The sequence below is a fragment of the Pezoporus flaviventris genome, unplaced genomic scaffold (assembly GCF_033815535.1).
Source record: "Pezoporus flaviventris isolate CSIRO_AGI_PZ_B2104156 unplaced genomic scaffold, CSIRO_AGI_Pfla_v1 ptg000146l, whole genome shotgun sequence".
Lineage (NCBI taxonomy): Eukaryota > Metazoa > Chordata > Aves > Psittaciformes > Psittacidae > Pezoporus > Pezoporus flaviventris.
The window spans coordinates 899,015-1,027,728 of NW_026892694.1; the positions used below are offsets into that span (position 1 = coordinate 899,015).

The window sequence follows — 128,714 nt, forward strand, 5'->3', positions numbered from 1 at the left end:
GAACAACTGCAAAATCCAGAAGAATTAGTAAAACACTTAAATGAGGTGTGTGGTCATTCTGGCCATGCCAGAGATGGACAAATCACGGCAACGTGCTGGGGCTTGGCCTATGCTTACAGGGCCTTGTTCAACACTATCCAGCACCTTCAAAAGGAAAAGAATGTCGGCGGATTTGAGGCAAAGTGACAGTCACTACTCAAACTTTGGCTGCAATGAACTGCGCAGCTACCCCAGTGGCAAGTACAGCAGCTGCTCAAACTTCAACTGCAACAGACAGTGCGGTTACCCCAGCTCCAAGCACAGTAGCTACACCACCCCCAGCAACAAGTACAGTCGCTACTCAAACCACAGTGATAATCACTGCAGCCAAACCAGAGGACCAATTCGTACCAATATCAGTTGCCCCTGTACGCAAGAGAACAAGCAAAAAGGAGGCAAAAAGTGTGAAGCGAGATGAAGAACCAATGAATTCACCACCCGGTCCAGAATCTGATCAGGAGTCATCATCACATGACGAAGAAGAAGAAGAAGAGGTAACTTCTCGACCTCGGACCTCAACCGAGCTGCGGAATATGCGAAAAGATTTTACCCGTCAACCAGGGGAGCACATCATCACCTGGTTACTCCGATGCTGGGACAATGGGGCCGATGGTCACGAACTAGAAGGTACAGAAGCCAAGCAGCTGGGATCACTTGCTAGAGAAGGGGGAATTGACAAAGCAATTGCAAGAGAGAAAAAGTCCCTCAGCCTTTGGAGGAGGCTCTTGGCAGCTGGGAAAGAAAGGTTTCCGTACAAGGACGATGTTACGAGTCGTTCGGCCAAGTGGACTACTATAGACAAAGGCATCCAGTCTCTGAGGGAATCGGCCATCGTAGAGATGATCTATCACATCAAGCCGAATAACGGGGATACACCTATAGATCCAGATGAAGTTGAATGTACACGACCCATGTGGCGAAAACTTACACGGAATGCACCGTCATCATATGCCCATTCATTGGCAACAGTGACCTGGAATTACATAGTACCACTAACAGTGGATGAAATGGTTCATAAACTCCGAGAGTGTGGAGGAAGCTGTGTGGTGCTAACTGTCGTGGTTTAAACCCAGTCAGGTAACTTGTTCACTCACTCCCAGTGAGTGGTGCCGAGCTGACAACAATCGAGGTCCGTGTCCGTCTCCCCCCCCCCCCCCCCCCGCACCGGGGCTCTCCCCTTCCCCGCTCCCGGAGGAACGGGGAGGAGGATCGAGAGAGTGCAACTCCTACGGGTTGAGACAAGAACAGTCCAGCAACAAATCACCACCGCTACTATCAGCTAAAACAATGATAAGGGAAAATAACAAGGGAAGAGAATACGATACCACCGGCCAAGAAAGCGAGTTCCACCCGGAAGCCCCTGTCCTTCCGGGTAACTCCCAGTTACCCCCCCACCCCGGGCATGACGTGCTGTGGTATGGAATACCTCCCCGGCTAGCCCGGGTCAGGCGCCCCGTCTCTGCTTCCTCACAGCTTCCCCTCCTCCCTGGCAGAGCATGAGCCTCACAGAGTCCTTGGTCAGGGTAAACATCACTTAGCAACAACCGAAAACATCGGCTTCACCAACACTGTTCTCAAGCTAGAAGTCAAAACACAGCACTGCACCAGTTAACACAAAGGAAAAACATGACTGCTACTGCTGAACCCAGGACACTAACCAATACTGTTGTGCCAAGAAGGAGTGGCTGAATACAACTCCTATATATGTGTGAACTGCATCACAAATAAAGTAGAAGTTGCTTATCACCCATATTGGGTTGGCCTGTCTGCTTCTCCTCGCCGCTTACACCGAAGTGCTGAGGCGATGGCAGTGCTGTGTACAAATACCTGATTAGATTCATGACCAGCAATTTTATCTTATCACTAGCTGCTATTATAAAGTACAACAAAATGAGAACCCTAGTCCAGGTTGTCTATGAGGCTTTTCAAAAAATGTGTTGTTTTCTGACTCAGTTCTTTCTGGGTGTTCTGGTTCATCTGGGATAGAGTTAATTCACTTCTTAGTAGCTAGTATAGTGCTGTGTTTTGTCTTTAGTCTGAGAATGCTGATGACACTCTGATATTTTAGTTGTTGTGAAGTAGTGTTTACTCTAACCAAGGACTTTTCAGTGTCCCATGCTCTGCCAGTGAGGTGGGGCACAAGAAGCTGAGAGGGAGCATACCCAGGACAGTTGTCCTGAACTAGCAAAAGGGATATTCTATACCATAGAATGCCATGCTCAGTATAGAAATGAGGGGGAGCTGGCCAGGAGGAGTCAGTTGCTGCTCAGGGACGGGCTGGGTTAGCCCTGGTTAGCGGGTGGTGAGCAACTGTATTGTGCATCACTTGTTTTCTCTTGGGTATTATTCCTCTCTTGCTTTTTCTTTTTTATTATTGTTATTAATAATATTATATTTTTCTTTATTTCAATTATTAAACTGTTCTTAACCCATGAGTTTTTCCTTTTTTTTCTGCTTCTCCTCCCCATCCTCCTGGGCAGGGAGGAGGTGAGTAAGTGGCTGCATGGTTGCAGGCTGTGGTTAAGCTGCAACAAACACAGTCATTCCAAAATGACATCTTTTGTTACCCAGAGTAAGAAAGACTTTCAATTCTTTGCAAAGGACAGAAATTAAACCATATCCTTCTCTCCTTGGCAGTCCTATTTCCCAATTCATCTGCTTTCCACAAATCCCACTCCAAGGTGCCAAATTTACAGTATACTTATTGATCAGATTTGAATGTTCAAAATACTTTGTGTTCCTACAACTTAGGAACTATGTATGACCTTCAGCATTATAATGTCCATGTCTCTTTTTGGCTATAGACCAAAAGACACTGAAGGGCATTATAGAAAGAAACAGAGATGCTGTTCACATACATTTTAGCTAGCAATAGGACATAAATTTCTAGGTTGCCTCAGATCATGCTTTGTCAGTTTCCAATCTGTAGCACACTTGATGCTAAGTCCACCCCTTTCTAAAGAAAAGAAAAGAAAAAAAAGCTCCAGTTTTACAAGATCCAGAAGTCTGGCACTACATTAAGAACAAGAGCCAAAGATATACAGATTTCAAGCAAGCCATACTGCTGAGTACAGCGGATCCCTTACAGTAGACCACTGCTGAAGCAGCATGGCTTAGGTATGGAGAAGAAAGGCATTAGGACTAGTCTGTCTGTTCTCCATTAGCCCATACTTGTGGCAGGGTGGGAAGAAACTGTAGTTCATTACCCTACCTCATTAGCCCTACCTGCTCGCCTCCTATAATCTATGGCCTGGTGGCACTGGTGGCTCATACTGGAGGAGTTGGAAAGAGATGCTAGTGGTTCATAGGGGGCTCATACACTTTCTAGAGACTTGGTGCAAGGGTTTATTTGCTTCAGGTCTAGCTTACTATTCTATTTTTACAGTAATCAGAGAGCATGGAAGTATTTGTAAGAAGCAAACAAAAAGGCCACAAATATCTCTTTCATATTCAAATTAATATTTGTATATCTCCCTGTTCCCTTTACCCTGTCTTTAGGTGTGACTTGCTCAGCAGTAACATGTAGTTGTGATTTATTTATTTATTTATTTATTTATATGCTTGGATTTATATTTCACAGAGGTCCATATTGGCCAGCTCAAGGAAAACATGAGGCTGTGGTTAAAATACAACTTGTAACTCACCCATGGAGTGGGAAAAGCTCTAACATGAAGTTATTCTACTCTGTCCTTCATTCCCAAATAGAGAAAAGCTTTTAAAAGGGGATTGAAAGGGCCAGTTGAATCTGGCAAATCAACAAGTGGTCATGGGACTGTTGCCACAGCCAGGGGTTTAGCTACCTAGACCATGGGAGTCACTTGGAGAAACCTGAGCTGATGGGGGCTCATAGGGTCCACCTCTCAGAGAAAGGGAAGAGTGTCTTCCATCACAGGCTTGCCAAGCTGGTGAAGAAGGCTTTAAATTAAAGTTGCCAGGGGAGGGGAGCCTCAACACATCCTGCTCCTACCAGTCTGATTCTGGTGTCAGTAGGAGATGCCCAGAGCCTGGAGAGGGATCACAGATAAGCAAGGGAGTACCTGATGAGCAGCACAAAGAACTTCAAACCACTCCAGCCAATAAGTCAGCATCATCAGGGGCCCAACTGAAATGCCTCTAAGACAATACACATAGCATATAGAACAAGCAAGAGAAGTTAAAGGCATGCACACACCTGAAGGGCTACAACCTCATTGGCATCACAGAGACATGGTGGTATGCCTCCTATGACTAGAGTGTTGGAAGGATACAGGCGATTCAGGAAAGAAACTGGGGAGATGAGAAGTGGGTGCTGCCCTATACGTTAATGGCAAACTAGAGTGTGCAGAACTCTGTCTGGGGATGGATGAGGAACCGACCGAGAGCTTATGGGTCAGGATTAAAGGGAGGGCACGGATAGGGGACATTACAGCGAGGGTCTGCTACAGGCCACCCAGACAAGAAGAGCAAGGGAATGAGGCCCTCCACAGACAGATGGGTGCAGCCTCACATTCACAAGCCCTGGTCCTCATGGGGGACTTCAGCCATCCCGATATCTGTTGGAGGGACAACAAAGCAGGGCACAAGCAATCCAAGAGGTTCCTGGACTGTGTTGATGATAACTTCCTTCTTCAAGTGACAGAGGAATCAATAAGGAGGGGGGCTATGCTGGACATTGTCCTCATCAACAGAGAGGGGCTGGGGGGGGCTCCATTAGATTTTCTCACTGGCCATATGGGGCTATTAAAGGGTGAGTGGGTCCTGCTGATCACTACTTGGCTCTCCAGTCTACAGATCAGCTTATGGATGGGAATCACGGAGTCTCAGTGGGTGTGATATTGCCACCGGTGCACTGTTGTGGTCGTGATTGGCACTTGTTGTTCTTTGACCTTCAGCACCCCCACAACAGAAGGATCCTCTGAGAGACCAGGCAAGGTGGACAGCTGCTCAATTTCCTCTGTCTCCAAAGCAGCAATACCAAAAGCCCATCGGTACCTTTTTGGGTCTTAGTGATACAGAGGGTTGACCAATGTACAGGGGGGTAGTACAGGGGGCTGTACAAGGGGGTTGTACAAGGGGGTTAGAGGAATTTGCTTGCTTAAAGAAAAGGACTATCTGTTGTAAATGCCTGCTAAGTAGAACAGAGACCTCCGGTCCTGTTGATAAGCAGACGCCTGAATCTACTGATAAAGAGGAGAAGCAGAGGATTCACGGCTGGGACACTGACCAAACTCTACTGATAAAGGGGAGAAGTAGAGGATTTACGGCTGGGACACTGACCAAACTCTAAGGCCACACGTAAAGACTAAAAAAAGGTGAAAAGTGCTGTAAGCGGTGAGGAGAAGCAGACAGGCCAACCCAATATGGGTGATAAGCAACTTCTACTTTATTTGTGATGCAGTTCACACATATATAGGAGTGGTATTCAGCCACTCCTTCTTGGCTTAACAGTATTGGTTAGCCCCCACAGCTTCCTCCACATTCTCCTCCCAGGTCCGGTCTCCGGCCACCTGTGGGGGCCACCCCCTGCCTTGCTTGCATAGTCCTCCAGAACTCTATGGTTCTGCTCTTAGAGTCATTCTGCAACAATTCCCCCCGTTTTCTTTGTGCAAGCAAGGCATTATGGGTTATTCTGTTCACCTGTTTTATCACACAACTATAAACAAGTCTAATAGCTACGATGATTAACCTAACAATGATACATAAGTGCAATACTTCAAACAACACTGTTTGACTCAACCTGTAATGCCCCGTGAAGACAACCATCTAGTTATTAGGATATTGCTCATTTACTATTGCTGGGTAAGCTGAGCCAGGGTTCTTAGCTGTGCGTGCATCGAATTAGCATAATCAGAGAGACTCATACAACACATTCCATCAAACTCTTCACGTCCATGTCCCTGTTCCAACAACAAAAGGTTCTGCAGTGTTGCATGTCTTACAGAGTCAACATTAAAACAAATCACAAATTGCCTTCGATGTAGAATTGTCTGCTTAGCAACTCAGCAACCCAGTCTGCTTAGTTGAGCTGAAGCACTTACAGTGATTTGGCATATTATGATTGGATACATGTTTTGAAGACCCTTAGTGACTAACATATAATTGGTTAAACACAGGTGTGAGAACTCAACCTTGAAAGCTTGCCAACAGTCCACAGTTCTCATTAACTTGGTGAATTCCAGCCTCTTATCTTGCTTGCTTAAGCTTCTTCGGGCCTCTCATGGCCTTGCTGTATCTTTCAGGACTATTCAAAGTTTATGTACCAATTACGCACTCTCCTGTGAGAACACTGTCTCCACATCTCCCCCCTTTTGTTTTATCCAGTAACAAGTCGCTACTACAGCAAGGCACACACACATTTACATTAGCAAAGTAACTATTACAGGGTGCAGCAGCATGTTGAAGATGCTGATGGCAGTGAAGGACTAGCCAAAGAAATTTCTTACCAGTGGAATTCTCCCACCCTCTTAATTTGTTCCATCACCTGCTTTATAACACTACCATTGTATTAAAATTTTTCTAGCTTTTGCCTTAGCATTTTCTAGCAGCTACTGCAAATTTCCATACTCTAACATCTCTTTTACAAGTGACAAATCTATACAATACAAGGTGCAGTTTCTTATTAGCAGCTAGCTAGTAAATACAGGTGGCTTTATACACAAAGTCACAACCTCTAATAATAGCTATTTTACAAGCACACATATTCAGGATGTTACTTTTCAGTTGCCCCCAAGTGATGTTTTGCAGTTATTTGTTCTTTCTCTTCCTCCATTTCATTCCGCTTGGGGTATTCATGGTCAGCTCCGGTAGCTGAGACATCAGGTTTATCCATTTGTCTGTCCAGCTCATGGCAAGACTTGACAAACTTTGCAGGCAGTCACCATGGACCTGTAGGCAGGAGGACACAAATATACCCCCTCCCCCAGGTTATCAGTTCTTCAGAAGTAGACAAGTTAGACAGGTTAAATTTAAATGTAACATCATTACTCTCTCTCTAGGGCATAGTGGGTTGGAGAGGCTCGCGGTTCCTTTAAATCTCCTGCTCGCGCATGATCCCTATTTTTTCTGCGTGCTTCAAAGTGGCGCCACAATCGATCCGGCGCCGAGGCACCGCCCTCTTTCTTTCGGATTCCTCGGCTTTTATCATGCGTATACCTTCTAATATACTTTCTCTGTCCTTTTCAAAGTCCCTACTTTCGGAACTGGGGTGGTGGGGGAGCAGGGGGTTACACCTCCTCCGCGGCACCTTCTGATGAAGGAGGGAGAGAAAAGGAAGGGGGGGGGGTGCGGGAAACCCTGTGCTCCCGCGAGTTGGGGGAAACGAGTTGTAATCTTCCCCCGGTTTCAACCGACCGGGGACGTCTGTTCCTAGTTTCTCCGTTGCTACCGCGGCAGTTTTCTTTTCTGCCTTGTATCTTTTTATACAGTTCATTACTTCCCTCCGTGGTTTACCGAGTTTCTTTGCCTTTTTATCAACATTAAGCATTGAGTCAAATAGTTCATCACCAAACTTTCACCACTCACTCTTCTCAAATATTGTATTAGGATCTTCAAAAAAAATCTCTTAGCCTTCCCTACAGCCAGTAGACCTGCGAGCTGCCTTAGAGTCTCAGGCTCAATTCCCCACTTTTATAAAAAGCACTGTAAAAAGTTCAGGGCTCAGTTCCCCGCTTTTATAAGAAGCACTGTAATAAGTCCAGGGCTACCTCTCAGTCCATTTTCATGGCCAGCTTTTTCCAGATCGTCTTCTTCTGGGTCGTCCTGTAACCTCGGTCTTCGGATCAGCCTCCCGACGCAGCAGTGTCTGGTTCGCCCCAGCGGCGGATTCCTTTCGGTTAGTCCAAGCACCCGGGTCCGTCACGCCACTGCAGCAGCATTGCCCGCGCTTCCCGGCCGCTGCCGCCGGCGCCGCTCACTCGCCATTCCGGGTCCCCGTCGACCGGGGCCCTGTATCCCGGGTCCCCGCTAGTCGGGGCCCTGTTATCCGGGTCCCCGTCGACCGGGGCCCTGTATCCGGGTCCCCGTCGACCGGGGCCCTGTAATCCGGGTCCCCGCTAGTCGGGGCCGTGTATTCCGGGTCCCCGTCGACCAGGGCCCTGTATCCCGGGTCCCCGCCAGCCGGGGCCCTGCAATCCGGGTCCCCGCTAGTCGGGGCCCTGTAATCCGGGTCCCCAGCGACCAGGGCCCTGTAGTCCGCATCCCTGTTCGGGCGCCATTTGTAAGCGGTGAGGAGAAGCAGACAGGCCAACCTAATATGGGTGATAAGCAACTTCTACTTTATTTGTGACGCAGTTCACACATATATAGGAGTGGTATTCAGCCACTCCTTCTTGGCACAGCAGTATTGGTTAGCCCATCACAGCTTCCTCCACATTCTCCTCCCAGGTCCGGTCTCCGGCCACCTGTGGGGGCCACCCCCTGCCTTGCTTGTACAGTCCTCCAGAACTCTATGGTTCTGCTCTTAGAGTCATTCTGCAACACTTCGGGAGCCATCTAATGGGAACTACTAATAATTATACCTTTTGCCTTGTCTCCTGGTAGGGCCAACCTATGGAGGAGACATCCTTCAACATCTTCCCCTTTCCCACTACAATCCTGCCAAAGCAAACACCATGTGATTGCAATGGTGGAAGCAAACACCAGATGGAATGGAATGGATATGCTGTGTACCATGTCACTGCCCAGAACATTATAAAGGGCCTTGAGAAGCAAGTCTTACAGCAACATGGCAACTCAGAGAGAATTGAGTCACACAGTGGGACTTATGGCTGATTACCTCAGAGACTGGATCGTAGAATCATAGAAACATAGGTTAGGGTTGGAAAGGACCTTAAGATCATCTAGTTCCAAACCCCTTCCATGGGCAGGGTCACCTCCCACTAAACCATGCCACCCAAGGCTTTGTCCAACCTGGCCTTGAACACTGCCAGGGATGGAGAATGAATGCCTTTCTCCAGTGTAGTCCGCTTGGCCGAACAACTCATAACATCGTCCTTGTATGGAAACCTTTCTTTCACAGCTGCCAAGAGCCACCTCCAAAGGCTGAGGGACAGTTTCTCTTTTGCACTTCCTTTGTCAATTCCCCCTTCCCTAGCAAGTGATCCCAGCTGCTTGGCTTCCCTACCTTCTAGTTCGTGACCGTTAGCCCCATTGTCTCAGCATCGGGTAAAATCTTCGCATATTCTGTAGCTCAGCTGAGGTCAGGGGTCAAGAAGTCACCTCTTCTTCTTCTTCCTCTGATTCACATAATAATAACTCCTGATCAGATGCTGTCCTTTGTAGTAAGTGCATTGGTTCTTCATCTTTCTTCACTCTACAAGTTGCTTTTTGTGCATCTTTTTTGCTTTTCCAATTGCATACAGTGGCAACCGATATTGGCATGACTTGGTCCTCTGGTTTAGCTGCAGTGATTATCACTGTGCTTGGAGTGGCTGCAGTACCTGTTATGGGGGTTGGTGCAGCTGCTGTGCCTGGGGTTTGAGTAGCACCAACAGCTGTGCTCTTTGTTGCTGTTGGAGTTTGAGTAGCTGCTGTACTTGTTGCTGGGGTTGTTGTAGTTGCTGTACTTGGAGTTGGAGTAGCTGCGTTGTTAGTTGTTATGCCATCAGATCCAGCGACAATTTTTTGTGCCAATCATGACCACAACAGTGCACCGGTGGCAATATCTCACCAAGCGAGACTCCCTGATTCCCATCCATAAGCTGATCCATAGAATGGAGAGTCATGGAGTGATCAGCAGGACCCGCTCACTCTTTTATAGCCCCATATGGCCAGTGTGAAAATCTAACAGGGAGTGGAGACTAACAGTAGACTATTGTGGCCTGAATGAAGTCACACCAACATTGAGTAGTGCTGTACAAGACATGCTAGGACTTCAGTATGAATTAGAGTCAAAATCAGCCAAGTGGTATGCCACGATTGATATTGCCAATGCATTTTTCTCAATTCCTTTGGCAGCAGAGTGCAGGCCACAGTTTGCTTTTACTTGGAGGAGTGTCCAGTTCACTTGGAACCGACTGCCCCAGGGGTGGAAACACAGCCTTACCATCTGCCATGGACTGATCCTGACTGCAATGGAACAGGGTCAAGTTCCGGAACACCTGCAATACATTGATGACATTATTGTGTAGGGCGATACAGCGGAAGAAGATTTTGAGAAAGGAATGAAAAAAAATCCAAATCCTGCTGAAAGCTGGTTTTACCATAAAATGGAGTAAGGTCAAGGGACCTGCAAAGGAGATTCAATTTCTGGGAATAGTTACCCAGGTAACTACAGACCGGTCAGCCTCACCTCCATCCCTGGGAAAGTGATGGAACACCTTATCCTTGGTACCATCTTAAGGCATATCAAGGATAAGAAGGTTATGAGGGGCAGTCAACATGGCTTCACCAGGGGGAAATCATGTTTGACCAATCTCTTAGCCTTTTATGAGGAAATAACACAGTGGATGGATGATGGCAGAGCGGTGGATGTGGTCTACCTTGACCTCAGCAAAGCATTTGACACAGTCTCCCACAGCATCCTCACGGCTAAAATGAGGAAGTGTGGACTGGATGATCAGGTAGTGAGGTGGACTGCGAACTGGCTGAAGGAGAGAAGCCAGAGAGTTGTAGTCTATGGGGCTGAGTCTAGTTGGAGGCCTGTAACTAGTGGAGTGCCTCAAGGGTCAGTACTGGGACCGGTATTATTTAATATATTCATCAATGATTTAGATGAGGGAATTGAGTGTACTATCAGCAAGTTTGCTGATGACACTAAGCTGGGAGGAGTGGCTGATACGCCAGAAGGCTGTGCTGCCATCCAGCGAGACCTGGATAGGCTGGAGAGTTGGGCAGGGAGTAACTTGATGAAATATAACAAGGGAAAGTGTAGAGTCCTGCATCTGGGCAGGAACAACCCCAGGTTCCAGTATAGGTTGGGGAACGACCTATTAGAAAGCAGTGTAGGGGAGAGGGACCTGGGGGTCCTAGTGGACAACAGGATGACCATGAGCCAACACTGTGCCCTTGTGGCTAAGAAGGCCAATGGCATCCTGGGGTGTATTAGAAGGGGGGTGGTTAGTAGGTCGAGAGAGGTCCTCCTTCCCCTCTACTCTGCCCTGGTGAGACCGCATCTGGAGTATTGTGTCCAGTTCTGGGCCCCTCAGTTCAAGAAGGACAGGGAGCTGCTGGAGAGAGTCCAGCGCAGGGCAACAAAGATGATTAAGGGAGTGGAGCATCTCCCTTATGAGGAAAGACTGAGGGAGCTGGGTCTCTATAGTTTGGAGAAGAGGAGACTGAGGGGTGACCTTATCAGTGTCTATAAATATATAAAGGGGGAGTGTCACGAGGACGGAGCCAGGCTCTACTCAGTGGCAAACAATGATAGGACAAGGGGTAATGGGTACAAACTGGAACACAAGAGGTTCCACTTAAACTTGAGAAGAAACTTCTTCTCAGTGAGGGTGACGGAACACTGGAACAGGCTGCCCAGGGAGGTTGTGGAGTCTCCTTCCCTGGAGACATTCAAAACCCGCCTGGACGCATTCCTGTGTAACATTATCTAGGTGTTCCTGCTCTGGCAGGGGGATTGGACTAGATGATCTTTCGAGGTCCCTTCCAATCTCTAACATACTGTGATACTGTGAATAAAATGGCAAGATGGAAGTCACCAGATCACCAGAGATGTGATCAACAAGATAACAGCAATGTCTCCCCCAACTAATAAGAAAGAAACACAAGCTTTCTTGGGTGTTGTGGGATTCTGGAGAGTGCACATCCCAAATTACAGTCTTATTGTAAGGCCTCAATCACGTGACTCGGAAGAAGAATGATTTCAAATGGGTCCTTGAGCAACAACAAGCCTTTGAACAAATTAAACAAGAGTGGCTTCATGCAGTAGCCCTTGGACCAGTCCAAACTGGGTGAGATGTGAAAAATGCGGTTTACAGCACAGCCAGTAAGAATGGTCCCAACTGGTGCCTCTGGCAGAAAGCTCCAAGGAGTCTTGAAGTCAAACCCTTGGCTTTTGGAGTTGGGGTACAGAGGATCTGAGGCCAGCTATACCCCAACAGAAAAGGAGATACTGGCAGCCTATGAAGGGGATCAAGCTGCTTCAGAAGTGATTGGCACTGAAGCACAGCTCCTCCTGGCACGCCGGTTGCCCGTGCTTGGCTGGATGTTCAAAGGCAGGGTTTCCTCTGCACATAATTCAACCAATGCTACATGGAGTAAGTGGGCCGCAGTAATTACACAATGAGCTTATGTTGTGGTTTAAGCACAGCTGGTAACTCAGAACCATGGAGCTCACTCATTCCCTCACTTCTTCATCCCCCTGGTTCCCTGAGGGATGGGGAGGAGAATCAAAAGGATGCAAATCCCATGAGCTGAGATAAGAACAGTCCAGTTACTAAGGTACAATACAAAACTACTTCTGCTATCACCAATGTCCTGGGTTTAGTAGTAGCGGTCAATGTTTCTCATTCTTGATAGCTGGTGCAGTGTTGTGCTTTGACTTTCAGCCTGGGAACAGTGCTGATAACACTGATGTTTTTAGTTGTTTCTAAGTAATGTTTACCCAGACCAAGGACTTTGTGAGTCTCATGCTCTGCCAGGGAGGAGGGGAAGCCGGGAGGAAGCAGAGACAGGACACCTGACCCAAGCTAGCCAAAGAAGTATTCCATTCCCCAGCGTGTCATGCCCAGTGAGGTAATTGGGAGTTACCCGGAAGGACACGGGATCTTCTGGGTCGGACTCGTTTTTGACGGGTGGTATTGTATTCTCTTCCCTTGTAATTTTCTCTTATCACTATTATTATTGGTGGTAGAAGCAGTGGTTTGTGTTATACCTTAGTTACTGGACTGTTCTTATCTCAACCCGTGGGAGTTACATTCTTTCGATTCTCCTCCCCATCCCTCTGGGAGCGGGGAAGGAGGGGGGAAGGAAAGAAAGAGGGAGGAAAGGGGGGGAGTGAGTGAACGAGCTGTCTGGCTGGGTTTAAACCACGACAACCAATAATAATAATGATAAGAGAAATAACAAGGGGAGAGAATACAGTTCCTCACCACTCACCAACCAATTCCCAGCCTGAGCAGCAATCTGGGCCTTCCAGGTACTTCCCCCCACTTTATTCACTGGATGCGGCGTGCTGTGGTATCAAATACCCTTTGGTTAGTTTGGGTCAGGTGTCCTATCTCTGCTTCCTCCTGGCTTCCCGTACTCCCTGGCAGAGCATGAGACTCAGAAAGTCCTTGGTCATGATGTGGACTATTGTACAAGGGGGTTAGGTAAATTGTACAGTGGGATTGTACAAGGGGAGTAGGTAAATTGTACAAGGGGGGTTGTACGAGGCGGTATTGCTGAAGTTACATAGCTTGCTTAACAGATATATCACTCAGCAAATACCTATCGTGCTTTACCAGGCAGTACCAGAACATAACCTCCTAATAAGGAATACAGTTACTTAAGTTTCAGCAAAAACCATTTGGACATAGACCAGACTCATCCAGGCTCCTAAAGAGCACGCGTGAGGACCAAGGGGGAAAAGTTCAGGTCCGAGGAAGACTCGTTTACTTCAGCTGAAGACCCCTGCCCACGACCACCAGGAGGCACTGCGCATGAGCAGAAGACCTTTGAGCTCATTATAATACAAAGCGGGGATAGGACATAAATATGTATAGGCGTATTGTGTAACCTAATGCATATGTAGTACTTTAGAGGATAAATGTAGAGGAAAACGACGCTGAGGTGCGCATGCCTTTGGAGGAGTAATCCCCCATGCGCCTTCAGCTGAATAAACGCTTACCTACTTTACAACTTTAACGAGTTGTGGAGTCTATTTCCTACATCACTTTGGCGAGCAGGATCAGCAGAGGGCGGACATCCTAGGTGCCCCAGGCCACTTGCCTGGAGGAGCTCTGCTCCTCGTCCGCTCACTGTGGGGACAGACAACGACCTGCGCCGGCAGCGGAAAAACGGTATGCTTAAACTTTGTTGATAATTTTGGAGGGTCTATAAGTCGTACGCTTGACCTGGGGCTGCTGGTAAGGCGCGCAGAGACGTCTGGCTCACAGCATAGTTTCCTTGGTAGGTAGGGCTTGCAAGCACGAAAGGATTCACCGACTGATAGAGCGGCCGCTAGCAACCCTGGGAGTGGGTCGGGTGAACCCAAGGATTCGTCTGCTGATAGAGCGGCAGTTTGTATTGGTCGAATCCTAAGAGCTCATGGGCTAAGAGACCCCGCCGATAGAGTGGCCAAACATCAATCGAGCTCCAGGTTTCGCTGAAGGGTGCAAGAATCCATCTGGTGGTAAGCAGAACCTGGTATGAATGTGTGGGATCCTGAATGTAAGTGGTTTGTGTGACTGAGACGTGGCATAGCTACGAAGCAAGTGCTGAGTCCTGATCCGCGGTTCTGTATTCTCCGCAAGGAGAACGGCCGGAAACGGACAAAGTGTTTATGTTGTCTGTCCTGTCAGGGTCATATATGTTATAACTATAAGCTGCTAAAAAGCTGGGGCGAGGTAAATTACCCTTCCCTCAGTGAATAATACTGTGAAAAATACTCACTGATTCAAGGGAAGAAGGGGGATCGTTTCTTGTCTTGCAAAATCCATCTGTAATCATTTGGCAGTTTAAGAATTGGGGAAGGGTACAATTACCCCTCCCACGGTGGTTAGCTTTACGACAAGTAGCAGATCCTGAATTTTTGGTGCGGCACGCAGAACAGACCCTTTGATACTCGAGAGGGATCCCATGTGTACCCTGTGGAAATTTTACTGTGTACTATAAGTGGCATTTTGCATGGATAATATGACAGTGTCCACTGTGTGAGTTTTTCTTTTACAGTCATTCACAGGAGCAGTGGGTTTGGAGATACTGCTTTGGGTGTAGTTGGAAATATTGGAGAACTCATCGCACTCACCCTGAGGGATATCTTTTGGGACCCAAAATATACGGCTTGGTTTGTGAAAATAATCACAAAGTCCCAAGAGCTTGTCTGGAAGTAAGGGCAGATCAATGGATTAGAATTTGCAGGAGATATCAAAGGAAGTTTAAGGGAAAGAAATATCTAAAGTAAAAATGGGGGCAGGTCAGAGCAGGGAAATTTTGAAAAAGAGCCCTTTAGGGAGTATTTTGGCACATTGGAAGGAGATCGTAGGACACTGGGGCATGGAAAATAAGAGGACCTTAATTAAATATTGCAATCAATGGTGGCCTCTTTATAAGTTAGAAGATGGAGTAAAGTGGCCACTTAACGGGACACTGGATTATAACACTATGTTACAAGTAATGATGTTTCTGAGGAGAGAAGGGAAATGGGATGAAGTATCTTATGCAGATATGTTTTTCACCCTCCGAAACCACCCGGAGTGGCAGAGAGCTTGCAGAATGATACCTCCCCAGGATCCTCTTGTTTTGGCCATAGAAAAAGAGACAAGAGAAAGCCAAATTAACCCCAAACGCTGCTGTTCCTCTTGTGATATTGGTCAGCGGTGTGCCAGACAGGAAAAGGTCTGGCACCGTGATACAGAGCAAGAATTAATAGATGTCTTTAAGCCTCCACCAAGGAGACGGGAAAGCACAGGGTCAGAAAGTTCAGAGACTCCCTCAGAAAGTCCAATTTCTTCCCGAACACAACATAAACAAGTTTTACAGGCACCCCTTCGGGAAGCAGTGGGACCGGAAGGGAATACCATGTTAATAAAGGTGCCCTTCACGACGTCAGATCTAGAAGCCTGGAAAAAAGTAGCCAGAGATTATCATAATGATCCAGTTAATGTTACAAAATATTTACAGTTTTTAGTGAGGCAGCACAATCCAGACTGGACGCATTCCTGTGTAACATTATCTAGGTGTTCCTGCTCCGGCAGGGGCATTGGACTAGATGATCTTTTGAGGTCCCTTCCAGTCTCTAGCATACTGTGTGATACTGTGTGTGTGTGATATACAGCTACTATTAGAGGCAATGACAGAAACTGAAAAACAATTTTAAAAACAGCAAGTGATCTGGCTGAAGACTATTATAAGACTAGACAACAGGAATTTTTCCCGCTACAGGACTGTAAATGGGACCCTAACCGATCGGCGGAGCGAGAAAGGTTACAGGCATATCAGGAGTGGATCATTAAAGGGGTGGAACGAGCTATCCTAAAGAGCATAAACTGGTCAGCATTATATGCTGTAAAACAGGGCCCTTAGGAATCACCTTCCAAGTTCTTAGATCGGCTCAGAGATGCAATGTGCTGACACACACCACTAGATCCTAGCTCAGAAATAGGAATACAACAACTTGTGTCTTTGTTTCTGGGTCAGTCAACTGGGGATATTAGAAGAAAGCTGCAGAAACTATGCCCAACAGAAGGAAGGAACTTAGAAGTGTTGCTGGATGAAGCTTGGAGGGTGTTCAGTAATCGGGAAGAAGTTTATAAACAGGGAATGCGAAGATTAGTAGCAGTTGTGGAAGAAGGGAGAAATAGAGGACCGAGACAGAAACCGCAGCTAGGAAGACAACAGTGTGCCCTATGCCGAAAATTTGGACACTGGAAAAATGAATGCCCAAGAAACAGGGAAAATCAAAATCACCAGCATAAAACAGCCAAGAAGCGGGTAGTGGCACATGTAGATGGTTGACGGGGACCGGGGGAATCCTCCCTAGTGGATCCACTGGTTATAATAAAGCTAGGGGATGAAAAAGAAGAAGTAGAATTTTTAATAGACACCGGGGCAACATATTCGGTTCTGAATAAGGCATTGATACCTGTAGGAGGAGACTACATTACTGTAAGAGGGGCAACTGGCCAAAGTGAAAAGGCATACTTTTGTAAGCCACTGAAATATCAATTGGGAAAGCAATGGGGCATTCATAAATTTTTATATATGCCTAGTGCCCCAAAGGCTCTCCTTGGAACAATTAGGGGCCACTATTACCTTCAAAGGAGGCGAGATCACCTTGAAAGTAAATGATCAGCAGTACATAGAAATGTTAAGCCTAGAACTGATCACACACCAAGCAGAAGAAAAAGTCAGGGAAGACATTAGATCAAGTATTCCCAGGAGTATGGGCTACAAACGTACCCGGAAGAGCCAAAAATGCACCCCCGATACAGATTAAGCTCAAGGAGGAAAAACAACCAGTTAGGGTTAAACAATACCCTTTAAAAAGGGAAGATAGGGAAGCAATTTGTCCAATAATTGAAAACTTTCTACAGGTACGATTACTAAAAGAGTGCCAATCCGATTTTAATACCCCTATCTTACCAGTCCGTAAGCCTGACGGATCATATCAGGTGGTACAGGACTTAAGAGCTGTTAACAAAATCACTGAGGATCTTTACCTGGTGGTAGCAAATCCATACACCTCACTAACTTGCTTAACTCCAGAACTAACTTGGTTTACCGTTTTAGACGTTAAGGACACCTTCTTTTGCCTCCCTCTCCATGAAACCAGCCAGAAAATTTTTGCATTCGAATGGGAAAACCCCAAGAGTGGGCGCAAAACCCAGCTCACATGGACGGTGTTGCCTCAGGGATTTAAGAACAGTCCCACCCTGTTTGGAGAACAACTTGCCAAAGACTTAGAGTCTAGGGAAGCTCCACCAGAGGAAGGAAGACTACTGCAGTACGTGGATGACATCCTAATTGCCACCTGGACAGAGGAAGCTTGTGTGGCTTGGACGGTAAGCCTCTTAAACTTTTTGGGACTCCAAGGATATAGGGTGTCTAAGAAAAAGGCTCAAATAGTAAGACAGAAAGTAATCTACCTGGGTGTTGCAGAATGACTCTAAGAGCAGGGCTATAGGGCCCTGGAGGCCTGTGCGAGCAAGGCAGGGGGTGGCCCCCACAGGTAACCGGAAACCGGACATGGGAGGAGAATGTGGAGGAAGCTGTGTGGGTCTAACCAATACTGTTGTGCCAAGGAGTGGCTGAATACCACTCCTATATAAGTGAACTGCGTCACAAATAAAGTAGAAGTTTGCTTATCACCCATATTGGGTTGGTCGGTCTGCTTCTCCTCGCCGCTCACAAATGGGGCCCGAACAGGGACCATGGACTAATGGGCCCTGGCTACCGGGGACCTGGAATACAGGGCCCCGGTCACGGGGACCCGGATTACAGGGCCCCGGTAGGAGGGACCCGGATTACAGGGCCCCGGTCAACGGGGACCCGGATTACAGGGCCCCGGTTAAGGGGGACCTGGATTACAGGGCCCTGAGTATCAGGGACCTGGAATGGTGAGTGAGCGGTGCTGGCGGCAGCGGCCGGGGAGCGCGGGCAATGCTGCTGCGGTGGCGTGACGGACCCGGGTGCTTGGACTAACCGAAAGGAGTCCGCCGCTGGGGCGAACCAGACACTGCTGTGTCGGGAGGACGATCCGGAGACCGAGGTTACAGGACGACCCAGAAGAAGACGATCCGGAAAAGGCCAGCCATGAAAATGGACCGAGAGGTAGCCCTGGACTTATTACAGTGCTTTATATAAAAGCAGGGAATTGAGCCCTGAACTTATTACTGTGCTTTTTATAAAAGCGGGGAATTGAGCCTGAGACTCTAAAGCAGCTAGCAGGTCTAGTGGCTGTAGGGAAGGCTAAGGGATTTTTTGTAGATCCTAATACAGTTTTTGAGGAGAGTGAGTGGCGAAAGTTTGGTGATGAACTATTTGACTCAATGCTTAATGTTGATAAAACGGCAAAGAAACTCGGTAAACCATGGAGAGAAGTAATAAACTGTATAAAAAGATACAAGGCAGAAAAGAAAACTGCCGCGGTAGCAATGGAGAAACTAGGAACAGACGTCCCCGGTCGGTTGAAACCGGGGGAAGATTACAACTCGTTTCCCCCAACTCACGGAAGCACAGGGTTTCCCCCCCCCCTTCCTTTTCTCCCCCTCCATCAGAAGGTGCCGCGGAGGAGGTGTAACCCCCTGCTCCCCCACCACCCCAGTTCCGAAAGTAGGGACTTTAAAAAGGACAGAGAAAGTATATTAGAAGGGATACGCATGATAAATGTTGAGGAATCCGAAAGAAAGAGGGCGGTGCCTCGGCGCCGGATCGATTGCGGCGCCATTTTGAAGCACGCAGTAGAAAATAGATCATGCGCTAGAGGGAGATTTAAAGGAACCACGAGCCTCTCCAACCCACTATGCCCTAGAGTGGAAATTTTTAACTCAGTCACGGAGGAGCCAGGTCTGCAGATGGCTACATACCGAACGAGATACATCTGATAAGAAAGACACAGCTGCGAGCAACGGAGACCCTGAGTTAGGATCAGCCCCCAAATCCCCTGAATGCAAGCCGGATTTATATCCTCTGCGGTCTGCTCAGACTTACTGGCCCTGGAGAGCTCAGCTGTAACAATGGGTAACCAAGGATGCGATCATTACTGGGGAATTTTCTGCAATGGGCATGTCTGCATATCCTGTGTTTACTACACAGCAGGGGGCTAAAGAGTGGGAAGCTCTTGATCTCAAAATAGTTAAGGAGGCCTGACAAACAGTGACCACCTATGCGTTAAAATCCTCTTATACTTAAGCTGTGTATGTTATGATTTTTTTCTTGCAATTGACAGGGGGAGCCCATACAGTTTCTCTGTAATACTCATGTACTAGAAGTTGGTAAAAATAAGTATGTCCAGGTTTCTATCAACCCTTGGAGACCTTTGTAGTTACTGCTGGCCACTTCTTCCAGCACAGGCTGGCCACCTGTGTCGGAATGAGTGTGCATTTTGGTCAGTATAAAAGCCCAAGCCTCATGCGATGTGGGGGAGGCAGAGCCTCTGTGGGGACGCCCGCTAATGTTGAGCCTGCCACCTCGCACTGCAATGATGCTTCTCGGAGCTGGTTTGCTGTTAGTTTCCACAGGTTCTTTATGCCACATTCTGTACGTGGGACTGTAGTGGGAGTAATGATTGTCTGGATTTTGTGCTTCAAATATTGTAGTTTTGTGGCGTGTGCTTGTGGGATCCCATATGCGTGTGTGTGCTGAGGGCAGACAGTGTTCTGTGTATTTTTCTTGTTGTTGGGTGTCCTGGGTTCAGCAGTAGCAGTCATGTTTCTCCTCCTTGGTAGCTGGTGCAGTGCAGTGTTTTGACTTTCGGCTCAGGAACAGAGCTGATAGAGATGTTTTGGTTTGGCCAAGGACTTTGTGAGCCTCATGCTCTGCCAGGGAGGAGGGGAAGCTGGGAGGAAGCAGAGACAGGACACCTGACCCAAACTGACCAAAGAGGTATTCCATACCACAGCACGTCATGCCCAGGATGTAACTGGGAGTTAGCCGGAAGGGCTGGGAGACTGCAGGGTTGGAGGAGGTATCGGTCGGAGCTTGGTCGGGCTTGGGGGGGGAGTTATCGGTCAGCTGGTGCTGAGGTGTTGTATTCTCTTCCCTTGTTATTTCCTTTATCATTATTATTACTGATGGTAGCAGTAGTGATCTGTGTTATACCTTAGGTACTAAACTGTTCTTATCTCAACCCGTGGGAGTTGCATTCTTTTCGATTCTCCTCTCCGTCCCTCCGGGAGTAGAGGGAGGGAAAGAAGGGGGGTGGGGTGAGTGAACAAATTACCTGTCTGGGTTTAAACCACGACAGTTCTTTTTGGCGCCCAACGTGGGGCACGAAGGGTTGAGATAACGACAGATTTGACTGGATTAATAGTCATTCGTCACAATGCTGATTTATTGGCTCTCAGAGTTGTTCTTCTTGATCTCACAGCTTCAGACCGTTGTAACTTACGTAGAGCCGGTATTTGCTGTGTTAGTGTTTATCAAGTGTGGGGCCTGGGCTAAGGTTCTTGTCTCACTGTGCTTTATGGCAATGGCTTGTAATACGGGTGGGCTCCAGCAGCAGGGCGGGACGGACGTGGCCGTGGACTTGTACCTGGCCGTCCGGCTGCTCTTCACTGTCCTGGCCCTCGCCCTACTCTCCATCTTCGTGAGGCTGCGGGGAACTGAGGGGGAGCGGCCCCGGGAGCCGGCGGCAGCCGAAGCGGCCCGGGAGAGCGGCCCCGGGGACCAGGAGGCGGCGGGAGCGGGGCCGGAGGCCGTGCGGGGACGGCTGCCGGTGGAGGAGGTCGGGGCGGTCGAGGAGAGGAAGGAGGCGGCCGCAGAGCAGCGGGAGAAGGCGGCGGAGGAGCCGAGCCCCGCGGCCGAGCCGAGCCCCGCGACGGCCGAGAGCATTTCCCGGAAGCCGCCCGCCGAGCCCCAGGAGGATGCAGGAGACCAGGCAGCATTTCCCAGCAAGGCAGAGGAGGAAGAGCTGGACTCAGGAAAAGAGAAGCTGGCGGTGGGAGAGCCGGCAAGCACAGCAGCTACACCAGCCCCAGTGACAAGCACAGCAGCATCGTTTGAGAGTTCTGGAGGTTTTGAATGGCCTTTGGGTACCCTTGGGACCTGCCTGCTGATTGTGATGGGGATCAGCATGTTGGCACACACACAGGCTGTGTTCTACCCACAGCCATTTTGTCTGATCTCAGAAGTTAAGCAGAATCAGGTTTGGGTCTTGTCTGGGGTTAGACAACAATATAGGGGGACCAAGAGATTTTCCCCAAGGCTGGAGAGTCATGAGTGGCAGGGTGTGTGGGACAGTATGGGCAAGTATCTAGTCCACTGGGCCCCTCCAGTGCTTTGGAAGCGTCAGAGATGGAAGGCAGCTGTATGGAGTCCCCAGCAACAAGCTGCAGAAACTGCTTAAGGGGACAGTGAATTATTTTAAGCCTGGTGGGCCCATGGCACTTCAGGCCATCAGAGCAGAGATGCAACACAGAGATGGACTCATGATCGAGGGGTGGACTTAACAATGGACACTATTGCCCAGGTTATTCACGAGTGTGAACACTGCACACAGTCTCTCCTGCTCTGGAAGACTGTTACAAGAGATGGAGCCTGACATGGACCAGATGGACGCAGCAGCTTTATAGGGACTGGTCCATGCACTAAGATAAGAGTGCACTGAGATAAGAGTGATGGTATACTGAAAATGTGGGATCTGAGCATGACGTGAATGGTATGGAATAAGGGGTGGATAATGTCCTGGGTTCAGCAGTAGCAGTCATGTTTCTCCTCCTTGGTAGCTGGTGCAGTGCAGTGTTTTGACTTTCGGCTCAGGAACAGAGCTGATAGAGATGTTTTGGTTTGGCCAAGGACTTTGTGAGCCTCATGCTCTGCCAGGGAGGAGGGGAAGCTGGGAGGAAGCAGAGACAGGACACCTGACCCAAACTGACCAAAGAGGTATTCCATACCACAGCACGTCATGCCCAGGATGTAACTGGGGGTTAGCCGGAAGGGCTGGGAGACTGCAGGGTTGGAGGAGGTATCGGTCGGAGCTTGGTCGGGCTTGGGGGGCGAGTTATCGGTCAGCTGGTGCTGAGGTGTTGTATTCTCTTCCCTTGTTATTTCCTTTATCATTATTATTACTGATGGTAGCAGTAGTGATCTGTGTTATACCTTAGGTACTAAACTGTTCTTATCTCAACCCGTGGGAGTTGCATTCTTTTCGATTCTCCTCTCCGTCACTCCGGGAGTAGGGGGAGGGAAAGAAGGGGGGGGGGGGTGAGTGAACAAATTACCTGTCTGGGTTTAAACCACGACATTGGGTTCATGTAAAAGCTTTCAACGGGTAGCTGTTTAACATTTCGGGCATGAAAGGGTTAACGTAAAGGTGCGGTTGCCGGTGGGTATTTATTGTTGCTGCTGAAGCAGGCAGGTCGCTATAGTTGCTGCCCAGCAGGACGGCTTTTGAAAAAAAAAAAAAAGGGGGGGGGGGGAGAGCGAGTAATGATGCTGCATTTAACCTGTCTAACCTGTCTACTTCTCAAGAACTGATACCATGGGGGAGGGGGTATATTTGTGTCCTCCTGCCTACAGGTCCATGGTGACTGCCTGCAAAGTTTGTCAAGCCTTGCCATGAGCTGGACAGACGAATGGAAAAACCTGATGCCTCAGCTACAGGAGCTGACTGTGAATACCCCAAGCAGAGTGAGATAGAGGAAGAGAAAGAACAAATAACTGCAAAACATCACTTGGGGACAATTGAAAAGTAACATCCTGAATATGTGTGCTTGTAAATTAGCTATTATTATAGGTTGTGATTTTGTGTATAAAACCACCTGTATTTACTAGCTAGTTGCTAATAAGAAACTGCACCTTGTATTGTATAGATTTGTCACTTGTAAAAGAGATGTTAGAGTATGGAAATTTGCAGTAGCTGCTAGAAAATGCTAAGGCAAAAGCTAGAAAGATTTTAATACAATGGTAGTGTTATAAAGCAGGTGATGGAACAAATTAAGAGGGTGGGAGAATTCCACTGGTAAGAAATTTCTTTGGCTAGTCCCTCACTGCCATCAGCATCTTCAACATGCTGCTGCACCCTGTAATAGTTACTCTGCTAATGTAAATGTGTGTGTGCCTTGCTGTAGTAGCGACTTGTTACTGGATAAAACAAAAGGGGGGAGATGTGGATACAGTGTTCTCACGGGAGAATGCATAATTGGTACATAAACTTTGAATAGTCCTGAAAGATACAGCAAGGCCATGAGAGGCCCAAAGAAGCTTAAGCAAGCAAGATAAGAGGCTGGAATTCACCAAGTTAATGAGAACTGTGGACTGTTGGCAAGCTTTCAAGGTTGAGTTCTCACACCTGTGTTTAACCAATTATATGTTAGTCACTAAGGGTCTTCAAAACATGTATCCAATCATAATATGCCAAATCACTATAAGTGCTTCAGCCTGGGCCTTGGCTCAGCTAAACAGACTGGGTTGCTGAGTTGCTAAGCAGACAATTCTACATCGAAGGCAATTTCTGATTTGTTTTAATGTTGACTCTGTAAGACATGCAACACTGCAGAACCTTTTGTTGTTGGAACAGGGACATGGATGTGAAGAGTTTGATGGAATGTGTTGTATGAGTCTCTCTGATTATGCTAATTCGATGCACGCACAGCTGAGAACCCTGGCTCAGCTTACCCAGCAATAGTAAATGAGCAATATCCTAGGAATAACTAGATGGTTATCTTCACGGGGCATTACAGGTTGAGTTAAACACTGCTGTTTGAAGTACTGCACTTATGTATCATTGTTAGATTAATCATCGTAGCTATTAGACTTGCTTATAGTTGTGTCATAAAACAGGTGAACAGAATAACCCACAATGCCTTGCTCGCACAAAGAAAAAGGGGGGAATTGTTGCAGAATGACTCTAAGAGCAGGGCCATAGAGCCCTGGAGGCCTGTGGGAGCAAGGCAGGGGGTGGCCCCCACAGGTAACCGGAAACCAGAGGTGGGAGGAGAATGTGGAGGAAGCTGTGTGGGTCTAACCAATACTGTTGTGCCTAGGAGGAGTGGCTGAATACCACTCCTATATAACTGAACTGTGTCACAAATAAAGTAGAAGTTTGCTTATCACCCATATTGGGTTGGCCTGTCTGCTTCTCCTCACCGCTTACACCTGGTTTATGAGGTTAGCGCTGGACAACAAACTCTGGGACAGGAGCACAAGGAAGCAATATGCCAAACCCCAAAACCTCAAACAATAAAAGAACTACAAACTTTTCTGGGCATGACAGGCTGATGCAGATTGTGGATTTATAACTATGGACTGCTTGTAAAGCCTCTATATGCACTCATTACTGATGGGAACAGAAATCTCAAGTGGACAAGGGAAGCTATTCAGGCCTTCCGCCAGTTAAAAAGTGCTTTTATGTCAGCTTCGGCTTTAAGGCTCCCAGACGTAAGTAAACCATTCTTTCTGTTCTCCCATGAGAAACGGGATTCCTCTGGGGATACTAGCACAGAATCTGGGTCCCTACCGTCGAGCAGTTGCTTATTTCTCTAAGCAATTAGACGCAACGGCCAAGGGATGGCATGGTTGTCTTAGAGCCATCGCAGCAGTCGTGCTAAATATCCAGGAAGCACGCAAATTCACTTTGGGCCAGAAATTGACAGTGCTAGTATCTCACACATTGTCTGCTGTACTGGAAGTGAAAGGTGGGCACTGGCTTTCTCCTCAGAGATTCCTGAAATATCAAGCCATCATGGTAGAGCAAGATGATGTTGAGATAGTGGTATCTAACATTGTCAATCCAGCCTCTTTCCTCAGTGGAAATGAAGGAGAACCTGTACATCATGACTGCCTGGAAATCACTGAGGCCACCTATTCTAGTCATCCAGATTTGAAGGATAATCCTTTGGATAGCACAGAAACTTGGTTTACTGACGGGAGCAGCTATGTCGTCAGCGGAAAGCAATATGCTGGATATGCAGTTACTACCTGCAGAGAGGTAACAGAATCTGGACCTTTGCCTATAAACACCTCCACACAGAAAGCGGAACTGATTGCCCTGACCAGAGCCCTGGAATTGGCAAAAGGAAAGACCATAAACATCTACACAGACTCAAAATATGCATTCGGAGTCGTGCATGCTCATGGTGATATTTGGAAAGAGAGAGGACTGTTAAATTCACAAGGAAAAAACATTAAACATGCACAGGAGGTATTAAGATTATTGGAAGTGGTCCAACTACCTGAGAAGGTAGTGATTATGCACATCAAGGCACACCAGAAGGTGAGCTCCGAATTAGAAGAGGGAAATGAGCTGGCGGACAGAGAGGCAAAAGAAGCGGCAAAAGGTGAGGTACCAACTGAAGGAGCACTAGTCCTTGATGGGAAGGTTTCCCTAGAAGGTAAGCCAAATTATAATAAGGAGGATCAAAAACTGATTGCAGATCAAAACGGAATATTCAATAAAGAAGGGTGCGCTAGCACACCACAAGGAAGAATAATTGTTCCCTCATCAGTGTTATGGTCCTTAGTAAAGAATGAACATCAAAAAACACACTGGGGAGCAGACACCTTACATAAATATTTAATAAGCAAGATTATGGCCAGAAAATTATATGCCACTATTCAACAGGTGACTTGCCGGTGTTATCTTTGCTTTCAGACAGATCCCAAAATCACTCCCAAGCTCAAAATGGGTCAAATTGGAAAGGGTAATGGACCAGGATAACAGTGACAGATCGATTTCACAGAACTGCTGAGAAAAGGGGGGTATAGACATTTGTTAGTATTGACAGACACCTTTTCAGGTTGGCCAGAAGCCTTTCCAACTAGGAGTGCAAAGGCACGAGAAGTGACCAAAGCACTATTACAAGAAATAATATCACGCTTTGGAGTTCCAGCCACTATATCTTCAGCCAGAGGACCACATTTTATTTCAAATGTGGTACAACAAATTAACAAATATTTAGGTATTGATTGGCAACTTCATACTCCCTACCACCCTCAGTCAAGTGGTCAGGTGGAGAAAATGAATCATCTAATCAAACAACAAATTGTGAAATTGGGCCAAGAAGCCAGGCCACCTTGGCCCCAGGCCCTTCCATTGGCCCTATTGAGAATCCGAACTAAACCAAGAGCACAAGAGGGATTGAGTCCCTACGAAATTCTATATGGAAGACCATATGGGGTTCAACAGGGAATGTCTCCCCAAGCAGGAGAAGAGACTATGAACACCTATATAACAGAGTTAGGGAAGCAGCTCAGGAGAACTGAAAAGCATGTGGCTGGAACTCGAAGCAGGGGATTGGATAGCCCAGTACATAATATACAACCTGGAGATTATGTGTATAAAAAATCTTTCAAACCTATAGGAAAAGAGGATCTTGAACCAAGGTGGAAAGGACCATTCCAAGTATTACTCACTACCTTCACAGCTGTCAAGATTAAGGAGCAGAACGCCTGGATTCATCACACTCGAGTCAAAAAGGCTCCTTGGAAAGTTACACCGAGCGGTAATGAACTGAAATTAAAACTCATCCGCGCGAGATAAATGTATTGAGAAAAATGTTCAGCAATCTAATCTGCAGAATTTTCATCAAAGTTTTATGTATGATCATGTTATATCAAAAGGGGGAGGGAGCTACAAGTTGGGCTATACATGATCCGATTTGGGACTTAGCTCTCCCTGGATACACAGGATACATGTGATCAGAATCTCAGGTAAAACATCTAACCTTATCCATAGTAGTTTTCTGCGGTAATCAAACAATATACCCCTCTCCTTATGTGCCTCGGGAACAGAGAATAATTCAAGGAACAATGGGAGAATCAGTCAGTATAGGGTGCCGATTAGATTGTGACAGAGACAATATGACATGTAACTCACTAAAACGTAGAAAAATAACTACCCACAAGAAACCAACTAAAATTAGTGTCCGGACTTCCCCGACTAAACCATTCCCTTTTGTGACACATGCCTACTAAGTTCTGTTCAGTATTCAGTACCCTCAAAGGGAAAAGAAGGTCTTTGGATCTGACAACAAAATGACAAGCACTGTGGCTACTCCAACACAGTCACAGGCAGTGCAGCTGAACCAAAGATCCAGCATGTATCGTTATCAGTCATCCATATACAGAAGAAATGGGCATGAAAATCAGCTTGTTTAGTGAAAGAGGATTAAGCAGGGCCATCACAAAACCAAGAGAAAGAGGCAGAACAATACGTAACCTCTTGATACCTATCCCTGACTGACCTGTGGGATATGTAGACAGATTTCAGCCATTGTCCAGGTGAGTACACAATCACATGGCTGCTCCAATGCTGGGCAAGGAGGAATTGAAAGGGCGATTGGGAGAGTGACACAAGTCCCCAGCCTCTGAAGGCAATTCTTCTTAAGTACGAAGGAAAGGTATATCTTCAATTAAGATGTTGTGTGTTGCCCAAGAAAGTGGACTGCAATAGAGGGAAGTATTCAGTACCTGAGGGAATTAGCTGTGCTAGAGGTGATTTATTATGACCCAAACACCATGCAGTTACCCACAGATCCAGATGAAGTCATATGCACATGACCAATGTGGTGGAAATTTGTATGGACCAGTACACTTGGAATTGACTGCCCCAAGGATGGAAACACAGACCTACCCTCTCTAATGGATTTATCCAGACTGCGCCAGAAGAAGGGGAAGCTCCAGAACAGCTACAATACTTTGATATCATTGTGTGGGACAATGCAGAAGAAAAAAAGGAAGAAAAAAATCCAAATCCTTCTGAAAGCTGGTTTTGCCATAAAACAAAGTAAGTTCAAGGGGCCTGGTCAAAAGAACCAGTATTTGGGAATAAAATGTCAAGATGGACTTCAGCATATTCTAGTGGATGTGATCAACAAAATAATAGCAATGCCTCTGCCAACTAACAAGAAAGAAACAGAAACATTCTTAGGTGTTGAGTGCACATTCTAAATTACAGTCTGATTGCAAGCCCTCTCTGTCAAGTGGCCCTCAGGCCAGTCTGGGCAGGGCAAAAAATTATGCTCTACACCTTCACCAACAGTGTCACTGAGTCAAATCCCTTATTTATTTTGATCATCCAAGTCTCTGGAGACTTACACAGAACAACTTCATGGTAAAAATTATGATCTACACCACAGCCAGTGAAAATGGTCCTACCTGGAACCTCCGGCAGAAAGCTCTAGGGGAGACTCAAGGTCAACCCCTTTGGCTTTTGGAGCTGGGGATACAGGATAACTGTGGCCAGTTATACTACAACTGAAAAAGATACTGGAAGACTGTGAAGGGGTTTGAGATGCTTTGGAAGTGATTGGTACTGAAGCAAAGCTCCTCCTGGCATCCTGGCTGCCTGTGCTGGGCTGGGTGTTCAAAGGGAATGTCTCCTCTACACATAGAATCATAGAATCGTAGAATCCTATAATAGTCTGGGTTGGAAGGGACATTCAAAGGTCATCTAGTCCAACCCACTAGCAATGAGCAAGGACATCTTCGACTAGATCAGGTTGCCCAGAATCACATCCAGCCTGGCCTTGAACATCATGCAATTGAGGCTTCATGGAGTAGGTAGGTCACACTGATCTTGCAGGGAGCTCAAATAGGAAATCCCAGTCATCCAGGAATTCTAGAAGTCATCATGGACTGGCCAGAGGGCAAAGATTTTGGAATGTCACCAGAGGAGCAGGTGATGTGTGCTGAAGAGGCCCCACCATATAAAAAACTGTCAGAAAGTGAAAAGCAATATACCTTGTTTACTGATGGCTCTTGCCGTATTGTGGGAAAGCATCGAAGATGGAAGGCAGCTGTATGGAGTCCCCTAAGACAAGTTGAAGAAAATTCTGAAGGAGAAGGTGAGTTGAGTCACTTTGCAGAGGTGAAAGCCATCCAGCTGGCTTTAGACATTACTGAGAAAGAAAAATGACACCTCAGGCCATAAAGGCAGAGATGCAACATATAGATGGGGTCGTGATCGAGGGCTAGACTTGACCATGGACACTATCACCCAGGTTATTCATGAATGAGAAATATTTACTGCAATTAATCAATCCAAGGAGTTAAAACCTCTCATGTATGGAGGATGATGGCTGAAATAGAAATATGGGGAGGCCTGGCAGATGATTGACTATTTCACACTCCAAACCCATCAAGGCAAGTGCCATGTGCTTACAATGGTGGACACAATCACCAGATGGCTGGATACATATGCTGTGCCCCATACCACACTATCCTGGGCCATAAAAAGAAAGTCTTATGGTGACATGGCAGCCCTAAAAGAACTGAGTGACACCATTTCCAGAACAATCTCACAGACACTTGGGCTGAAGAGCGTGGCATTGACTGAGCATTCATGCATCAGCTTCCAGGAAAATCAAGTCGTATAATGGACTGTTGAAGACTATACTTAGAGGAATGGGTTGTTGCCCTGGGTTCAGCAGAAAAGAAAACAATAAACACAAGTGATGCACAATACAATTGCTCACCACCCCCTGACTGATTCCAAGCCCGACCCGAGCAGCGATCTGGGCCTTCCAGGTAACTCCCCCCAGTTTATATACTAGGCATGACGTGCTGTGGTATGGAATACCCCTTTGGCTAGTTTGGGTCAGGTGTCCTGTCCCTGCTTCCTCCCAGCTTCCCATGCCCCTCCTCACTGGCAGAGCATGAGACTGAAAAGTCCTTGATTGGAGTAAACATTACTTAGCAGCAACTAAAAACATTGGTGTGTTATCAATCATCACTGTTCCCAGACTGAAGTCAAAACCACAGCACAGAACCAGCTACTAAGAAGGAGAAAAATGACTGCTACTGCTGAACCCAGGACAGTTGTGGAACCTTCAAGCACTGGGATAAAGGATCTGACAATCGGGCCAGCCCTGCCCAATCAAAATTATTATGTACTGTGGAAGGGAATAATGTTCCTGTAGTGCATGTAAAGAATATGTTAGGGAAAACAATCTAAGTTATTTCTGCCTCGGTCAAAGGCAAATCCATTCATAGGATTGCTTTTGCTCAAGGACCTGGGTACACTGGGTGGGTAATGTGGGAAGATGGGGAAGTCTGGTGTGGACCTCAAGGGATTTGATTTTGGGTGAGAATAGCCAATGACTTAAACTGTATAATGTTAATTGCTATATAATACTGTATATTATTACTTCCATGGCAACTATATGCCCATCACCGCACTGGGCAAGGAGAAACTAAATTAGCAATACAGAGCGGATAGCACAAAAATAAACAATGAGTACTTGTAGTGGGTGACTCAAGGGGCACTGAGTAACCCATCTGCCATGCTGACAGGGAGTCATGAGAGGTTCTTATAGGTGACTTCAACTACCCAGACATTTGTTGGAAGAACATCACAGCAGCCCACATCATCCATCAAGTTCCTGGAATGTGCAGGACTGCTTCCTCATACAAATGATAGATGTGCCAACCAGGAATGAGGCACTGCTGAACTTGCTACTCACAAACCAAGAAAACCTGCTTTGTAATATCTCTGTTAGTGATAGCCTTGGCTGCACTGATCATAATATTGTGGAGTTTGGGATCCAGCTGAGTATGCTGAAGGTTAGTAGTAAGACAAAGGTTCTAGATCTCAGAAGAGCAAACTTCAGCTGGCTCAGAGCTCATCTGGGAGGGCTACCATGGGAAGCTTACATGGTAGATAGAGAAGCTAATGAGTGCTGGAAGTTTTTCAAGAATGCTCTCCTGGAAGCACAAAAGCAGTTCATCCCCTTTAAAAGGAAGGGAAGTAGGCAGAGCAAGAGAACCCCTTGGCCTAACTGTGAGTTTCTGAGTCTGCTCAAAATCAAGAGAAGCATACCAGAGATGGAAAAACAGACAAATAACTGTTGAGAGCTATAAGAGCATTGTTAGGGTGCACAGAGATGCAGTTAGAAAAGCAAAAGCTCAATTTGGATTGAAATTGGCCAGAGATGTTGTGGGAAAATCACTTGGTGGGGGGATGAATTAGAGAAAACTGGGGTCTAACAGGAGCTATAGTGTTACAGAAACTTTTTTAGGGTAAAATACAGTTGCCACTTCCAGGATGGTTGGCATGCACAGAATGGCATGGTTCTTTGGGCAACGTAACCTGCCATCTTAGAGGAGAAATGGAAGGTAGCGCAGAGTGGAGACACTGTGGCCAGGATCTGTTGTTCTGCCTGCAGCATTGGGAACTTGATGCTACCATACAGCTGATAAGCCACGTAGCAGATGTCAAATGGAAAACATAAGAGAAGATGTCTGTTGCTGAGCCGGCACCTGTGACAAAATCACTTCCCTTAGGTGAACCTTGCTCATTATAATCTCATTGTAATACTAATGCACACCTCCATCCCAAAGTTACCCACCTCCAAGGTATGACCACTCCTCACTGAGCATGAGCTCTATATTTTATCGGCTATATCTTTAAGAGAAAAGAGAGAGAATTTTACACCAGTGAATAATAAAAGAACGTATGGCTAGTCATTCAAGTTCCACGTGAAAGTAGAGTATAAAAGTGGATGAGAGGGGAGGAGATAGGGAAGGCTCCATTGTAACTTCTGGGATCAGTCGACAAGCTGAACCTGTCTTCTCCCTCATAGGGATGCCTATTGGGTAAGAACTTTATCTTATGCACACTCAATAAATCATAGAATCATAGAATAGTTAGGGTTGCAAAGGACCTTAAGATCATCTATTTCCAACCCCCCTGCCATGGGCAGGGACACCTCCCACTAAATAACTCACTGTAGCTGTTATTAGTGATTATAGTCTGATTGTGTATCACTTCAAGCTTGTTTTTGCAGACAGTCCCTGTCACCGGCAATCTCTGAACCTTGTCACAAACTTGTATTTTGTATAATTAAAGACTTCAACTGAAGTTGGTTCTGTGTAAGTTTCCAGAGACTTGAATGATCGAAATAAGATATTTGACTCAGTGATAATGTTGATGAAGGTCCCTGAATAGATTAGACAAATCACCCTTCTGTTCGATGAGCTGTCTAGTAACAGGATGCTAACAGACTGGTCAGGCACAAGGCATTCTTTTGTGGGAAACTGGCAGGCTGGTCAAATATAAAGGTGTCCTGGGTTCAGCAGTAGCAGTCATTTTTCTCCTTAGTAGCTGGTGCAGTGCTGTGTTTTTGACTTTCAGCCTGGGAACTGTGCTGATAACACCAGTGTTTTTAGTTGCTGCTTAGCAATGTTTAGTCTGACCAAGGACTTTCTGATTCTCGTGCTCTGCCAGGGAGGAGGGGAAGCCAGAAGGAAGCAGAGACAGAACACCTGACCCAAACTAACCAAAGACGTATTCCATACCACAGCACGTCATGCCCAGGATGTAGAACTGGGGACAGTTACCCAGAAGGGCTAGATCACTGCTTGGTCGGGCTGGGCATCGGTCGGCGGGTGGTGAGCGGTTGTATTCTCTTCCCTTGTTATTTCCCTTATCGTTATTATTACTGGTGGTAGCAGTAGTGGTTTGTGTTATACCTTAGTTACTGGACTGTTCTTATCTCAACCCATGGGAGTTACATTCGTTCGATTCTCCTCCCCATCCCTCCGGGAGCTGGGGGGAGGAAGGGAGGGGGAGTGAGCGAGCGGGCTGCTTGGCTGAATTACTAGCTGGGCTTAAACCATGACAAAAGGGCTCAAGAAAACCCCATTGTAATGTGAGAGTATTGGCGTGCAGGACAAATTTGGACAAGAAGGTGCAAGCATTACACAATCCTTAGCCATAAACTGTTGACCAGTTCTGAGACTGGGGTAGGATCCAGCTGCACACAGACCCTCTAATATTCAGTATATGTTAATAGACATCTTCAATCCAGTGACCTTGCAGATGTCTGCAAATACAGCAGCTGATGTAATTTAATATACATATTCAGTGTAGTTTATAACGTTAAAATACCCATAAATCTTTTCTATCTGTTGCATCATCACAAGGCAAGGGTTGGACAGAACAATTCATGGTTTGTGCTCCTTCCTTCCCCACTTACCCTTGCAAAAAGTATACTTTCAAGGGGAGAAGCACTTTAAAAGTTGGGAAAATATTTATTTATGAACACTTTTATCCTTAGTTGGAACTGCAGAGCAAGAGAATACTTGAGGGTATCATACTTCCCAATTCTGTAAAGGCATCAGCTATATTATGATTTTTCCAAATTGTATCCTTCATACAAGAAATAGAAGGCTCGATGACTTTTCATTAAAATCCAAATTTTAATCAAATTGAAGGTGTCTCAGTGAAATAAATTTACTTCTAGTGCAAATCAATTCTATGGAACTACAAATTTAGATTGTAGTCTAGTTTTGCTGCACTTAATATTACTTAGACCCACTTATATAAAAACTTTATTACTTCTAGACAAACCTGAAAAAACTAGCTCAAACTAATTTGACAGAACAATAAAGCATTATTGAAAAGTGACATTCACAGACCTTTGGAAGCTTGCAGCATGACACTTTGCATGGATATGCAAAGGAAATGACAGAATATGGGTTTTATATAGAACATGAATTTCTTAATGCAAAACACTCAGTATCTTTTATACTTAATACTAGGAAGCCAATGTTACTTTTTATATTAAAAAAAAACCCAAACCAAACAAAAAATCCACCAGCACCCCCCCCCCCCCATCAAAAAAACAACAAACCAACCAACCAAGCAAACTAAATAACCCATCCTCCAGAATTTCATCTGTACTGCAAAAACTGCTGACTGGTCATCCAGAGCACTGATCGCACATATTAGCAATCATAGAATCATAGAATAGTTAGGGTTGGAAAGGACCTTAAGATCATCTAGTTCCAACCCCCCTGCCATGGGCAGGGACACCTCACACTAAACCATATCACCCAAGGCCTCGTCCAACCTGGCCTTGAACACTGTCAGGGATGGAGCATTCACAACCTCCCTGGGCAACATATTCCAGTGCCTCACCACCCTAACAGTAAAGAATTTCTTCCTTATATCCAATCTAAATTTCCCCTGTTTAAGTTTTAACCCATTACCCCTTGTCCTGTCACTACAATCCCTCATGAATAGTCCATACCCGTCATCCCTATAGGCCCCCTTCAGATACTGAGGTCTCCAAGCAGCCTTCTCTTCTCCAGGCTGAACAGCCCCAACTTTCTCAGCCTATCTTCATATGGGAGGTGCTCCAGTCCCCTGATCATCCTTGTGGCCCTTCTCTGGACTTGTTCCAACAGTCCTTTTTATGTTGAGAACACCAGAACTGCACACAATACTCCAGGTGAGGTCTCACAAGAGCAGATTAGAGGGGCAGGATCACCTCCTTCGACCTGCTGGTCACGCTCCTTTTGATGCAGCCCAGGATACAGTTGGCTTTCTGGGCTGCAAGCGCACTCTGCCGGCTCATGTTCATTTTCTCATCAACCAGCACCCCCAAGTCCTTCTCCACAGGGCTGCTCTGAATCTCTTCTCTGCCCATCCTGTAGCTGTGCCTGGGATTGCTCCGACCCAGGTGTAGGACCTTGCACTTGTCATGGTTAAACTTCTTAAGGTTGGCATCAGCCCACCTCACAAAGTGTGTCAAGGTCCCTCTGGATGGCATTCCTTCCCTCCAGCATATCAACCGAAACACAGAGCTTGGTGTCATCGGCAAACTTGCTGAGGGTGCACTCAATCCCACTGTCCATGTCAGTGGCGAAGATGTTAAACAAGACTGGTCCCAACACCAATCCCTGAGGGACACCACTCGTTACTGGTCTCCAGCTGGACATTGAGCCATTGACCACAACTCTTTGCGTGCGGCCATCCAGCCAGTTCTTTATCCACTGAGTGGTCCATCCATCAAACTGATGTCTCTTCAATTTAGAGACAAGGATGTCGTGTGGGACAGTGTTGAACGCTTTACACAAGTCCAGGTAGATGACATCAACTGCTCTACCACAGGCTCCAGAAAAGCAGAAATGTTGGCAGCCAGCTGGTGAACAGGAACTCCATGCAGAGTGGAGTGAGCTGCATAGTTCAGAATACACAAAATGTTTTAGAAAAGCTGAAGAAGAGCAAGAACTATCCTTGTATATATTTGCATCACATTTCAACACTTATAGTCCCCCAAATAATCCACTGAGTGGGAACATGGCCCCACTCACTCTTCCATCCCACCAGGGCAGTATGTCATGTCTTACGGTTAATTGTATAGACCATACATCTACAATCACAGGCAGCGTTTAGTCCCTCTGACACACCAAGTCTTCTTTCATCAGCAAATGAGCTGTTGCAATTGTGAACACTACCATTCCTCAGAATATTTTTGAGGAACAAATGATTTCTTTCCTGGTCTTGGTGGTTATATTGCTTATCATCATAATGCACCAAAGTTGCAAGCTGGGCATTTAAGTTCTATGAACTATCCATACATAGTTCGACAGACAACATAAAGGAGACAGAATCGACGTTCAAAAAACTAATTTTAATCAAAACAAGAAATTGTTGATCATTAACAAGTATATAAAACAGTGATTTAGTTAAATAAATTAATATCAGTGTATCAAATCTTAATTACTTTCAACTTCATGAGCATGTTTACATGGGTGATGAAGTACAACCTTTTTACCTATAATAATAAATAAAATGGAGAGCATGAAATAGTTTTTTCAAAAAAAAATACCTGCAAACATACCCCTAGCATGTTCTCTGATGAAAGGAACAAGAGACACTAGACAACTTTTGCATCAAAACATAAAAACTGCTTAAAAAATAATACAAGGATACAGAACCAACAGCTAAAGTAAAGACACTATACTGTAACCAAAGTTGTTATTTAATAATATAATGAATGGTTTGGTAGTTAGATCTCCAGTTTGGTTATTTTAAAGCATTAAGAAAAGGCAAGATAGAAGGCTGCTTTTGTTTGAGCAATTCTAGAGAAAATAAAATATATTAAAAAAGACAAACGGAAAAGTAGAACAGTTATAACTACACAACTTTGTCCTGCACAAAGTCAAAATACCTATGCAGAATATATATATATTTGTGCACAAAGGTTAGCTTATTATTAGCTCACTGCAAAGGCATAATGTATCGTGTCGATCATTTTGCATTTTGTGTCAAAAAGGATATTTCTCTAAGTTTCCTAGGCTAGGTGGCACAAAACCTGGTTCTAGCATACTGTAGCAGCTAAGGATTGCTGCTCTGGCTGTGTACTTTTTGTTATCCCTCTTTAGTACAGTGACTGTAGCAAGAATTTGTGTATACATATATATTTATATAAAATTTCCCCCAATAGGCACCAGTCCAACCATGCAAACCAAAAGGTGGCTCTGCATAGATGCCCAGCATATAGTTCACCACCTGAGAAGCAAGGCGCACTTTAGACCTTCAGATAGGTTTTCGTTTTTGTTTAAAACCAAGGTACTGCAGGTTCAAGTATTTTGTATTACATAGGTTTTCTTGGTTTTATAAATTAATGTTATATTTTTTCAATATTCAGACATATACTAGAACATATATACACTACAATAAATGCTCTCATTATTTTTAATTTTTTTTTTTATAAATCCCTGAGAATGTATGTTGACAGTCGCTAAGTTTCCACATGCACAAGCATTGTGTGCCATGCTTCTGGATGAACAGAACTGCAAAGCCATGTGGTCAGCCTCTTAACTGTATTTCATTTGTTGGTTTGTTTAAATATGCTGAAATGTAAGGATGAGTTACAAGGGAGTAAAGCTGAATCCATTTGAGGTACTTATCACAAGATGGAGGTGTTTGGTTTGGTTTTTAAAGCCATTGCAATATATGTTTTTTTTTGAGGCTCTGAACACATAGAAAAAGGAGAGCGATGTGGGCTTTTGCCACTTGACAACATATACTCAGTGTAAACCAAACCTTTTTTAACCTCTCTCTCACACAAAACAGAAAAAAGGGAAAAAAATAAACACACTTTTACAACATGACAGTTCAGTTTGCAAACTCAGTATAATGATAGACATATAATACCAGTGTGGCTCTGTTCCTTTAAGTTCAAAAGGATACAAAGGCAGGCTCAAAGCTCAAGTAAAAACAAATCCCCCCTCCATATTTTCATCAACCAAACCTCTCACGAACCAACATCATCAGTTTCTTTTTGCCTTTGTAGATTTGTTTTAGGTTGTCAATAAACTGTGCAAACTGGATGTGTCCATCATGAGCCATTAAGAAGGTCTCTCGGGCCTTGCTGAGGAACTCTATAAACTCACTATAGTGTCGCGGGCTGATGTGAGTGAGACGTGAATGTGTTGTATTAATGTAGGCTCCAATTGTGGCATCCAGGAGTTGTCTTAAAGGGGCTTTGTCCAATGACATGATCTTACCAGAGTTCCTCCTTCCATGAAGTCCCACCATGCCAGGAGTGGTCAAAGTACACCTACGCAAAATATCTGACAGTACTGTTGCACATTTGACACTTTTGACCATCAGAGGTATTATAGCTGCCAGTTCATTTTTCCCAAGGGAGTGGCTGAGTGCACATGCCCACAGAACATCATTAATGGCAGGGTGTGTGTCCTGATTGTAGCTCAGGTTGAGATGCGTTATGGCCAAAGTGGCCAGCTTGTATGCCCGCATGGGGTAACCACGGTGCTCCATGTATCTTGCTATAGTAAAAAGCTGCGAGTAACTCATGCTAGTTGTAGCAGCATCTAGAACAATTTGGTAAGCGGTCTCAAAAGCTATGTGATCCTTTTCACATAAGGTCAGTGCAGATAGGGCACAGTTTTGAGGATCCTTCATAGCACACTGTAGAGCAAGCGTCCTAGCGCTGCTGGCCAGCTTCTCCTGCTGATGGCAGTCCAGATGCAAATGGATAATGGTGCTGTTGGACATCACTGTGGTAGCAACAATACTAGTAGCTTCTGTTGGAGTGAAAAGTGTAAACCAGTTTTGCATGATACTATCCAGTGCATAAACACCTGGGGAGAAAGAAAGGATCAGGCACAACTGATAAAACCTAGCAGATACAGATCATAGAATCATAGAATCACAGAATCATAGAATCATAGAATGGTTAGGTGTTCAGCAAAAGATTACATTTTCAAAGTCTAACAGGTTGCCTGTACATCCAAGGAGATGTGCTTCAGGCAAGAAGGGCTAAACCAGATAATATGGTTGGAAAAGGACATTAAAACAAAGGCTACTGTGCAAACTCTGTAGCAATCACTATAATGCAGATAATAACTAAAAAGCCTGCAAGATAAGCTTTAAACTCCTGGTATGACAAGTGAGCTGTTTATCTAAGACAATTTGGATAACAAATTCTGGCTTATTTGAACTCATCACATGACTCAAAAGCAGCCTTCACACTTAAAAGACAATTTTAACTACCTTTCTCAGTGTTCATCTCAAGATATAGTGAGTGTATGCACAAAAGACTATGAAAGAACACTAAATGTCTCATTTAATAGAACATCATAGACTTTAATACTAAGCACACACACACACACACACAAATCCTTACCCCCACTCCCTCCCAACAGGCTTTTCAGATACATCTTGTATCAAATTCATGTGCACCCGAATTTCCTTATAATGGAAATACTCTGAGCAATATTCACTACTTGATATTACCTGAAATAGATATTTTCCTTCGTATCACTTTATTCCTGGCACATGTGTGTGGTGGTGGGGAAGAAGGGGGAAAGAGTGACTAATGGGTTCCATGAATTGAGTCTTATAGCCAACTAGAGTGCCTTATTATTGATAGAGGCAGTTTACACATATCTGTGAGCCCACCTAAATCACACCCAGAGGTCCTTTTGTCCATAGGATTCTGATGTTTCCTGTGCACCATTTCACTTGTGCAAAATTTCAGCATAGTCAGAAAATATCAGATCTTCATCTAAATAATCATAGAATCATAGAATAGTTAGGGAGGAGGGGAAACCAGGAGGAAGCAGAGACAGGATACCTGACCCAAACTAACCAAAGGGGTATTCCATACCACAGCACATCATGCCCAGTATATAAACTGGGGGGAGTTACCCAGAAGGCCCAGATCGCTGCTCAGGTTGGGCTGGGTATTGGTCAGCAGGTGGCAAGTGGTTGTATTCTCTTCCCTTGTTATTTCCCTTATCATTATTATTATTGGTGGTAGCAGTAGTGGTTTTGTGTTATACCTTAGTTACTGGACTGTTCTTATCTAACCCTGTGGGAGTTACATTTTTTCGATTCTCCTCCCCATCCCTCCGGGAGTGAGGGGAAGAAGAAGGGGGGAGTGAGCGAGTGGCTGCGTGGTTCTGAGTTACCAGGCTTAAACCATGACAACTAATTTAAAGCAACATTAAAAACAATATTTTATTATTTGCCAACATGTAACTTCACAAAATAATACCCAGGAACTAATATCTACAAGATACACTCAGTAATAATTTCCTTAGCAAAGATGTAAAAACAATAAAACAAGAGCATTGCATGAAAATTTGCAGACAATTTTCTGGCTGAGGGCATACAAAGGCAAGCTTTATTTTCCCATGCTAGTAACAACATGAATTTCCCAGAGAATAAGCAGCAGCAATCCTTTAAAGTTCTGAAACTCAAGATTTATGAAAAAGTAGTAAATACAGTAGGGAAGCATACTTTCCAATATTACCTTTAGTGGCAATTAAAATTGCTCCCTTATCATAGTACTGACATTGTCCTCACTACCATAGTTTTTAATGCTCGCATCTTCACTTTCAGATTCTGTATCCTCATCTTGCAGATGACAAACCAGAATATAGAAGTGTCCTCTGTTCAGCACTGAACCCAGGACAAGAAGCTAAGGGATGCCTCATCAAAACACACAAGAAATTTATGGCAAAACCCAAAAATTAACATAGCGTCCTGCTGAGTGCACTATTTTCCCACTATGGTCCTCTAAGTATGAAGCTAGTTCTTCTCCCACCTTATATTCACCTCACATGGATGGGTGCATTAATGTTTGGTTTGCTTTCCAGTGCAGATGAAAGGCAGGCCACTATGTCATAGCCACATGTCGTGGTTTAAACCCAGTCAGGTAATTCGTTCGCTCACTTCCCCCCCTTTCTTTCCCTCCCCCTGCTCTCGGAGGGACGGAGAGGAGAATCAAAAGAATGCAACTCCCACGGGTTGAGATAAGAACAGTTTAGTAACTAAGGTATAACACAAATCACTACTGCTACCACCAATGATAATAATGATAAAGGAAATAACAAGGGAACAGAATACAACACCTCACCACCCGCTGACCGATAACTCGCCCCCCAAGCCCGACCAAGCTCTGACCGATACCTCCTCCAACCCTGCAGTCTCCCAGCCCTTCCGGCTAACTCCCAGTTACATCCTGGGCATGACGTGCTGTGGTATGGAATAGCTCTTTGGTCAGTTTGGGTCAGGTGTCCTGTCTCTGCTTCCTCCTGGCTTCCCCTCCTCCCTGGCAGAGCATGAGGCTCACAAAGTCCTTGGCCAAACCAAAACATCTCTATCAGCTCTGTTCCCGAGCCGAAAGTCAAAACACTGCACTGCACCAGCTACCAAGGAGGAGAAACATGACTGCTACTGCTGAACCCAGGACACCACATAACAATGATGCACTGCACTCTAAGCTTGGATTTACCCAGGTGTCGTTGTTTAAACCCAGCCAGACAGCTCGTTCACTCACTCCCCCCTTTTTCCTCCCTCTTTCTTTCATTACCCCTCCTTCCCCGCTCCCAGAGGGATGGGGAGGAGAATCGAAAGAATGTAACTCCCATGGGTTGAGATAAGAACAGTCCAGTAACTAAGGTATAACACAAACCACTGCTTCTACCACCAATAATAATAATGATAAGAGAAAATAACAAGGGAAGAGAATACGATACCACCCGCCAAAAATGAGTCCGACCCAGAAGACCCCGTGTCCTTCCGGGTAACTCCCAGTTACCCTCCCGGGCATGATGTGCTGTGGTATGGAATACCTCTTTGGCTAGCTTGGGTCAGGTGTCCTGTCTCTGCTTCCTCCCGGCTTCCCCTCCTCCCTGGCAGAGCATGAGACTCACAAAGTCCTTGGTCTGGGTAAACATTACTTAGCAACAACTAAAAACATCAATGGTATCAGCACTGTTCCCAGGCTGAAAGTCAAAACACAATGCTGCACCAGCTACCAAGAATGAGAAACACTGACTGCTACTGCTAAACCCAGGACACCAGGGCTTTAAAAAACAAAACTGAGAAAACAAACAGCAAGCAATGATTGCCCCTTCATGAGATGGTCTGCCACACAGAGACATCCTCAGCATTTCATTCACCTGTTTTCGGGTTCCTCTTCCCCACAGCTGACCAGATAGATAGCACGCTCACCAGATTTTTTGAGTCTCACCTTTCAGTGCAAGTGAAGTTGTAGAATGGTGTAACAGCCCATAACCATGAGCCTTTTCTCTGCTGTAGCCTCAAACCCAAACCCAGTGTGGAGGGGACAAGGAGAAATCTAGGGTATTTCTCATGAGGTTATGCATGCCCCTACATTGCAGGGAAAAGAAGTCACTCTGCATTACTCAACTATTGTTGCACTTGGCTTGTGTTTATTCTATCACATGCTCAAAAAACCCACTCATCATTGCCATAATTAATGTCTTATAACCAAAGGAATTTTATAGATGAACAGGAAGTGGGAGACATTTGCAGAGCCTGGGTCCTCACAAACAAGATCAAGCCCTCTGGCTGACAAAAAAGCAGGAGCCCTTGAGAAGCATCTCAAAACATACCTATTTCTGTTGCACATGTTACTAACCACCTCACCATTTCCCGCCGTCGCCAATTCAGTGTTGACAGTGTCATCCGCATCACCTATTAGAACAACACAAATAAAATACAAATTAATCCTATTGCAAAATGAAGACAATATACCAGCAATTAGGGAGTCAAGTTACTCAAATACACTGAGGTTCAAAAAGGCAGCCTCTTGCCCTCTCCACTCTGTTACTTCTTTTTAGTTGATATGTCAAAAGACTTGATAAATAGTGCTCAACTATCTTAGAAAAGCATACAGAGTAATTCCAACTACAGGTCCTTCAAGGCCAGAGGAGAAACTCTGTTTTATTCAGGGAGAGGAACACCCCCCTCCCCCTCCCAAAATACACTACAAAAAAGCCCAATCAATAACCAATTATCCAAACTAAATTATATTGTGTCTCCTCCCTCTATGTATTTAGTCTTTAAAGTGTGTATTGGGTTTTTGTGGCAAGGTTTTGGTAGTGGGGGGCTACTGGGGTGGCTTCTGTGAGAAGCCACTAGAAGCTTCCCCTGCGTCCAATAGAGCAAATACCAGCTGGCTTGAACACAGATCTGCCACTGGCCAAGGCCGGGTCTGTCAGTGATGGTGGCAGCACATCTGTGATAACATATTTAAGAAGGGGAAAACGTTATTGCACAGGAGCAATTGTAGCCAGAGAGATTAGTGAGAATATGTGAGGGAAAAAACTGTAGACACCAAGGTCAGCGAAGAAGGAGGGAGAGGAGGTGCTCCAGGTGCTGGAAAAGAGATTCCCCTGCAGCCCATGATGAGGCAGTCTGTCCCCTGCAGCCCATGGAGGTTAACAGTGGACCAGACATCTATCTGCAGCCTGTGGAGGACCCCATGCTGAAGCAGGTGGCTGTCCGAAGGAGGCTGTGACCCTGTGAAAAGCCTGCACTGGAGCAGGCTCCTGGCAAGACCAGTGAACCTGTGGAGTGAGAGGAGCCCACTCTGGAGCAGATTTGGTGGCAGGACTTGTGATGCCATGGGGAACTCATGCTGGAGCAGTGTGTTCCTGAAAGATTTCCCCATGGAAAGGACCTGTGCTGGAGCAGTTTGTGGAGAACTGTAGCTCACAGGAGGACCCACACTGGAGAAGTTCATGGAGGACTGTCTCCTGTGGGAGGGACCCCATGCTGGAGCAAGGGAAGAATGTGAGGAGTCTGTCCCTGAGGAGGAAGAAGTGGCAGAAACAATGTGTGATGAACTTGACCACAACCCCCATTCCCTGTCCCCCTTCACCACCTGGGGGAAGGAGGTAGAGAAATTGGAAGTAAAGTTAAGTTCAGGAAGAAGGGATAGGTGGAGGGCAGGTGTTTTAAGATTTGGTTTTATTTCTCGTTACCCTACTCTGATTTGGTTGGTAATAAATTAATTTCCTCAAGTTGAGTCTGGTTTGCCAGTGATGGCAATTGGTGAGTGATCTCTACCCATCCTTATCTTGACCCACGAGGCTTTCATTATATTTTCTCTCCCCCATCCAGTTGAGGAGGGAAGTGATGGAGTGGCATCCAGCCAGGGTCAGCCCACCACAAAATGTGTTAACTCTTGTTGAGCAAACTAACTCATCTAATTTTTCCCCCATCTGCATTTTTTTCATTGACTTCAACAATACAGAGAGGAGTTAGAGTGTACTGTGATTTAACTGGCTGCTTATGCTGCGATGTTATATATACACACTTCTAGATATATCCGGATATTATTAGTAAGTTGAAGAGATGATTTTGCTCTCTGAAGAACAAGTCCTTGCAAAGAAGTTCCACCATAAAACCGTCATAGAAAAAAGGACTATACACTCTGATTACAGTGCCTGTATTTCACATAATTTGCTATTATTGCTTATGTTGTTTCTCAAAATGTGGACAAATATGTTTATGCAGTAAAATGAACACTGCATGGAAGTTTCATGGAAAGCTTGTTTCAGCTGACTGGACAGACTCCACAGATGTCTAGATGAAGAAAGCAAATAGTTTTCCCCTTACAATATCATTGATCATACTGTGGTATTACTATTTGTAGCAATTAAACAAAGAGCATAATAGGTCAGTCAGAGCTTTCAGTGATGATCATTACATGTTAACTCATAAAATGCACTCAGAAAACAGCTTGGAGTCAGCAAAATTTGTAAGAGCTTTTGTAAGAGTTTTTGACCTGAAAAAGTTTCCTGACTTGAACTGTTCTGGAATTAGGTACCTTTCATTTGATTAAACTGGCAATTGGGGGGACTAAGAGAGGAACCCTTTACTGAAGATAAAAAAAAAAAAAACAAGGATTTAAAATAAAGCATATATTGATGTCTTGACCACAGAGAAGCTGAAGTTCATTTATACTGTAGGGCATGTAGCCAAAGAACTATTTCACTTCTGCTCAATATGTTCTTGAGCCACTTCTTCCTAAAAGGGAGTTCCAGATCTGTTCAAATTCTATCCAATATCTGTGCTATCAATTGAAGAGAGCTTCTCAACAGGTTAGTAAGTCTGAAAATGACAAGAAACCCCTGGGAATTACATAGCTTATCTAAAAGCTAAGCTCTCTTTCACAGAGAATACAGAGAATAACCTTGACTTTGTCCTGATGGATCTTTTTTTGTTTTGTTTTTTTTTTTAATAAGAATTTCTTGTTCTAGAGGAACAGATGATCTCACTACCCATAAGAGAAGCAGATTTCCACAGCAACCATGGGAATAAGAAAGGCTAACAAAGCAAACAATGTCAGCTTTCTGATTAAAGACTTCTAAAAGTCTAGAATAGGCAAATAGTACCTTTCTTTGGCATGAGAAGCAACTGGAATAATATCCTTTCCCCAGAAGTGTTTGGGGCTTTGTTTACTGAAGCAAAGTAATAAATGGTTTTCTGTTCTTTGCATTTTTTGCTTGTTTGGAGTTTTTAATTGTTTTTAAGAACTCCCTGAAGAGGGATAGAGAGATCTATTTTTGTTGAAATGAACTGTGTAAACTACAAGATTCATCAGTATAAAGCAATATTACTCCAGATATCAAAAAAAAAATTAGCTTTCTCTTTGTAGCTTGTGAAGTCTCTCCTGAGAGCCTGAAAACTGATCTGAGGTTTGTGTACATGTCAAGCTGAGTCTGATACAGATGACCATCCTGCAGCTTGTGGAGTGCAGGATTTTATGAAGTGAAAGGGCTGCTGTTTGCACAGTCTGCCTTAGAAACAGGTCATTATGGTTGACCTTGGCTTTCTCCAGGAATTCAACAAGCACCTACCAAATCTCATTTGAAGGAAAAGAGGAAAGGATGGGAGAAATGATAAGAAGCCCCTCAAAGCCATGGAAAAGATCTGCAAAAATGCATTTCTGGCAAGCAGAATAATTTTGCTCTCTAGCCATTCCTACATATACTCCCAAACCCACTGTATTAGTCCTCTCATCCCTTAACAGGAGTGCCCTGCAGACAGCTGCTTCCAGCTCTCTCTTTCCACTCAAATGGTACAAAGGTGCAGATCCTTGCTCTGTGTTTACCAGTCAACTGTGCTTTGCATCAGAAAATGGAATCAAAAAGTTCCAGACAGAGCCCAAAGAGGGTATGTTCCTAAGTGACTTAAAGAGCTGCACCCACCAACACGGGGTAAAATTTCTGTCTTCTACTGCAGTAACAATGAATGAGGGAAATACCTGAAGGCCCAACTCCAGAGAAACTTTCAGAAGAGTGATATCTGGCAAGCTGTCCATGAGTGTTGCTATTTTAAATGCATCCTGGGCAAGTTTGAAGATGTGTGATGAGGAGTGGATATTTTTCTGTATGGATTCTAACACTGTTTCCAGCCTCCGAACATCACCTGCAATGTGTGAACAGAATCACCAAAACAAAACAAGCTCCCAAAACATCCAGAAATGCCTTATAATCGAGCCAGCCATTGCTATGCAATAGTACGTTTCAGTTACACACATTTTGTTTTTATAAACCTGCCATAATTAAATTATGTGAACAAAAGATACAAGGCAGCACAAACTCCTCTAGTGCCTGCCTGATGGTACATGGCCAAAAGTCATCCCAATTTGTGAAATTTAAAAGTGATTTTTCCACTCCTGGATTTCACAATCTATATCATATGTCAGAACAAAAAGCTGTCCCATGAGTGTCAATTAAAGCTACCATGTAGCTAGTTTAAACCACTTTGCTAGAAAATTGACAGGTTTAAGTCAGTTCAGTTTGTTGTTCCCATTTCAAGCTCCTGTCAGATTGTGATTTGGATTCCCAAACTTGTGCTTATTACATGTAATATTAAAAGCATACATTTAGTTGAGTATGTAACTGACAGCAATGTACCTTTGGCTGCTGTTAGCATGGTCGATGCCAGCTCACACTGCTGGGATTCGATGTGACTTAGGGTGAACCAGTGGGGATACCGGTTTGGAACAATTGATGCAATGTGGTGTGGGTGGGACATGTCTCCCGAAGGAGCTGTAGATTCCAGTACTAGCAAACTGAAATAAGGAAGAAATCATCTTTCATTAAATCATTATTATATTAGGTTACTCATAAGCAAAACTAAAGCTGCAAGAACACTTGACCTTGTTTATGAAATGTGTAGTTTTGGGTATAAAGGTATTGAAAACCACTTCTCTTCTTGGGGAATCTTAAAAGTCCATTTGCCAAACTTGCCTAAATCAATGGGCATCTGTAGGAATTCACAGGACAATTAAGCCATCCATTGGCCAAGGCAGTAGAGACTTTCTGTATCATCCATAGAGTTGAAGCTTTTTTCTCTCGCCTTGTTTCAGTCTTTGAATATTTGGAATACTTTCTTTACTTGCAGATGCTCAAACTAAGGGAGAGGGATATTCAACAAGTCATTTGGATTTTGACCTTGCAATAATTTCAGGCCTACCAAAAGGACATTTTACTGCTCAAATATGAACTAGTTTTTAAGGTCCTTAAACTCTACCTACCAACATTTGATAATGTGCACACTAATATGAAAAAAAGACCTTTTTGATTTGTATCAAGTCAAATCTCTTCCCTAGTACCACTGAGACACCTCTTTACATAGCTTTATATACCTAAAATAAAACAGATATAAATTCTTTAGCTGATTTCTTTTTCCAAGCAGAGAGAGGGAGAAGAAAAAAAGATGCATTATAAAATGTTTCAAATAAACAGGAAAAATATGAACTACATAATGCAAAAAGGATTTTTAGGTTATGAGTAAAAGTAAATAGACAAAAAGCATGAAAGGAAGAAGCTGTTTGAGGGAAATCTTGTCACTTTGAATTTCATTGCCAGCTTCTATGTTTCTTTGCTGTGAAAAAAGAAATACTGTTGTGAATTGGTGGTTTTCATGCAATTTTGGCAAGATTAGGGAACATCATAACAATAACAAGCAGATTTAGCATTCTTCACTTTTTTTCCCTTTAGAGCATCAATTATTTGGCTAAGTTTTAGCAAAGCTACTTTGTGATTAAACATCACCATTAAAGACTTACTCCCAAAGCCTAGGTTGAAATTCAGGCTTCACAAGGTATTAGCCAAATTAAGCTAAATATTGAAGTCCAAATTCCAAGTGAGTAGTCAACTAGGTCACCACAGATCCACATTCTCTGATGCTCTACTCTATATGTTTCAGTGTTGCAAGCAGACAGACTGTAGACAGAAGTGACCATCAAGAACAGCAAACCCTATCCTTGCAGAACTGAGGTGCATGCATGAAAGGCCTTATGGTCTCAGATTCCATTGAATTCACACTGAATGTTCCACACACTAAAAGAGGAATAAAAAAATAAACAGCAACACGGGATTTTGAATACAGATAGACAAAATATTCCAGAGTTGCCATCATAGGTCAGTGACCTGTGTAGACACTTATGTCTGGAAAGCAACTAGCTGTACTCTTGGAAAGTAAACTTCTTTGATAAATGTTCAGGAGAAGAAAGAAATATGCTTGACTTCTAAAAGCATAAGCAAGTGCACAGACTTCTATGTGCAAATATTATACCCCAGCCATGGAGGAAGGGATGCTCAAATTTACCTCTTCTGATCAGAGAATCATAGAATCAGAATGGTTAGGGTTGGAAAGGACCATAAGATCATCTGGTTCCAACCCCTCTACCATGGGCAGATGTGTACGGATGTGAGGGCAAATCTAGTTGCAATATCTGTCACTCCACTGATCGCCAGGGTTGATTCAGCTGATCTGGCTGGCTAGGCAGGTGTCCCCTTCCTCCCTCACTGCTCCACGTGCGTCCCTCTCAAAAATGTGTGCTCAGTCAAAGAGGATGGTACTGTTCATTGGGCACGGGTATATGGTAGCTGTGCTCCCCTTCTAGAACCTCCAAACAAGCTCATGGTCCAGTTGTAGGAGAACCATGTAGAGTAGTCAAGCTTCCAAGACTGCAGACACATCCAAGTGAGGCACTGCACATGGCAGTCTGCCATTGTTTAAATTCATCCCTCGATCATGAGCCCATCTATATGTTGTATCTCTGCCCTGATGGCCTGAAGTATCATGGGCTCACCAGGCCAAAAATAATTCACCTTTATGTTGCCAATCTAAGTCCATCTGAGCCACTTCAATCTTAGCCGCTTTATCCACTTGTTGGTTGCTCTGGTGTTCCTCAGAGGCCTGACTCTTGGGTACGTGGGCATCTACATGGTGTACCTTCACCACCAGGTTCTGCACCATGGCAGCAATATCTTTCCACAGTGCAGCAGCCCAGATGGGTTTACCTCTGCGTTGCCAGTTGCTCTGCTTCCATTGCTTCAACCACCCCCACAGGTCATTTGCCACCATCCATGAGTCAGTATAAAGTACTGGCCATTTGTTTTTTGTTGTTCAGCAATGTCCAAGGCCAGCTGGATGGCTTTTATCTCTGCAAGTTGACTCGATTCACCCTCTCCTTCAAAAGTTTCTGCGACTTGCCTTAGGGGACTCTATGCAACTGTCCTCCATCTCCGATTCCTTCCCACAATACAGCAGGACCCATCAGTAAACAAGGCATACTGCTTTTCACTTTCTGACAGTTTATATATGGTGGGGCCTCTTCAGCACGCATCACCTCCTCCTCTGGTGACATTCCGAAATCTTTGCCCTCTGGCCAGTCCATGATGACTTCCAGAATGCCTGGATGACTGGGATTTCCTGTTCGAGCTCGTTGTGTAATTAGTCCAGCTCATTTACTCCATGTAGCATCAGTTGCATGATGTGTAGAGAAGACCCTGCCTTTGAACATCCAGCCCAGCACAGGCAATTGGGGTGCCAGGAGAAGCTGTGCTTCAGTGCCAATCACTTCCGAAGCAGCTCGAACCCCTTCATAGGCTGCCAGTATCTCTTTTTCAGTTGGGGTATAGCTGGCCTCAGATCCTCTGTATCCCCAACTCCAAAAGCCGAGGGGTCGACCTCGAGTCTCCCCTGGAGCTTTCTGCCAGAGGCTCCAGGCAGGATCATTCTCCCCAGCTACAGTGTACAGTACTTTTTTTTATATGTGGCCCGGTCCGGACAGGTCCAAGGGCTACTGCATGAACTGTCTCTCATTTAATTTGCTCAAAGGCTTGTTGTTGCTCAGGGCCCCGTTTAAAATCATTCTTCTTCCGGGTCACATGATAGAGAGAGCTTGCAATCAGACTCTAATTTGGGCTGTGCATTCTCTAGAACCACACAGCATTTAAGAAAGCTTGTGTTTCTTTCTTATTAGTTGGTGGAGACATTGCTGTTATCTTGTTGATCACACCTGTGGGGATCTGGCAACATCCATCTTGCCATATTATTCCCAAAAAATTAATCTCCTGTGCAGGTCCCTTGACCTTACTCTGTTTTATGCCAAAACCAGCTTTTAGCAGGATTTAGATTTAGGATTTTTCTCCCTTTCTCAAAACATTCCACTGTATCATCCCCCACAATAATGTCATCAATGTATTGCAGGTGTTCTGGAGCTTGCCTCTTTTCCACTGCAGTCTGGATCAGTCCATGTCAGATGGTAGGGCTGTGTTTCTCTTTTGCACTTCCTTTGTCAATTCCCCCTTCCCTAGCAAGTGATCCCAGCTGCTTGGCTTCCCCACCTTCTAGTTCATGACCCTTGGACCCATTCTCCCAGCATAGGAGCAACCAGGTGATGATGTGCTCCCCTGGTTAATGGGTAAAATCTTTTTGCAAATTCTGTAGCTCGGTTGTGTTCTGGGGTCAAGAAGTCACCTCTTCTTCTTCTTCTTTTCAAGGCCAGGTTGGACAGAGGCTTGGGTGACATGGTTTAGTGTGAAGTGTCCCTGCCTGCAGGGGGTTTGGAACTAGAAGATCTTAAGGTCCTTTCCAGTCCTAATTATTCTATGATTCTTCCTCTGATCCACATAATAATAACTCCTGATCAGATGCTGTCCTGTGTAGTAAGTGCATTGGTTCTTCATCTTTCTTCACTGTACGAGTTGCTTTTTTTGCCTCTTTTTTGCTTTTCCTCTTGCGTACAGGGGCACAAATTGGTCCTCTAGTTTAGCTGCAGTGATTATCACTGTGGTTGGAGCGGCAGCAGTATCTGTTGTCAGGGTTGGTGCAGCTGCTGTGCTTGGGGTTTGAGTAGCACCAGCAGCTGCTCTGTCTGTTGCTCTCAGGATTTGGTTAGATGCTGTACTTGTCAATGGGATTTGGGTAGATGCTCTACTTGTCACTGGGGTTGGTGTAGCTGCTGTGCTTGGAGTTGGAGCAGCTGCGTTGTCTGGTGCTTTGCCATCAGATCCAGACACATTTTTCCCTTTGAAGGTGCTGGATAGTGTTGAACAGGCCTCTGTAAATATAGGCCAAGCCCCAGCACATTGCCATGATTTGTCCCCTTCTGGTATGACCAGGATGACAACACACCTCATTTAGGTGTTTTACTTATTTTTTCTGGATTTTGCACTCGGTCAGTGATGAAGTTCCAAAGCACTGGAGGGGCCCACTGGCCTAGATACTTGCCCATAATATCCCACACACCCTGCCACTCATGGCTGTCCAGCCTCGGGGAAAATCTCTTGGTCCACCTATATTGCTGTCTAACCCTAGACAAGACCTAAACCCGACTCTGCTTAACTTTCAAGATCAGACGAAATGGTCATGGGTAAAACACACTCTATATGTGTGCCAACATGCTAATCTCCATCAAAACCAGCAGGCAGGTCTCAAGGGTACCCAAAGGGCATTCAAAACCTTCAGAACTCTCAAATGATGCTGTAAATAGTCTGGTGGGGGAGCTGGGAACGTAAAGGAATGTCTCCTTCATAGGTTAATCCCCCGAGGAGAAGAAAAAGATGTGTAATTGCTAAACACCTCCATTATATACCTCCCAAAGTACAGAGATGATGAACACACTGGGAACGCAAGCCAGACCAGTTTCATGATCAATGAGTTGATTGCATTAGAAGTCATTACCATAAGGTACAGCAAAACAAGAACCTTACCGCAAGCCCCCCAGACGATAAACACTAAAGCAGCAAATACCAGCTGTAAGTGTGGTAAGACATGCAGAAACTCTGAGATCAAGAGCAACAACTTTGAGAGCCAATAAATCAGCATTGTGACAAGTGACTATTAATCCGAAACAATGAATGCTTATCACAAATACAATTAGAGACACTCCAGTCAGATCTGTCATTATCTCAACCCTTTGTGCCCCAAGATCGGCGCCACAAACAGCTGTCCTGGTTTAAGCTCACCTGGCAACCCAGAATCACGCAGCCACTCTCTCACTCCTCCCCCCTCTTCCCCCCCCCCCCGCTCCCAGTGGGATGGGGAGGAGAATCAAATGAATGTAACTCCCACAGGATAAGAACAGTCCAGTAACTAAGGTATAACACAAAACCACTACAGCTACCACCAATAATAAAAATGACAAGGGAAATAACGAGGGAAGAGAATACCACCCACCAAACGATACCCAGCGTGACCTGAGCAGCAATCTGCCCCTAGTTTATATACTGGGCATGACGTGCTGTGGTATGGAATACCCCTTTGGTTAGTTTGGGTCAGGTGTCTTGTCCTTGCTTCCTCCTGACTTCCCCTCCTCCCTGGCAGAGCATGGGACTCAGAAAGTCCTTGGTCAGATTAAACATTATTTAGCAACAACTAAAACCATCGGTGTTATCAGCATAGTTCCCAGGCTGAAAGTCAAAACCACAGCACTGCACCAGCTACTTAGAAGGAGAAAAATGACTGCTATTGCTGAACCCAGGACAGACACCTCGCACTAAACCATGTCGCCCAAGGCTCTGTCCCTTGAACACTGCGAGGGATCGAGCATTCTCGACTTCCCTGGGCAACTTATTCCAGTGCCTCACCACCTTGACAGTAAGGAACTTCTTCCTTATATTCAACCTAAACTTCCCCTGTTTAAGTTTTAACCCACTACATCTTGTCCTACCACCATAGTCCCTAATGAAGAGTCCATCCCCAGCATCCTTATAGGCCCCCTTCAGATACTGGAAGGCTGCTATGAGGTCTCCACCCAGCCTTCTCTTCTCCAGGCTGAACAGCCCCAACTTTCTCAGCCTATATTCATACGGGAGGTGTTCCAGTCCCCTGATCATCCTCGTGGCCCTTCTCTGGACTTGTTCCAACAGTTCCATGTCCTTTTCATGTTGAGGACACCAGAACTGCACACAATACTCCAGGTGAGGTCTCACGAGAGCAGATTAGAGGGGCAGGATCACCTCCTTCGACCTGCTGGTCACACTCCTCTGGATGCAGCCCAGGATACGGTTGGCTTTCTGGGCTGCAAGCACACACTGCCGGCTCATGTTCAGTTTCTCATCAACCAACACCCCCAAGCCCTTCTCTGCTGGGCTGCTCTGAATCTCTTCTCTGCCCAACCTGTAGCTGTGCCTGGGACTGCTCCAACCCAGGTGTAGGAACTTGCACATCATTTTGTTAAACTTCATGAGGTTGGCATTGGCCCACCTCACAAGTGTGTCAAGGTCCCTCTGGATGGCATTCCTTCCCTCCAGCGTATCAACCGAACCACACAGCTTGGTGTCATCGTCAAACCTGCTGAGGGTGCATTCAAACCCACTGTCCATGTCACAGAATCACAGAATCCCAAGGGTTGGAAGGGAGCTCAAAAGATCATCTAGTCCAACCCCTTGCAAGGGCAGGGTAACCTAGAGTACATCACACAGGAACTTGTCCAGGCGGGCCTTGAATATCTCCAACGTAGGAGACTCCACAACCCCCCTGGGCAACCAGTTCCAGTGATCTGTCACTCTCACAGAAAAGAAATTTTTCCTGATGTTCACATGGAACCTCCTATGCTCCAGTTTACACCCATTGCCCCTTGTCCTATCACTGGACATCACTGAAAAAAACCTAGCTCCATCATCCTGACACTCACCCTTTACATATTTGTAAACATTGACGAGGTCACCCCTCAGTCTCCTCTTCTTCAAGCTAGAGACCCAGCTCCCTCAGCCTCTCCTCATAAGGGAGATGTTCCACTCCCTTAATCATCTTTGTGGCTCTGCACTGGACTCTTTCAAGCAATTCCCTGTCCTTCTTGAACTGAGGGGCCCAGAACTGGACACAGTAATCCAGATGCAGCCTCAGCAAGGCAGAGTAGAGGGGGAGGAGAACCTCTCTTGACCTACTAACCACACCCTTTCTAATGCACCCTAGGATGCCATTGGCCTTCTTGGCCACAAGGGCACATTGCTGGCTCATGGTCATCCTCCTATCCACCAGGACCCCCAGGTCCCTTTCCCCTTCACTACTGTCCAGCAGGTCAGCCCCCAACCTGTACTGGTACATGGGGTTGATCTTCCCCAGATGCAAGACTCTACACTTGCCCTTGTTGAATTTCATCAAGTTTCTCCCCGCCCAACTCTCCAGCCTGTCCAGGTCTTGCTGAATGGCAACACAGCCTTCTGGTGTGTCAGCCACTGCCCAGTTTAGTATCATCAGTGAACTTGCTGAGGGTACACTCGGTTCCCTCATCCAGGTCGTTGATGAAAATATTAAACAGCACTGGTCCCAGCACCGACCCCTGAGGGACTCCACTAGTCACAGACCTTCAGCTAGATTCTGCCCCATTAACCACAACTCTCTGCCTTCTTCCTTTCAACCAGTTCTTGATCCACCTCACTACCTGATCATCAAGCCCACACTTCCTTAGCTTATCTATGAGGATGCTGTGGGAGACAGTATCAAATGCCTTACTGAAATCAAGAAAAACCACATCTACTGCTCTACCATCATCCATCCACCTAGTTACTTCCTCATAGAAGGCTATAAGGTTGGTCAAACATGACTTCCCCTTGGTAAAACCATGCTGGCTGCTCTTAATGACCCCCTCATCCTTGATATGCCTAGAGATGGTGTCAAGAATAAGTTGTTCCATCACCTTTCCAGGGATGGAGGTAAGGCTGACCGGTCTATAATTACCCGGGTCCTCCTTCTTGCCCTTCTTATAGAATGGCATGACGTTTGCCATCCTCCAATCCTCAGGCACCTCTCCTGTTTCCCACGACTTACCAAAGGTGATGGAGAGTGGCCCAGCAATGACCTCCGCCAGCTCCCTCAGCACCCGCGGGTGTATTCCATCCGGACCCATCGATTTATAGATGTCCAGATTGCTTAACTGATCCCTAACCCAATCCTCATCTACCAAAGCAAACTCCTCCTTTATCCTGACTCCTTCTGGGGCTATAGGAATCTGGGTCCCTCAGGGAGAGTCTGCAGGAGTAAAGACAGAGGCAAAGAAGGCATTCAGCACCTCTGCCTTCTTTATATCCTCTGTCTCCAGGGCACCCACCTCGTTCAGCAGTGGGCCTATATTGCCTCTTGTGTTAGTTTTATCTGCTATGTATTTGAAGAAGCCCTTTCTGTTGTCCTTAACCAGACTTGCAAGATTAAGTTCCAAGGAGGCCTTAGCTGTCCTAATTGCCTCCCTACATCCTCTAACAACTGTCCTATATTCCTCCCAAGTGGCCAGCCCCTCCTTCCATAATCCATAGATTCTCTTTTTCCGCATGAGTTTGCCCAGCAGTTCCTTGTTTAACCATGCTGGTCTCCTGGCTCCCCTACTTGACTTCCTACCCATTGGGACACTGATCCTGAGCTTGAAAGAAGTGGTCCTTGAATGCTGACCAACTATCTTGAGCCCCTTTCCCACCTAGTACCCTTTCCCATAAGACTTTCCTTAGCAATTGATTGAAGAGGCCAAAGTTGGCCCTTCGGAAATCCAGAATTGCGGCCTTGCTAGATATTCTATTCCTCCCACACAGGATCCTAAACTCCACCATCTCATGGTCACTGCAGCCAAGGCTGCCATTGACCATCACCACTTCAACCAGACCCTCCTTGCTGGTGAGTACTAGATCCAGCAGCGCTCCTCTCCTAGTTGGTCTGTCCACCATTTGTATTAAGAAGTTATCATCAATGCACTGGAGGAACCTCCTAGACTGTGAATGATTGGCTGTGTAAGTCTTCCAGCAAATATCGGGGTAGTTAAAATCCCCCATGAGGAACAAGGCATGTAGTCGTGAGGCTGCTTTCAGTTGCCTGTAGAAAGCCTCATCAACTCCTTCGTCCTGATCAGGAGGTCTATAATAGACCCCCACAACTGTATCACCCGTACCAGACTGTCCCTTAATTGGTACTCACAGACTTTCCACTTGCTCCTCATCTGCCCCTGGACAGAACTCAATACATTCTAGTCTCTCTCTTGCATAAAGAGCAACTCCACCACCTCGCTTTGCTGACCTATCTTTCCTAAAAAGGACACAGCCATCCATGACCACATTCCAGTCATGTGAGCTGTCCCACCATGTCTCCGTAACTGCCACCAGATCATAACCTTTAGACCACACACAGACCTCTAACTCCTCCTGTTTATTCCCCATGCTGCATGCATTGGTGTGCAGGCATTTCAGGGAGCGAGCAGAGCACGCTAGTGGCACCCTTGGGAGGCCTTCTGGTCTTCATTAATACTAGAACAATGCTCCACTAGTTCAAACCCAGCTACAACCCCCTCGCACTTTGAATCTAACCTAAAGCTCTGTGAGTGAGCTCTGCTAACTCCTGCCTTGGTACCCTTTTTCTCCTGCGGGACAGGGTCTAAACAACTATCCTTTCCCTCAAATGAAACAATAGATTGAGAGACCTCCCTAGTCCGCCATCCTTCAAGCCCTAGCATGTTTCTCTTGGGCTTCTCCCTAACAGGCCCAGTTATCTCCCCTTCCCCCTTCATATCTAGTTTAAAGCCCTGTCAATGAGCCCTGCTAACTCCTGCCCCAAAAACCTTTTCCCCCTCTGGGACTGGTGTATCCCACCTGCCACCAGCAAAACAGGTGTCTCATATAGCAGCCCATGATTGAAAAACCCAAACCCCTGCCTTTGGCACCAGTCAGGTAGCCATACATTAATCTGCAGACTCTTCCTATTTATCTCTTCACCCTTGCTTGTAACAGGTATGGAGGCAAACACCACTTGCACTCCAGACCCTCTAACCAGCCGTCCCAGGGCCCTGAAGTCTCTCTTCATTGTCCTCCTTGTAATAATTTCATCACTGCCAACCTGAAAAACCAGCAGTGGATAGTAGTCAGAGGGCTGCACCAGATCAGAGTTTCCTTTTAACATCTCTAATCTGAGCCCCAGGTAGGCAGCAGACTTCCCTGTGGGATGGATCTGGTCGACAAATGGGCCCTTCTGTTCCCCTCAGAAGGGAGTCACCCACCACAATTACTCTTCTTTTCTTCTTGGTTGAGGAAGTTCTAAGGCATGGGGGTGAATGACAAGCCCTAGGTGACTCACTAGATAGATCTACTCCTCCATCTCCATTTATCTGGCCCTGTAGTTCCAAGACCCCATACCTGTTATTCAAGGGCAACTGGGAGGGAGAAAGGGATTGCGAGGGTTTTCGCTTACCTCTCTGAGGAGGGACCTCCCTCCATACCTCCCTGTCCCTTAAGTTCACTCCTTCTATCTGATGGTAGGAGGGAAGGGGATCCATCACTTGTTCAACCACTTCTCTCTGCCCTTGCCTTAGGGTGTGGCTCCACCAATCTATTTCACTTTCTCATTCTCTGATGGCTCTCAACCTTTCTACCTCCTAACTCAGTTCAGCCACCTGCCTGAGCAGATCATTTATTCGCTCACACGGCACACAAGCGGTGTCACTTGCTCTCTCCAGTACAAGTGCCAGGCTCAGGCATTTACTGCAGCCAGAGACCTGCACGGTCGCATGACTGCCGGAAGGGTCAGTCTGGGTACCTACATTATTCCTCACTACAGCTTTTGATCGTGTTGTGACCATGATCTATCTGGTCGATCGGCCCATCTATGTCTCTCCGCACAAGCAGGCAGTCCTTCCTCCTCCTGCGCTCCAGGCGAGTCCTCTTGATCAGGTGGTCATCCTGCTCTCCTGCCCACGCAAACTGCTGCACAAACTGCCTCTACCTGCCTCGACCTGCGCTGTTTGCTGTGCTCCTGGTCTCTTGCACTCCCTGGGCAGGTTTTTAACCCCTCACAGCTGGTGCAGCTCCTCCTGGCTCTGCCCCCGGTGAGTCAGCTCCTGGCATGAGCTGAGCTGCCAGCTCCTGGGCAAGTCCTGTCGAAGACTTGAGGCTCCCTCCTTGGTGGCTCTTGTTGCCCTGAGGTGAGGCTCCTAGATGGTGATCTCCCCCCGCTCTGCTCTGGTGTTGCAGGCGTCCTCTCTCAAGCTACTCACCCCACCAGTTTTGCACTACATTTCCAGACATGCCGCCTTGTGTTTGTTTCTATACTGAGAAAATTGAGAGAGGCCAAAAACTGTTGCTATGCACCTCCTCCAATGAGAGCAGTTCCTTTCACTGCCTTCTGAAATGCCATTTCACGCTTGTGAGGTGGGCTGATGCCAACCTCATGAAGCTTAACCATGCCAAGTGCAAGGTCCTACACCTGGGTCAGAGCAATCCCAGGCACAGCTACAGGTTGGGCAGAGAAGAGATTCAGAGCAGCCCTGTGGAGAAGGACTTGGGGGTGTTGGTCGATGAGAAAATGAACATGGGCCAGCAGTGTGTCCTTGCAGCCCAGAAAGCCAACCATATCCTGGGCTGCATCAAAAGGAGCGTGACCAGCAGGTCGAAGGAGGTGATCCTGCCCCTCTAATCTGCTCTTGTGAGACCTCACCTGGAGTATTGTGTGCAGTTCTGGTGTCCTCAACATAAAAAGGACATGGAACTGTTGGAACAAGTCCAGAGAAGGGCCACGAGGATGACCAGGGGACTGGAGCACCTCCCGTATGAAGACAGGCTGAGGAAGTTGGGGCTGTTCAGCCTGGAGAAGGCTGGGTGGAGACCTCATAGCAGCCTTCCAGTATCTGAAGGGGGCCTATAGGGATGCTGGAGAGGGACTCTTCATTAGAGACTGTAGTGATAGGACAAGGGGTAACGGGTTAAAACTTAAACAGGGGAAGTTTAGGTTGGATATAAGAAGGAAATTCTTTCCTGTTATGGTGGTGAGGCACTGGAATAAGTTGCCCAAGGGAGGTTGTGAATGCTCCATCCCTGGCAGTGTTCAAGACCAGGTTGCACGAGGCCTTGGGTGATATGATTTAGCATAAGGTGTCCCTGCCCATGGCAGGGGGGTTGGAACTAGATGATCTTAAGGTCCTTTCCAACCCTAACGATTCTATGATTCTAATTAATTTATAAAGAAGGCTGTGGAACAAATAGTCTTATCATCTGCTAAGCAGTAGATGATCCTGAGACTGCTGGTGAGATCCCTCTTTCCTCATTTCTTGTCACTGCCATCACACACACACCCACATCAGTAAGAGGACACACACACTAAAGCTATTATTTAACACAAAACCACACGCCCCAAGAGTGGAATTCTACAAGGACTTGTAACAGAATGCTGTCTTACAGTTGTAGATAAACACTAATTGTACATTTATAAATGATTATACTGTAGTTACTACAGACATCATTTGGTTTTACAGATGACAGAACAAAAGTAATTTCTCCTTAAAGGGAACACTGCTTCTTTTAGAAAAAAAATATGGTCTTAATTACCAAGTGTTGTGGTTTAAAACCAGTCAGGCAGCTCGTTCACTCACTCCCCCCCTTCTTTCCCTCCCCCTACTCCTGGAGGGATGGAGAGGAGAATCGTAAAGAATGCAACTCCCACAGGTTGAGATAAGAACAGTTTAGTAACTAAGGTATAACACAAATCACTACTGCTACCACCAATAATAATAATGATAAGAGAAATAACAAGGGAAGAGAATACAACACCTCACCACCCGCCCCGCCCCACCCCACCCAACTGAGAACCAACGATACCTCGTCCAGCCCTACAGTCCCTAGCCCTTCCAGGTAACTCTCAGTTACATCCTGGGCATGACGTGCTGTGGTATGGAATACTTCTTTGGTCAGTTTGGGTCAGGTGTCCTGTCTCTGCTTCCTCCTGGCTTCCCTCCTCCCTGGCAGACCATGTGGCTCAGAAAGTCCTTGGCCAGACCAAACATTTAAGCAGTAACTAAAAACATCGGTGCTATCAGCACCGTTCCCAGGCCGAAAGTCAAAAACACAGTGCTGCACCAGCTATTAAGAAGGAGAAAAAATGACTGCTACTGCTGAACCCAGGACACCAAGCCTTTCCCTTTTTCAAAACTACTTGTGCTCTTTCTAGATGAGTTGTGAATACATACCGCATGGCTCTCAGTGCAGTTTTGTATGCCAATTCAGCATCATGATGTAGGAGAGAGGTGAAAAGATACTTGGCAAATGTGTGCATCGGAACACTCTCTCGATGGATGACTTCACCTAAACCACTATATGGTCCAGCTGTGGGAAAGAGAAAGAAAGATAATGTCAGTCTTTACAGACTGTTAGAACCCAATTTCTGGACCTTTAAAAACATTCATTAAATCTTGAGTTAGAATTGGTATTCAGAGACAGTTTGCTCTACAAAAGGTAAAGTTACATTAATATTTTTGTGAAGTATATTAAATACCATATATTCTTTGAGACAAGAAGACAGCCCACAAATTGTATAATATTAAGCACACTACCAGTGCCATACAAATGACAGAATGGTCCCAAGACTCCATAGGGCTCATTCATCAAGTCTATGATATGCCAAAGTAGAAGGTGATAATCGTAGCTTTGCCTCTGCATAGTTATGTTGTGCACATGAATTCCTATGCATCCACAAAATGCAAAGATAAAAATCACTAGGCATTAAGAAAGTCTGAGCTCCATAGGTGGGCATTTCTGAAGACTGGGGCTGATCACAAAGGAAACGTCAATGAAGATTAAGTAGGTGACAATGTGTGTCTCAATCATTTAAAATGAAGTTGAAAGCCATTCAAAACAAGCTAGCATCGCTTCAATGAAAGAAACCATTTCATAAATATATATTAAAATATATTCTGTCATTAACCTAGCAGTAGAGCAAAAATTAGATCAGTTCTTGCAACACAGTCTTATGTTCTGCTTTCCCACGCATTCAAATGGTAGCTACATACAGCATACATTAATCTCCTTTAACAGCATAGAAATCATCTTAATATTGGATTAAGGTTTCCTTATTATATCTACAGGACTTTAACTATAAAACCACATTCGATATGATTAAGATCTTAAATCACTGCACAGTTTTTCCTCCATGTGAGCTGGCAGTTTCTGTCTAACCTGGAATAAACTAATGCTATTAAAGAAAATCCAGATTTCTCAGCACACAGTAATGCAAAACCATCATTGCACACTGCTCACCAGTTACAGGTAGTTATTTTAGCAAATTTCCTGCTATTATCACTTGTTTACTACTGTAAGAAAACAAAAAAAAAAATCAGTGATCAAAGCAGTAAACTAGAAGTATCAGAGAACATAGAAATCCTGCCTTTTACTCATAAAACATCCTTACCAGTAAATAGATGGAGTGAATTGATTTAATAATCCATAGGATCTCTCTCTGGTGGTTAATAGCTAGATCCAGTAAGTAGCTGTTCTTCTCCAAAGGCCATAAAGCAGTGGTTACAGCCAGACCATAATGGAAATTCTCCCTATGGTGCAGCTTCTCTGCAGTTTCAAATAGCACCATCAGTAGGTACCAAAGTCTTTAAGGATCTGGGGCAATAATAGTGACTCAAAGCTGAACCCTAAACTACATACTGTGTCCCTTCCATTAAAGATGTAGTTTTAAAAGAAAAATGTCTTACAGAAAAAAAGCAAAACCTGACTTCTGTGTAACAGTCTTCACAACTTACCTAGAGCAGTATTACACTCCCCACCATCCCTTGAGCAAGCACTCAAAACTTGGACCATGCCTTTAGCTAATTGGTTACTTTAAAGTTTTCTCTTCAATTTAAAAAAAAAAACAAACTAGAAAGACAACCTTAGAACCCACAAGACTACTCTCTGAACATGAGGCCTAAGTGTTTTATGTTAAGCCTTTTTAAAAGCTAAGGCAAAAGCATGCACTTATTTGGTGTAGATTATTTCAATACACTGGCTAATTGCCAAACACAAGTTATTTGTCTTAATCAAAATTAAGCATAAGATTAGGCCTTAACCTCAATATTTGAACATATATTTTAATTTTCATGTATGATACAAATTTCAGAGGTAAGTAATTTTCCTAATTGGTACAAAGAAAATGTTATATTTCTGTCCCAGTAATTCTAAGTGAATTTTCTGAGCTCTTCACTTGGGAACAGAGGTAAAAGTCCTCATACATTTACTAATCTGCCAGTCCTTTTTCAGGATAAAAGTGACATTTAGAAACTTGCTACCTGAGAACTGTTGATGATAACTAATATCTATATTATTTAACTGTGAGCCTGGGTTGTATAATCAGGATACTGAGATTACGACAAGCAACAAATCTAAAGAACAAAACACAATAAAAATTAAAATTAAAGGCTTATAAATCAGTAGATTCCTTATCTCTATAGTCATGTGATATCTGAAGTATGTATGATTCTCATAAGAGACTGGAAATAAAATTTTGCTTGAGCTCTACATCAGAAAAAATCTTAAGTATGTAAGGCAGTTTCCACTGGAATACTAAATTCAGTGGGCTTGTATAAGTGAAGACAGTTTAAAGAAGCAGTGAGCATCTTTGAACTACATTGAACTACCTTCTAATAGGAAGGCTGCTTGTTTTCGAAAAATCTTCACCAGAGTATCATCCAATTCAATTTCCTGTAGCTTAGAAATGAGTTGCTCCTCATTTCGACAAACCTTCTCTTGTGCATACAAGCCATCTGGCATTATTCGTTGCTGTCCCAGCCCTATTAATACTACTTCCACAGCCAGCGTTAAATAAGATTCCCCTTCTTCTAAGAATTTGTGTGCAGGCAGGTGCTGGTACTCCAGAGATTTGCATTGCCCCACATTCTCTGTAAAGGGTGACACAAAGAATAACACATCAGGAAATCATTCTAATCCATAATCTGCCTATAATGCCACATTTACAAATGCTTCCTCTGTCAGCATTCATTTTTTAAAAATTATTTAAATTACTAGCACAGTTTCAAGATCCAATGATCCGATCTGAACTACCTGATCCAATTCCACATGGCAGAAATATATAAAACAATTTGGTTTTAAAAAACTACTCAAAAAACCAAAGTTTTCATTTTAAACTGCATGATTTGGAGAAAGGCAATTTCTCCAGCTTTGCGCAATAAGGCCAAAATTGGAAGATCTAGTTCCATTTTTTCCCCACCCATTTCCGTATCTCCTTAAAGTTTTGATGTTATATAAGTGTAAAGGAAAGATGCTTATATACTGCATAGATTTCATATGAAGCTATTAGGATTGTACAAATAAAGTAGATGTGGCAACTCCACAAAACTTTAAAGCAACCTGTTTCCTAGAGCTCTTTTCATGATTTTTTGTTACAGTTGTATTTATGATAAACATGTATAATGTTTCTGACTCCTATTAACACTAGAAGGGCAACTTTTAGCAAAGATTATTTGTAAATTCCACACAAAGCCATGAATTACTTAAGAGTACTACTAATTCATTAGGCACTTCAGAGACATACCATATGACAAAACCCCTAGCAGTTTACAGTCTAGTTTGAGAAAAGTTGTAATGTACAGAAGTAAGGATGTATGTGGTTTGTATGGCAAGGTTTTAGTAGCAGGGGGGCTACAGGGGTGGCTTCTATGAGAAGATGCCAGAAGCTTCCCCAGTGTCCAAAGGAGCCAATATCAGCCGGCTCCAAGATAGACCTGCCACTATCCAAAGTTGAGCCCATCAGCTATGGTGGTAGCACCTCTGTGATAACATATTTTAGAAGGGGAAAAAGTTATTGTGCAGAAGAAATTGCAGCTGGAAGAGAGGAGGAAGAATATGTGAGAGAAACAACCATGCAGACACCAAGATCAGTGAAAAAGTAGGGGGAAGAGATGCTTCAGGTGCTGCAGCAGAGATTCCCCTGCAGTCCTTAGTAAAGACCATGGTGAGGCAGGCTGTCCACCTGCAGCCCATGGAGGTTAATGGTAGACCAGATATCCACCTGCAGCCTGTGGAGGATCCTACACCAGAGCAGGTTGATACATTTGAAGGAGGCTGTGACCCTGTAGGAATCCTATGCTGGAGCAGGCTCCTGGCAGGACATGTGGCACTGTGGAGAGGGTAGCTCATGCTGAAAACGGTTTGTTAGGAGGGCTTGTGACCTTGTGGGGGACCCATGGAGCAGTTCATAAAGAAGTATAGCCTGTGGGAAGGACCCCATGCTAGAGCAGGGGAAGAGTGAAAGAAAGGTGTTTTGAGATTTGTTTTTATTTCTCATTACCCTACTCTGATTTGATTGGTAATACATTAAACTAATTTCTCCAAGTCGAGTCTATTTTGCCTGTTGGAACTAGATGATCTCAAGGTCTTTTCCAACCCTAACTCTTCTATGACGGTAATTGGTGAGTGATCTCTCCTGGTCCTTATCTTGACCCATGAGCCTTTTGTTATATTTTCTTTCCCCTGTCCAGTTGGGGAGGGGGAGTGATAGAGCAGCTTTGGTGGGCACCTGGCATCCAACCAAGTTGATCCCAACAAAAAGGAGATAGACAGCTGCAGCAAATGAGAAGGCAGAATGCATTTGGTAGATTGCGTATGTATGTGTAGGGGGAATTTAGTTTTCAACACACACACAACTTTTATTTAATTGCTTTTTTTGTGTGTGTTTTTTTTTCCTAATTGCAAATTAATGTTTTTTCCAGAATTTGGGGATATGGGTTTAGAAGTTTGTTGAAGAAAATCCAGTTGAATAAAAGGGGTTCTGAGGCAAAGCCCCAAGAAGCTTTGGGATGTGCATATACAAGAGAGCTGTAAATAGAGGGATAAATTGATTTTCTGACCACACAGAAGGTGAAAAGAGATTGAGATTAAGGAATAAATCAGTTAAGATCCTGGGAAGCAAATGCTTAAGTTAAAATGGGCATACACATCCTGTCCTAAATTATATATCAATACTGCAACACTGTTTTCCAATTCATAACCTTTACAGACCATGCCTGTTATAAATTGTTTTGCCATCAATTTGAATTATTATATACACTTGTATCTAAGAAGTCAAAAAACATCCTGGACTGCATAGGAGGAGCATCACCAGCAGGTCAAGAAAGGTGATCCTTCTGCTTCGCTCAGAAATAGTGAGCCTACACCTGGAGTGCCCTGTCTAGTACTGGCCTCCCCATGGACATGCTGGAGCAGATCCAGTGAGGGGCCACAAAGATGATTAAAGTACTGGAGCATCTCCCATATAAGAGACTGAGACAGCTGGCACTGTTTAGTCTGGAAAAAAAAGGCTCAGGAGGATCTTACCAACATGTATAAATATCTGATGGGAGAATGTAAAGAAGACAGAGCCAGACTCCTCTCAGCAGTATCCTGTGACAGGACAAGAGGCAGTGGGCACAAACTAAAATACAGGAAATTCCATCTGAGAGTAGGAAAACACTCCAGAAGAGCCTGCCAACCTCAACAACTCTGTGATTTCCTGTAGCTTTTCAAAAAGAGAACAGAGCAATGTATGTGGAGAGGGTTGCTCTATAAAGTCTTATTTGCTTTTATTTCAAGCATCAAGTATGGAGTTGTCTTCAAGAATGAGTAACTGGTAGTTTTTGAAGTGCTTTCATATAACTTATAACAAAATTTTACTTTAAAAATTTTCTCTCCCTTATGTTTTCTTAGAGAATTGTCATGTTTTAACACCAGCTGGCAACTAAATACCACAACTTGCTCATTCCCCTCCATTCTGGTGTGATGGGGAGGAGAATTAGGGAAAGGTAAAATCTGTGAGTTGATATAAAAACAGTTTAATAATTGAAACAAAGTAAAGTATAATATATAATAAATAATAATGAGAAATAAAAAGAGGAATAAACCCCAACCAACAACAGTGATGCACAGCACAATTGCTCGCCACCTAGTGACTGATGCCCAGCCTGTTCTCGAGCAGCAATTGGCTCCTTCTGGCTAACTTCCCCCCAGTTTCTATGCTGAGCATGATGTTCTGGGGTATGGGATACCCCTTTGGCTAGTTTGGGTCAGGTGTCCTGGCTATGTTCCTTCCCTGCTTCTTGTGCCCCTCCTCACTGACAGTGCATGAGAGACTGAAAAGTCCTTGATCAGGGTAAGCACTACTTAGCAACAACTAAAACATTAGTGTGTTATTAACATTATTCTCAGACTAAAGCCAAAGCACAAAACTGTACAAGCTACTAGGAAGAAAAGTAACTCTATCTCATATGAAACCAGGACAGTATGAGTATGCAAATGTGAGTTATACTATAAAGGCACTGGTTTAAAATTTAATTTAGAAAGTCAAGATAGAAAAATGCCTCCAGTTACTGAAGACTTAGAGAAGATTGCTCCCTTTTCATGGCCTTACCCATGAAGTCTGAGAATCCATGGAAGCTCTCATCATCCACCCTGCAGGCTTCCATCAGGCTACTGAAAAGGGTACTAATGGGATCCAAAGGGTGTCCCACCCAACCTTCAAGATTCGTTACTGAGGTTACTCCTTTGTGGAGAAGTTCTGTGACAGAAAAGATGGAGGGAGAAGGGAGGGAAAGAGAGCACGTTAGCCCCTCAAAACAATTCTAGAAATAAAACTGATTAAAATGCTCTTGGTACAGAATTCAAAGTATTTCCAGTAGCTTCTGCTTAGAAGGAGAATATACTATCTTTCAGGTTGAACTCATTGACCTTTGTGAATACATTAAAAGAGGAAAAAAAGAAAATGGATGAAGGCCAAGCATTTTGAGCACTAGCAAAGTGCATTATGGGTCAAAAATTTCAACTGCAGTATCTTTTGAAATTTCTTAGTTGATACCAGCAATTCTTCTGAAAATGTGCTTTTTTTTTTTTGTTATTCTAAAGATTCAGTCAACAAATACCTTCATGGATACTTTGTTTTGTAGCCCTCATCCATCAATCAGTTGTAACATGAAAAAATTGTTTGGCACAATGAATTAATTATAGGAAATATTGCTGTGGTAACAGATGTTAGAGATTTCACAAATCCTGTTTTTATTAAGAATCTTATGGCAGTAGCTCCCCTTTGACTACAACTCCCAACTTTTTTCTCCTAGACACGTACACAACAGAACTATGAGAAATCAGTTGCATTACAGGTAACCATTAAAAAAACTGTATACAAGCCATTACTGATACTCTTGTTTCTCTGCCTATTGCACGCTAACTTGTACCTGCCTCTGCTCTCTCTCATTCACAAAGTGCTCTCTTTCTAAGTAACCATGTGTATAATCACAAGTCTTTAAAAGCTTGCTTCTTGCGTCTTTAAACATATGGGGCTACAAAGTGAAACACAGCCACACTGTTGAACTGAGTGTTCAGGAGGGTGGCTTTTTTTTAAAGAATCAACTGATATGAATATTAAAAACAATAATTGTCTTACTAACAAATAACATGTACTAAAGATGACAGGCAGAAGCCTGTAGTATTACCAAAAAGAATTAATATCAGTGACTTCTGACTCGCTTATATCCCATTTCCTCTATCTACTTATGAGCTTCACTCGTCTCATGCCAGAGGCTTCAGTCCTTCATTTATGTAGACATTTAAATCATTCAAGGGATTCCACAGACGTCAGATCAGTCACATGAATGAAAGCTAAGTAGAAGCATGTGGTGGTTGCTGAACCGAAACCATAGCTGCAGAATTAATCTGTTTATAGAGAAGACCAGCATATTTTGCAGCATTAAAAGTATTTTAGAATTCCAAGCATAAGAGAAAAAAAATACAAAAAACACCCAAACAAAAAAAAAGCAGCAACAACACAGAAATTACAAACTTCTTTGTTTTTGGGTAGGATGAATTGCACTTCATACACTCCATTTTTAGAATAATATTAGTTGACAGCTATAGAAACTGCTCACAGGGAAAGGAACTTAACAGAATTATTGAATGTCTAGATACTGCATTAGCAACTGGGAATGTAAAGAAGAGGTACTAGGAACAGCACACTTGCAGCAAACCCTTCACCACCTGTCAGCAGTATGTATACACATTCACACGCTGGCATAGCCTCCTCCCTTCTTACCTCTCTACTCTGAGAAGCTGGGAAACATGCAAAGCTTTTAAGGAAGTACATGTTAAGGAAAGATATATTCCATGATAAAAACACTCAGAAAAATTCTCCTAAGTAATAAGACAAAGTGCTTTTAAGTTTTATTCAAATCTAGGACCCGCAATAGTACTCAAAATTTCTTCCTTGGGTAGTGTGAAATGGAAATGGAGGCAAATAGGAACTTCCAGCTTTTTTTTTTTTTTTCAGTTAGATGTCTACCTTGTCTTCAAATTCTAAATGAAATTTCTGGGAAAACACCTGCACATACACTTGAAAAATTTACACACATGACTTCACACTAATATATTTTACCTACAATGCATGAGGATACACATGGTTAAGAGTAGCAACAAAGTTCTGAAATAAAATTTGAATGAAAGATGTTCTTGTAGTAGTGGAGAATGTAATTCCAGTTTTCCCACATACATTCTTTAACCACAGAGTCATCCCTTTCTTCTTCCACTACCTCTTCAAACTTATAAGTTCAGTGCAGGATTATTTTTGGTAGTATGTTCCTTCCAAAAATAGGGGTAGTGCTCAGAGGGACACCATAGAAAATTTTATAAAGCCAGTGTTTCAAAAATCTCATTTCCAGAAATGTGAATCTACTAAAGTTTTAATCATCATAAAAGACTTTTAGAACAAACTGCCGAATTTGATAAATTTCTGTAGTTCAGACTTTGCCTTGTTGTTACCTTCAGTGTCCTCTTTAGGCTTCCACCTCAGAAATATATAGCACTGCTAAATTATACATCAGAGGAAAAAAAATATTTTAAATACCTGATGTGCCAAATGCAAAGCTTGTTTAAAAGCCTATAAATTACACAGGGTAAATATTTACACTGTGTAACCAAAAAGCCTTAATGGGATAAAAGCACCATCATGTCAGACATTGCAGAAGGCAGAACAGAGAGCCCTTGCCCTGCAGGGCTTACAACCCAGCTTAAAAAAAACAAACCCTCCAACATCCAGAATGTGGCATTACCACTACAGTCATTTGGATGGAAGAGTTAAGTCACCTCTTTTGCTTTAGTTTCAAAAGCAGTTTTCTCATGCAGAGTTACAGTCCAGTGTTATTGTCACCTTGCCACATCCTTTGCCCTTCCCTCTTCCCCACATTTACCTTTCTTCTGAGCCTGGAACATTTCCAGCTGTTTCTGCTGCTGTCTTCTTAGTGTATTAACGATAGCTATTGCTAGCCTCAGTGCTTCTTGTGGGTATCCATGAGATCGTAATGCATCCACCCTCGCACAGGCTGTAGGAACATGTTCTAAAATGGAGAAGATAATTGAAGAATAGCAATGCTTCCATGTCTAAAATGTCCTGTTTTGCTGGGTTACTCAAAAGAGCTTTTTTTCTTTGTTTTGTTTTTAAAACTATGCAAGAGAGACTTAAAGGACTACTTCTGAGACAGCATTTCAAGGGAGCCTCTGTTCTTTTTGCCAAGCTTTTCATTCATCTCCCCATCATCCCCACAAAATAATGCCATAGAAATTGAACAAAGCAGCAAGTCACAGAAACATGATGTCTTTTGTCTTTCCAGTTTAGCCACTTACCATGCCAGAGGGGCCACCCCTGAGAGTCAAAGAGTGAGTTTTCATTGTTGTCATGGTAACAGCAGTTGATGTATAGGTCACCGCTGATAATGTGCTGTAAGTGGCTGTCCTGCCAGTGCAGATTGCATGCCTCAATGGCTCGAGTGAACACTGTCCGATGATGCCTGTTCGATGAATCTGTCATTTTCAGAATGATCAGAAAGCTGCATCAGCTTTTGCTCATTCATATGCGAATCAGTCATTCACAGTAGTCTCATCTTCTGCCTATTCACCAACCTCCAATTTATGGCAACCTGCCTTGCCTGGCTCCGCAAGGATCAGACCACAGATGATATTTCACATACTATTAACCAACAGCTCAGACAAAGCGTGTGCCATTCACTTTGCATTCAGAGAGATCTACAAACCAGCACAGCTAATGCTAAATAGGGCTTTGCAAAGGAAACATCTAGAGATGAAAGTCATTAAACAGCATATACAAAGCTCCCCTAAAAACAAACTAGCAAGTATATGGCACACAGCTACTCAAGCATCCCCAGCTTCTCTCCTTCCAAGACCCAGAGCTACTAGGATGAGGGACAGATAAACATCACATGAAAGTGTTTTAACTGTTCTCTTTGAGAAGTGATATTAACTTTGAGCACTTTCATAATTTTGTCATAAACATGTACAAATACTGCAAAGAAAGCTAAGTACTGAGGCCATGGGACTGACATAATCCTTACTGGATATCTTCCTATGGCAAAAGTGCTCTGTTGATATGGTACTGTGTCTATGAATGTTGAAATGCCATGTCAGAGTTGCCACAAGCCTGCCCGGGTTGGGCTAAACATCACAAGATCCAGAAAGTAAAACACCTCTGTAGGAAGTTATATGTTGAATGAACTTATGTCCCCAGCTAGCTGCAAGATTTAAAAATGAACCAAGTCTATTTCCTTCAGAGGTCATCTTCCAAGAAAAAGCAACAAGGAAAACCTCATCTAAGCCCAAATCTGTCACCTCCCACAAGCATTTAATTTTAATTTTATCATGATTATATGAAATATTTATCAAAATACTGAGGGTTTTGAGGATTATGAGGGTTTGGTTTTGTTTTTTACCCAGGTAAATATCCTTCATCGTCCTCAGTTATTAGCAAAGTAGCAATCTTTGCTTGAAGATGACTGAAGAAGGCTTCTGTCAGATTTGATAATCACGTTTTAAATTAGAAAGCATTATATTAAGAAGAGATACCTCCTCCAAGAAGGCAGTGTTGCCTCTGCACCCCCTCCCACTTGTCAATGCAGACTGCACATACAGAGCACATCCCACAGATAGCTTCTTTAGTTTCTCATGCACTCAGTTTAATGCCATTACAACAGATCTCCCTTTAAGTAAGGATCAAAGGCTTTGTAACTGCAAACAAAACAAAAATTGCAGCACCAGAAGGGATATAAGATTATTTTTAAGCAAAGAAACAACAGGCTCTTACGTGACATACTTCAGGGACATCCAATTTTCATGCAACAAATATTTAGAAGGACCAAGTGAAAAGTTAGAAGATCTAACTAAACACAAATACTTGCTTTGAAAAAAATTGCAGTCCCAGCACAAAACCACTTCTATTTATCCTTTCTGCAAGGATAGTATTAGTGAAAATAGATTTGGCTGGTCAATCCTCAACAAGAAAGCTACTTGCCCCAGGAAATGTACTGAATTCTGCAAGGCTATAGTATATAAAATAAATGGCTATATTATATGTTGCAATCAGTGCATATATTTAGGCTCACCTTGGTTAGCATTTGCACCCTGAGGTAAAGCATTGGTTAAATTGGACAGCTCATTTCCATGGTTTCCATCTTCCCAGGGACAAACATCCACACTATTCCATTTTTTCAGCTGTTTTAGCCAACTGGCCTTCTGCTCCAACTTGCAGTGGGGATTTAAGACTATACACATCCACAAAGCACCTGATTTTTTAAAAACATTGCTAAATTAGGTTTTCTATTAAAAACACAGCAGCCAATGACTAATTTCAAACTTCTATACTATAACAGTTTTTCTCCCCACAAAGACTATACTGTTTGTTTCCCAGCTATGCCTAACACCAGGGAGACTGAATTCCTGATGCAGAATCTTGGAGTTGGTGTGGCTTATGTAGAGCAGTTGAAAGACTCTATCAAGCCAACTTCCTCAATTAATAGGCATTAAGTGCATATTTTGTATTAGAAAATCCAAACTTCACAATGTATGGCCCATCAGACAGGAACATCAGTCAAAAGCAAACAGTAGTAAATTACCCAAGTTCTTCTAATTTTTGTACCAAAGCAAATGTTGTTTTCTACAAACAAGAACTACGTTGCAACCTTAAATCTTAAACTATGTGTGCTTTTAACATAGTAGAATAGGCCAAACTGTTCTAACTTACTAACGTGTAGAGAGAAAGGAATGTTTGGCTGATGGAGAAAGGAACATCATGGGACTGATAACAACTGATAACAACTAGGAAGACAGTAAATAAGACCAAGGATGCTAGACTTCAAGATAACAGAGCAGCACCCGGTGTGGAGTGAGACTGGAACAGAACAGAATCAAGGACATACCAGCTGCTAACTCAGCACAAGGACCTTGTAAGCGTGTGCAAGCACTGAGGTCATTCAGTAAATACAGTGAGGAAGACTATCGGTGACCACCAGAGACCCCCCACTCAGCAAGAAAGTGCATTCATAATTAGGATGCAAATATTATAATTAGTTCTTAGGATAGCTTATGAATATTCATGAGCATGCTAAATATGTATCTGCTGTCAGCAAGTATTGGGTGCACTCACCTTTGCAAAATGATTCGTGTGTGCACCCAGCGCTGCAATAAAGAATGCTGCTTTCTAAAACTCCAAATTGAGTCTTAGAGAGTTTCTCTGCCTTACTTTTACTGTAACAGTATATCTTCCAGCTTCCCATTACAGGAACCAAACAACTGCATTAGTAAGACATGTATTTTGTAAACACATACTTCCACACTCAAAGCCCAGCAGAAGTACTGTTGATCATATAACTCATTCCCAAACACATCTAGACCTCAGAGATCCAGTAAACACTGGTTTTGTGCAATCTAGTAGGAATTAGATATTTTTACTGCTGCTACTTCAGTAATTTGGTTACACTAGAAATTTTGTTTTACATTTTCTGCTTACAGAGCTCAAAGAGAAAGCTAATTTGCACTGTTGTTTCACATATCCCATCACTTCAGAACCTGTTCCCTGACACTATATAGCAGGGAAGGCATTAACGCATGAGGGTCTCGAGCAACAAGTTTCAAATGGAAATATTTTTCTCTAAATCAGCTGCCTCTTCATCAGCATTATCTTTGACAGAAGCATGAAGACATCTGAAAGTACTGTTTAGCTACAGTTCTTCTGTAATGAGCTACAGGCTCTTTAAGAATGTGCCTTATACACTACAAGAGATTTAAAGAATATGCTTAAACTATACAATCATCTTCATGACAGGCTGAAAAAAAACAACTCAAAAACTCAGTATGTCAATATGCCACAGCACAGGAGCCAGTTGAAACAGAGCTTGATCTTTAAGGTTCCAAGTCTGCTTCTATTCAGTCCAACATGAAATGAGGAAGAAATATCAAAGAAATCTGAAAATAACAACAATATAAGATATGGTACAGTGCAGAACACCAGAGAGGCACTACACCAATGCAGATTATTACTGCACGGTAGTTACATACTGTAGAGCATGTTGCTCTGTTGGGGTTTTGTTTGTGGGATTTTGTGGGGGGTTTTGTTTTGTTTTTTGTTGCTGTTGTATGGCTTTTGTTGTTGTTTGGGGTTTTTTACGTGTCTGAAACTTGCCATAGGGCTAAATAAAGCCAATACTGTTTTTAAAAAGCTCTTTTAAAATTAAATCATACGACTTTCTTTAGACAATCTTCAACACACTAACTCCCCAGTCAAATTATAGGATAGAATCATGGAGCAGTTTGGGTTAGAAGGGACCTTTAAAGGTCATCTAATCCAACCCCCGTGCAATGAGCAGGGACATCTTCAACTTGATCAGGTTGCTCAGAGCCCCATCCAACCTGACCTTGAATGTTTCCAGGGATGGGGCATCTACCACCTCTCTGAGCAACCTGTTCCAGTGTTTCATCACCCTCATTATAAAAAATTTCTTCTTTTTATCTAGTCTGAATCTACCCTCTTTCAGTTTAAAACCATTATCTCTTTTTCTATCAAAACTTTTTAGGGCCTACTAAAAAAGTTTTTCCCTATCTTTCTGGCTCTTGTCCAGCTTTTCATCCACCAGTACCCCCAAGTCCTTGGCCACAGGGCTGCTCTCAATCCCTTCATCCCCCAGCCTATATTGATGCCAGGGATTGCCCTGACCCAGGTGCAGGACCTTGCACTTGGCCTTTTTGAACCTCATAAGGTTCACATGAGCCCACTTCTCTAGCTTGTCCAGGTCCCTCTGAATTACATTACAACTGGTTCTTATTATTAAGCATTAAGCATTCAGCGCTGCCCAAGACAAAAGGACTATATTATTTGCAACATACAAAACAAAAGTGAAGTTGGAGCATATTGGAAAGCCTTGTAGAATAGTTACCTTGGGCTTATTTATTTTCAAACTTTAATTTAAAACTTTGTAACCAGATTCCTGGTGTTTTCATATTGAAGCAAAAGCAAAGTGGAATATCTTAACCACATGTGGTATTTCAATCATCCAGCAAGGCAGAATGCACACTACTGATTAAACCATGACCCTACAAAATGAGTTGCCTTTTCTTTTTTTGCATCTCAGAAACACCACCAAAAGCAAAGGAATTCACTTGCCTTCTTCAGAAGCTCCACTACGCATGCAGTACATCTAAGAGGCAGGAAAGGGAAGAGATACCCCAAAGCACCCAAATCCTTTAAAAACTTCTTTGGTTTAAAGAGGGAAACTATGTCCAGCATAACTACATTGTTAGCAGTGACTGTCTCAGAAATCCACAGTATTTTTATGTAAATGAAGCACAAGGACAAGTGTATTTCTTATAAACACAACATAAACAACTTAAAATTTCAATAGATCAACTTCACCCTGCTCCTGGTGACTTCAGGGCAAGCTGCATGCACATTTGAGATCTCATTCAGCTTTCATGAATGTCCTGGGTTCAGCAGTAGCAGTCATGTTTCTCCTTTGTGGTAGCTGGTGCAGTGCTGTGTTTTGACTTCCAGCCTGGGAACAGTGCTGGTGAAGCCGATGTTTTCGGTTGTTGCTAAGTGATGTTTACCCTGACCAAGGACTTTGTGAGGCTCATGCTCTGCCAGGGAGGAGGGGAAGCCGGGAGGAAGCAGAGACGGGGTGCCTGACCCAGGCTAGCCCGGGAGGTATTCCATACCACAGCATGTCATGCCTGGGGTGGGGGGTTACTGGGAGCTACCCAGAAGGACACGGGCTTCCGGGTGGGACTCGTTTCTTGGCCGGTGGTATCGTATTCTCTTCCCTTGTTATTTTCTCTTATCATTGCTGTTGTTGGTAGTAGCGGTGGTGATTTGTGTTGTACATTGGTTGCTGGACTGTTCTTGTCTCAACCTGTAGGAGTTGCACTCTTTTGATCCTCCTCCCCGTTCCTCTGGGAGTGGGGAAGGGGAGAGCTGGCGGGGGGGGGGGGGGGGCCTCGATTGCTGTCAGCCCGGCACCACTCACTGGGAGTGAGTGAAAAAGCTGCCTGATTGGGTTTAAACCACGACAGTTCTTTTTGGCACTCAACGTGGGGCCAACCACGACAATGACTGCCAGATTACCTGCAGAAAGAGGAGTGCAAGACAAAACTCCCCCACTGAGAAGAGAATGGAACAGAAAGAGCGTCAGACTCAGCTCCTGTAGAGCTACAAAGGCTACCATCTGGGATAAGGAAGCATAATGACAATGACCCCACCCTCTTCAGCCTATGTGGGCTTCAAGTTTTTGTGTGCATATATGTGATCTCCCAGTGTGTGTGCATCTGCCTGTATTAATTTCTTCCTCCTCCCCTGCAATCTGCTCCATTCTGGTTCTTACAATTTACCATTTCCTGTCCTGCTCCTAGTACTGAAAAGTCTGAGAAGGATGTTCATTTGTGCCCAGGTTTTACTACATGACAACTGTAAGGAGCCCAGGGATATTCTTCCTATTCCACTCTTATGCTGCTCAGTGGAAGCCCTCATGAGCTAGTTCTTAAACTAACATAAAAGCTTACACTTCCCTCAAATAGGAGATTCTCTGTTTTCTGCATAATGGCAGAAAAATCCCTATGGGGAAACTGCTGATCACACTTACCCCTTACAGAAAAATGAAGGGCAGCTACTTGTAATTAATTTATGAGGAAAATATCTAAATCCATGTTTAGTGACTGGAAACTGCTGCTTGCAACAGCTTATACTCAAGTTTCCCAAAATGCATACCTGGCATTCTGTACCTGTTTGACTAGATTTAATGATGTCACCAATTTCACTCACAATATGAGCAAATGTCTCATTAAATGGTGAAAAAAAAAAATAAAATAGGGGGGACACACCATGGAAAACCATGCTGGCATGCTCTGCCAGTAAGGAGAGGCACAAGAAGCCAGGAGGAAGCAGAGACAAGGCATCTGACCCAAACTAGCTAAAGGGGTATTCCATAAAACAGCACATCATGCCCAGTATAGAAACTAGGGGGAGTCCCCTGGAAGGCCCAGATTTCTGCTCAGGCTGGGTATTGGCTGGTGGGTGGTGAGCAATTGTACTGTGTAACACTTGTGTTGTTTTTTTTTCCTTTCCCATTTCAGTTTTATGTTCTCTCCCCTTGTTATTTCCCTTACCATTATTATTGATGGTGGTGGTAGGAGTGGTTTTGTATGGTACCTTATTTACTGGACTGTTCTTATCTCAACCCATGGATTTGCATTCTTTTGATTCTCCTCCCCATCCCTCCAGGAACCGGTGCGGGGGGTGTGTGTCTGTGTGTGTGTCTGTGTGTGGGAAAGAAGGGGGGAGTGAATGGTGAGTGAGGGGATGCGTGATTCTGTGTTACTGGCTGGGCTTAAACCACAACAAGTGCACAGAGTTTTGCCTAGGGATGGATGAGGAGCCAACTGAGAGCTTATGGGACAGGATTAAAGGGAGGGTGGGGACAGGGGACATTACAGTGGGGGGTCTGCTACAGGCCATCCAGCCAGGAAGAAAAGAGTGGATGTGGCCCTCTATAGACAGATAGGTGCGGCCTCACATTCACAATCCCTAGTCCTCATGGGGGAGACTTCAACCACACCAATATCTGTTGGAGGGATGGTAGGGCCTGGCATAAGCAAACCAGGAGGTTCCTGGAATGTGTTCATGATAACTTCCTTCTCGAAGTGATAGAGGGAACAATGAGGAGGGGGGCTATGCTGGACCTTGTCCTCACCAACAGGGAGGGGCTGGTGAGGGATATGAGGCAGGATGGCAGCCTTGGCTGTAGTGACCATGAAATGGTGGAGTTTGAGAACCTCAGGGTGGTGAGGAGTGTGTGCAGTAAACTCACTTCCTTGGACTTCAGGAGAGCAGACTTTAGCCTCCTGAGGGAACTGCGTGGTGGAATACCATGGGATAAAGCCCTAGATGGAAGAGGGGCCAAAGAGAGATGGATAATATTCAAGGATTGCCTCCTCCAAGCTTAGGAGTGATGCATCCAAACAAAATGGAAGTCGGTAAGGAACACCAGGAGGGAGGCCTCCGGAGAAGAAGGAGCTCCTGGAAAAATTCCAGCATAAAAAGGAGGCCTACAGAGGGCAGAAAAGAGGACAGGTGTCCTGGAAGGAATAGAGAGAAATAGTCAGAGCAGCCAGGGATCAGGTTAGGAAAGCCAAAGCACTGACAGAACTCAATCTGGTGTCCTGGGTTCAGATGTAAGAGTTATTTTGCTCCTTCCTAGTAGCTAGTGCAGTGCTGTGTTTCGGCTTTAGTCTGAGAACAACACTGATAACACTGATGTTTTTAGTTGTTGCTAAGAAATGTTTACTCTGATCAAGGACTTTCTCATTCTCATGCTCTCCCAGTGAAGAGGGGCACAGGAAGCGGGGAGGAAGCAGAGACAGGACACCTGACCCAAACTAGCCAAAAGCGTATTCCATACCACAGCACGTCATGCCCAGTATTGAACCCGGGGGGAGTCACCTGGAAGGCCCAGATAGCTTCTATGGTCGGGCTGGGTAACGTGGTGGGAGGTGAGCAATTGCATTGTGCATCACTTATGTTTATTTTTTTTTCCCTTCCCTTTTTAGTTTTATATTATGTCCCCTTGTTATTTCTATTATTATTAGTAGTAGTAGCAGTAGTCGTAGTTTTATATTATACCTTAGTTATTGGACTGTTCTTATCCCAACCCATGGGGTTTACATTCTTTCAATTCTCCTGCCCATGCCACCTGGAGTGGGGGGGGGAAAGGGTGTGTGTGAGCGAACAGGTGCGTGTTTCTGAGGTACCAGCTGTGTCTAAAACACAACATCTGGCCAAGGACATTAAGGGCAACAAGAAAAACTTCTATAGGTACATGGGAGATAAAGGGAAGACAAGGGAAGGAAATGGAAGACATGGTCACCTGGGACACGGAGAAGGCCAAGGTACTCAGTGACTTTTTTGCCTTGGTCTTCACCAGCAAGAACTTCAGCCACACTGCCCAAGTCACAGAAGGCAAGTGCTGGGACTGGGAGAATGAAGAACTGCTTGCTGTTGGAGAAAATCAGTTTTGAGATCATCTAAGGATCCTGAAGGTACATGGGACCTAAGGAGATACATCCATGGGTCCTGAGGAAACTGGCGGATGTAGTTGCCAAGCCATTATCGATCATATCTGAGATGTGGCAGTCTAGTGAAGTTCCTGCAGACTGGAAAAGGTGAAAATGTAACCCCCATTTTTTAATAGGGAAAAAAAGGAAGAACTGGCTGTCCTGGATTCAGCAGTAGCAGTCATTTTTCTACTTCTTAGTAGCTGGTGCAGTGCTGTGTTTTTGACTTTAGTCTGAGAACAGTGCTGATAACAAAGCAATGTTTTTAGTTGTTGCTAAGTAATGTTTACTCTGATCAAGGACATTTTCAGTCTCATGCTCTGCCAGTGAGGAGGGGCACAAGAAGCCAGGAGGAAGCAATATTATACCTTAGTTACTGGATTGTTCTTATCCCAAATTGTGGGAATTACATTCTTTCCATTCCCCTCCCCATCCCTCCGGGAGAGGGAGGGAAGAACAGGGGGAGTGAGAGAGCGGCTGCGTGGTTCTGAGTTAATGGCTGGTCTTAAACCAGGACAGTTCTTTTTGACGACCAACATGGGGCACAAAGGGTTGAGATAACAACAGATCTGACCAGTGTGTCTAATCATATTTGTGATAAGCATTCATTGTTTTGGATTAATGTTGATTTATTTGCTCTCAGAGTTGTTGCACTTAGTCTCAGAGTTTCAGCATGTCGTACCTTACTTAGATCCAGTATTTGCTGTTTTAGTGTTTATCACCTCGGGGGCCTGGGCTAAGATTATTGCTTCACTGTAGTTCATGGTAATCATTCATTATGAAACTGGTCTGGCATGCATTCCCAGCGTGGTCATCACCTCTATACTTTGGGAGGCATGTAATGGAATTTTTTAGCAATTACACATCTTTTTTTTCCTCCTCGGGGGGTCAACCTATGAAGGAAGACATTCCCTCACACCCCCCTCTCCCCCACCAGGCTATTTACAACAGCATTTGAGAATTCTAAAGGTTTTGGACGGCCTTTGGATACCCTTGAAACCTGCCTGCTGCTTGTGCTGGGGATCAGCATGTTAGCAAACATACAGCATGTGTTTTACTATCCCATCCTGAGAATGCCCTATTTCGTCTGATCTCAAAAGTTAAGCAGGGTCAGTTCAGGTCTTGTCTAGGGTTAGACAACGATACAGGAGGACTACCAAGAGATTTACCCTGAGGCTGAACAGTCATGAGTGGCAGGGTGTGTGGGATAGTATGGACAAGTATCTAGGCCAGTGCTTTGGAACTTCAACACTGAACAAGTGTGAAATCCAGAAAAATAAGCAGAACACTTAAATGAGTTGTGCTGTCATCCTGGTAATACCAAAGAGGGACAACTTGCTGAACGTGCTGGGGCTTGGCCTACACCTACAGAGCCCTGCTCAACACAATCCAGCACCTTAAAAAAAAAAGATATCTCTGGATCTGATGGCAAAGCAACAGACAACACAGCTACTCAAACCTCAAGCACAGCAGCCACACCAACCCTGACAACAGACACTGCAGCAATGCCAACCCCAGGGACAGACAATGCAGCTAAACCAAAGAACCAATCTGTGCCAGTATCAGTTGCCCCTGTGAGCAAAGGGAAAAGCAAACAAAAGGCACAAAGAGCAACCCATACAGTGAAGACATATGAAGAACCAATGCATGTACTACAGGGTATGGCATCTGAACAAGAGCTATTAATACAAGAATCAGAGGAAGAGGAAGAGGTGACTTCTCGATCTCGGACCTCAACCAAGCTGTGGAGTATGCAAAATTATTTCAGTCATCTTCCAGTGGAACACATCGTCACCTGATGGCTCTGATGCTGGGACAATGGGGCCGAAGGCCACGAACTAGAAGGTAGGGAAGCCAAGCAGCTGGGATCACTTGCTAGGGAAGGAGGAATTGACAAAGCAATTGCAAAAGAGAAACCAGTCCTCAGCCTCTAGAGGCAGATCTTGGCAGCTGTGAAGGAAAGCTTTCCCTACAAGTACAATATTTTATGTTGCTCAGGCAAATGGACCATGATAGAGAAAGGCATCCAGTCCCTGAGGGAATCAGCCATTCTAGAGATGATCTATCAGAGGCCAGATTCTGGGAATGCACCCGTTGATCCAGATGAAGTTTAATGTACACGACCCTTGTGGTGGAAACTTAGATGGAGATGACCCATCATCATGTCCTGGCTTCAGCAGTAGCAGTCATTTTTCTCAGTCTTAGGAGCTGGTGCAGTGCTGTGTTTTTGACTTTCAGCCTGGGAACAATGCTGATAACACTGATGTTTTTAGTTGTTGCTAAGTAATGTTTACTCTGACCAAGGACTTCTCTGAGTCTCATGCTCTGCAAGGGAGGAGGGGAAATTGGGAGGAAGCAGAAACAGGACACCTCACCCAAACTAGCTAAAGAGGTATTCCATACCACAGTATGTTATGCGCAGTATAGAAACTTGGGGTAGTTACCTGGAAGGGCTAGCTTGCTGCTCGGGTCCTTCTCAGTATCGGTTGGCTGGTGGTGAGAACTTGTATTCTCTTCCCTTGTTATTTCCCTTATCATTATTATTATCAGTGGTAGCAGTAGTGGTTTTGTGTTATACCTTAGTTACTGGACTGTTCTTATCTCAACCCATGGGAGTTACATTCTTTCGATTCTCCTCCCCATCCCTCTGGGAGCAGGGCAAGGAAGGGGGGGAGTGAGTGAGTGGCTGCGTGGTTCTGGGTTGATGACTGGGCTTAAACCATGACATATCTTATGCCCACTCATTGGTGTCAATGACCTGGAGTGAGGCAGCACCACCTACAGTGGATGAATTGAGTCTTCAACTCTGAAGTTCAAAGACAATCTCACCCCTTCCATTATTTCAGCTGTGGAAAAACTCCTGACCCAGGAGTTCAAACAACTGAGAGATGATCTATCCGATCTATCCAGCTCCCCACGTGTAACACCCCCCGTCTCAGTTATTAACAGAAGGCACTCTATTGCCTGAGAGAGAAGATATAGGAGGTACATGTCACAGGCCACCCTATGGATTTTTTTTTTATGGTTTTACCTGCGGGATAACAGAGAAGATATGAGAAAGTGGGATGGAAAACCTACCTCAGCTCTGGAAGAATGGGTGCATGAATTGAAGAGGATAACAAATGTCAAGGACGATCATCCCATGAAAGTTGCTAAAGTCTTTGGTGAGCAGCTTCCCAGATGGAGGGGAAGAGCTGATTTTACTCCAGCTCCTGTGATAAGGAAGAATAATCCCTTTCTACATGAGGTAAGTGGAGAATCTTATGATCACTATTAGAGGGGCCCTGCCTCCAGCCAGGTGGAGGTAGGGGATAATCGGGTTTACTGGACTGTGTGGATCAGATGGCCTGGCACATCAGTCCCACAGAAGTATAAGGCTCTCGTAGATACCGGTGCACAGTGTACCCTGATGACATCAAGCTGTCAAGGGGTGGAACCCATTTATATTTCTAGAGTGACAGGAGGATCCCAAGGGTTGACTGTACTGGAGGCTGAAATCAGCCTGACTGGGGGGAAACGGCAAAAGCACCCCATTGTGACTGGTCCAGAGGCTCCATGCATCCTTGGCATAGACTACCTCAAGAGAGGGTACTTCTAAGACCCAAAAGAGTACCAATGGGCTTTTGGTATTGCTGCTTTGGAGACAGAGGAAATTGAGCAACTGTCTACCTTGCCTGGTCTCTCAGAGGATCCTTCTGTTGTGGGGTTGCTGAAGGTGAAGAACAACAAGTGCCAATTGCGACCACAACAGTGCACCGGCGGCAATATCGCATCAACCGAGACTCCCTGATTCCCATGCATCAGCTGATCCGTAGACTGGAGAGCCAAGGAGTGATCAGTAGGACCTGCTCACCCTTTACTAGCCCCATATGGCCAGTGTGAAAGTCTAACGGAGAGTGTAGACTAACAGTAGACTATGGTGGCCTGAATGAAGTCACACCATCGAGTGCTGCCGTATCGGACATGCTAGAATTTCAGTCTGAACTGGAGTCAAAGGCAGCCAAGTGGGATGCCATGGCTGATGTTGCCAATGCATTTTTCTCAATTCCTTTGACAGCAGAGTGCAGGCCACAGTTTGCTTTTACTTGGAGGAGCATCCAGTCCAGTCTAAAAGGAAGTAGAGACTAAGAGTAGACTCTTGTGGACTGAATGAAGTCAAAACACTGAGACAAAGAAATACAAAATGAAATAGAATCTTTTGTAAAAAGAAGTAAAATCAGTTCTGCTTTGTGGTTAAGTAACATTGAACTTGGTAGCTTTACAACAATAGCAATGGGTAAGAGCTTTGTGGAAGATGATAGTGAAGAAGTATATTAAGTAAATGTTTTACAATAAGCAGCTACAACCAAACTAGTGGTTGCTGGCATGACAACGGGACTTTCCAAACCTAAAGTTCAGCCAAAGGATGAAGTGATGAAGAGGAAGATGACGAAGAAATGATCACCAGGGGTCCCAAAGACCACTACCACGTTGTTGTGGACATGCAGAAAGGGGTATGGTATTACGTAAAGCGGTTCTCGGAAATGTTATGAATATACATGACATTTACTGCAAAAATAATGAATATGTATATTAAGCAGCAATATAATCACAATCTGTTTGATGCTTGGACAAGACACGTTAGGAGAAGATACCCCAGTGTCTCCCAGTGCTGCAATAAAGAAAACCTACTTGTCAACTTCTTAAAATTTGTTAGCAAGTTTTTAGAAAGTTCTACAATAAACCACCATTGAGTGCTGCTGTACAAGACATTCCAGAACTTTGGTCTGAACTGAAGTCAAAGGCAGCCAACTGGGATGCCACAATTGATATTGCCAATGCATTTTTCTCAATTCCTTTGGCAGCAGAGTGCAGGCCACAGTTCGCTTCTACTGGGAGGGGTGTCCAGTACACTTGGAACCGACTGCCCCAGGGGTTGAAACACAGCCCTACCATCTACCATGGACTGATCCACACTGCACCGGAATAGGGGCAAGCTCCAGAACACCTGCAATACATTGAAGATATTATTGTGGGGGGTTATACAGCAGAAGATATTTTTGATAAAGGGAAGAAAATAATCCAAATCCTCCTGAAGGATGGTTTTGTCATAAAATGGAGTAAGGGTCAAGAGACCTGCACAGGAGATTCAATTTTTGTGAATAAAAAAGCAAGATGGATGGCACCATATTCCCACAGATGTGATCAACAAGAAAACAGCAATGTGTCCACCAACTAATAAGAAAGAAACACAAGCTTTCTTGGGTGCTGTGGGGTTCTGGGGAATGCACATCCCAAACTACAGTCAGATTGCAAGCCCTCTCTATCACATGACCCAGAAGAAGAGTGATTTCAAATGCAGCCCTGAGCAACAAGACTTTGAACAAATTAAACGAGAGACAGTTCATGCAGTAGCCCATGGACCAGTCCGCACCAGGCCACATGTGAAAAATGTGCTCTAAACCGTATCAGGGGAGAATGGTCCTACCTGGAGCCTCAGGCAGAAAGCTCCAGGGGAGACTTGAGGTCGTCCCATCTGCATTTAGAGTTGGGGATACAGCGGATATGAGGCCAGCTATACCCCAATTGAAAAAGAGATATTGGCAGCTTATGAAGGGGTCCGTGCTGCTTCAGAAGCGACTGTCACTGAAGCACAACTCCTCCTGGCACCCCGATTGCCTGTGCTGGGATGGATGTTCAAAGGCAGGGTCTCCTATGCACATCATGGAGTAATTGGGCTGCACTAATTACACAGCAAGCTTGCACAGGAAATCCCAGTTCTCCAGGAATTCTAGAAGTCATCATTGACTGGCCAGAGGGCAAAGATTTTGGAATGTCACCAGAAGAGGCGATGAGTTCTGAAGAGGCCCCACCATATAATAAATTGTCAGAAAGGGAAAAGCAGTATGCCATGTTTACTGATGGGTCCTGCCGTATTGTGGGAAAGCATTGGAGATGGAGGGCAGTTGCATGGAGTCCCCTAAGAGAAGTCGCAGAAATTTTTGAAGGAGAGGGTGAATCGAGTCAACTTGCAGAGATAAAAGCCATCCAGCTGGCCTTGGACATTGCTGAACAATGAAAAAAAAATGGACAGTACTTTATATCTGTACTGACTCATGGATGGTGGCAAATGACCTGTGGGGGTGGTTGCAGCAATGGAAGCAGAGAAACTGGCAACCCATCTGGGCTGCTGCACTGTGGCAAGATATTGCTGCCTGGGTGCAGAACCTGGTGGTGAGGGTACACCACTCAGATGCTTATGTACCCAGAATCAGACCACTGAAGAACATCAGAACAACCAATAGGTGGATAAAGCTGCTAACATTGAAGTGATTCAGATAGACTTAGATTGTCAACATAAAGGTGAATTATTTTTGGCCCAGTGTGCCCATGACCCCTCAGGCCATCAGTGCAGAGATGCAACATATCAATGCGCCCGTGATTGAGGGGTGGACTTAACAATGGACACTATTGCCCAGGTTACGCACGACTGTGAAACGTGCTGCAGTCAAGCAAGCAAAGCAGTTAAAGACTCTGAAGTATGGAGGACGATGGCTGAAGTACAAATATGGGGAGGCCTGAGAGACTGACTATATCACACTCCCATCAACCCACCAAGGCAAGCGCCATGTGTTTTCCAAGGTTTAAGCAACCACCGAATGGCTGGAAACATACGCTGTGCCCCACACCTCTGCCCGGAATAGGATCTGGGACATGAGAAACAAGTCTTGTGGAGACATGGCACCTCAGAGAGAACTGAGTCAGAAAGTGTTGCTCATTTCCAGAATAGACACCCATTTCCTTATAGACACATGGGCCAAAGAGCATGGCATTGAGTGGGTATATCACATCCCATACTATGCACCTGCCTCTGGGAAAACTGAACGATACAATGGGCTGTTTAAAACTACACTGAGAGCAATGGGTGGTGGGATGGACTAGCCTGGCACAAGCAATCCAGGAGGTTCCTAGACTGTATGGAAGACAACTTCCTTCTGCAAGTAACAGAGGAGCCAACAAGGAGAGGTGCCATGCTTGACCTCATGCTCACCAACAGGGAAGGGCTTGTTCGAAATGTGACGCTCCAGGGCAGCCTTGGATGCAGCGACCATGAGATGGTCAAATTTGAGATCCTCAGGACAGTGAGAAGAGCGTGCAGCAAGCTCACTGCCCTGGACTTCAAAAGAGAAGACTTTGGCCTCTTCAGGAACCTGCTTAGTAAGGTTCTATGGGATATAACCCTAGAGGGCAGGGGTCGCCAAGACTGTTGGTTGATATTCAAGGATTGCCTGCTACAAGCTAAGGAGTGTTGTGTCCCAACTAGAAGGAAGTGCAGCATGAGGGCCAGGAGACCTCCTTGAATGGATAAACAGTTTCTGAGGAAGCTTCGAGGGAAAAAAGAGGCTTATAAAAAGTGGAAGCAAGGACAGGCGGCCTGGGAAGAATACAGGGGCCCTCTCCAGAAGTCATCGGGAGAACTAGCTACCATGGATTTGGAGAAGGCTGAGGTTCTGAATGACTTCTTTGCCTGACCACACCACCCAAGTCTTGGAAGGCAGACGCAGGGACTGTGAGAATGAAGACCTTGGGCCCACTGTAGGAAAGGATCGGGTTCGAGACCATCTTAAGAACCTGAATGTGCACAAGTCCATGGGAACTGATGAAACCCATCCATGGGTCCTGAAGGAGCTAGCAAATGAAGTTGCTAAGCCACTGTACATCATATTTGAAAAATCATGGTGGTCAGGTGAAGTTCCCGATAACTGGAAAAAGGGTAATATCACTCCCATTTTCAAGAAGGGGAAAATGGGGGGAATTACAGACCAGTCAGTCTCACCTCCGTGCCTGGCAAAATCTTGGAACAGATTCTCCTGGAAGGCATGCTAAGGTACATAAAAAACAACAAGGTGCTTGGTGACAGCCAGCATAGCTTCACTAAGGGCAAGTCCTGCCTGACCAATTTGGTGGCCTTCTATGATGGGGCTATGGAACTGATGGACAAGGTTAGAGCAGTTGATGTCATCTACCTGGACTTGTGCAAAGCGTCTGACACTGTCCCACATGACATCCTTGTCTCTAAACTGAAGAGACATCAATTTGATGGATGGACCACTTGGTGGATAAAGAACTGGCTGGATGGCTGCACACAAAGAGTTGTGGTCAATGCCTCAATGTCTGGCTGGAGACCAGTAATGAGTGGTGTCCCTCAGGGATCGGTGTTGGGATCAGTCTTGTTCATCTTCGTCGCTGACATGGACAGTGGGATTGAGTGCACCCTCAGCAAGTTTGCCAATGACACCAAGCTGTGTGGTTCGGTTGATACCCAGGAGGGAAGAAATGCCATCCAGAGGATGCTGACAGACTTGTGAGGTGGGCTGATGCCAACCTTAAGAAGTTTAACCATGCCAAGTGCAAGGTCCTACACCTGGGCCGGAGCAATCCCAGGCACAGCTACAGGTTGGGCAAAGAAGAGATTCAGAGCAGCCCTGCGGAGAAGGACTTGGGGGTGCTAGTTGATGAGAAAATGAACATGAGCAGGCAGTGTGCGCTTGCAGCCCAGAAAGCCAAACGTATCCTGGGCTGCATCAAAAGGAGCGTGACCAGCAGGTTGAAGGAGTTGATCCTGCCACTCTACTCTGCTCTCGTGAGACCCTACTTGGAGTATTGTTTACAGTTCTTGTGTCCTCAACAACAAAAGGACATGGAACTGTTGGAACAAGTCCAGAGAAGGGCCACAAGGATGATCAGGGGACTGGAGCACCTCCCGTATGAAGACAGTCTGAGAAAGTTGGGACTGTTCAGCCTGGAGAAGAGAAGGCTGCTTGGAGACCTCATAGCAGCCTTCCAGTATCTGAAGGGGGCCTATAGGGATGATGGAATGGACTATTCATTAGGGATTGTAGTGACAGGACAAGGGGTAATGGGTTAAAACTTAAAAAGGGGAAGTTTAGATTTAAGGAAGAAATTCTTTCCTGTTAGGGTGATGAGGCACTGGAATAGGTTGCCCAGGGATGTTGTGAATGCTCCACCCCTGGCGGTGTTCAAGGCCAGACTGGACAGAGCCTTGGGTGGCATGGTTTAGTGTGAGGTGTCCCTGCCCATGGCAGGGGGGTTGGAACTAGATGATCTTAAGGTCCTTTCCAACCCTAACTATTCTATGATTCTATGACTTTCAAACATTGGGATACACATTTACCAAAAGCCACCTGGTTGGTCAACACCAGAGGATCTGCCAACAGGAATGGCCCATCCCAGTCAAAACTTTCACATACTGTAGAGAGATATAAAGTTCCTGTGGTTCACATAAAGAATTTGCTGGGGAATACAGTCTGAGTTATTCCTCCTTCAGGTAAAGGCAAAGTCACCCGTGGGATTGCTTTTGCTAAGGGACCTTGATATACTTGGTGGGTAATGTGGGGTGATGGGGAAGTCCGATGTGTACCTCAAGGGGATTTAGTTTTGGGGGAAAACAGCCAATGAACTCTGTTCTATGCTGTTGCCTACTATATAACACTTTTACAGCCCATCAGGAATTACTTTCACCATTATTCCTCAAATCCAATAAATGTAATTTAACCACAGGAAAGAATACCCTCTTAGAAAATAGCTCCCTTTTACTGTCATACTCCAGCCTCATATACCCTCAATTTCACGTACTGTGTCACTTGCAAATAATGTTATACTGTTTGTAAAGAAGGAGCAAGGAAATCATCCTCAAAGAAGATGGACACAACCCATCTTCTGCCCAACAGCAGCCTGGCTTTATTCACCAGGGAAATTGACTTGACAGCAACAGCTGAGACACTCCACTGTCATCCATAACTCAGGGCTTAGGGCACCAAAACTGTCTTGCGATGCTAAATTGCAAGTACTCTTAATTTAGTGTCTCCAACAGCATATATTAACAGCTTATTCTGTAAAAGAGCTGTAACCTCAAGTGCACATGCATTTTGTATCTGTTATGGCGACCACACCATGGCAGCTAGGACTAAGCAAACTGATAGTAAGAAAAGGATTATCAATTAAGCAAAGACAGTCTACTGGACATGAATATGACATAGTTGTAGACACAAGTATGTGCAAAATCACCCATAAATCTCACAATGAAAGGCCAAGGGAAATGTTGCAAAGCATTGTGCACCCCATCTCCTTTGAAACATGAGCATTCCTACAGCTTTCATTTCAAGGCCAGAAATGTAATATGTGCAAATGATTAAACTATGAAATTTCAAGATGCAGGGCATTTGTATTTTCTTTAGCTTTAAGGCAGAACATGATTCAATTAGAACTTCAGATACCCAAAGAAATGATGTAAATATGGATTGGCACTCAAATTTCAGAATTAAAGCCTTGCTATACCATAAAAAATGGGGAAAAGTGACTATTTCTACTGTGTAGTGGATCCTAAAAAGGGATTGCATGAAGTATGCATATCCATAAAAATAGCATTAAAACACAGAAACTGTAATGAATGCTTATCTTTACTGATTCGTTTTCATGGCAGCCCTGAAGTAGTTGCATACAATCTGGCATAAGGAAGAAATTTCTCTAGGGACATACTGGCAAGAATCCTAGCTGCTTTGTCCTTTCCCCCCTTCCCTTAAGTACTAAGCAGAGATAATCTGTTTAGAGCAGCTAGCATATCCCATTAATACAGGCTTGTCTCTCTAATTGCAAAGGGAAGGAATGCTTGAGATAGAACCATAGATGGAGAACAGCTTCATTTAGTTAGGGATCTAGACATAAATATAAAATCTTATCAGAAAAAATCAGAGCAGTTTCCAAATCAAAAAAGCATTATTTAACACTCAATCTTTAGTTTGCTCATGGCAAAATGGTAATTAAGTCTCTCTTAATTGATCTATAATGATTCCTTGCCTAAACTCAGCATTTAAAATTAAGTTTTAGATGAGGAGCAAAGTGTTGCTAATAAAGATTTAGGAATGATCCTTCAGGAAAAATATTGTACTATTTCTCTGCATGACATAACCTTGTAAAATGATATTTTAGTTTTTAATTTTAACACAGAAATGTATCACAAATCCAGAAAACATCCAAAATATCAGCAAATGTGAACTCAAAGTAAATCATCAGGCTGTTCCAACAGTTAAAATGCAGGCCACAGTAAGGCAAAGTGCTAGTGAAAAAAAAAACTAAGACTGATAGAACTACTAAGGCAAAAACATATTCTGCTCAGGAAATACCTTTGAAAACAAGACATTCAGTGTGCATAACAGACAGGACCATGAGGACATCACCCAGAAAAGCTTTATCCCACAAATGAGACTCATGGCAATATCATGAGAGGTTCCTACACTTAAAACCTTTAGATACCAACAAGTGGTTGAGATAAACAGGAGAAGCTTATGCATTAAAATATGGAGACTAACCAGCCAGAAGTACAGAATACCTTTTAAGTTCTCATCTTTATGAAATACAAGAACCAACAGAGATAACAATCAGCATGAGGAAAAATGAGAACAGGTTTGCCAATTTTGTCCACTGCCCTGCCTTGCAAGAGCTCTCTGGCTATACCCTCTTCCCCGTGTGTATTGGGTCTGGCTGGGATGGAGGTAATTTTCCCAATAGCAGCCCTCATAGTACTGTGCTTTGTATTGGTAGCTAGAAAGGTGTTGATAACACACCAGTGTTTTGGCTACTGCTGAGCAGTACTCCCACAGCATCAAGGCTGTTTCTCCAGTATTCCCCCACCTCCCCACCCCCAAAGGCCAGTAGGCTGGGGGTGGGCAAGAGCCTGGGAGGGGACATAGCCAAGACAGCTGACCCAAACTGACCAAAGGGATATTCCATACCATATGACATCTGTTCAGCAATCAAAACTAAGAGAAAAGAAGAGGAGAGGGGGCATTGGTTATTATAATACTTGTCTTCTGGAGCAACCACTATGGGTACTGAAACCCAAGTTCCTGGGAAGTGGCTGGACATTTCTTGCTGATGGGAAGTAGAGAATAAATCTTTTGTTTTCCTTTGCTTCCATGTGCAGCATTTTTCTTTATTAAAGTGTCTTTATCTTCACCTACAAAATCTTTTCCACCTTATCCCCCCCCATTCCTTCCCAGTGAAGGAAATCTACTAGAAATGGTTGTTTTGAAACATGCAAATTATGTAAAGTCTCTTCACCACAAAGGCAAGCGAGAACATATAGATATTGAAAATGGTAGTTCACAAAACAATATCAGATATTATAATCTACATATTGACAACCTGTTTGGCTCCCTCACTCCACCAAGTAGTAGAGACCTATCTTAGATTCTTCTACTTGACTACTTTCATCAGGTTAAGCATATGCAATTTAGTTTAACAGTTTCAGCTTTATTAAGCTGTCACAAGAGCAGCCCTGCTTTGATAACAGTAGATGTTCAAATTATGGCTTGGTTTAGGGTTGACACGAATAATGATTCATTTGATCAGGTTGATTTGCATTTCAGCTTTAAAAATGTGGGCACTTTCTTCATTTAATTTGACACTTAGCTTTTGCTAAGAGGACATTTAAATTGCAATATAAAGCAAATGGGGCTTTTAGTTTAAATGTAGTCTCCATATTTAAATAATCTGTAATTGTGCAGCGTTTGAGTGAGAATGCTATTCTTTCGAAGTGGGCCCTGATGGTGACATGTGACATTTGTATTCAGGTCCTGTATTATCCATGTGGCTAAAGAGAATTTCATTTCACAGCCAGAAGCCTGCAGAAAACACCGATTAATTTGCGGATCCCATTTGCCAATAAAATTCAGCCTCTTCTCAATGTCTGGCATCTGGCAGTGCTCAACATTTAATTCCAAAGCAGAGCCTCACAGCCATCATGATCCCTGGTCTGGGGCACAGAGAAAAATTTTCTTCTTTTATTAAGGATTTTTTTTCATTTTCATAGAGAACAAGAAACTTTTACTTAATTTTTGATGGATGAGTGCTGTAGTAAGATTGTATGGACCATTTTTTCCCCTCTAGACTACAAAGAAGGTTAACTGACCTTTTCTTCAAATCTGAGATCTCAGTTCAACAGGCATCAGCAGATATTTACTGTGCATTTCCATATTCCACCATTTTACCAATGCAATTTAATTAAAAAGACAAACTGAGAGTTTCGGATAGTTAATCGTTCTGATATACTGAAGTCTTCAACCATGGTCACCAAGTTAAACACATTAAGATCAGCATTTGAAATTTACCAACCTAGACACCATTTAAACAGCAACACGAAGAATTCAACCTCCACTCTAAACTCTGGTAAACACATCCATGTATTACTGTGGCAAGTTGGAAGTGTTCACCAGTTCATCGCTAAAGCTCATCTAAATTCTTCTAACGTGAGAAGTATATGAGCTAATCTTATAGCTTTGACCTGTAATCTTAATCTTTCCAAGACTATGTCTTTGGAGCATTTGGCTCAACCTATTATTTGATGTACAATAGGGGAATCTGATGAGCATAATTATATTCTTCCTCCTGATCTAGAGGCTTTAAAACACAACAAAATAGCATTGCACATAACTAGCTAGTTAATTTGAGGCCTTTTAATCAGAATTTCTTATAGAATTAGAACTTTGTATGAGAAAATTGCCAGGCTCATACTTAGATGTGAAATATTTAATTTTTTTTTTTTTAAATCAGCATCTTCAAGCATACAAACCCAATCTGATTTCTACACAATTTACCATAATCTGTAATCAACACAGTTTACCATAAACTTCAGCAGGAATTCTGATCAGAGCCCAGTGTGTCCTTCCAGTATCCTTGGCCAATGACAGACAGCATCAGTTAAGTTTTAATGAAAGGCTCAAGCAATCCAGTCAAGGAGAAAAGTTGAAGTTATTTAAGTATGCTTAAAAACCTATGCCAAAATGGAACTGAGAAAGTGGCCGAATGCCTAACATTTGGCAGACAGCATACCAGTGCAAGCAAGCCAGCCTTTATTAAGCAGTCTAGACTTACATACTTTACATGTCTTAATCTCCATAAGTACAATGTTGTTAACCTATATCTGTGAAATAATTGAGATCATAGACAAAACTTTTTTTAAGACATATGCCACTCCTGATTACACTTGAACAGATAACATGAAAAGTATGCAAATGCATGTCCCACTCCCTTTACTGATAATTTAGGTCTCTGACATCCTAGAAGATGACAAGATAAGAAACCAACATTATTTTAGAACCTAATGATACCATCGCCCCCTTAAACCGAGTGTCTGAGTTCTCTGCCACTACTGACACAGATCAAGGGTTGCCAGGGACATCCTGCTCTTCCTTCTGTAGTTTGCCATTGTAACTCTGGTCTCCCTTAAAACCTCCTTCAACTTTTGCATATTCACATGCATGTTTCACCTGAAAAAGAGATGTGTTTAACTAGAGTGAATATCAAGGTGAAATCCTATCAAAAATATGGCAGCAGCTTCTAATTTTCACACAACGTAGGAGTCAAGGTGGAGAGAATAATCCAATTAACAGATTTTTTCAGGGAACTTGCTAAGCACCAGTGGAAGGAATCCTGGTGTGGGGAATAAGTGGACAGGTTAGCAACATAAACATAAGCTGGAGGTGGAAGAACTAAGTTCTATCCTTAGCCTATTGCAAACCTGAAGTGATTGAAATGTATTTGCAATTGAATCTGTGGTACATAATCAACATATTTTGATACTGTTAGAGGAGGCATAGCAGTTCAGGACTGAAACAACGGGGTCTGCCTCAGACTGCAAATACAGCAGTTGAGGTAGTGGTGAGGCTGGAAGGTTGCACTGCAGCTTTCTGGGACTGGCAGCTACAATTCTGATTAAATAGAGGTAAACTAATCAATTTGATTAATCTAAAATATTGCTTATTTGATGCCGTAGACAGAGAGATTCCATCTTCAGATAGGTGGTGTCAAGATGATGTTAATATTAGACTGATGAAACAAGAAGAGGAGCTGCTAAGAAAATTTTAACAAAATCTCTTATGTTTATTGGCAGCATGTGGTAAGACTGCTACAGGTAACAGATCTAGAACATATTTCTACTTCTCCCACCACCTACCAGCTCAACCCACATAAGCAATGAAGCATGAGACCCTCCATTTTTCAGTACGGTGGGATAAAATTTTGCTGTATACATGTCAAGCTTGGCAAAAAGCATTATTCTCCAGTGAGATAAGGCATCATAAAAGTTACATACTAGGAGTATGTATTACATATGTAGTATGTAGTATTACATACTAAGAATATACTTGAAGGTACCTATATCTACACTGACAGAACTGCCTGCTCTGACATTAAGGCTATCCACCACAGAAGTACATAATACCAACTATAGACAGACAGTGCTTTATTAGCCTAATGCTTCATTTAGAATGAACATAATTTATGCTAACCGGGTCATATCTATTCAAGCCTACCAGACAACATGCAATCAATCATGGCCATATTTAACCTTTAACAGTAGAAAACTTAAATTTTGCTTTTGACTTTTCCTCTCTAAACGAAGCACGCTATTCTTGCTTGGATTTAATGTCACTTAGCTTGGTTTTGGATCTTTAAAGTGTACCAAGAGCATTACTTGTTTTGGCTTTGTTCTCTGTGGTGTTTACATATTGTCCCAAGGGGTGTCATCAGTAAGTTTTGTGTTATTGTTTTGTTTGGTCTTGGTTGGGGTTTTTTTGGAGGGTGGTGGTGGGGTTGGGAAGTTTTGCCAGAATATGTCTCAAGACTTTCCTGTAAGTCTAGACTTGAAGTGTCTTTCCAGATTGAGTGAGAGCACAGGTAACTACTCCAAGTTCCATGAATCACAAAGCAATTCCATTTTGCTGTGTCTTCAACTTGCTTTGAGAAAGCCTCCAAGACAGCATCCAAAACCTTACTATAGATAAAATATATGCATTAATTCCTTTACTCATACACTCAGTGAATTATTTTTTAGAGAAACAAATTAGAATTACCATTGTATTTTAAATATTTCAGGTTTTCTTTTATCACTTTTATCTTCTATATGCTTACATACCTACTGGTTAGTAATTTGTTCCAATACCTTACATCTAGGAAAGCATGCTGGTGGTTACTTAATATTATTCTTTCCACTCACCTACCTACCTTAAAATTATTGGCGATATTTACTTTCAAGTTGTTTTAAATTTCCTCTCCCAACCACAAATTCCTACAGATTTTGAGAACTTATGAAGCAGCAGTTCAAAACTGTGTCAGCAAGTTTCTCAAACACTTTAGAGTGTCTTCAGACTTTACCAGTTTAAATATTCCTTTCCCATTTCAGCCTGTGTTCCTCTCTCCATTGTACAAGTCATATATCTAGTCACAACTGACCTTTCTTGTAGAGCAGTGTTAATTGTTATAGCCCTCTCTTAATTGATCTCCTTTCCTGCTCAGTAACGGACTTCTGCTTTCCTTTGTTGCTATCTATCTCCTCACACTCCTAATGATTTTTCTTTTTTTGCCGTCTATTTTTCTCTAGTTGTGAACTGATTTCTTACTTAATCTTTTCAGTTTGCGCTAATGGCAAATGGCTTATATACTTACCCCCAGTTGTATAGCTACATTTCCACTTTTTGCTTTATCCTTTTTAGATCCTCAGGTACTTACAACCTGTTGCAATCACACTTGTTTCATACCATGCTTCTGCTCCTGCTGTCTCATGTAGTAGATCACAAATTCAATTTCACCCAACCTTAACTGAAGAAGCAAAACTGCAGAAAACTCTATCTTGCTTTACCTAGTACCACAATAAAGTTTCCTTCCATCCCAAATATGTAACTATTTATTCATTATACAAATGAACACCTAAATGATTTTAAAGTGTATACATTTACCCAGTTCATCCCAAAGCTGCCTATACTTGTCAGTCATTGCATTTCCTTGTTGTCTCCAATGTGACAGACGAGGGTCAGCCATGAATTGTTCTGTTATCAACATCAACATGCGAGCTCCATTTGAATCTCTCATCTTTAGCATCTCTCGCACCTAGGAAATCAGTCTTTTAATACAAACTTGAAAAAGACAAAGCAAACCACAGTATAGACAATATTCTGCAGTGTTAAACATTTCACCTCTGTTAAATAAGAAATATAATTTATATATCTGATGTGAAAAAAAAATTAAGTAGAAAAATATAGTCAGGCTTCCCAATTGTAACAATTTTGAGTTTCAGGATCCCATTGCAATTCTGCAACACTCTTCTTCCACAAGTAATCCACAACTGTATTATGCAAGCTGCTGCAAGACCATTTCTACAGGTTTCTCCAACATTTTGCGGGTAGAAAGAAAGAGAACATAAAAGCTGCAGCCAGAGGAAACGCTACTTCATATCCTTAAACTGATCTCAAGACACACCAGATTGTGTAACACTGCTTTATTAACTTTCCATCACATTCCCAAAGGCTTTGTCTTGTTTTAGAACAACGGGACTCTGAGTAAGATGTGACTGGCTAGGGGAGGGGGGATAGAGAAAAGATGGAAGGTTTAGAGTACTTGATATACCTTTGAAAAAAGCAAATTGAGCTGCTTCCCTGATCCTTGGTATCCACCATGGGAGAGGAAGAGTTTAACCTGTTCTTGGACCTGTTCCTCATCCAAATGCCAGCAGTTTTCATCATCTATGCTTGCACCTGCTGTTGGGTCAGGAGCACCTGCAAATAGGAAGAAGAAAAATCATTGTTCTATATAAAGAAGAGAGACTTGTGGGTCCAGGGAAAAGGAGTACTGTAGAGGTTTTTGGATTTGTGCATTGTCCCATTTTGGATGTGTTAAATTTAATCTAAAGGTTCCTTAAAATAGACCTAAATTTCTCCTCAGTAGTCTTAAACACTTAGAAATGACAGTTTATAAGAAGGTATTTAAATAAATATTTCATAATAAAATATTAAACCCAAGTTTTTTCCTCCCATCTAAGCAGCTATTCTAGAATGCTTTTACAAAGAAAATTAAACTTTAAATAGTACTTCAATAAATTCAGTGTTAAAAGCACTTTCCCCAAAACACCTGTTTAATTTTTGTACCTTCAGCAATCTTGCACCAGTTTTAGTGACAGCTAGTGAGCACTGCTATTGATCATAAAATGATAGGGTCATAGCTTAAACCCAGCTGACAACTCAGAACCACACTGCTGCTTGCTCACTGCCCCACTTCTTTGTGTGTGTGTCCCCCTCCCAGCTCTCAGAGGAAGGGGAAGAGAGCTAAAAGAATGTAAATCCCACACGTTGAGGTAAGAACAGTCCAGTAACTAAGGTATAATACAAAACTACTACTACCACCACCAATAATAATAATGATAAGGGGAGTAACAAGGGGAGAGAATACAATCGGTCACAACCCACTGACAGATAACCAGCCTGACTCAAGCAGTGATCTGGGCCTTCCAGGTAACTCCCCCAAGTTTATACACTGGGCATAATGTGCTGTGGTACTGAATACCCCTTTGACCAGTTTGGGTCAGGTGTCCTGGGAAGGGCTAGTTGGAAATGTGACGCTCCAGGGCAGCCTTGGATGCAGCGATCACGAGACGGTTGAATTTGAGATCCTCAGGACAGTGAGAAGAGCGTGCAGCAAGCTCACTGCCCTGGACTTCAAAAGAGCAGACTTTGGCCTCTTCAGGAACCTGTTTAGTAAGGTTCCATAGGATATAGCCCTAGAGGGCAGGGGGGGACAAGACTGTTGGTTGATATTCAAGGATCACCTGCTGCAAGCTCAGGAGTGCAGCAGGAGGGCCAGGAGACCTCCTTGAATGGATAAACAGTTTCTGAGGAAACTTCGAGGGAAAAAAGAGGGTTATAAAAAGTGGAAGCAAGGACAGGTGGCCTGGGAAGAGTACAGGGATGTTGTCTGGGAAGCTAGGGACCAGGCTAGGAAAGCTAAAGCCCAGTTAGAATTAAACATGGCTAGGGATGTGAAAGTTAACAGGAAGGGATGCCACAGGTACATAGCAAATAAAAAACAGACTAGGGAGAAAGTAGGCCCCCTCAGGAAGCTCTCAGGAGAACTAGATACACAGGATTTGGAGAAGGCTGAGGTTCTGGATGACTTCTTTGCCTCGGTCTTCACTGGCAAAGGCTCTGACCACACCACCCAAGTCTTGGAAGGCAGACACAGGGACTGTGAGAATGAAGACATTGGGGCCACTGTAGGAGAGGATCTAGTTCAAGACCATCTTAAAAATCTGAACGTGCACAAGTCCATGGGTCCTTATGAGATCCATCCATGGGTCCTGAAGGAGCTGGCGAACGAATTTGCTAAGCCGCTGGCTATCATATTTGAGAAATCATGGCAGTCAGGTGAAGTTCCCGATGACTGGAAAGAGGGAAATATAACCCCCATTTTCAAGAAGGGAAAAATAGATGACCCAGGCAACTACAGACCAGTCAGTCTCACCTCCGTGCCTGGCAAAATCTTGGAACAGATTCTCCTGGAAGGCATGCTAAGGCAAATGAAAATGAACAAGGGGGTTGGTGACAGCCAGCATGGCTTCACTAAGGGGAAGTCCTGCCTGACCAATTTGGTGACCTTCTATGAAGGGGCTACAGAACTGATGGACAGGGGTAGGACAGGGGTAGAACAGTTGATGTCATCTACCTGGACTTGTGCAAAGCGTCTGACACTGTCCCATCCCATCCTTGTCTCTAAATTGAAGAGACATCAATTTGATTGATGGACCACTTGGTGGATAAAGAACTGGCAGGATGGCTGCACACAAAGAGTTGTGGTCAATGGCTCAATGTCCAGCTGGAGGCCAGTAATGAGTGGTGTCCCTCAGGGATCCGTGTTGGGACCAGTCTTGTCCATCTTCATTGCTGACATGGACAGTGGGATTGAGTGCACCCTCAGCAAGTTTGCCAATGACACCAAGCTGCATGGTTCGGTGGATACCCAGGAGGGAAGAAATGCCATCCAGAGGATGCTGACAGACTTGTGAGGTGGGCTGATGCCAACCTTAAGAAGTTTAACCATGCCAAGTGCAAGGTCCTACACCTGGGCTGGAGCAATCCCAGGCACAGCTACAGGTTGGGCAAAGAAGAGATTCAGAGCAGCCCTGTGGAGAAGGACTTGGGGGTGCTGGTTGATGAGAAAATGAACATGAGCAGGCAGTGTGCGCTTGCAGCCCAGAAAGACAACCATATCCTGGGCTGCATCAAAAGGAGCATGACGAGCAGGTCGAAGGAGGTGATCCTGACCATTTACTCTGCTCTTGTGAGACCTCACCTGGAATATTGTGTGCAGTTCTGGTGTCCTCAACATAAAAAGGACATGGAACTGTTGGAACAAGTCCAGAGAAGGGCCACGAGGATGATCAGGGGACTGGAACACCTCCCGTATGAAGACAGTCTGAGAAAGTTGGGACTGTTCAGCCTGGAGAAGAGAAGGCTGCTTGGAGACCTCATAGCAGCCTTCCAGTATGTGAAGGGGGCCTATAGGGATGGTGGGGAGGGACTCTTCGTTAGGGACTGTAGTGATAGGAGAAGGGCTAACGGGTTAAAACTTAAACAGGGGAAGTTTAGATTGGATATAAGGAGGAAATTCTTTCCTGTTAGGGTGGTGAGGCACCAGAATAGGTTGCCCAGGGAGGTTGTGAATGTTCCATCCCTGGCAGTGTTCAAGGCCAGGTTGGACGAGGCCTTGGGTGATATGGCTTAGTGTGAGGTGTTCCTGTCCATGGCAGGGGGGTTGGAACTTGATGATCTTAAGGTCCTTTACAACCCTAACTATTCTATGATTCTATGCTTACAGCACTGCAGCAGCTACTAAGAAGGAGAGAAAAGACTGCTATAGCACCCAGGACAAGAGTGTTGGACTGTTGCCTGTTAATGAAACCACCGAAGTCATCTGGTTACTGCTGAACTTGTCTGGTTTCATCAAAGTTCATTCTTTGTAGGGGTGAAGAATGGAGGGAAGTCAGGAAGAGTTGATGGTGAACTGAGGACAGTTCTGCTGTGGCTGCCCGCTTTCCCATAACTTTATTGTCTGCTAACAGGACATAAATTCTTTTCAGAGTGCAGAGTGGTGGAGATGGGCACCTAGCTAATGGGCTATAAAAGTGTTATCTAGTAGGCAACAGCACATAATTGAGTTCATTGGCTGTTTTCCCCTAAAACCAAATCCCCTTGAGGTACACATAGGACTTCCTCATCTTCCCTCATTACACATCAAGTATGCCCGGGACCTTGAGCAAAAGCAATCCCACAAGTGGTTTTGGCTTTACCTGAAGCAGGAATAACCCAGACTCTCTTTCCCAGCAAATTGGGTTGTGCACCACAGGAACTTTGTCCCCCTCTACAATATATAAAAGTTCTGACTGGGATGGGCCAGCCCTGTTGGCAGATCCTCTGGTGTTGACCAACCAGGTGGCCTTTGGTAAGTGTGTATCCCAATGCTTGAAAGTCCCACCACCCATTGCTCTCAGTGTAGTTTTTAACAGCCCATTGTACCGTTTGATTATCCCAGCGGCTGGTGCATGGTAGAGGATGTGATATACCCGCTTGATGCAATGATCTTTGGTCCAAGTGTCTATAAGATTGTTCTGGAAATGAGTCCCATTGTCTAATTCAGTTCTCCCTGGGGTGCCGTGTCAACACAAAACCTGTTTCTCAAGGCCCAGGACAGTTTTCTGGCACAGTGTATGCTTCCAGAGATCTGATGGTTGCTTCTACTATGGTAAGCCCATAGCGCTTGCCTTGGCGGGTTGGTGGGAGTGTGATATAGACAATCTGCCAGGCGTCCCCATATTTATACTTCAGCCATGCTCCTCCATACCAGAGAGCCTTTAACTGCTTGGATTGCTTAACTGCAGCATGTGTCACATTTGTGAAAAACACGGTGTCCTGGGTTCAGCAATAGCAGTCATTTTTCTCCTTCTTAGTAGGTGGTGCAGTGCTGTGTTGACTTTCTGGCTGGGAACAGTGCTGATAGAACCAATGTCTTTAGTTGTTACTCAGTAATGTTTACTACAACCAAGGACTTTGTGAGTCTCATGCTCTGCCAGGGAGGAGTGGAAGCTTGGAGGAAGCAAAGACAGGACACCTGACCTAAACTAGCCAAAGAGGTATTCCATACCACAGCACATTATGCCTGGTATATAAACAGGGGGCAGTAACCCAGAAGGTCTAGATGGATGCTTGGGTCAGTCTGGGTATTGGTCGGCAGGTGGTGAGCGGTTGTATTCACTTCCCTTGTTATTTCCCTTATCATTATTATTAGCATTGGTGGTAGCAGTAGGGGTTTGTGTTATACCTTAGTTACTGGACTGTTCTTATATCATCCCGTGGGAGTTACATTCTTTCAATTCCTCTCCCCATCCTTCTGGGAGTGGTGGGAGGAAGGAAGGGGGGGGGGGCAAACCAGTGGCTGCATGGTTCTGGGTTTCCAGCTGGGCTTAAATCAGGAGACATGGGCATTAGTCCACCCCTACATCATCAGCCCATCTGTATGTTTCATCTCTGCCTTGATGGCCTGATGTGTCAAGGTCCCACAAGGCTAAAAGAAATTAACTCTTATGTTGCCGATCAAAATCCATCTGAGCCACTTCAATCTTTGCAGCTTTATCTCCTTGCTGGTTGTTCTGGTGTTCCTCAGTGGCCCGACTCTTGTGTACATGAGCATCTACACGGCGCACCCTTACCACCAGGTTCTGCAACTGGGCAGTGATATCTTCCCACAGTGAAGCAGCCCAGATGGGTTTACCTCTGCGTTGCCAGTTGCTTTGCTTCCGTTGCTGCAACCCACCCCCACAGGGCATTTGCCACAATCCATGCGTATAAAGTACTGGCCACTTTTCTCGTTCAGCAATGTCCAAGGCTAGCTGGATGGCTTTGACCTCTGCAAATTGACTCTACTTACCTTCTCCTTCAGAAATTTCTGCAACTTGTTGTAGAATTCATACAACTGCCTTCCATCTCCGACACTTTCTCACAGTACAGTAGGATCCATCAGTAAACAAGGCATATTGCTTTTCCCTTTCTGACAGTTTATTATATGGTGGGCCCTCTTCAGAACTCATCCCCTGCTCCTCTGGTGACATTCTAAAATCTTTACCCTCTGGCCAGTCCATGATGACTTCCAGAATGCCTGGACGACTGGGATTTCCTATTTCAGCTCGTTGTGTAATTAGTCCAGCCCACTTACTCCATGGAGCATAGGTTTCATAATGTGCATAGGAGACCCTGCCTTTGAACATCCAGCCCAGCATGGGCAACCGGGGTGCCAGGAGGAGCTGTGCTTCAGTGCGCATCACTTCTGAAGCAGCTCAAAACCCTTCATAGGCTGCCAGCATCTCCTTTTCAGTTGGGGTATAGCTGGCCTCAGATCCTTTGTATCCCCGACTCCAAACGGCGAGGGGTCAACCTCAAGGCTCCCCTGGAGCTTTCTACCAGAGGCCCCAGGAAGGACCATTCTCCCCCACTGTGGTGCAGAGCACATTTTTCACATGTGGCTCGGTGCGGACTGGTCCAAGGGGTACTGCATGAACTATCTCTCATTTAATTTGTTCAAAGGCTTGTTGTTGCTCAGGGCCCCATGTGAAATCATTCTTCTTCTGGGTCATGTGACAGAGGGCTTACAATCAGAGTAATTTGGGATGTGCATTCCCCAGAACCCCACAACACCTAAGAAGGCTTGTGTTTCTTTCTTATTAGTTGGTGGAGACATTGCTGTTATCTTCTTGATCACTTCTGTGGGGACCTGGAAGCGTCCATCTTGGCATTTTATTCCCCAAAATCAAATCTCCTGTGCGGGTCCCTTGACCTTACTCCGTTTTATGGCAAAACTGGCTTTTAGCAGGATTTGGATTATTTTCCTCCCTTTCTTAAAAACCTCTTCCACTGTATTGCCTCACACGATTATGTCATCAATCTATTATAGGTGTTCTGGAGCTTGCCCCTATTCCGGTGTAGTGTGGATCAGTCCATGGCAGATGGTAGGTCTGTGTTTCCACCCCTGGGGCAGTCGGTTCCAAGTGAACTGGACACTCCTCCAAGTAAAAGCAAACTGTGGCCTGTACTCTGATGCCAAAAAAATTGAAAAAAAAATGCATTCGCAATATCAATCGTGGCATACCACTTGGATGACTTTGACTCCAGTTCATATTGAAGTTTTAGCATGTCTGGTACGGCAGCACTCAGTGGTGGTGTGACTTCATTCAGGCCATGATAGTCTACCGTTAGTCGACACTCTCCGTTAGTCTTTCACACTGGCCATATGGGGCTATTAAAGGGTGAGTGGGTCCTACTAATCACCCCCTGACTCTCCAGTCTATGGATCAGCTTATGGATGGGAATCTGTGAGTCTCAGCTGGTGTGATAATGCCACCAGTGCACTGTTGTGGTCGCAATTGGCACTTGTTCTTTGACCTTCAGCAACCCCACAACAGAAGGATCCTCTGAGAGACCAGGCAAGGTGGACAGCTGCTCAATTTCCTCTGTCTCCAAAGCAGCAATACCAAAAGCCCATTGGTACCCTTTTGGGTCTTTGAAGTACTCTCTCCTGAGGCAGTCTATGCCAACGATGCATGGAGACTTTGGACCAGTCACAATGGGGTGCTTTTGCCATTTCCCCCCAGTCAGGCTGATTTCAGCCTCCAGTGCAGTCAACTCTTGGGATCCTCCTGTTACTCCAGAAATACAAATGGGTTCCACCCCTTGACAGCTTGATGTCATCAGGGTACACTGTGCACTGGTATCTACTAGAGCCTTATACTTCTGTGGGACTGATGTGCCAGGCCATTTGATCCACACAGTCCAGTAAATCCGATTGTCCCCTACCTCCACCTGGCTGGAGGCAGGGCCCCTCTAATAGTGAACCTAGCTTTTTCCACTTACATCTTGTTGACAGGGATTAGTCTTCTTTATCACAGGAGCTGGAGTAAAATCAGCTCTTCCCCTCCATCTGGGAACCTGCTCACTAGAGACAGAAGCCGCAGCTTTCATGGGATGATCATCCTTGATCTTTGTTCTCGTCTTCAATTCACGCACCCGTTCCTCCAAAACTGAGGTAGGTTTTCCATCCCACTTCGTTACGTCTTCTCCGTGATCCCGCAGGTAAAACCATAGGGTGGCCCGTGGTGTATACCTTCTGTATCTTCTCTCTCGAGCTGTAGGACACCTTTTGTTAATAGCTGAGATATGTGTTGGTACATGTGAGGAGCTGGATAGATCAGATAGATCGCCTCTCGATTATTTGAGGTCTTGGGACAGTTTTCCCACAGCTGAGATGATGGAAGGGGTGAGATTGTCTTCGAACTCTCAGAGTTTATGAATCATTTCTCCACTGGTAGTGGTACTATTTCATTCCAGGTTACTGTTGCCAATGAATGAGCATATGATGACGATGCATTCCGTGTAAGTTTTCGCCATATTGGTCGTGTTCATTCGACTTCAACTGGATCTATGGGTATATCCCCGTAATTCCGCTTGATATGATAGATCATCTCTACAATGGCCGATTCCCTCAGAGACTGGATGCCTTTGTCTAAAGTAGTCCACTTGGCCAAACGACTCATAACATCGTCCTTTTATGGAAACCTTTCTTTCACAGCTGCCAAGAGCCGCCTCCAAAGACCGAGGGACTTTTTCTCTCTTGCAATTGCTTTGTCAATTCCCCCTTCTCTAGCAAGTGATCCCAGCTGCTTGGCTTCTGTACCTTCTAGTTCATGACCGTCAGCCCCATTGTCCCAGCATCGGAGCAACCAGGTGATGATGTGCTCCCCTGATTGACGGGTGAAATCTTTTTGCATGTTCCGTAGCTCTGTTGAGGTCCGAGGTCAAGAAGTCACCCCTTCTTCTTCTTCTTGGTCATGTGATGATGACTCCTGATCAGATGCTGTCCCAGGTGGTTAGTACATTGTTTCTTCATCTTGCTTCACCCTTCTTGCCTCTTTTTTGCTTTTCCTCTTGCGTACAGGGGCAACAGATATTGGCATGAATTGGTCCTCTGGTTTAGCTGCAGTGATTATCACTGTGGCTTGAGCAGCGACTGTACTTGTTGCTAGGGGTGGTGTAGCTGCTGTGCTTGGAGCTGGACCAGCTGCGCTGTCTGTTGCAGTTGAAGTTTGAGTAGCTGCTGTACTTGTCGCTGGAGTAGTTCCGCTGTCTTTTGCAGCCAAAGCTTGAGTAGCGCCTGTACTTGTCGCTGGGGGTGGTGTAGCTGCTGTGCTTGGAGCTGGAGTAGCTGCACTGTCTGCTGCTTTGCCCTCAGATCCAGGGACATTTTTTTCCTTCTGAAGGTGCTGGATAGTGTTGAAGGCCCTGTAAGCATAGGCCAAGTCCTATGATTTGTCCATCTCTAGTATGACCTACTTTACTAATTTTTCTGTATTTTGCACATGTTCGGGGTGAAATTCCAAAGCGCTGGAGGGGCCCACTGGCCTAGATACTTGCCCGTACTATCCCACGCACCCTGCCACTCATGGCTGTCCAGCCTCGGGGAAAATTTCTTGGTCCTCCTATATCATCGTCTAACCCCAGACAAAGCCCACACCCAACTCTGCTTAACCCTTGAAATCAGACGAAATGGTCATGGGTAAAACACACTCTGTATGTATGCCAATATGGTGATCCCCATCACAATCGGCAAACAGGTCTCAAGGGTATTTAAAGGTGATTCAAAACCTTCAAAACACTCAAAGGATGCTGTAAAAGATCGGGGGGGGGGGGGGGAGGGAGTGTAAAAGAATGTCTCCTTCACAGGTTGACTACCCGAGAAGGAGAAAAAAGACGTGTAATTCCTAAGCGCTTCTATTATATACCTCCCCAAGTATAAAGGTGGTGACCACTCTGGGAACATAAGCCAGATCAGTTTCATGATCAATGATTCTATTGTATTTCAAGTCATTACCATAAAGTACAATGAGACAAGAACCTTAGCCCAAGCCCCCCACCTGATAAACACTAACGCAGCTAATACCGGCTGTAAGTAAGGTACGACATGCTTAAATTCTGAGATCAAGAGCAACAACTTCGAGAGCCAATAAACTAGCATTGTGATGAGTGACTATTAATCCAAAACAATTAATGCTTATCACAGATATGATTAGACACGCTCTGGTCAGATCTGCTGTTATCTCAACGCTTTGTGCCCCATGTTGGGCACTAAAACAAACTGTCGTGGTTTAAACCCTGTCGGCAAGTCAGCCACGCAGTCCACTTCCTCACTCCCCCCACTTCTCCTCCTCCCCCCTGCTCCCAGAGGGATGGGGAGGAGAATGGAAAGAATGTAACTCCCACGAGTTGAGATAAGAGCAGTCCAGTAACTAAGGTATAACACAAACCACTACTGCTACCACCAATAATAATAATGATAAGGGAAATAGCAAGGGAAGAGAATACAATACCACCCGTCACTACCAAGCCCGACCGAGCTGTGAGCCAGCCCTTCCGGGTAACTCTCAGTCACATCCTGGGCATGACGTACTGTGGTATGGAATACCTCTTTGGCTAGTTTGGGTCAGGTGTCCTGTCTCTGCTTCCTCCCGGCTTCCCCTCCTCCCTGGCAGAGCATGAGACTCACAAAGTCCTTGGTCAGACTAAACATTTGAGCAGCAACTAAAAACATCGGTGTTATCAGCGCTGTTCCCAGGCTGAAAGTCAAAAACAAAGCGCTGCACCAGCTACTAAGAAGGGAATAAATGACTATTACTGCTGAATCCAGGACAGGGGCCTATAAGGATGCTGGGGAGGGACTCTTCATTTGGGACTGTAGTGATAGAAGAAGGAATAACAGGTTAAAACTTAAACAGGGGAAGTTTAGATTAGATATACGGAGGAAAATTGTTTATTGTAAGGGTGGTGAGGCACTGGAATGGGTTGCCCAGGGAAGTTGTGAATGCTCCATCCCTGGCGGCATTCAAGGCCAGGTTGGACAGAGCCTTGGGTGACATGGTTTAGTGTGATGTGTCCAGGCTCATGGCGGGGGGGAGTTGGAACTAGATAATCTTAAGGTCCTTTCCAACCCTAACTATTCTATGATTCGATGTTTCTATAAATCCAGAACACAGCACTGCACCAGCTACTAGGGAGAAGAAAAATACTGCTACAGCTGAACCCAGGACAACCTGTCAGAGAAAGGGAAGAGTGTCTTAGGTCACAGGCTTGCAAAGCTGGTGAAGAAGGGTTTAAACTGAAGTTGCCAGGGGAGGGGAACCTCAATCCATCCCACTCCTGCCAGTTTGATGCTGGTGCCAGTAGGAGATGCCAAGAGCCTGGAGAGGGAACACAGGTAAGCATTGTCCACCTGAAGAGCAGTACAAAGGTCTTCCAGCCACTTCAGCCAATAAGCCAGCATCATCAGGGGCCCAACTGAAATGCCTCTATGCCAGTGCACGTAGCATGGGGAACAAGCAAGAGGAGTTAGAAGCGTGTCAATGCCTGAAGGGCTACAACCTCGTTGGTGTCTTAGAGACGTGGTGGGATGCCTCCTATGACCGTTGTTGGAATGGAAAGATACAGGCTCATCAGGAAAGACAGGCTGGGGAGATGAGGAGGGGGTGTTGCCCTCTACATTAACGATCAGCTGGAGTGTGCAGAGCTCCTGCTGGAAATGGATGAGGAGCCAACCAAGAGCTTATGGGTCAGGATTAAAGGGAGGGACATTACAGTGGGGGTCCGCTACAGGCCACCCGGCCAGGAACACTGAGTAGATGACGCCTTCTATAGACAGATAGGTGTGGCCTCATGTTCACAAGCCCTGGTCCTCATGGGGGACTTCAACCACCCCAATATCAGTTGGAAGGACAAAACAGCAGGGCACAAGAAATCCAGGAGGTTCCTGGAATGTGTTGATGATAACTTCCTTCTCCAAGTGATAGAGGAACCAAGGAGGAGGGGGATCAGGTTAGGAAAGCTAAAGCCCTAACAAAACTCAACATGGCCAGGGACATTAAGGGCAACAAGAAAAACTTCTACAGGTACCACTGGGGATAAAAGGAAGACGAAGGAAAATGTGGGCCCCCTCCAGGATAAAACAGGAGACCTTGTTACCCAGGAGACATGGAGAAGGTCAAGGTACTCAACAACTTTTTTGCCTCAGTCTTCACCAGCAAGAGCTCCAACCACACCGCCCAAGTTGCAGAAGGCAAGGGCTGGGACTGGGAGAATGCCTGGCATAGGAGATCAAGTTCAAGATCATCTAAGGAGCCTGAAGGTGCACAAGTACATGCGACCTGACAAGATGCATCCGCAGGTCCTGAGGGAACAGGCGGATGAAGTTGCCAAGCCATTATCCATCAGATTTGAGAAGTCATGGCAGTCTGAAGTTCCTGCTGACTGGAAAAGGGGAAATGTAAGCCCCTTTTTTAAAAAAAAGGGAAAAAAGGAAGATCGAGGGAACTACAGACCAGTCAGTCTCACCTCAGTGCCCGGCAAGATCCTGGAGCAGATCCTCCTGGAAACTATGCTAAGCACACAGAAAACAGAGAGGTGATTGGTGACAGAGAACATTGATTCACTAATGGCAGATTGTGCCTGACAAATTTGGTGGCCTTCTACGATGGGGCCACGTCATTGGTGGATAAGGGAAGAGCAACTGATGCCATCTACCTGGATTTGTATAAGGCATTTGACACTGTCCAGCACAACATCCTTGTCCCTAAACTGGAAAGGCATAGGTTTGATGGATGGACCACTTGGTGGACTGGATTGTACTCAAAGAGTACAACTCAAAGAGTTGTGGTCAATGGCTCGATGTCCAAGTGGAGACCAGTGATGATTGGTGTTCCTCAGGGGGTGGTATTGAGACCAGTGTTGTTTAACATCTTTTTAGTGACATGGACAGTGGGATTGAATGCTCCCTCAGCATGTCTGCCCATGACACCAAGCTGTGTGGTGCAGTTGACACGCTGGAGGGAAGGGATGCTGTCCAGAGGGACCTTGACACACTTGAGAGATGGGCTAATACGAACCTCATGAAGTTAAAAAAGGCTAAGTGCAAGGTCCTGCACCTGGGTCAGGGCAATCCCAAGCACAACTACAGGCTGGGTGGAGACTGGATTGAGAGCAGCCCTGAGGAGGATGACTTGGGGGTAAGCTCAAAATGAGCCAGCAGTGTGTGCTTGCAGCCCAGAAAACCAGCTGTATGCTGGGCTGCATCAAAAGGAGCGTAGCCAGCTCTCATGAGACCCCATCTGGAGTACTGGATTCAGCGCTGGGGCCCCCAGTGCAAGAAAGATGTGGAGCTGTTAGAGCAAGTCCAGAGGAGGACCACAAAGATGATCAGATGGCTGGAGCACCTCTCCTAAGAAGACAGGCCGAGAGAGCTGGGCTTGTTCAGCCTGGAGAAGAAGGGTGATTCTGGGACTGGAGAACCTGGGCTGGAGAGCTGGGCCTGGAGAAGAGGGTGATTCAACTAACCTATTCAGGGACCCACACTGACAGCATCAGTGAATCAAATCCCTTATGGGCTGTGGATAGCACACTGGACCCAAAACCCTGGACCACCCCCTGTGTCTTGTAGGACCCAAACCACAAGATGCCCCCTGCTTAGTTATAACAGTCTGTCACTGATACCAAAATCATAAGACCAAAATCCTTACTATAACAAGCCACAAAATAAATCAAATACCAACAAGATCCAAAACCATTTCCACAATATACCCCCTGTGTCTTGCAGGACCCAAACCACAGGAAGCCCCCTGCTTCTTGTGGGTGTATGCCAGTAAAATCCAAAACGTTTTCTACAAGACACTCACTGCGTCTTGCAGGAGCCAAACCACAAGAAGCCCCCTGCTTCTTGTGGGTGTATATCAAACGGACGCTAGCAGCCAGGTATACGCCTTTACCTATGAGATTTCCTATCTCGATTTATGGAAGGCTTCCAAACCTCACATACACTTACCAAACCAGCCCAATTACCAATTTAGTCTTTATGCAAGATGCCCCCTGCACCTTACAGACCATACAAAAGAAAAGAATACCTTTTCTGAAGATGGTCCTTGTCTGCTCCCACAGTGATCCGAATGAGTCAAGGGGTCCCTCCGTTACAAATTCCCGAGGGCCCTAGGGAGCCCTGTCCTCAGCGGGTCCTGCAGCCAAGCATAGCGGGTCCCATCTGGGGTGCCAAGTTGATTCAGAGAAAACTCCAGGAACAAACTCGCCAACAAAGTTTTCAAGCTGACAAGCAGGTATTCTTTATTGCGGTGCCGGGAGACATGGGGGTAGCTCCTCCTAACATGTGGCCCAATTGCCACACAAGCCATCCTTTTATAGTCCCTGGGCATACATACATATTCATGAGGCTACGTATGGATTACATCATTTTCCAGAAAGTTCCCCGCATGCGTACAGATTTGTGGTGGTGGTCTCTGAGGGTCGTTTACTTCTTCCAACAATCTTCATCACTTCTGGCAGCCTTTGAAGCATGCGCAGTAGATGCTCATACCAGTTTAATTGGTTCATTAGCACCAGAGACATAATAATCCTCCTATCCTCCTATTTATCAGTTAGTTTAACTGTAGCCCATCCTGGACAGCTGCCGTTCCCAGATACTCCTTATCCCTGTGTCCTGTTCTTCTAGACTGTTTTACTTAAAACTATGTCAACTATAACGATTTATCTTGTGAGAATTCTCAGTATGTTCTCTAGCTGCACTCTTTTTCCTCTATGTATCATGCACCTCAGTAATTTTCCATTCCTACTGTTACAAAGCCTTCAAACTTAACATTACTTAAAACTAATTCTAAAGGTTTCTATATTCCATTTTGTGATTTTGTGCCCCTCTCCCCCCCAACACTGTCCTGGGTTCAGCAGTAGCAGTCATTTTTCTCCTTAGTATCTGGTGCACTGCTGTGTTTTTGACTTTCACCCTGGGAACAACGCTGATAACACCAATGTTTTTAGATGTTGCCCAATAATGTTTACCCTGACCAAGGACTTTGTGAGTCTCATGCTCTGCCAGTAAGGAGGGGAAGCTGGGAGTAAGCAGAGACAGGACACCTGACCCAAACTAGCCAAAGGGGTATTCCATACCACAGCACATCATGCCCAGTATATAAACTGAGGGGAGTTACCCGGAAGGCCCAGATCGCTGCTCAGGTCGGGCTGGGTATCGCTCGGCAGGTGGTGAGCAATTGTATTGTGCATCTGTCATGTTTATTGCTTTCCTTTTCTGTATTTTATGAGAAAATACATGTTTTTCTAAATGACCAGGTTGATTGAAACCTGACAATATCTTGCTTTTATGGACACTGTAGTTGAATAATTGGAAAGCAGGGTAATTTAAAAACAGTGTAAAGACCTTAGGAAAAAATGTGGCTGTCGTGGTTTAAGCCTAGCTGGTAACTCAGAACCATGCAGCTGCTCGCCCACTGGCCCACCCCTCCCAACTTCCTCCCCCTGCTCCCAGAGGGATGGGGAGGAGAATCGAAAGAATGTAACTCACACGGGTTGAGATAAGAACAGTCCAGTAACTAAGGTATAACACAAACCACTGCTGCAACCACCAATAATAATAATGATAAAGGAAATAACAAAGGAAGAGAATACAGCTGATAACCACCCAACGACTGATACCCAGCCTGACCCGAGCAGTGATCTACCCCTTCTGGGTAACTGCCCCCAGTTTATATACTGGGCATAATGTGCTGTGGCATGGAATACCCCTTTGGCTAGTTTGGGTCAGGTGTACTGTCTCTGCTTCCTCCTGACTTCCCCTCCTCCCTGGCAGAGCATGAGACTCAGAAAGTCCTTGGTCGGAGTAAACATTACTTAGCAACAACTAAAAACATTGGTGTGTTATCAGCACTGTTCTCAGACTAAAGTTGAAAACACAGCACTGCACTGGCTACTAAGAAGAAAACTGTTACATCTGAATCCAGGACAATGTAAAACTAATATACAGAGGAAAATAAGCACTGCATCAAATCATTATTGCATAGAGAAAACAGAGATTAACAAGAAATACATCACCAGTTACCACCAAAACATCATCCAGGCCCACACTTCCAGCTGGGAAGCCACGTTGCAGCCAGTGCCAGGAGTCTCAGGTAATTGGGAAAATTCCTATACCATCCATCTACCTATAGGTGAGGCTTCTCTCATGGCTATAAGAGGGTCCTGCTTTTATACCCTTAGAAAAACAACCGCCTTTATGCCAGATCTCAAATAGTTTACTCGTGGGGCCATGCAGATTCTCATGATCTCACTGTTGTCCACACTGACAGCTTTGGCCAGGCACCCCAGTGCAGCCAAGTATGAAGGTCATAAAACAGCTGCACACCTGTGTTTTCCTGCTTCTTCAGAGATTGCCAGTGCTAGGTTCTGTCTGCAAAAACAAGCTTGAAGTGATACACAACCAGACTATAATCACTAATAACAGCTAGTGTGAGTTATTGTCGAGGTTTAAACCCAGCTGGCAACTTTGCTTACACCACCACTACGACCGCACACACACACACCCACCAAGGGGGTTGGGAAGGAGAACCGAAAGAATGCAAACCCCATGGGTTCAGATAAGAATAGTTTAATAGATTGATTGATTGATGGTTGGCTTCGCGAGTGAAGATTTGGGAAGGGCTTTAACAATGCTTACTACAAGCACGATGACCAAGGGCATGTGGGATATGCAAATCTGGTTAGAAAAGGGTGCTTAGGCAATCAGGGAGTGTCCAACCAGGACTGTCATCTCCTGAGTAACCTCGAGCTACCCATGCGCTGGTCCGCCTGCATGCAAGGTTGGATCTGAAGCTTCCCATGCGCCTTCTCACCTACCGTTTCGACCCTCACCTGTCCATACAGACAAGTGAGAGTAAGCCCTTCCAGCCTGTGCAGTGGATTTTTTAAGTGAGGTGCAGCTTGCGCAGAACTGGCCCCACCGTTTACACCTGAGGTTTAACTGCCACGGCCCAGCTAGCTAGGATGGTGACAGCAAAGTCCACAGGTCGTAGGTTTTGTAAGAGTGTCCTTCTCTTAAGTTTAATAGATAAAGCACAACTAAAACATTGGTGTGTTATGAGCACTGTTCTCAGACTAAAGCCAAAATATAGACTGTACCAGCTACTAGGAAGGAGAAAAATAACTGTTATGGCTGAAACCAGAACAGTATCCACCTGTTATTCCATACCATTTACATCATGTTCAGGTCCCACATCTTTCAATATGCCATCCCATTTTTGTGTTGAGATACAAATTGCTGTCAATTGCTAAGGTGAGTAGCTCGAGAGAGGACACCTTCAACACCTGAGCGGGGGGAAGCTCAGCGCCCAGGAGCCTCAACTCAGAGCAGCAAGAGCCACCGAGGGAGCCTCAAGTCCTCGACAGGACTTGCCCAGGAGCCAGCAGCTCAGCTGACACAAGCAGGGACTCACAGGGGGCGGAGCCAGGAGGAACAACACCAACCCTGACTGGTTAAAATCCCGCCCTAGGGAGCGCAAGCGACTAGGAGTGTGTAGCTGCAGTTTGCGCAGGCTGGCAAGTGGGATAGTGAGCACTTGCCTTATGACCAGGGCCCGGTCTGGGAGCTCTGCTATGTCTGCCCCGGTGGTGGCCAGCGTAGACACTCAGAGCTGATGAGAGGGGAGGCTTCATCGCAGAGCTTAGAGTGTAGAGAGTGCCTGCACTGGTCTCCTGAGGCGAGGGTGAACAACAGGCAGGGCTGCACTTGGTGCTCCCTGGTGGAGGTCCTCCTGCAGCATGTGGCTGAGCTACGGGAAGCCATCAATAGGCTGAAAGATGTCAGGGAAGCTGAGAGGAAGCAGGACTGCTTGCTCCAGGCCCAAACTGTGCAGGGGACTCAAGCATCCACTCTAGCTCATGGAGGAAAGGGGGAGGCTGTTAACCCGGGAAGCTGGGAAATAGTGACAAAAAAAAAAGAAAAAAACAACAAAAAAAAGGAGGAAGACGACAATTAAAAGCAAGGGGCTTCCTCCTAAATCTGATGTTTCTACCCTGAACAGCTTTGCAGTTCTGCAGGGGGCAACGAGGAAACACACATTGCACCATGAACAACATGCTGATGCACTGGTAAAGATCACTACTGCTGCTGCCAGGAAAAAGTGGCGGGTCATAGTAGTAGGGGACTGTACTTTGAAAGGCACAGAGGCACCCATCTGTCGGCCTGATCCACTCTCAAGCGAGGTGTGTTGCCTACCAGGGGCTCGGATCAGGGATGTTGCTGAGAGGTTGCCTGGTCTAGTAAGTCCCACTATTACCCACTTCTAGTCATCCATGTGGGACCAGTGATATAGATAGCAGTAGCCTGGAGAACACTGAGGACTACAGAGCCCTGGGTGAGGTGGTTAGGGGCTATGGAGCTCAGATAGTCTCTTCATCAATTCTCCAGGATAAAGGGGAGGATCTTAAAAAGGCTAGGTGGATTTGCCAGATTAATAAATGGTTAGAACAGTGGTGCCATAGTCAGGGGTTTGGGTAATTAGAACATGGGACTCAATTTGGGAGTCCAGGTCTAGTGGGGGCTGGTGGAGCTGGTCTGACAACAAAGGGGAAGAGCAGTTCTGGTAAGAGGCTTGCCAGGGCTGGTCAAGAAAGCTTTGAACTATATGTGTTGGGGGAGGGGGGCATCATTCCATCCCAACACACCCAGTCTGGTGTCAGCACCTATGACAAATGCTTGGAGCAATGTAGAGATAATTCAGCCACTCCAGCCAATGAGCTGGCTTCATTTGGAGCTCAGCTCAGATGCATCTATACAAATGCCCATAGCATGAGGAACAAACAAGAGGAATTAGAGATGTGTGCACGCCTACGGGGGCATGGTAAAATAGGCATCACAGAAACATGGTGGGATGGCTCCTATGACTGGAGTGTTGGAATGGAAGCCTACAGGCTCTTTAGAAAAAGGGAAATATAACGCTCATTTTCAAGAAGGGGAAAATAGATGACCCAGGCAATTACAGACCAGTCAGTCTCACCTCTGTGCCTGGCAAAATCTTGGAGCAGATTCTCCTGGATGGCATGCTAAGGCACATGAAAAACAACAAGGTGCTTGGTGACAGCCAGCATGGCTTCACTAAGGGGAAATCCTGCCTGACCAATTTGGTAGCCTTCTGCGATGGGGCTATGGAACTGATGAACAGGAGTAAAGCAGCTGAAGTAATCTACCTGGACTTGTGCAAAGCGTTCAACACTGTCCTGCATGACATCCTTGTCTCTAAATTGGAGAGACATCACTTTTGATAGATGGACCACTCGGTGGATAAACAACTGGCTGGATGGCCACACAGAGAGTTGTGGTCAATGGCTCAATGTCCAGCTGGAGACCAGTAACGAGTGGTGTCCCTCAGGGATCGGTGTTGGAACCAGCCTTGTTCAACATCTTTGTTGGTGACATGGACAGTGGGATTGAGTGTGCCCTCAGCAAGTTTGCTGATGACACCAAGCTGTGTGGTTCGGTTGATACCCTGGAGGGAAGGAATGCCATCCAGAGGGACCTTGACATGCTTGAGAGGTGGGCAGATGCCAACCTTATGAAGTTTAACCATGACAAGTGCAAGGTCCTACACCTGGGTAAGGGCAACCCCAAGCACAACTACAGGCTGGGTGGAGACTGGATTGAGAGCAGCCCTGAGGAGAAAGACTTGGGGGTGTTGGTTGATGAGAAAATGAACATGAGCCGGCTTCAGTGTGCACTCACAGCCCAGAAAGCCAACTGTATCCTGGGCTGCATCAAAAGGAGTGTGACCAGCAGGTCGAAGGAGGTGATCCTGCCCTTTTATTCTGCTCTCATGAGACCTCATTTGGAGTATTGTGTGCAGTTCTGGTGTCCTCAGCGTAAAAAGTACATGGAACTGTTGGAACAAGTCCAGAGGAGGGCCACAAGAGTGATGAGGGGACTGGAGCACCTCCTGTATTAAGGCAGGCTGAGAGAGTTAGGCTTGGTCAGCCTGGAGAAGAGAAGGCTGGGTGGAGACCTCATAGCAGTCTTCCAGTATCTGAAGGGGGCCTATAGGGATGCTGAGGATGGACTATTCATTAGGGACTGTAGTAACAGGAGAAGGGGTAACAGGTTAAAACTTAAACAGGGGAAGCTTAGATTGGATATAAGGAAGAAGTTCTTTACTGTTAGGGTGGTGAGGCACTGGAATGGGTTGCCCAGGGAGGCTGTGAATGCTCCATCCCTGGTAGTATTCAGGGCTAGGTTGGACAGAAGCTTGGGTGGCATGGTTGAGTGGGAGGTGTCCCTGTCCATGGCTGGAGGGTTGGAACTAGATGATCTTAAGGTCTTTTCCAACCCTAACTATTCTATGATTATATGATTTTGAATATATACGCACACAGACAGGTATCATTCCTTAATCCATAGACCGTCTCTATAAAGCTCATTGAGTTCATTTAGTCCATGATGTCAGGGTTCTTCTGTCGTAACAGTCCTTCAAGGCAGGAGAGATGGCGTGTAGTGTTGGATTGTTGCCTGTTGATGTCACCGCTCAGCTTGTCTGTTTCATCAAAGTTCATTCTTCACTGGGGTGAGGGTTGGAGGAGTCAGGTTTAGTTCATGGTGACCTGAAGACAGTACTGGGAGACTTCTGCTGCTGCTGCTGCCTTTTCAGGACTTTATCATAGAATCATAGAATAGTTAGGGTTGGAAAGGACCTTAAGATCATCTAGTTCCAACCCCCCTGCCATGGGCAGGGACACCTCACACTAAACCATGTCATCCAAGGCTCTGTCCAGCCTAGCCTTGAACACTGCCAGGGATGCAGCATTCACAACCTCCCTGGGCAACCCATTCCAACGCCTCACCACCCTAACAGTAAAGAATTTCTTCCTTATATCCAATCTAAACTTCCCCTGTTTAAGTTTTAACCTGTTACCCCTTGTCCTATCACTACAGTCCCCCCTCCCCAGCATCCTTATAATCCCCCCTCCGATACTTTATTTCTCTGATGATGACCAAGAAAGCACATATTTTCTTTTCAAAGTCAGGTGTAGAGGAGATAGGCATCCAGCTGCCACAGAAGTGATATACAGCAGTCAATAGCATTTAATTGAGTTAATTTCTGTTTTCCTCCAAAATTAAATCCCCTTGAGGTGCACACCAGATTTCCCCATGTTCCTGCAAGGTCCTTGAGCAAAAGCAATTACACAAGTGGGTTTGGCTTTACCTGAAGCAGGAATAACCCAGACTGTCTTCCCCAGCAAATTCTTTATGTGCACCACAGGAACGTTATCCCCCTCTACAGTATGTAAAAGTTCTGATTGGGCTGGGCCAGCCCTGTTGGCAGATCCTCTGGTGTTGACCAACCAGGTGGCTTTTGGTAAATGTTCATCCTTATGTTTGAAAGAGCCATGACCCACTGCTCTCAGTGTAGTTTTTAACAGCCCATTGTAGCGTTTGATTTTCCCAGAGGCTGGTGCATGGTAAGGGATGTGATATACCCACTCAGTGCCATGCTCATTGACCCAAGTATCTATGTGGTTGTTCCGGAAACGAGTCCCATTGTCTGACTCAATTGTTTCTGGGGAGCTGTGTTGCCACAGACTTGTTTCTCAAGGCCCAGGATAGTGTTCCGGGCAGTGGCATGGGTCACAGCGCAGCATATGTTTCCAGCCATCCGGTGGTGGTGGCTGAACACCTGCTTGCCCATGGGAAGTGGTGAATGAATTCCTTATTTTTCTTTGTGTGCATAGCTTCTGCTTTTCCTATTAAATTTTCTTTATCTCAACCCATGAGTTTTCTCAGTTTTACTCTTCTTGTTCTCTCCCCCATCCCACTGGGCAAGTGGCTCTGTGGTGCTTACCTGCTGGCTGGGTTTAAACCACAGAGTATGCCAAGTTGCTAAGGAAAGTTAATAAACCCCCAACAAATTTTTAACATCCAAAAATTTTTTTCTCTTCCATCTGCACATACGGCAAAATGCATAAACTTATGTGCTGTCAATATCTAACCTCTCCTGCTAAAATCCAGGTCTCACAAACATTATATAGCAATAAGTTTCAAAATCTACTTGTGTGTGACAGATATAAGAATTTCCTTATCAGTATAGACTTGCATTCAGTGTTTTCATTTTAGTTTATTTTTTACATTTCATGTCTCAACCCAAATCTATATAACAAGTTTTAATGTATCTGAAAAAACCTTTCCTAAAAATCTGAATTTCATAAAATATTTTTTCATGTTATTTTGCAGCTATTAAGCTTTCATTTTATTTTACATTGTACTAATTATTTACCTCTAATTTGGTTTCTGAATTTTCTCTAGTTTTGACTAGCCTTGTTGTTACTTCCTTATCAAATCCATTTCACTAAACAACTCATACTAAGCATTGGAACACTTTTATCCTTCTTGAAAGGAAACCCACATGCCATTTCTTATGTTATTCTCTTGCAACTAGTCTCAGTCCATCTTATTAGTTTAAGTAGGGCCATATGTAAGATTCCATCACTTTTAAAAATATAATTTATCTTCTTTAACATTAAATGCTCCTTTTTCTAGTAGACTGGCAATACACTGTATTCTGTTGTTAAGCCCTACCCTACAATTTACCCCTAAAATCCCCATCATTTCAGCTAAATACACTAGGTTCAGATTAACACATTTATCAGTATCTATCTCCAAATAGCCCTTTGGAACTTACAATATAGGAACAGCACTAGATATTCTGAATCTTTCTTTTAAAGCAAATCTTAATAGATGTTTTCTTCTTGAATGCTTCTACCAGCACTCATAACATACCTTACAGATTAATGTTTGAATATAATATATCCAGATCTGCCTGGAAAAATAGAGAAACTATCCAGGCACCTCTGCTTCCGAGAAGACAAATGTACATAAACCCCTTTCTCACAGTTCTTCCATGTTAAATTTGAGTTCACTTGTATGTAGCTTTGTATCTAAGCAGACAATGGGAGAAAGTGTGGACATCAATATAGTTTTCTACAAAGAGATAGTTACTGCAGCACTAAACACTCAGGAAATAAACAGTACACCTTAAAAGGAAAAAAATAAATTGGTTTGCTAGGCTGTCCTTATACCAGGAAAAGGCAGACCCTTTTTCAATATGCACATAATGGCAAATCAATGCTAACACAAGATTAATATGCAAATAGACCTCCCCCCCAGTCTTGCAGTTACTTTCCTATTTCCACTCAAATTCTCAGGAATGTACTTTGATCTTGCAATTAATGAAGTGAAAGTTTCCTATCTAAGACAAGACAGAACCAAAGACAAATGCATCTGATAATCTGTCATTCTGACTGTTCTCTTCCTAACCTTACACACTTACCAGCTTCCACTGCTATGATGGTACAAATGTTATTGGGGGGGGGGGGGGGGGGGCTCAGGTAAGTAGGATACAAAAATCTACATCCAGCTGAGTCAGCATCCCTGAACTGAAACCCAGTGTGAAGCTAACAGTTACGCAGAACAGACTTCAGGGTATTAGTATGCATAACCACTACTGTCTTCAGTAGATGAGACCTCACAGATTAGACCTCCAGTTTTGAAATCATCAGGAACATGTACAACTGTAGCACTGTCATGTGAGAAAATCAGAACACAACAAATCTTCTCAAATGTAAGAGGTACTTTTGTGCCTTAAAAAACATGCAAAACCCTCTTGTAATGTAATCAACACCAAGTGAAAATCAGCATGCCAAAGAGAGAGGATTTCCAATAAATCACTTCGCTCTCCTGAAGAAGTTAGTAAATAGACAACACATTCCTACACTTCTAACATCATCTCCTTATTTTTTTCCTGTAGTGAGGCTCAGTCATGAAGCAAGAAAGGATACTGCATCACTTGTATCCACTGAGGGACTTAAAAGGCTTTGTTATTTCAAAAACCATGTCATAAGTGGTAAGTCATGTCATTAGTTCCCCCAGTAACCTCGTTCACAAGGAAGGTGGCTAAAGCCAGTCATCAAATGCTTCATAACACAGAATTTTGAGCAAATAAAAAATTATCCAATTCATCTTTTGTGAAAGAAAAGCACTGAAAAGTTACTCCATCTCCCTAGCCAGCTCATAAACAAGTCAACAACACTGCTGTAGTCAGAGATCTTCAAAGCCCCATATCATTCTTATGTAACAATAAGTAGTGTTCAAGAGCTGATTTCTTTTGCCTATCACTAGAAATATATGAAAACTAGAACTAGTACAGCCATCACAAGAGGGAAAAAAAAAGAAAAAGTAGAAGTTTTATATAAAACAAACCTGGAATTAGGTAACACTGATGAGAATTTCCTCATCCAGCTCCAAATTCAGGACTTTCCTTTAATCAAAGCTGTTTCTGGTGTTTCTATGCCAGGTCTCCTCCCACTTTTATAAGCATGTTTCTCCTCTTAGTTACCTGTGCCTTCAAGCAGTATTCAATATAATTCCTCTTCAAACATTGGTTTAGTGAGGTTAAACTTTTCAAAACAAGAGAGATCTACAAGATAGTTTTGTATTACAAAATGAACACCTGCAGCACAGGAGATATGACAGAGTGAATGGTGATCTTATGTTAAGCCACCTATGCTATTAGAATGAGGGGTAGATTTCTTCTGGTTGGCTTTTTTGTTTCTAATTTAAGAAATTTGATTAAAGATTAAAATAACAGAATTACAGTATGAATCCCAGAAGAATGCTCACTTGCTATATAATCAGAGAAACGAACTTTTTCCTTAAAAAGAATCCTGGATTTTTTAACATTGTAAACATATCTTTAAAAGAAAAAATAAAAAAAAATAATCAGACATGGGAGTCTGAGAAGAAAATCAGGAGACTATAGATCCTCTTCTGTAATTCAGCTTTCTTTGGTAACAGCAGCTTATTTTCTTGTGCTGCCTGGATTTTCTACTTCAGTTTTCAGTATTTGATTAAGAAATATCAAAAGTCAATAAAGAAATAAAGACATACTGCATTCTGATTTACTAGGAAAACAGCAATATGTAAAAGAAACATTTTAGTTCTGTGGATATTTTTTAAACTACCATACTCAAACTCATTGTGAAATTTTATAATTGATCAACAACTTAGTAAAAAGAATAGGAAACAAAAAAACTATTTGGGCTGTGCTAAGCATTAAACCTCTCACTAAAAATACTTTAAATACTAATGAGTAAAGAGATATTTTGACAATAAGGAAAGAGCTGACAAAGATCAACTCCATCAATATTGATGGAGTTTAAGCACTCTCTGCAACACCCTTTCTGTCATTTCTCCTCTTACATTAGCCATAGCATAGCCAATATAGCCATTATAGCCATCATATGTTCTTCCTTTCCCACCCTTACCTTCCCCTTTTCTAATCACCCTTAACTGTTTCAGTCTTCTCTGCACCACTTGCATACTCATAGCAATTCTTCCTTCCCCTTAATTCCTTACATTCAGGCTATTACCAACTCTCATGCAATACATGCCTTCAGCTTACAACATCTGAGCATCTTCCTCTATTGCTTAATATCCTGAATCTACTTTAGCTTTCCTTTTCACTGCCACCAGGCAGCCCTGCAAAACACCTTATTACGTTCCACAACGACTAGAGCAATTGCTGTGCCTCTGGCCACATTCCCATAGCCCTCAAAGGCAAAGAGCACTGCTCCTGATATTCACCTTCTTGTAGCACCACCTGCCTGGGCCTGCTAGTGTCACCAGACTCTAAGGAGAGTGGCTAAGCTGCAGATGAGGCTCATTATCAGAAATATTCCCTTCTTTTGTTCCACCTATGTTGTATCTAACAAACACGTCTTTTCTCTTTTCCAAACAGTATTACTTCCTAAACATAGAATCACAGAATCAAGAATCATAGAATCAACTAGGTTGGAAAAGACCTTTAAGACCTCTTAAAGAAAAGATTCAATAACAGAATCCTCTTCAGTAAACACCATAAAAAAAAAAAAATCACATAATAATTCGGATTGGAAGGGACCTCAGGAGGTCACACTCCTGAATGACACAAAAAAAAAAAAGCTCTCAAAACCAAAGAAGGAATGAAAAAGAAAGAAAGAACAAGTATCAAACTTACCATGGACTTGATTGATTTCTGAATTCTGAGAAAGAATTTCATCTGCTAATTTTTGAGCAGTAGGCAAAACTTCTGTGTGATGCGCTGTGATCAAATACTGAACAAACTTTTGCAGTTGGTCTCTGTTCATTTGAAAGAGTGTCTCTGAAATGGGAAGATGCAGTTTGACCTGATCTGGCTTGCGGATCCGATATAAAGAGAGTGCCACAACGTGGGCACAGTAAAATATGTCTTTGTTTCCACAGCTACAGGTCACTGAGGTAATCTTGCAACGATCAAAGCTGATGGCTACACTGCAAACAGTTTCTGGCTCTGACTGCACTGCAGGCTCCATCACTGTGCCACTCAAGTAGAAACCTGTGAAGGGAAAAAAAAAAAAGAGCAAGCTTGCATTGTTAAGTAAAATACCATAACTCATTATCAATAACCTTTCATTAATCAAGTAAAAATCATCATCTATTTCTGAGAAATAATACATCTTAAAGAACTTGCTTTAATTACAAATATAATGAACCCTTTCTTTCCCTTTTCATCTCCAATAAAATCAAAAGCAGCTAGTTTACAAGCCCTCTGCCATTCCATCACAACATTCATAAAAAGTTTGATAGTAAGATGTCCTGGGTTCAGCTGTAACAGGCATTTTTCTCCTTCCTAATAGCTGGTGCAGTGCTGTGTTTTGGCTTTAGTCTGAGAACAGTGCTGATAACACACCAATGTTTTAGTTGTTGCTAAGAAATGCTTACCCCAATCAAGGATATTTCAGTCTCTCATGCTCTGCCAGTAAAGAGAGGCACAAGAAGCTGGGAGGAAACAAAGACAGGACACCAGACCCAAACTAGCCAAAGGGGTATTCCATACCACACCACATTATGCCCAGTATAGAAACTGGGAGGAGTTACCTAGAAGGGACCAATCGCTGCTCAGGTCAGGCTGGGTATCAGTCAGCAGGGGGTGAGCAATTGTATTGGGCATCACTTGTGTTTTTGAGATTTCATTTCTCTTTTTTTGTTGTTCCCTATTATTATTATCAGTATTGTTATTGTTGGTATTATTCCTATTATCATTATATTTTACTTAATTTCTTATCTCAACCCATGGGTTTTACATGCCTTTGATTCTCCTCACCATCCCACCCATGGAGGGGAAAGGGTGGGGGGTGATGATGAGTGAGCAGCTGCATGGTACTGTTACCAGCTGGGTAACAGGATACTTAAGACAGCTCTATTTGTAGTTAATTCCTAGTAAATGAGAGTTGGATGGGTGGTCTCAAAGAAACTGTATGGGAGATTTATTCTTTTTTATATATAGTATCACTTTCATATGAAGCATACATAATACTCTCATCTATGAGCTGAGGAAAAGCCTAACAGCTGTAGTGGGAACAGGTCCTTTCAGTGTTCTTTCTACTCTCAGTAAGTAGCTAAACTCCTATAAAGCATTCAAAAGGTCCTGGACAGATGAGTGTCTCCAGAAATATTTAGAGATAACAGCAGACCTGACTTTAATTCCCTACTTACATTTAGACAGAAACAGCTCCTGGTTCTCTCTCCCCTCCTCTCCACTGAGATTTTTTGAGAATTCACATTGCAAGCAACAACATTTATAAACACAGCTCCTGATCTCTAAACAATGATGTCACTAATACAGTCCAGTTACCTAACCTGCTGTAGTGAGTTGACCCTGACTGGATAACAGGTGCCCACCAGAGCTGCTTTATCACTGCCCCTCCTCAGCTGGACAGGAAAGAGAAAATGTAACAAAAGGCTCTTTGGTTGCAATAAGGACAAGGAAATCACTCACTGCTTAGTGTCATGGGCAAAATAGTCTCAACTCAGGGAAATTATTTATTACCAATCAAATCAGCATAGGGTAATGAGAAATGGAAACAAATCTTCAAAACACCTTTCCCCCACCCCTCCATTTTTCCTGGGCTTAACTTCACTCCAAATTTTCTTTACCTCCTCCACCTCAGGGGCACAGGGAATGGGGATGTGGCCACAGTTCTTCACGTCTCTGCCTCTCCTTACAGGGAGGATACCTCACACACTTCCCCTGCTCCAATGCAGCAGAGGAGAGAGTCACCTCCATTGACATGCTGGCCATGCTCCTTTTGCTGTAGCCCACTATACAGTTGGCTTTTTTGGCTGCGAGCACACACTGACAGCTCATATTCAATTTCTCAGGTAGAAACAAGAGGTTAAGATATATTATTCATCTACAGTTAAATTTTGATAAACAAACTTTCACTCTACCGGTGAACTTCATACGCCCTGTTTTTTTTGCAAAGGGAACAGACTGAGACAGCAGTATGTGCACACAGTCTGCAAGTATCTGCATCCCAGCAATATACTGAGGGAGCCCAAGAACAAGGATCACTGTGAAGACATTTGTTGCTAGCTTCTGAGGCATTTGCACTACTATACTGAGCAAAAGCTGGCATCCCCGCTGCAGGAGGTAGGAAGCAGAGATTCGTCCTATACACCAAGTTATCTATCTCCCAAGGTGGTACCACTTTAGCTTTTACAGCTACTTAGTTTTCACATCACAACATGTGCACCTGCTCTAAATCAGGGTAAGGATTCCAAACCTAGGTATGCTGTTTAACATCTTTGTCAGCAACGTGGATTGAGTGCACCCTCAGTAAGTTTGCTGATGACACCAAGCTGTTTTGCTAAACAAAGCCTAGTAGCTAGATGGTGGTAATATTAAAAAAGTTGAGCGATATGATTTGGGAACTAGCCTACTGGAATATTCTGTGCTTTGCCTAGATACCTTAGATTTAGTACACAGTAGAAGACTTTATATGTGTTATCACTGCGGTGGCTTGAAAAAAACAAATAGACCATTATGTAGAATACAAGTAATGCTTATTAAAATTGAAGTTCATTCTTTCTGATAGACATTCAGATTGCTCTCAGACTGTATTTACTTACACATAAACAGATGTGCACCTGCTCTAAATCAGGGTAAGGATTCCAAACCTAGGTATGCTGTTTAACATCTTTGTCAGCAACGTGGATTGAGTGCACCCTCAGTAAGTTTGCTGATGACACCAAGCTGTGTGGCGCGATTGATGCACTGGAGGGAAGGGATGCCATCCAAAGGGACTTTGACAGGCTCGAGAGGTGGGCCAGCACAAACTTCATGAGGTTCAACAAGGCCAAGTGCAAGATCCTGCACATGGGTCAGGGCAATCCCAAGCACAACTACAGGTTGGGTGGAGGCTGGATTGAGAACAGCCCTGAGGAGAAGGACTTGGGGGTGTTGGTTGATGAAAAGCTCAACATGAGCCCTCAGCGTGCACTTGCAGCCCAGAAAGCCAACTGTATGCTGCGCTGCATCAAAAGGAGCATGGCCAGCAGGTTGAAGGAGGTGACTCTCCCTTCTGCTCCACTCTTGTGAGACCCCATCTGGAGTAGTGCATTCAGCTTTGGGGACCCCAACACATGATGTTTGTGGACCTGCTCCAGTGAGTCCAGAGCAGGGCCACAAAGATGATCAGAGGGCTGGAGCACCTCTCCTCTGAAGACAGGCTGAGAGAGTTAGGCTTGTTCAGCCTGGAGAAGAGAAGGCTGTGTGGAAACCTTATAGCAGCCTTCCAATACCTAAAGAGGGCCTATAGGAAATCTGGAAAGGGACTTTTACACAGACATATAGGTATAGGTCCCCTTCCAACCCTAACCATTCTATGAAATGCAGACTGTAATCTGTTGGAGCTACTGTAATAAAAAAGGCACATACAAAGGTCACCTATATCATAAATCTGAACTTTCTTTATAACAGTGGAATAGTGCCTAAACCCACATAAGTGGACATGAAACAGTTACTTGTGGTTCACAGTTTTTCCCATACCATTGCTAAGCTAGTTCCTAATTTGCTTCTTGCTGTCCCAAGTATTAGCTGATTAAATTAAATCAATATGCACAAGTCCTAGCTAGTGGAACCCATCATCAAAACTGGCTGAGAAGACATGCCATATTCCTCCATATTAGGCATACATCACCTCTTTCCAGACATAGGTTGAAGTACAAATAGGCTTTGTGCACAAAAAACAGATTTCCAAAGGCCCAGAAAACTGAGTGCAAGTCACTTGCATATCTTTTTATCTGAAATATTAGATATTTGTATTTTACAAGTACAAATACCAACATGTTTTCAAGTCCTAATTTCCGGGAGCTACATGCAGAGCAAGCACTTCGAGTAGGTAAAGGCTAGGTATGTGCAGGTGGGGGAGCCAGATGTACGTTCTTCTACTGACTATGCCAATGCTAGCACATTCAGAGCACACAGCTACTCCTCAAACAATGGATTAAGATTAACATTTCTTAAAGAGTTAATTTAGGAGCCCACCCCTTCCTCTAAAGCCACACATTCATTCCCCTTGAACGAGCAAGGCATAAAATCATCAAATATTTAGGGTTGCAAAAAAACGTAGGATAATCTAGTTCTAAGACCCCTGCCACGGGGCAGGGACGCCTCACCGTAGAACATGTTGCCCAAGGCTCTGGCCTTGAACACTGCCAGGGATGGAGCATTTACCATTTCTCTGGTGTCATCGTTTAAGCCCAGTCGGCAACCCAGAAACACCCCGTACCCATTCGCTCACTCCTCCCCCCCCCCCCCCCATCATTCCTTAATGCATGGACCAATCCCTATAAAGCTGCTGAGTCCATCCAGTCCATGATGTCAGGCTCCATCTCTTGTAACAGTCTTTCAGAGCAGGAGAGGCTGTGTGCAGTGTTCACAGTCATGAATAACCTGGGCAACAGTGTCCATTGCCAAGTCCACCCCTCGATCATGAATCCATCTATATGTTGCATCTCTGCCCTGTTGGCCTGAAGTGTCATGGGCCCACCAGGCTCAAAATAATTCACCCTCTCCTTCAGCAGTTACTGCAACTTGTCGTTGGGGATTCCATACAGCTGCCTTCCATCTCCAACGCTTCCAAAGCACTGGAGGGGCTCAGTGGACTAGATACTCGCCCATATTGTCCCACACACCCTGCCACTTGTGACTGTCCAGCCTTGGGGAAAACCTCTTGGTCCTCCTATATCGTCATCTAACCCTAGACAAGACCCAAACCTGACTCTGCTTAACTTTTGAGATCAGACAAAATGGTGGTGGGTAAAACACAGTCTGTATGTGTGCCAACATGGTGATGCCCATTACAATCAGCAGGCAGGTCCCAAGGGTACCCGAAGGCCATTCAAAACCTTCAGAACTCTCAAACAATGCTGCTGTACTTGTCACTGGGTCTGGTGTAGCTGCTGTGCTTGCTGACTCTCCCACCACCAGCTTCTCTTTTTCTGAATCCAGAACTTCCTCCTCTGCATTGCTGGGAAGTGCTGCCTGGTCTCCTGTATCCTCCACTTGTCCCAGGTGCCCTAGGCTGGACCCAGCTGAGGCTCCCAAAGACGTTATCTTGTTCTCCACATCCTCCTGGGGTTCAAGATCGTGGGGCTTGGTGGGCGGCTGCCAGGGGATTCTCTTGGACACCACAGGGCTGGGGGGCTTGGCTCCTCTGCCACCTCCTCCCGCTGCTTGGCAGCCGCCTCCTTCCTCTCCTCGAATGACGGCTTCCTCCACCGGCAGCCACTCCCTCCCGGGCTCTTGGTCCCCGGGGCCACTCTCCCGGTCCTGTTCCTGGCAGCTCCCAGGGCCACTCCCCCTCGGCTCCCCGCAGCCTCACGAAGACAGAGGAGATGACGAGGGCAAGGATGGTGAACAGCAGCGGGACGTCCAGGTACAAGTCCACAGTCACGTCCATCCTGCCCTGCTGCCAGAGCCTGCCAGTATTACAAGTCATTACCATAAAGTACAATGAGACAAGAACCTTAGCCCAAGCCCCCCACCTGATAAACACTAACACAGCAAATACCAGCTGTAAGTAAGGTACTACATGCTGTAACTGTGAGATCAAGAGCAACAACATTGAGAGCCAATAAATCAGCATTGTGATGAGTGAATATTAATCCAAAACAATTAATGCTTATCACAAATATGATTAGACACACTCTGGTCAGATCTGTCATTATCTCAACACTTCAGGCCCCACGTTGGGAGCCAGAAAGAACTGTCGTGGTTTAAGACCAGTTGGCAACTCAGAAAAACCACGCAGCCACTTGTTCAGTCCCCCCCCTCTTCTCCCCGCTCCCAGAGGGATGGGGAGAAGAATGGAAAGAATGTAACTCCCACAAGTTGAGATAAGAGCAGTCCAGTAACTAAGGTATAACACAAATCACTACTGCTACCACCAATAATAATAATGATAAGGGAAATAACAAGGGAAGAGAATACCACCCACCAACCAATACCCAGACCAACCAAGCAATGAACTAGCCCTTCCGGGTAACTCTCAGTTTACACCCTGGGAATGACGTGCTGTGGTATGGAATACCTCTTTGGCTCGTTTGGGTCAGGTGTTCTGTCTCTGCTTCCTCCCGGCTTTCCCTCCTCCCTGGCAGAGCATGAGACTCACAAAGTCCTTGGTCAGACTAAACATTTGAGCAGTAACTAAAAACATTGGTGTTATCAATGCTGTTCCAAGGACGAAAGTAGAAAAACACAGTGCTGCACCAGCTACTAAGGAGAAAAAAACGACTGCTACTGCTGAACCCAGGACATCTGGGCAACCCATTCCAGTGCCTCACCACCCTATCAGGAAAGAATTTCTTCCTTATATCCAATCTAAACTTCCCCTGTTTTAGTTTGAACCCATTACTCCCTCTCCTATCACTACAGTCCCTGATGAGGAGTCCCTCCCCAGCATCCTTGTAAGCCCCCTTCAGATACTGAAAGGCTGCTATAAGGTCTCTACACAGCCTTCTATTCTCCAGACTGAACAGCCCCAACTTTCTCAGACTGTCTTCATTCGGGAGATGCTCTAGCCCCCTGAACATCTGAGTGGCCTCCTCTGGACTTGATCCAACAGTTCCATGTCCTTTTTATGTTGAGGACTCCAGAACTGTACACAATACTCCAAGTAGGGTCTCACAAGAGCAGAATAGAGGAGCAGGATCACCTCTTTTGACTTGCTGGTCATACTCCTTTTGATGCAGCCCAGGGTACGGTTGGCTTTCTGGGCTGTGAGCACACACACTGAAGCCAGCTCATGTTAAGTTTCTCATTGAGCGATATCCTTCTCTGCAGGGCTGTTGTGAATCACTTCTCTACCCAACCTGCAGCTCTGCCTGGAATTGCCCCGACCCAGGTGTATGACCTTGAATTTCACATTATTGAACTAAATCAGGCTGGCATTGGCCCACCTCTCAAGTGTGTCAATATCCCTTTGGATGATGTCCCTTCCTTCCAGTGTATCAACCGAATTACATCGCTTACTGTCATCAGCAAATTTCCTGAGGGTGTACTCAATCCCACCGTCTGTGTCGCTGACAAAGATGCTAAACAGGATCAGTCCCAACACTGATCTCTGAGGGACAAAACTTGTTACCGGTCTCCACTTGGACATTGACCACAGCTTTGTGTGTGGCCATCCAGACAGGGCTTTATCCACCAAGTGTTCCATCTATCAAATTGATGTCTCTCTGTCCTGGGTTCAGCAGTAGCAGTCAACAGTGCACCGGCGGCAATATCGCACCAACCGAGACTCCCTGATTCCCATCCATCAGCTGATCCGTAGACTGGAGAGTCAGGGGGTGATCAGCTGGACCCGCTCACCCTTCAATAGCCCCATATGGCCAGTGCGAAAGTCTAATGGAGAATGGAGACTAACAGTAGACTATCGTGGCCTGAATGAAGTCACACCACCATTGAGTGCTGCTGTACCGGACATGCTAGAACTTCAGTATGAACTAGAGTCAAAGGCAGCCAAGTGGTATGCCACGATTGATATTGCCAATGCATTTTTCTCAATTCCTTTGGCAGCAGAGTGCAGGCCACAGTTTGCTTTTACTTGGAGGGGTGTCCAGTTCACTTGGAACCGACTGCCCCAGGGGTGGAAACACAGCCCTACCATTTGCCACAGACTGATCCAGACTGCACTGGAACAGGGGCAAGCTCCAGAACACCTGCAATACATTGATGACATTATTGTGTGGGG

General features: G+C 44.5%; 1 protein-coding gene and 1 long non-coding RNA gene across 2 annotated transcripts; one reads left to right on the forward strand and one right to left on the reverse strand.

Moving 5' to 3' along the window:
* Positions 1-35,666: 35,666 nt before the first annotated feature.
* On the reverse strand, positions 35,667-121,028 carry LOC133282939 (zinc finger SWIM domain-containing protein 6). Its single transcript, XM_061479311.1, has 13 exons — positions 120,656-121,028; positions 95,260-95,408; positions 94,593-94,743; positions 70,809-70,988; positions 69,040-69,216; positions 68,607-68,753; positions 65,783-65,929; positions 62,019-62,279; positions 59,586-59,721; positions 46,270-46,427; positions 45,615-45,778; positions 41,953-42,034; positions 35,667-38,166 (listed from the first exon to the last, which is right to left on the reverse strand). Exons 1-13 carry the CDS (start codon positions 120,987-120,989, stop codon positions 37,304-37,306), a joined length of 2,949 nt encoding a protein of 982 aa, XP_061335295.1. The 5' UTR covers positions 120,990-121,028; the 3' UTR covers positions 35,667-37,303.
* On the forward strand, positions 63,461-65,759 carry LOC133282940 (uncharacterized). The gene is made up of 3 exons (XR_009747732.1): positions 63,461-63,656; positions 63,879-63,991; positions 64,110-65,759. It is a non-coding gene; the product is annotated as an uncharacterized LOC133282940 (long non-coding RNA).
* Positions 121,029-128,714: the final 7,686 nt, after the last annotated feature.

What these genes read in the sequence shown, in the direction of transcription:
- LOC133282939 (XM_061479311.1), bottom strand. Translation starts at nt 120,989, where the DNA reads ATGGAGCCTGCAGTGCAGTCAGAGCCAGAAACTGTTTGCAGTGTAGCC. An exon ending in GGGGTGGCCCCTCTGGCATG is followed by an intron (nt 68,754 to 69,039) that starts GTAAGTGGCTAA and finishes TCTCCATTTTAG; the next exon opens with AACATGTTCCTACAGCCTGT. An exon ending in CTCTGGAGTTGGGCCTTCAG is followed by an intron (nt 42,035 to 45,614) that starts GTATTTCCCTCA and finishes TTGTTCTAATAG; the next exon opens with GTGATGCGGATGACACTGTC.